A 119,439-nucleotide genomic window follows, 5' to 3' on the forward strand; every position below is an offset into this window, starting at 1 on the left:
TATTTCCTAGCTCGGTGCTAGGGTGTTGACAGAAAGCAATAAAGTGTCCTCAGCCATGACATGCAGCCAGAAGTTTTGCTCTGGAGGCACTGCGGCAGCTCAGCACCCAGGCACCTGCATCACAGTGAGGGCTCTTGGGTCCTTGGAAAGCACGGATTGTGCCCTTCACTGGAGAAATGTTTCTGCTCTATTTGATGTAAGTACGCTTTCGTACAGAGCTAACAAACTTGAAACAACCCCGGTGCAGCCCTTATTCAGCTCGGTGTTTGACTGTGTAACATACTTCTCCCCATTCATGCTGCTATTTCCAGACACGGTTAGTATTCGTTTTTCAAGTATAAAGACCCTCGTTATGCAGAAAATTCCCCATAATTTAGCTATGACTTAAGCAGTCATTGAATTGTGTTAGCTTCATGGTGTCACTAACCTCCTCTGCTTTGGGCCCCCATTGTGCCCCTGAGAAGGGCTGGATCCTGGGGCTGCAGACCAGCAAGCTGTCAGCAGGGAAATCATAGTCATAGAACTGTTTGAGTTGGAAAAGACTCTTAAAGGCCATCTTCCCATCCACCAGTACCCCCAGGTCCTTTCCATCAGAGCTGTGCTCCATCCTCACATCCCCCAGCGTGTACTGATAGTGCAGGTTGTCATGACCTGTGCCCTGCAAAGGACAATAAACGAGCTGAAACTTCATAAGCTGAATTTTTTCCTGAAAAAAAAGTTGTGTTCTTCTCTGATTTGCTGTCTTTACATTGCAGACTGTACTCTGTGCTGTGCAGCCTCACCTTGAGCACTGTGTGCAAATTTGGGCACCGCAATATAATAAAGACATAAAACCATTAGAGGGTGTCCAAAGGAGGGCTACAAAGGTGGAGAGGGATCTGGAAGGCAAGACATATGAGGAGAAGCTGAGGTCCCTTGGTTTGTTCAGCCCAGAGCAGAGGAGGCCCCTCTGCAACCAGTTCTACTGAAATACATCCCTTGCTTTAAACCAGCTGCAGTGAAATGGAAGGCTTTGAGAAAACAAACTCCTTCCAAACATATCCTTACCTTCATTTTCTCTGTTGACCCTCCTTGATTCTGTACTAGATTTCATGGGTCACTTTGTATCTTTTTCTTCTTCCTCTAATTTTAGTTCTTATCCCACCAGAGGGGTTGTTCTTTTGTAGAAACCCAGCCATGAATTCTCAGATGGCTGTGAGAGCTGAGATGAGGACTGACTGTATTCCATCTTCTTTTTCCTTTCCTCTGCTCTCTAGTTTTAAAGCCGAGTTCTATCAGACCCCATGCTTTATTCATTTAGGAGGATTATTTTAAGCCACAAGAAAAGTCAATTGTCTGCCAGTCTGTAATTATGCTAAAAAAAATTAAAAACACTACTAAATACGGTTTTCCCTAAAATATTTTTCCACCAAACTATACTTCTGTTGAAATTTAGCCATCTGAGCACCAGCTCTTTGTCACAGTTCAGCAGGAGTAAAAGCAGCGGGGCCTGGCATCCTGTTGAAGCTGTCTTCTGGATTGGAGCCAGCAGAGAAATCATATAATAGAATCACAGAATCATTAATATTGGGAAATCCACTAAGACCACCTAGTCCAACCATCAGCCCATGCCTGTGACCACTGTCAGACCACATCCCTCAGTGCCACATCCACACAGTTCTTCAACACCTTCGGGAATGGTGACTGCACCACCTCCCTGGGCAGCCTGTGCCACTGCCTCACTGCTCTTTCTGAGAAGAAATTTTTCTAATATCCAACCTGAACCCTTCCTGGCACAACTTGAGGCCATTCCCTCTCACCCTATGGCTGTTACCTGGGAGTAGTGGCAGGCTGGCTCCCGCTCTCCAATTTGCTCTCTCCTGCCTGGGCTCAGTGGCCCATGAGCTCCCCCAGCTGCAATGTGTCACCCAGTGGATATCACCAGTTCACACAGACGAGCAGACCATTACATGTTACGTTACTGTGATCTTTGTTACCCTAAGACAAGGAGTTACATGCCTTTGGCCAAAAACCCATCTTTAAATGCTACAGTCTTGACCCAGGTGCTCTGACAGGATTTAAAGCTCCTGGTGAGGACCAGGAATTGGGATCAACTGACAGATTTTCTCTGCGGTGCTCTTTTCCATTTCTCTTGTTGGCACAGCTTCCACCTGGCTCTTGCAACCCAGCATCTCCATCTCGTGAGGGCTCCTTAGGAACAAACGCTGCTTTCCAGCAAAAGAAAGGCCCTGGCGTGCACGGCTCTCTTTCTCCCGGCATGGCAGCAGCAAGCCCACATCTCCCCTCCTGCTCCCAGTCCCCCCACCTGCCCCTACCCTAGCTATGTGACGCCAGGGGACAAGGCCAGCCCTGTGCTGTCCCTCATCACCGCCCGGAGACGAGGAAGATGGATGTGATGGAGCAACCCACCGCTGGGTGCCACTCTTGTCCTACCAAACCCCGCCAGAGCGGCTGCCGAGGAGGAGGAAAACCCAGAGCGCGGCTCCTGGGGCGGCCGTGGGGATGCCTGGACGGAGGCAACTTCTACACGGAGCCACACCAACCCTCCCCGCCTTCCTTGCGAGCTGGCCGACATGGGCAACTGTTAGCAAACGTGATAGCGGCAAGGGCAGCTCCACAGTGTGCTCACTTGGCTCTAATTGAAATCACATAAATGAGGCATCAATATCAGAATTCACCTAAAAATGGGAAGTTCTTACTGCAAGTGTCAAATGGATTTTCTTCATGAATTGTTGGTGACTCCTACTAAGTAGTATTTTATCTGTTTAGTGGATGCCTACTAGCAGAATAAACAGAAATTCAGGATTATGTAGGACATATACACTGAGAGCTGGGAAAGGAAGGGAAAGGGGAAAAGGAAGGGGGAGGGAAAAGGAAGGGAAGGGAAGGGAAGGGAAGGGAAGGGAAGGGAAGGGAAGGGAAGGGAAGGGAAGGGAAGGGAAGGGAAGGGAAGGGAAGGGAAGGGAAGGGAAGGGAAGGGAAGGGAAGGGAAGGGAAGGGAAGGGAAGGGAAGGGAAGGGAAGGGAAGGGAAGGGAAGACATGGACATGATTCTATAAGTACAGGTTTTGGATTTAACATCTACTGAAAAATTCAGGAGGTACCTACCTACCTCTCTGTTTGACCCCAAGGCCATTTACTCCAGAGTGAAACCCTAATGACCACCTCTCCATGTGGGCTGTCGGAGCAGCCTTTCTTCTTGTGCCACATGGTCCCCCTTCAGAGGAAGCCCCATCCCACACGTGCACAGCAGTAGTACTCCCATAGCCCACAGCAATGTCTTTGCAACAGTGTTCCTGTGTTACTTTTATGACCGCTGGAGATGGATGGACCTAGATCTCCACTGACACCCTTCTGTGTGTGCACAGTCTGTGCTCAGTCAGATGAATCCTTCCTGAACATGTGAGTATTGATGGAATGTGGGCTGTATGGGCTTTCATATGCTGTGGGATCAATCTCTACTCAACCCACATGCTGGGGAGGAAAGTTTAAGCAATATGCTGAGAAATGTTGTCCCCCAAAGACACTAATCTCTCTACCATTCTTTTTTTCTTGCCATATTTCTCTTTAAGCCTTCTTCAGGAAATTACTTGTGCTTTTAAGGTGAGATCTCTGATCTACCAGCAAGTGCATCTCCCCTTGGCCACAATCTGTGCTTCACACACAAAAACTATTTCAGCTGTTTCAGGTGTCTGTCAAAGCACTGGTATGTAAACTGAGGTGAAAGAAGGGATGCGGAGAATGGAAGAATGTGTACCTGGATCTGAGGCAGATGGGAAAGCCCACCTTTGGGGCTCAGCACAGAGCTCTGAAATCCAGGACTTTAAATCAGAGCATGGGCCACCCCCAGGCTCCTCATTCTCCTAAGGAAATCATCAACCTGAAATACATCTATCTGCTTCAAAACTGAGCAGCTAGGAGGTAGTGAGGCAAGCCAAAGAGCATTTATTATCCAAAATCCTGCAATGGGCTATGAAAGCATGCAATTAGGTCTTCTTTTTTTCTTTCTTTTTTTTTGGGGGGAGGGAGGGGGAATGGGGGGGAGGGAGGAGTTGTTTGTTTTTTTTTGTAATTCGTATCTTCCCAAATATCTCTGAGCATTTTCATTACTTTGTAAAATTTCACCAAATAGTTCAGACAAATTGTCTTCAGCAGATGGCTTGTTATGAATAGCTTGTGAATTTTTCACTCTGACATCTGTACTGTGTTTGTTGGGTGGTTTAATCAGTTCCTGGGCGGAATGACTGAGATGTTTGCAAGGGAGGAAAAATGAACACAGGATACTAAACAAGAAACAGTGCGTTTCAAGGACAAACATGTTAAGCTGACTGGAGTCACAAACACTTCCAGAGATTTCCAGCCCTCACCGACTCTATTGTGGATGCTGGTGGCCATCGTGTACGCCTGCAAATCAAACTCACGTTGCTCATTCAGAAGGGGAATTGTGAACCTATTCTCATTATTTAAGAGTCACATTATGTAGCCAGAACTTGTGAGCAGAATTTCCATTCTGAGGAGTTATATTTTAACCACGTGCCCGGTTCTTACAGTCTCGACACTGACCGGAGGGTATTGTTAAGCAGAGCTGCAAGTCAAAATGGGCTGTGTTTATCTCCTTGCTTTGTCTTTCTCAAAATAACATCAGAAGATAAGGAGCACTCTTTGATCATGTAATCTCCATCTCCTGAGTGGTGGCCACAAAGGATAAGTGTGCACTGAGCAGAAATTCTAATGGCCGGCACAGCACGTGATTACAGTTTCAAGGAATAGGGAAATTAAAAAAGAAAGCAAAAACCCAAAAACATAGGGGAAACTGGAAAGGAAAGAAAAGGGCCAATGTAAAAAACTGCAAACATCTTCAACAGAGCAGAAACATGTGACAAACACAAGTATTTGTGAATGGGAATTGGCATGCGCTCATTTTAGCTCCATCCTCTCCTAACTAAAGATAATTTAACAAGAAAATCACAGTAACAGGAATCAAATTATTGGGACATGATTCATCTTCGTGGTATATGGCACATGGTGCAACGAGCTCTTGTCTCCTAGTGCTGCCATCATGCAAATACGAAATTAAAACAGGATCAGAAGGAGTAGCAGGAGGTTGTACAACTGCAGCAACAGTGGCAAAGCTGGCTACAGCAGTGCAGGCTGCAGAAGACTGCAGGGATGGCTGTGCCTTCTCTAACACCAACACTGCTGTGCTGGCCACCTCCGGTCTTCCGAGGATGCCCAGCAAGCCACAGCTGCCCTCAGGTTTCTTGAAAGACTTGTGATTTTCTAGGCTGAGTTGCCATCCAAATGGTAAGTAATAAACACTTTAATAATTCATAGCCAGTCAGCAATACCTTAAATAATTGAACAAACAATTTGTCATCTTTCCTTGTGATGGAAGATGCTGGCTGCAGAGCAACTGCAAACAGCTTCATGTCCACCTCACCCCTCCCCCGAGAGCGTGCTTCACCCCAGTACATTCAGCAGCCTTCTGCCATCCATACTTGGTGCATTCAGAGCTTTGCTGCTGGAGCCATCCTCCTGCCCACCAGCCTCAGCGATGAGACCTTGATGTCTTGGCTTCCTCACACCCACTTGGCTCTGGGGACAGATATCACTGCTCTGCAGAGTTGTGTAGACCCAGATACTGCTGTTCCACCTTGTGACCCGAGGGACGGCAGCAGCCCGGAGCAGCCCTGGTGAGCCAGGTGGCCTTTCATTCCCACACTGCCCAACAAGTCCCAGCATGACGGATGTTATCTTCCAAAGGCACGGAGAAGTCCTTGGAGCAATGCTCAGTTCAGAGAGCCAAATCAGAAGATAAAACCCCAAGAGAAGTGCCTTTCAGCTAGAGTATTTGTTAGGTCTAAATGCATTTTTTCATCCAAGAGGTGAGCAGTGAGCTGCCTGCCGGGGCTGCAGCACTGTGTGTCCTCATGCTGCTCTAGTTGCAGCCACAATGTCCCTAGCACGCTTTGAGGCAGACAGCTTGGTTGTGCTACAAGAAGCTGTCCAGCCCAGGGAAGTGGGTGAAAATCCAGCAGCATGCTTCTTGCCCTGCAAACACATCCATGCCTAATCAGCATGGCAAAGCACTTTCACAAGCAGCAAAGCAAGGCTTTTACCCGTCCCAAAAACAGGTATAAACTTCTAAGCATCAAATCACTTTGAAAATTCCCTCTTGGATTAGAAGTCACTTTGGTGCTTTTGAGAATCTGACTCATGGCAGGAAGGCTCTGTTCTGGGCCCTTTGGTGGCAGCCCAGGCAGCAGGGAGGGCAGGGATGACAGGCCCAGGAGGCCCATCTGTGTCCCCTCCATAATCTCAGAACCTTTTTCAATGAGATATGAGCGGACATGCTTGGTTGATGTCAGGAAAACTGTCAGTTGCTGTATGGGCAGCAACCAGCCTTCTGGGAGATGCAATACATTATTCATCGTCTTCCGAAGATCATCGAAAGGTCAGGCTATTTTGGCCTCAAGGTGGATGAAATGTGCACTCAGTCTCATGGGCTGGCTGTGCTCCTCTACCTGAAAGCCAGTGGTGTTATACAATGTGCTTTCATCAGAAACCCATAAAGCAGAGAAGGCTGCATGGCCATGCAGAGCGCTCTTGATGGGACCAGTCAGGGTGGGCAGAAACTCTCAGCTGCCACTAATGGACTTGGGAGTCTTCATTTTCCTGACTGCATGGTTTCCTGGGGGAGCTCAGTATTGTTTTGACAGCCATACCACCCAGTCAGGCCTTGACCAATATTTAAAGTATCTCTGGGAGGTGCTTAGCGTTCCAGATCAAACATTTCCAACTTAAAAACAAAACGTAACTTCCCGTTAGGTGGCATCTTTCAGGATGACGTGTCAAGCAGTGTTGAGACAAGATAAAAAATGAATTAAAAATACTTAATTTCACTTATCTGACAGATAAAAAGACAGTGACTGAAAGAAGTTTAATTCAAATATTGCTATGACCATGCAGAAATGCTGCTTGTATCCAGGAAATACAATGCACTCCTTCTCCTTCGTACCTCCAGAAACACCATGGTGCTCATTATTTGCTCTGATGTTGCCTTTTTTTGAGCAGGTTGCCACGTCCAAAAGACTTAAGCTAGACCAGGATCCCATGGCCAGATTTGCCTCTGACCAAACTTGTACATGTAATTGAAAGTACTAACAAGCAGGAACAGAATCACACCAAGCTACTAACTGTAGCAATGATGTAGGATAGCATGTCTTTTTCTTCCTCTTGAGGAACATCTGTAAATCATTGGTGATGTTCTGAAGAATTTGTTAGAAAAAGCTGACAGTGACATGGTGGATTGGAACTAGAGAGTTCCCTGCAAAGTTCTCTAGTTTCATTTGCAGTCACTGTCACCATCCTGTGTTGCCATTCTCTAGCTGTGATGACATGAGCGGCTAACACACTGCACAGGGACTGTCCACGCTCCTTTTATTTCACGTGAAGGCTGCTTTGTACATCCACCAGCTTTAACCAGGTTCGTGTCTGAGCCGCCAGCTGATGCCTGACTTGAGATTTGCCATTAGCATCAGCCTGTGCATGGCCTGGTCAGATTCGGTTGGTGAGATGTAAGACATGACGTTGGTTCAACACTCTGCTTGGACATGCACAAAGCACACCTGGCCATGATAGAAAATGCAACTCATACCACAGTTGGTGGAGGGCATTCATCTCTTTCCCTCTTGGGAAGTTGGCCAATGTTGCTGCAAGGCCACTCTGTCCTCTCTGGAAGGTCATGGCAACTGGAAGAAGACCCCGATGACTGGAGAAAGAAAAAAAGCAGAAAGGAGAATCTGAGGAAGGAGCAGCTGGTCAGCCCCACCCCAGTGCCTGGGAAAACTATGAAGCAAGTCCTGAGGGACTCTGTTTTCATGTCATGGAAAACAGGAACAGCCAGCATGTGTTCTCCAAGCATAATATGTGCAGAATCAGCCTTCTGCTCTTATAGTGGAGCAAGTGACCCATCTGCAGGGGAGAGGGGGTAGTGGATATAGCTCTCCTTAGCTTCAGCAAGGCTTTCACCATAGTCTCCGTCTCCCATAGTTTCCTTGTAGACACATCAAGGTGGTGTGGGGCTGCATTGAGGGACTGCAAGGTGAGTCAGGAACCAGCTGGATGCTTGGGCTTCAGAGGAAGCTGTCAGAGCTCATCAGCAGCCACTTACAAGCAGTGGGGCCAGAACTAATTTATACTGCTGTCACCAACAACATGCACAATGGTAGATAACACATCTTCAGCAAGTTTGCAGACAGTATCATACTGGGAGGAGATAATTTCCATGGAGGGAGATTTCATGAGCTGCTCTTCTGAAGGACCTGGACAGGCTGGAGAAATGGGACAGTTAGGACCTCCATCACAGATTTGCAGAACAGCCCTGGTAGACTTTGCCTACTACCAATGCATCAGCTGCTCTTTCAGAAACTACTAGGAGCAAACATTTTTTAGCTGGCTTATTCCTAGACACATAGCAAAGGCCAGAGCAGCAAAACATGCCATTTGCCAAGTGAGGAGCTGAATGCCTCTCAGGACACCAAAGCCATGATTGGCCCCAGGCAGTGTGAGGGCAGCAAGGTGAGTGCCTAGGGCTGAGGCAACTCTTGGTCTCATCACCTTGGTATGGGCTTTATGAAAGGATCGAGAAAGCTGCTAGTGGCCACAGTTTAGCTGGAATTTGGCCTGGAGTGAAGTCGACAAGAAAGAAGAAAAAGAAGAAGAAAAAAAAAACTGACATCAAAGCTTTCTTTTCAGGGTCAATTTACACCTTCCCATTGCCTGTATGCTGGGTCAATCTAGCAGCTGGATGCTGCACAGGGAGGGGCTGCTCACCTCTAGCACCCCCGCCTGCCCTGTCTTGTCTGGCCATGGGCAGCAAAAGCAGGAGCTGAGGGAAGGAGCACAGTGAGATCCTTTCCAAAGCATTGAGCTGCCAGATTGGCTCGGCCACCTCCTGTCACCTCCTGCCAAAGGGCTGGGAGGAGAAGGGACCTGATGGAGCTGCCTCACAGCAAAATGAAGTCCTGCCATTGAGAGGGCACAAGACTGAACTTCCCTAACCCAGATGCCCAGCATGGTAGGACTAATGATCAACCACTTACTCTTACTTAAAGTAAGGCAGCAACACATGCAACTCATATCATCTTTATTCTTTGTGCACCATAATCCATAAGACTGTTTTCCTGCCACCTCAGAGTAACCACTGCAAAGCAGTCCTTCAGAAGTTTACTGGCACGGCCTCCAAGTCACTTATTGATTATTTCTAGTTGCACTGTGCTGTCCATCGTGTCTCGAGGCCACGGGACAAAAGCCAGGAGCCCTACGGAGCGGCCGCTGCTCGGTGCCTTGGGTGTCTTCCCCGCTGATACACAGCAGAGATTGGCAACTAATCTATATATAGTACAGCACCGCAGCCCAGACACAATGGCAGCATTCAGCGTGCATACATGATGATGTCAGCAATGGATGTTTAATTGCATCATGGGAAGTGAGGGGAGAAAAGAATTGGAAGGAAAAAAAAAGAAAGGGGGCCCCTCGCCCCTCCACTTTACATAATTTCCTTTGCTGCCAGATGGGAACGCATGGGAATGCCGCCCCACATCTCAGCAGCTCCCTCCCATAAGCCTGGCACGGCCACATCTGTTTCCCTGATTTCCTACGCTTCTGATCTTCTTCACCTGCCCTGCACCCCACCATCTTGGGAGAGCTTCCTGAGATGCTGCGGCCGCATTTGATTTGGCTTCCTGAGCCTTGCTCCCTCCTTCCTTGTTTTTCTTTCTCCGTTCGTGGCAGCATCCAGGGGCTGGCAGCTCTGAAGGGCTGAGGAGGGGAAGGGTCTGCACTGCAGGGACCACGAGGGCTGCTTTTATTTCAGCACTGAACATCTGTAGCACAAGGCGGTGGCACACAGAGGGGGCAGTTCCCATTTGAGACCTGCAGCACCAGCTAAATCCTTGTGCGTAGCGGTTGTATACATTGAAGCCAACACTGCCTGGTGACAACACATGCAACATACAGTCTACCACAGCACTTAGTTTCCAGCTAAGGGCACTGCAATGGCACCTCTGCTTTTGTCTCTCAGTTCTCACCTCTGCAATGTCAGTGCCACACAGACCACACATAGCGCAGTCACAGGCTGCGTGCCTCTTTCTGGGGGTCATGGCCGGCTGATGCTCTTGGAGCAGCACCTGTGTCCCCACAGGAGCAGTGGACCCCAGGAAACAGGGAGGAGATGGGTAGCAGCAGGCTGCAGCCAGCCTGCATCCCTCACTGGGGGCTGCTACCGAGGAGCCGCAGTGCCGGCAGCCGGCTTGGGGAACAGCTGCCTGCTCCCCGCGTTTACACAGCTGCGTGGAAGCATTAGCAGCTGACAGGTCCTCTCTCTGCAGCAGCCCTGTGTGCTGCCTCACACAGCTGAACCTGAGGAAATGGATCTGTGGATCTGGAGGGGAGCACGGGCAGGGCTGCCTCATGGGCCATGGTTGGGTTGGCTGCTGGGGCAGGATGACAGGAGCTGGACTAACAATCCTCAGAGGTGCCTTCCAACTTGAGATATTCTATGATTCCATGATTCTAAGATCCTATTAGCCTGTAGAGCTGGCACCTACTGTCTACCTCCAGCTGCAAACATGCATTTCTTGACCTGCAGAGCATGTTCACAAGACATGTATCCTCTGCTAAGCTTTCCTAAAGGGATTTGGTGGGATATCTCTCTGAGGGTGAGTTGGAGTGCCTTTTTCATGCCACTCCAGCATCAATTTTCACACGTGTTTTACAAAGTCCAACACCCAGTCACTTCCAAACCTGGATTCAGAGCTTTCCTCAGGCAAGCATCCCCTTTAGAAGATGAAGTGAAAAGAGCAGACATTGTCATTTTCTGGTCCCCAGAACAGAGGAGGAGGAGGACAACAATTGTTGTGCCATCAGCATTAGCGACTGCAGACAATGCAGGTAGGAGATCTGATGGGGCAGATGGGGAATGCAGAGAGTCCAAAGGTCTGAAAGAGAAATCTCATTTCTGAGGTAGAGTTTTGGGGAGAAAAAGGTGCTAAAAGTCCTTGTGAGGCAAATCGCACTTAGTGAGTAGAAATATCTGATTTTCAGACAGAATTTCTGTAAGAAAGAAGGAATTAATCAGAAAGCACAGAAAAAACAAACACACAAACAAACAAAAAAACTCTCATGCAAAGTTACATACCAACAGAATCTAGAGGTTTGACTTGCACAGGTATATAGGGGGAGGCCATCTCTGTTCCCTTCTGGATCCCACCAGATCCCCATGAGCACATCTTTAAACTCAAGGTGACCCCACTGGAGGGGAGATGGATGGGCAGAAGAGGGGGCTTGAATTAACGTGTTACTTGAGCCAGCTCCCCTGATTTATACCATAGGGACAACACTCAGCACTGCTTTGCTCCCCAACCCTCCTTGAGACCCAGCATAGCATGCAGGAAACTCAGCAACGCAGGCAGAAAGCTGAAGTCAACTACTGTACTTACTAATGGATCCAGTGACAGATATATGGCTGAGCCAGAGTCAGTGTGCAAGAGCAGGCATGGCAAATGTGGAATCTGAGGCAAATTTAGCAGTTTGTGTTCTTGGGAGGAAAAACGAGGAAAGGGGGGAAAAAGCACAAATCAGTGCTAAAGTGGCTGGACTAATGTGGCACAGTTGTCTGTGGAGTGCAGTCGTGATGAAAGCCAAAAAAAAGATGGATATTCCTCAGAGTGTAATGAATAAGTCACTAACAGCGAGTTAAGGAACAACAGCAAAACCTTCCTCTTCTGTTTATTTGGGACTGTTTGACAAATGAGAAATCCCCCAAAATGAAGGCAGCATCAAAGTCTTGCTGAAGCTTTTATCATGGTGACTTCTGGAGAGATGTTCTCCACGTCCTTATGTGCAGAGCGGCCACAATGCCAAGAAGAGCTCAGTACCATTCATTCACTACTATGTGTGCATGCTAAGAGATACACACCAACTCCTCAGCCTCATCAGCTCTCCACCACACCGAGCTTTGAGCTCACACACGGCTGTTGTGCTCAACACAGAGGAGGAAAGCTGTCTGGCTGCTGGGCCACTACACACAGGTGGTGTGAATGTTTGCTTCTAAAACTACAGTAAAATAACCCCAAATTCACAATCACTGTACCTGGTTCTACTTAACAGAGCTTTTAAGCTCCAGACCCTGGACTTTTCCAGCTGTATTGCTGTTGGCAGAACACCTCTCTGTTCGTCCCGTCGTGCTGCTGGCAGAAGGCAGGTGCTTTCCTTCAAGCAAACAAAGTTTCCAAGTACAGGAGGTGGAAAGCACAACCCAACCCCTGTAGCAGATGCCAGGGAGCTGTTCAGGTGCAGCCCTTCACCCCAGCATCCTATTTTCCTCTGCAATAAACGGAGGGGGAGAAAATGTATTTTCAATGCAGAATTCAGTTGCAGTATCTGGGGAGTTGATCAAATGTTGCCAAGTAGAGATGTTCCACTTAGATGGCAATTGGCTCAAACCTTCAGAGCTATCCCGAGGTGAGGTGGGTGTCTGCCAGAGCCAAGATCTTCACGTGGTTGGAATGCTTTAATATTTTAACACAGATGTGATGTGGTCGTGGCACCACAGTGGAAGTGATGGGCTCGCTCTGTGAATGTGCTACACCATCTCAAATTGAGACCAGCAGCGGTGTGTGAGATGGGGACAAAGGAAAGATGAGATAAATGGGTGTGAAAAATTTGAGAGAGATGGGAATAAATGCGAGAAAACTCCACAGAGCAACATAAAGGAGAAGGCACAGAATGCCGAGAAATGCCTCAGCCACCCACGGAAGCAGCGAGATTTCATTTATTTGGCACAGAGGAACAGTGGCTGCTAACCAGGATAGCCATTGTTCTTTTGTTTTTGGAAACAAAAAGTGTACATGTGCAGCATGAGCTTCCCAGGGAAAAATCACCCAAACAAGTTCTCATCCTGCTGTCTGTGAGGAACCCGCGATCTCACACTTCATCCATCTCCCTCGTGTTGCTACTCAACCGCGTGCTGTTGGCTTAGAAAATGAGTGAGGTACGTCGGGGCTCTGTTCTGCCTGCAGAGACCTGAGGGACTGACAGCTGGAGGTAATGGACTGAGCAGTACCAAGTCACTGCACCGAGCAGAACGGTGCTCAGCACTGCTCTGAGTGCTCTGCCAGCTGCTGGTGCAGAACTGAGCACAGGGCTGGTGCGTCCTGTCAGCTTTTTTCTGGGGGTATTTGTAAGGAAAACAGAAATCCCCTCATAATCAGCAGAAATCTCAGAATGCTGCGTTCCCTCCAGGGCGGTGGAGGGAGAAGGACAGAGGCACTTGGACTTAGCAAGATGGAGGTCCTACAACCTGAGGACGACAGTCATGGAATATGGACCCAGAGGAGTGACAGTTGTCACTGTGCTTGGAGATGTGCATCTGGGAGCTTCTGCTGGGTTCATGTACTTCCAAACACAGAAGATGAGAGTTCCAACCAAGGGAGGTATGCAGAAAGCATTCTCTGGGAACCAAAGCAGCCTAACTAGGTGCTTGTTGGTCCTGGAGTTGCCACTCCATACCACTGACTGCGTCCTGTGGAGAAAGACAACTCCATGACACCATAGTCCTCTGCCATGGCCACAGTGCAGATCTGAGAATGGGCTCAATGGTTTTTTACTCTCTGCAAGTCAAAGCTGTGGTGGGCTTCACCTGCTTCCTCTGATGTGAACACATGGATGTGTAATATACAGAACACAGCCCATGAGCCTAGTCTTTTACCAATACGTCACACTTATTCCCCATTGCACACACTGCTGAGAGCTGTGACAGCCGTTTGCACTGGTTTACAACTTCACACACATGGGCCACCCTGTGGACCTCTCCAGTGATTCCTCCATGCTGTGCCATGAGGATGCTGTGCTGAGAAGCTTGGGCACCAGACATCTGTGCTTGGAGATACTGGCAGCACATATCCTCACTGCTGCCTTCCGTACCTGTCAGCGGGGGACAAAAGATGTTTTATTTTTGAGCAGACAGTTTCAGTGAGCACCAGATATCTGTGTGCCCGAGGCCTGACCAGAGCAGCAGTACCATTCGGTACATTCTAATAGCAAGGTTTCCTTTTCCCTATTTCTTCTTACCCATCACCATCACTCCACACGCGTTCGTTGTGAGCGCGTTTTGCTTCCCCCAGACCCGCCGCCCGCGGCCCGCACCCCGCAGGCTCGGGGCGCCGCAGTTCTCCGGGCGCTCGGAGCGTTTCCCCGCAGGCGCTCGCTGTCCCGAAAGCGGCGGTTCGAGGGGACGGAGGCGAATCGCTGCCAATTCCGCCGCGTCGGAGGAAGGGAAGCGACCGCCTCCGGCCCGGTGCTTTCAAAGAGCGGCCCCTGCGCCGCATCACCGAGCGAAACGGGGAAGAGCGCGGCTCGAAGCGCGTGCAGAGGAGGGGTCCCCGGCGCGGCGGCGGGCGGATGGGGGCAGGTCGAGCGGGAGGAGGGCGAATGTTTCCTGCCGCCGCCCCCCGGCCGCCCCCCGGGGCCGGGCGGAAGTCAGCCCGCGCCGTCGGAGCTTAAAAGGCTCCCGCACGCCGCGCCGCCCCAGTGCCGCGGCCGCAGCCGAGGCGGGCCCAGAGCTGCCCCGCGCCCCCCGCAGCCCGGGCCGGGCGGCACGGCCCGCACCGCCCTGCAGCGCCCCGCCGCGATGGCTCTGCCCGGATCCCGCGCCGCCCGGGACGCCGCCGCCGCATCGGTGAGTGATGGCCGCAATTCGACCGGGTCGGGCGGTGGGCTGAGGGCTGCTGGGGGGCAGGGCGGTGTGGGGGTCGCCGCATCGCTCCCCTCCTCCCTCCCCCTCTTCGGGTTTTCTGATAATTTTCTCAATAAAACACCACGCGAAGAGGCGCGATGACAAAGGAAATGTGATCCCGGGCGCTGCAGGGGCTCGGAGCGAAGGAGAACCGGAGAGGAGGAGGAGGAGGGGGCGAGCGAGGCGCTCTCGGATAGCATTGCACAGCGGCTTCAATTTGTGCGAGCGAATATAATCCACCCTCCATGAATAATGCAGGGCGGCCGGCGGGGACCTGCCGCCGTTCCTCTTTGCCGGGCACCGCGTGCGGGCACCCCGCTCGCAGGGAGGGAAGGAGCGCCCGGGGCTCCGACCCCGGAGCCGCCTCCGCCGCGTCCCGCCCGCGTGGGTCTCCGCCGCGGGGTGGGCGCCGCCTCCAGCCCCGGTCATGCGGCGGCGGAGCGGAGCGGGCGTCGGGAGCGGGGGAGGGTCGGGGAGTTTTGGTGGTTCGGTGCCTCTCTTAGAGTCGCTCCGCGCCGCAAAAGCGGAGGGAGGAACTGAAACGAAATTTCCCCTTTCCCCCCGCCAAGCACAGGTTTAAAGGAAAAGAGGACACCGCGCAACGCCCCGCGAAGAGAGAGCGCAGCGGGAGGTAGAGCCCCGCCGCCGCCCGGTTCAGAGCGACCCGCGCAGCCCGGCACGGACGGAGCCGCTCCCCGCGCCGGGGGGCCCCGGGCCGCCGGGCCCATGCGCCGGGCGCCGGGAGGAAGACGAGCGCCCGCGACACGTCGTGAGCCCCCGGCCTCGAGGGGGAGATGAGAGCGCGGCGCTCGGGACGGAGCGCTCCGGGCACCGGCACCGTTCGTCTCACGCCGCGGGGAGCGGGCGCCGGGCGCTGAGCGCCGTGACACCGAAGCGCGGCCGGGCCGGGCGGCGGCCCCGGCTCCCGCAGCGCCGGATCGATGACGCCGCGTGCGCGGAGCCGGCCTCGCGCTCCCGCCGGGCGGAGCGCCTGAGCGATGCCCGCGAGCCGGCGCTGAGCCCCCCCCGCCCCCGCCCCGCTCTGAGCGCCGCTCTCCCCGCGCCGCTGCCCGTCCGGGCGGGGCCGCGCCGCCCTCTCCCCCCCCGCCGCCAATGGCTTCGTTCCCGGAGGCCGACTTCCAGGTGTGCCCGCTGTGCAAGGAGATGTGCGGCTCGCCCGCCCCGCTCTCCTCCAACTCGTCCACCTCGTCGTCCTCCTCGCAGACCTCGGGCTCCTCGGGGGGCGGCGGCTCGTCGTGCGGGGGCGCGGCGCGGCGGCTGCACGTCCTGCCCTGCCTGCACGCCTTCTGCCGCCAGTGCCTGGAGGCGCAGCGGCACCCCGCCGCGGGGGACGCGCTCAAGCTGCGCTGCCCCATCTGCGACCAGAAGGTGGTGATCTCGGAGCCCTCGGGCATGGACGCGCTGCCCTCCTCCAACTTCCTCCTCAGCAACCTGCTGGACGTCGTGGTGGTGGCGGCCGCCGCCGACGAGCAGAAGAACGGCCGCGCCGCCGGCTCCGGGCCCGCCGCCGGCTCCGGCGCGGGGGGCGGCGGCGCCAACAACCGCCACCACGGCCGCCCGCCGCCGCACCGCGCCGCCGCCGCCGCCTCCTCGCCCGCCGCCGGCTCCGCCGCGCCCTCCTCCGCCTCCTCGTCCTCCTCCTCGGGCGGCGGCGGCGGCCCGGCGGCGCTGCTGCTGCGGCGGCCGCACAGCCGGCAAGGCGAGCCGCGCTGCAGCTCCTGCGACGAGGGCAACGCCGCCAGCTCGCGCTGCCTGGACTGCCAGGAGCACCTGTGCGACAACTGCGTGCGGGCGCACCAGCGCGTCCGCCTCACCAAGGACCACTTCATCGAGCGCTTCGCCGCCGGCCCCGCCGCCGCCTCCGCCGGCCCCGCCGCGCCGCTCGCCCTCAGCCCGCCCTACCCCGCCTCGCCCTACAACATCCTCTCCGTCTTCCCCGAGCGGGCCAGCTACTGCCAGCACCACGACGACGAGGTGAGCGAGTGCCGCCCGCCCCGCGCTGCACCCCTTTTCCCCCCCCGTCGCCCTCCGCGGGGCCCCACGGGGCGGGAGGGAACCCTGCTGCCTTCGTGCGGAGCGGAGAAGGGAAGGCTGTGGGCCGTTAGCAGGGTCTGCTGTGTAGGGTGCTGCGCATAAGGCGCGCTCGAGGGGAAAAACGGGTCAATAGAGCGGGAGAATAGCTGCGAGAGGAGGGAAACGGCCGTTTTGGGAGCCGGAAAGGTATTGGAAGCGCTCGTCTGTGTCGGATAGTTGCCCCGCGGCACAGAGGAGAGCGGCGCTGGCCACGCGCGTGAGCGGCTGGCGTTGCGGTGGCCGTGCTGGGGAGCTTTCCTCCGCACCGTCCCGAGCGCTGGGCCGCCGAAGGGGCGGCCGCTGCTGCACCGCGCGCTGCAAGTGTTGTGAGTTTGGTTGGGACGTGGCTTCTTGCTGTGGTAATTTGAGACTTGGTTTTCGTCGGAAAGTGGGAAATGGCTGTTCGCTGTCCCCCCGTCTGCTCTGGAGGTCCGACCGGGGCGTGTTGCTGGAACTTTCCGGCACCTTTAGCGCTGAAAGCAGCTTCCTCCCGGCAGAGAACGGGGTGGGACGGCCGCTCACAAATGCCTGCGGTTTATCTAACCTGGGGAAACGTGGGGATGCGCTCCGTTTGCGCGGGCACTGCCCAGCTCCTCCAGTGCTGCGCTACCTCGAACTTTCTGGAAAGCTCAGGAGGAGCTTTTCCTCTTAAGAGTTGTCCGTGGCCAAGGAGAGTTAAGTATGAGTTCAGCAGATGCTGAGTATGCCCTACCACTCGTTAGAAGGAGTCACTGGGTTGGGACCCCCAAGGTACTTTGTTGTAGACTTGTGGAAAGCTTTAAACCAGTAAGGGAAGAAAGGTGTTCCCATCTGGTGTAAACTGTACAGCTTCTCTAGAGGTGAAGACTTCTAAAAAAGGAAACTCAAGACTTTTTTTTTTAAAAAAAAAAAAAGAAAGAAAAGAAAGAAAACCTTATTTTTATAACTGATGCTTTCTATTTTCAAAATCGTGCTTGGAGAAAAAGAGTACATGTCTCTTAGGATTGGTCTCGGATGTCCTTGTGTCCTGTAGACCGAGAAATTGTTTTAAAACAAGTGAGCGCTTTCAAGCCTTCAAGCCCTGTTGAGAAAAGCTTTTATCTGCAAATTAATGATCTACTGCTGTTCTTGATTGGTGAGTTTTGGTGGTTCCTTAATGTGGGTGCACCTGATTAGTGTTTGCAAGTATTTATTATTAACTTGAGGGGAAACATTTGAGTGAGACTGTGACTGTAGAGAACAGTTTATGCTGTAAATCTTTCTCACTTTTGCTGAAAATGTGGGACAGTATGTACAATTTTTGAGAAGGGATGGCTGCAAAACAGTGAGGGTTATTGCTTGTTTAATTCTAAGAATGCTATTTACAGCCTCATAAAAGGCATGATAATAGAAAGGCAGCCTTCCAGGAGAGTACTTAAGTGATACCCTAAACGCACTATTAGACAGCCAAACAAAGTGAAGTCTAACCTAAAATGCATGGCTGGAATGGCAGCTTGGAACTTCCAGTCCTTTTACTTACTGATTGTGGCACACTGGATGAAGTGGACAAGCTGGTGACTGCAGAGGATGTTTCCTCACAGTCCAATGTCCCGCAGGTAAGTTCAGGCACAGGCAGTGTCATGTGTAAGCTTATGGAGCAGAGGCTCTCAGCTGTGGAGCTCTACTTCCCTAGCATGCATCCTCCTCACCCTATGTGAGATAAGCTGCAAAGAGGTTGACCTTGATTCTGCCATTTCTCTGGGCCAAAACAGTTGGTTCCCTTATCTTCCTCCTCTCAACGTGACCTTCTAACATCACTGTTGCTTCCCACCTTTTGGTTTTAGTTTTGTCTGGTCTTTTTCCAAGTTCTATCTAGTTCCCATACCTTTCCTCCTACCACGTCCCCATTTTGGGATGCCCACAAGTGAAATAGGGAAACAGCACTGTGGATGGCTGCTTCCTGGGTGTTCCAAGTCTCAGAGCCCGACGGCTGATGGGCATTTGCAACATAGTCATTCATCCTTTCGGTGTATGAGAGTGAGCATTTCAGCTCTTGGGTGGGATGACAGGAGTGATCTGACTTGGTTCTGCTCTCATTTGAGCTCTATGAGTGCCTGCAGTCACTGGCAGCTTGGCAGACTGACTTACTGTAACAGCAGTGTTAAAGAAAATGAAATTCCAGGCACTGTTTTCAGGGTGGATAGTGTCTGCTGGTACTACAGTGATGCATGAAAGGAAAGAAAGTAAATTCTGTTCCTGCAAAAAAGCAAAAGCTAAAGTTTCTAACTTTGTCATAAAGCTGCTCTTGAAACCTAGTCCAGTTGCTTAATGTGTGGAACCTCCCTGCCTGGTATAACACCCTTTTGGGGCAGCCTGGAAAAGGCTTGATTTCAGTTGGATGTTACAGAGCACGCTACAAAGGTAGCAATACTTCTGCAGCAACTCTGGAATCTTCTTCCACGTGACTGTGTTTGTTGTGTGGATGGAATTCTCAGTGCTGTAGTTGTGATAGAAGCCAGTAGAACTTCATCCTGGAGAGGATTCTACCTTAGTCTAATCCATAAGTGAATCAAATGTGCTGACTTTTGTCAGCATGCCTGATTGTCTCATATCTTGGAATGAAAGGTCACCTCTTTCTTTTTATAGAATTGCCGATCAGACTAGAAGCCAAGTTAAATGCTCAGAAAGTGTTGGGATTGCTGTGGAATATTTGTTTGGATGAAACTACCTGAATTCAAATGACTTCACTGTTGCAAAGAGTGGAAAACACAAGTCCCAAGTCTCCAGTTGAATAATGTGGGGGTTTCCTCAGTATCACTTGGTGATGCAACAGTGCTGCTGGTCAAAATACTTTAATAGCAGACTTGTAACAATTGGGAGGGAAAGTGCAGAGCTGCCAGATCCAGTCAGGTTAGTGGTCTGTGACCCCATAGTTCTCATATATTACTTTACAAGTTCCAGTTTGGCAGTGGTTTATAGACCACATGGCAAAACCTTGTAGCACCATGGCTTCCCCCCACTTCAAGAAAGGATTTTGAAATTATTTTTCTCTTTTTCCTTGGTTACACTGTTCCTTCCTTTTGTTTGCATCAGTTACAGCTTTGGTCAGGTTCTTTAATGATCAGCTTAATTCACAAACTCATTAGTGGTTTCTTACCGGATCAGTGATTTGAAGTGGTTTCATGGGGATATCACTGCACTTGAGCAAGGCTGGCTGAAATTAGATGGCTATCTTGAATTCTAGAGTTGCATATATTCCTAACTTGTCTCTTTAAATTACCAGGAAAAATTACATGTTATTGCCTTGTGGACTGTAAAAGAGACAATTTTTGTGTATGGTTAGAGGGAGGAATTCAAACAACTGCCTGTGCAACTCAAAGGTACCAGTCCTGGGTCATTGAATTGACACCTTGGCTCCTTTCAGCAGCTCTGGTTGCACAACAGGAGCAAGTTATCTCATGGCTGCTCAAAGGAAAGCATCTGTCCTCTTCCCACCAGCCTTGGTTCTGTGCATTCAGCAGATGACTCTATGATTAACTTTAGCCAGTTAATGTGGCAAATAAACTCTTCATTTATCATTAGTGTACATTTATGTGAATCACGGGAGCCTGGCTAAAACTGAACTTCTGTGAGGGAAAAGGAGGAAGAGAACCTGGGAAGGAAGAGTAGGTTGGATATGGTTCCCTTTTGTGGTTTGCCATCATTGCCAAATGCTGAGCTTTCTTTATGGCACTCTATGCTGTTCACCTTCACCCACCAGTTGGAATATATATATATAAGTTAACAGTAGTGCAGCTGCTATGGCTGCTTTAACTTTATAGGAGAACTTGCACACCAAGGGAACCTAGACAAATACATAGTGTGCACTGTGTGTATATGTAAGAAATTGTGCAGGGTTTTTGTACAGTGCTGCACCCTTAATTTATCCTTTTTGCCATGTCTCTTCTCTTCAGATATCAAATGCATGTGCAAGCATCCTGTCTTTATACAATATTTTGGGTTTAGTTTCTGACACTTGTTTTCCTGTTCAGTTTTTATCCCCAGTGAAGAGAATAGAACACTGTTGAGTTAATCCATTCATATATGGTCTATGTAATGTGGACTTGATATCATCTGAAGGACTTTTAAAATGTCTTCATTTTTCAAATGTACTTTGTTTTTTTCTTTAACTTCCATGCAATGTTCAGATACCTGTTACTAAACGGGTCACTTCTTAAATTACCCTGCAATGCTTTCCTTCAGGTTGCACTTTCCCTCAGCAAGTCTTTAACTCCTGGCTCTTCCCTGTATGAGAAGAGATTATTCTTCAACCGCTTTGTAAGAGGATGTTAACTTTACTGGGTGTGAAACAGGACTTAAAAAGCCATTCTATGCAGAATCAACCTCTGTCCTCTTTTCCTCTACTCTGGTATAGCAGATATTCAAATATCCCCAACATTTAGGGAAAAAATACAGTGAAGCTTTTCCTGACAAAAATCTGATATCATTACACTCCTGACCTAATTAAACATGACTTCAGACAGTTTCCAGTGAGTAAATTGGAAGGAATAAAAATGTCTTATCTATTTGAGGGGCTTTCATGGACTATTTTTAATGGGAAAATCTTTCAGAAACTAACAGTATGAGTGCAGAAGAAGCTTGCATACAGACTGCAGGATGGATTTCTGAGGATATAATTGTGCAAGCAAAATAGGCACAGAACTAGTCTACTGCATACTGAAAAAAATTCCCTTCAGTTTTACACTTGGAGGCTTCATTGTTTCAGTAACGTGGTGAGAAGGTCTGGCTGAATTTTATATCAGTTTAGAAAATAAGTCTTGTACCACGTGTGGAGTTTATCATTTCAGCTAATTCTTCAGAGCATGTTTACATGCCTGCTAAACCACGCTTCCTTAGAGGAAAACTACCTAGTTCCTCTGTCCTAAAGTTAAAAAGGTACCATTCCTCTTTCAATACTGTCTTGACCCTGTCTCTTCCTAGTTCTCCTCCCATGCTCCCTTCCTTCCTGCAGAGCTGTTGGTGTCTTTCCATCAGACAAAGAATCATATGTTGAGCACAGACCTTAGGCTGTATTAACTATGCACTGAATCTGAGACTAATGTTACCAGAGAGACGAATCTATAGAACAGGTTTGTCTTTACCTGTAATCCATTTTCAACAGATGAATTAAAAATATGATCTTGGGTCATAAAGATCATCATTGTGTATTAAATAATTTGAAGTATAGTAATACTGAATGGGAATAGCTTAGCAATGCTGGGATTTTTCTTAATGGTAGTAAATGTATGACCCTGATTCTAAAACCTCAGGGTGTGTGTGTGTCCTTGTTCTACATGTTTTTGTACTTGGACTTGTCTACAGGTCCTCCCATTGGAGGGCCGTGGGCTGGGCTGGGTATCATCCTCTCACTGATGAGTTGTTTGTGCATCCCAAACCAACTTCAGAATTCACAGGAATAGAAGAAAGATGTAGTAAAGAATCACTGATAGTGACCGTCTTCTGATCTTTACAGTGCAGTACTGTTTGCAGCACTTTGAGATGTGTTCATCTTCTTACCCCTCCCATCTTAACAGCAACAACAGAAAAACAACAAAGTATGTGGCAGAAGCCCTTGTTTCCTAAATATGAGTCTAAGCTACTTCTCTCTTTTACCAGCCCTCAACAAAATAACGTTTAGGGATAGTTCCTATAGTTAGTCTCATTCATGTATTACAAATGCTGAACAGCTTTGAATGCTCTAGTTCTTCAGCATGAGAAGGAGTAAAATGTGGTACCCACAGGTGAGGCTTATGAATGTATGTTTTGTGTTGTTCTGCTGGGCTGTATTTTACTTATGCATATGCTTGACAAGAATTCATTTGTAGTTGCATGCTCACCAGCAAGAAATGAGAGTTCTACTCCTCTGTTTCACTTAAATGTATAGCATGCATTTCTAAAACCTCCTGGGGTGAGCAACAGTAGGATGATGTCCTGTCCTAGCAGCTTTCCTACTTATGTAGGTAAATTACTATTTTTTGAAGAGGCTGAGTCTTCACATGGAAACTTTAAATGAGAAAGTTCTCATTTAATGATTCTGCTTACTTAGCACCAGTGCAACAGAATAGCACTAACTTGGAGAAAAGGGCTTATCTTCCAGCAGCAGGTAGGCATCCTGAGGCAGTCTTGTACTGCTAGCAGTGGCTGAAAATCACTTTTTGAATATTTAAAGTCTGGGGGCTAGTGAGGTATGCCTTCAGTAGTGCAGTGAAAATAGCCTGTATTAACCAAGGAAATGTGAAAAATCTTATGCCTTCCTGTAGCAGCCTCAGTAGTTAAGTCTTTCTTGTGTCAGTGACTATGGCATAAGCCTCATTAAGGTGACACAGGTAAACACCAATGCTGGTTTCCTTGCCAGTGCTTTCCAGGACTGTCAGATAGCAACTGCTGCCCTTGGATCTCCAGGCTCTGGGGGGAGGAGAGGGATGCATCCTCATTAGTGAGCTAAAGGTAATAGTTAAACTTGAGTTGCATCATCTTCCCTTTAATGTTGGTTTCCACTCATAAGCAAAATATTCAAAGGCATTTTGTCAGGTTTGCTAAGCCTTGTTTCTTTCTAGTTGTTTGCAGGTATTATGTGCTCATCCCTCCCATACATAATGTGGACAGGCAACATTATAAATCACCATCTACTGTAAATATTTCCTTTTCCTAGGTAAGCTACTGTCAATGTATGTAATGACCAAATGACATGCTCAGATGGGTTAAAATGCTACCTGGGACTCCTGATTTGGATATGAATCTTCAGTGGGGTTATCAGATGGTGGTTACAGTTTGTGCTGTATCTTCCCCTTGACCCAGGCTGTCCTGGGTTTTTGTTTTATACTTGAGTATTTGCTGTCCAGAGTGGCAGGTGTGTGCCAGAGGACTAGTGTTATGTAGCCCTTTCTTCAGCTCATCTTGGTTAACAAAAGGCAAACTGTTATTTAGAGAAAAATGCCATCTATCAAACTTGAAAACACCATCTTTACCCTTAATTTCAGTGATTCTTAATATGCATGGCATTCATATTATCAGTTAAGTGACTTAAATCTTTGTAAGTAAAGCCTGAAAGCCATCTGCACTATAGATGCCTTTAAGCTTTGTAATCCAACCTAGTTCTGCATCAAGGAACTGTAGGATGCTGCAGCTCTCCAGTGGCAAGGCTGGTAGGAAGGCTGTGAATAGCTAACCAGAACTAGTCGGTACTGGTCTGTCAATTGACAAGGTTACTATTCCTATTCTTCTGTAACCTTGACTAATGTCATGTTGTGTAATTGAGGGGGTAAGATAAATATCAGGAAGTTTATAGGGCTCTTCTGTTGCTGTATCTCTGTTGTTCAGAAGTCAACTACAAAGCTCTACAACACTTTCTGTGCATATAGGACAGTGAATCTGTTACTTTGAGGAAGAACTCTGTTAGGGAACAAAAAGAATCGCCTTATCTCTTTTTTTTTTTCCTTTAAAAAAGGAAAAACCCGCAGGTGAAGGGTTAAATCTGCCCCCCCACCCCCCCAGCAGTACCCCCGCCCCCACTGCTATATATGGTGTGCCCAAAGGCACTGGAGATTTAATACATTGAAGTTGGAGCGTGAAGGGGGTCTGCGGGCTGCTAGACAAAGTCACTCAAATTTCAGGAATACTTGATCCATACAAGGATGTTACTTGAGAAAGGCATGACTTCTCTGGAAGAAACTGGTTGCCAAATGAGCCAGCTGAGTGTGTCCCTGAGCACAAAGTTTCTCTGGCTACACGAGCAAACTGGAAACTTGGTTTTCTTTAATTGATGACTGATAACTAACACGACTGAAGTTGCTGTGAGAACTATCTCCCCGCAGACAACAATGCCTATCTGTAGGGATAATGAAAGTTGTGCTTCTCACTGGAGTGTGAGCAGGCTTTGGAAACTGTTATGCAGATAACTAAATTCTCTATTGAGTTATACTGAATTAACTGAATAAAATACTGAACAAATGGCAGATATCATCCCCTGCACACATTTATCACTGTAGAAACAGCTGCAACATGACAAAGGTGTCCCAGCACAATGCATTTGATGCTAACTTGTGCTGAAGAGCTTTGGGTGTGTGGACAAACATTTTCATAGACAGAATGGACTATTTACTTATTTAAATTAAAAAAAAAAAACAACCTTTTTAAAGCAGAGCGAGAGCCACCAGACAGTGTTCTGGAATAGATAGTTTATTCTCTGAAAGAAGAAGAACATCAGAGGATTGCAGAGAATGAGATGAGAGAACTACTAGAACAGTGAGGTCCCAGTCTTCCCAGTGCTGCTCAACACAACAGCAACTGGGGATGAGTTGTACCTGCTTTGTGTCCCCTCCTCCCTTTGGAGTATTGAGGAAGTGAATAGGGCTAGCCATTAGCTCAAGATTGCAAGTGGTGCTAGGTGACCATGTCCAAAAAGGCAATAGCATGCCCTTCCTTAAAGTCTACTGCTTTCTCAGTTGTAGACAGTACACGTATTAATTGACAGTACTGTTTCATAGTAGCTCTTGCTCTTCTAGCATCACCTGTTTTCTCAAGGAGTCAGAGCCTCTTAGCAGAACAGAAATAACATCTGACCCTTGAGCTTTCTGTTGCTGAAGCACGACTCCTTTACTTGAATTACACTGTGGCTGTAGGTGGTGGGATGGCTAGTATAGAGATTAGTTAGTGGGCAGTCTGAGTAGGCTGCTGTGCCTGAAGGGTTTTGAGCTGATTTTCTGCATATCTGGCTATCTGGCATGCTGCTGGAAGGCCATCTGCCCCAAACCTCAAGCCACTCTTGAGATGTGCTTTTGTCGGGGAGAAACTGCATACAGATTTGATATACTTATGTATATGTTTTAGACAGTTGTCACTTGTCAAAATAAACATGATTTATCTTCATGTTATCTCATCTTTGTATCTTGTCAAAAACTAGTTCACTAAGTACCTCTGAATTGGAACTCAAGAGGTAGCAGGTGAGTAAAGCCAGCTTCAGGAATCATACCTGCTCTAGTAGGTTACATTTGTACCAAGAGTAGAAAGCCGTTCAACTATATGGACTTGAAAGGAGGGCACGGAGCAACCCCTCACTGGAGAGATTGCTGCAGTCTTAGGCAAAACAAGGTGACTGAATTATTTGGGTTTGGTTGCAAAGTATCTAAGCAACTACAGCCATGTAGGTTTCTCCTTACTTAATTCTCTTTGACTTTGCTTAGAAGATAATTGGTTACCACCAAAACATGTGTCACCTTAAGAATTATCAGTGTTGCTATCTTGCATTATTGTCATTAAAACAGCTCTTTTTACAAATAATAATTTACAAAGACTTGATAGTTGGGTTCATTTAAACTTGTGGTGTCACTGTATATACTCAGGCATGGATGTGATCCAAAGGCTTTTCTTCTACTTGACCATTTTCATATCAGTTCTTTCATTACTTTTCTTATGCCTCTGAGCCAGTGAAGTGAGTTCAAGTAATATATAATTACTGACAAGTTTACTGGTGCTCCTGTCTTTGTCTCTTGTCAGCAATGCCAAAAAGCTTCTACACTGAGAGTAGAAATGGGAGAACCTTAGCCTTGACTTTTTTGTACTGGAACATACATTCACCTTGAACCATTCTTTCAATTAGTAGCTTCATTTTGAAATATCAGCCCTTATATACTGTGCAGTGATGGCGTTTAATCTGTCTACAGAAAGGATTATAATTTCTTTAGTTAAACAACTTAATAGCTTCATTTTCATTGTGAAAACAATCTGAGTTTAGCATCTCTGTTCTGTAGATAGCAACCCATCTGTGAAACCTTCTTAATGTCTATGCCTTCAGTAAAGAAGAGGGCTGCTGAGAAGTTCAAGCTAATGAAGCCACTCAATAGTGTGGAGTTCAGGCAGAAGCTGTGTTCATCCTGGGGATGAAATGAATTGGTGTTTGGTATGCAGTTAACCAGGAAACAGCCAGTTGTCTCACTTGGTACAGGAATCTCTTGTCATCTGAATGAGTGCTTCCTCTGCTTCAGCCTCTTCCAGTCAGTCTGTACATTCTGTATCTGATCTCTTTATGGCAGAAAGCAGCAGGGTGAGTTGGCTCAAAGCTAGGAGTAAGGAAGCAAATGCCAGGCTGACTCAACACTGGACGATGAATGTGAGAAAACACCACAGCTGAAAATGTGGTACGAAGACAGGACAAAAAGTACCAACCAAAGTTCCTCATCACTTGCCCACACTTGCTCTCTTCACCTTCTTCCACAAATTCCTTTCTCTTTTGCAAATCTAGCCACCCCAAACATTTGAAATAGAATTGAGACTCAAATGCTTTAAACAAATTTTTGTTCAAAGGCCACAATTTGCTTTTCATTATAAAGCATTCTTGTGACTTATTATTTCTTATTCCTAGTTTTGGTTGTTGTCTGAACATGGTACACACATTCACTCCTATTTAGTGATAAGCATTTGTGAATTTGCCTTGATTTTATGTATTGTCAGTATACTTATATAAATACAATTTTATGTAGTATTTAGAAGTATATGGCTAGATGAGTAAGATTTTTTTTCCTTAAATGAAAGGCAAATTTGATAGTTAATCTAAGAATAGTATATTGAGCCAGTGTCCTGTCAGAATTGCTGTTTGTCCTTTGGTGTGGATGTTCCTCTATCATTATAGAGTAAATGGTTCACACAGTGTCCTTTCTAATTAATTTGTATCCTGAATGAGCATGGGAAAGCCCTGAAGTGTGTCCTGTTCCTTGACACCTATTTTTCCAGCATGAATAATAGCAGAAACATGGTCTCAACTGAATACATCTACTACATGAAATTTTATCTTCTAGAAGAGAAGATTTTCATCTGTTTTTACTTTGAAGATTAAATTCCTTTTAGTGCCCTCTAAAGTATAAATACAAAAGGAAACATTTCTCATAAGCTAGGGGGTAGATTAGAAAAAGGAAGTGTTTTATGTAAAAACAAACACCAAAACAAAGAATTGAGTATAGTGATACTTCCCAGCTGAGATGACTGTGCTATCCAAATATGCTATCAGCAGGTGAGAGAAATTCAAGGAAATGTCTTGGAAATGTAGCTTATTCTTCCAGGTATTTTCTAGCATAAGAAAGAACGGTTCCAGAAATTAATGTGCATTTATATGTAGCTTACTTTAGAATGAAAATACATTGTACTAAAGAGAATGTACTTCCCTGTAATTCAGATCTGGTTGTCAGTTCTGGGGGAATTCTGAGAGTTTTGACAAATTGGTTTATTCCTTGCTTTGAGGCATTTTACATTATGGCTTATAGTTTTCATAAGGAAATTTTAAGGTGTATATGTGTAAAGAAATAGTTGCCACCTGTGTTAGGGCATTCTCATATTAGAAATACTGGCAATTTTCCAGTTGGCTTTTGTGGCCTAGACTGGTCTTGACAGACAGCTATATAGTCCCTTGCCTTCATAGAAGGGGAAATATCCAAGGTGGATTCCATAGCTGTAGATCTAGCTACTTGTTCTGGGTGCGTATATTCTAATGAAGGAGCACATGCATCTTGGGTGATATGATGTGAAAAGATATAAAGTACTACACATGTGGCCTAAGAAAGGAAACCTGTCTAACTCAGGCAAACTGCTGCCAACAGCTCACGAAGAGCGAATGCTGTTATTGAAATATACTTTCTACTAAATCAGTGAGAGTCAGAATATCATGGTGTGGGTTGCTATTCCCAGCTTCATGTATGTTTCTTTCTGAGCAGGGGATAAATTCTTGCCAAATGTGTATGGCATGACTTTTTTTTCCACTATTATTAGATACATCTAAATGCTTTTGGAAAGAAAAATCTTTATAAATCAAGGTTTAAACAGAACAACAAAAAAGAATCAAAACCAAGCAAATGAATTCTCAAAATACCCTGCTCTCATGTGGTCAAAGAAGCCACTTCTTGAAGTAAGCTGAGTTGTTTCATGTTTGATCCCATATGGAGTTACGGAGAGAAACCATTCCTTGAGTGCTTTTGTTAAATAAAGCTGTTGCCATGAATTAAGCAACACTGCCCTGGAATGTTTCTGATCATGGTCTTGCAGAGCTTGTGACCTTTGCACGGAACATGTGAACTGAAACTTCATCTTCCAGTGTTCAATAACCATGTTAAAAATTTAGAGGTGAGGCAGTCTTGGGATTTCCTTAGGCTAACTTAAATTCTGAGCGAAATTTAAGTACCGATTTATACAGTTCCTCTTCCTTTTTGTAACTAAGTCAGAAACAAAAAAAGCTAAAATCTGAGTTCTGTAAAACTGAGAATCATTTGTCAAGTTAAAACTGCCTTGACAACCTCTTAATTTAACAGCAGCTACTGAAACTTAAAATGCTGCCACCTCATCTAGGAGCATTCAATTACTATAAACCTGGATGTTTGCAGTAATATACTACTACTGATACTTAAAAAAAAAAAAAAAAATTGATTTAAATTTGATAGCCACTTCAGGCACCACGTCTCATTCTTGGTTAACTGCAGTGAGGAAGAAGAGCAGCTGAGAATCTGCATCTCTTGTGCTCTGTCACAACTTTAAGTAGCCGGACTTACTACACTGAATGCTATCAACCATTCTTATTTTTCTTGTTTACCAGATAGAAACGCTGTCATTTCTTGTTCATCTTTGCCCTGACCTTTTAAAAATAAAATATTTTTAGTTTATTCTTATATTTTGAGATGACTTCTGAGTAGTTGAGTGGCTGTGTTGTCAAAGTCTTAATGTCTCACTCTGTAGATTTGAGATTTTTTGTATGGAAATGTTATTCATTTACTAATCTTACCCTGGAATAAAAAGATGATGGATTGTAACTTGGATCTAGCAACTCAACTTTCTGGCCTCTGTGTGAATCTCTTAAAAACATTGTGTTCTTGCTAAAATTAGCTGACCAAATAATTTTGACAGCAGTACTGGCATTTGAGAGTAATGATGTCTACCATAAGGGGATTCAGTCTTTATTTTCCCTAAGAAGGAACTGACAAAGTATTTCCCACTGTTCTTGTTTTCAATAAAGAACGTTGATCAATTCTGAATTGTTCAAAGCTGGAGAAAGAGGGTCATGTTCTAATTATGTTTCTGATAGCAGTTTCAGTGAAGCTGGCTTGAATTTCTAAATATGATACATCTTCAGTATTGTGAGTGTTGTGTGAGGTTATAGTTTATCCCTAATTTACGAACACTTCCCAAGTAAGAGGAAAGTTGCACTTCTACCCAAATTTGTTGGTTTAAGCAGTCTTATCTCTTCCTGTGTGCATCTCATGTTATGCTGACCACAAGCATTTGGTTGTGGTGATTATTAATTCCTGAAAATGGATAGAAAAGGCTGACCTTGGCCCAGTCAGTCCACCAAAACTGAAGCCAGGAAACCAACCTTGAGGATCAGCCAATGCTTGTTAGTCCAAACGAGCCAATCCAGCTGAGTGCTTGGAAGACTTCACACTTGACAAAGTGAGGGAGAAGTCTGACATGCCGCTTCTCTAAGGACTATTCACATAGAACTATCTGGTGCAGAGCAGTAACACCCATATCTCAGAATGCAGTCCTTACTTCGTGTAGAAGATTTTAGAGGCATGCAAAAACTTAAGGAAGAGACAAGGTGTTTAGAGAACATGAGAAGACATCAGTGGTAGAATGGGATTGTCAGGTTGCTAAACATCCTGACTTCTGAGTCAGCAAATGGAATTAATTTCTTGGTGTGCTACATAAGCTCTATGATAGTGGTGGGTATGTGTTTTGCAGCATCTGTTCAGAAGTCATATCTCAAAACCCTCTCCCAAATGTAGTTAGTCTTCTTACACTCTCACCCATATCAAGTGTGTAACTTAGGGGTGGGATGTCATGGTGGAGGTGTGGCTTTGCTCTGTAGTATCCCTATTGTCCTCAATTAACAAAGATGAGACAGGAATAATTCCAAGTTCCTGTTCTGTGAAGGAACTTTCAAGACTTAACTTCTGAGATGGCAGTGTTGGGGTCTCTTGTGGGAGCTCTTCAGCTTCATAGAGCAAAACCTCAATAGCTGGCCTAAGAAAGAGCAAGAATGAGCCTGGTTTTCTTTTCAGTAGGTCTAGGCTGCCAGTCTGTGTTCCAGTGTCTCTTATTTCATGTCACTGTATTTTTTATCCTGGGTTAGAAAAATAATCTTGTATCACTACAATACAGACTAGAAAATAAGCTGGCTACAGGCACTGTAGCCATAGCAAATATGGTTTCACCATGCAGGCTTTATGCGTTTTTGCAGATTTTAGAGTAAGGAAATAAAAAAGGGTAAAAGATAATAAATCTTACAAAGCCTTTCCTCACATCTTGTCTTTCTGTAAACATTTAATTGTCTTCTTCACGAATCTTAAGGTTTAGGAGAGCTCTGAAATTTAATTCTTAAATGGCAAAAGTCATCTGCCAGTCCCCAGTGTTCCTAAAATGTTTGTACTTTTTGATAGTGAAAAGCTATATTGTGCTTAGTTTTGATAGCATACGGAGTAAATGGGCATTATACAGAATAGTGTTGCCACGTTTTTATTAAAACTGCTAGTTAGTGTGTATTTCCCAGCATCTTTTATATTGCTAAGTCATACTATATAAGCAGTACTAATTCTAAACTGGAGGTTTGTTGAAGAGAGGATTGGCTTAAAAATTAGTTACCTAATGATGTTTTTGTAGTGAGAAATTCTTTAGGATAAAATCTTAACTGAATAATTCTAGGTCGTTTTTGACAAAAAAGACCACAGATCAGGATTGCTTGCAGCTATTATGATGGCTAAGAATTCTGAGAAGAACAAAAACCTACCTTAAGATTTTTTTCAGTCTTTTCTGACAGAGCTTAAAGAGTTTTTTAACATCTCAAAACATGTTTGACCTCCCCACCCTTAAGCCATTTTGACACTCTTTACCGTTGCATTTCAACAGGAAAGAAAGATCCTTTTTATAGCCAAATGGCTTCCTCTTCTCTTCTCCCTCTTTTCCCTTCCACCCCCACTCCTGAGTGCCTTCCAGTGTTCAGGCTTCAGCTGCTGCCTCAGTAGTGCCTACATCTGTCTTGTTTAGATGGTCCTAAGGAAAAACAGCAGAGAATGTGACCATAGGGTCAATAAGAAGACATGTTCCTTTTCAAATTTGAAAGTAAGCCCTGTACTTAATTCTGCCTGTTTCCCTAAACTGTTTTAAATCAATCTTAGGGCTGGTAAGTATGCCTTCTCTTCCCTCACTCCACAAAATACTCAAACTGCAAAACACTTAACTTAGTCTAATGAGTTAAATGTGGTGTTCACAGGGCTGTTTCCCCTTCTACCACTTTCAGTTTGATGAAATAAACTCTTTTTATAGGCCCTGTCCTTGAGTCAGCCATTGGGGAAAGCTTCAAAGAGGAGACTGGGATGGAATTCAAAGGTTTGCAGCTCCACAGAATGTTTGCACTAGCAGTAGTGCTTGTACTTGTATTTAAAAGGACAAGATTTAGGGTCCGACTACTGCTTCTTTTGTGGGAATTGTGGTGTAAGAAAGATGGTGAGTATCAGGAAAAGTCTAAGCGGGGATGATGGAGGACAGCCTAGTTGCAATTTTGGGGAGTTCAGGATGAAGGCTGGGACAATGACAATCTGTGGCTGTCAGGAATGGGATTATAATGTTGGGGGCTGTGTTTTCTACAGGTAAATAGCTGAGGCTCAAGGGCAGGGGGTAACGTAGCTTGATCATATTCATAACATTCTGCTATAGTTGAAATTTGTTTTTGGGACAGTATCTTCTTACGTGTAAAATAGAAAACAGTTATATCAGGACTCGTGTTAGCCTGGCTCTTCTGAGGGGCCAGCTTTTGGTTAGTGGTTGTTTTGGAATACGAGCAAAGTATTTAAGGTTAGGAAATGCAGCCTAAATAGCACTGTCACTGAGCTGCTGCCTAACAACTTTGGTTCTCTAAATTTTGGGGAAAACACTGCTTATGGTGACTCTCTTCTGGACTTAATTTCTGTGTTTCCTCTAGTAAGTGCTTGAACTTTGGAATCTACTTTTCATGCTTTTGTGTGGGGAGGCAGAGTAAAATGGATGTTTGCACTGAACTCAGCACGTGTGCCGAGCTTCAGATAACAATTATTTGGCTCTTTAACATCCTTGTATTTGGCTTGTTGAACCAGCCATACAGGGCTGGCCTATGTATTCGCACACTAGGTGCAAAATGTCACCTGGTTAGCTCACAGGTGCTTTACTTTTCATCAGCCATGTGTTACTGAAAAACAACTTTGTGATTCTGTGCAGTGATGTAACCTAACCTTGCTCTCTTAGGCTTCTTTCTTCAGCTTGCTTTTGTCAACAGAGACTGCCAACGCTTGACCAGGATGTGTTTAAAGAGGCAACCTCTCTTAACATGTGGTGCAGAATTTGTTGTAAATTACTAGCTCAGACCTAAATGTAGAAGGAATGTTTTCAACGTGTTCTCTTGTGAAAATGTGAATAGGGAATTAGATTCAGAAACAGTGAATTTAATAAATGAGTCAGTATCCTCTTGGCTTGGAGGAGATAAATTTTGATTTATTGGGTGGCCTAGTATGTGATTGTCAGCAGTGCTGCAGGGGTCACCAACTGGAGTAGGCTGTGCCTGTGGAACTGGTGGGATTCACGTGCTGGGTTTTGTCAGAACCAGGAGAGCGAAAATAGAATAGCGCGGGATAGAAGAGCATAGATTAAAATGGTGTACACGTTACACTGCCTAGCCTTGGCTTTCATTTTCAACTTAGTAAAATTTGTGAGGTTTTTGAGGGTGATTTATCAAGACTGTGGTGCAGGGCCCGGCGTGGCCGCAGGCACCCTGCGCTCCTTGCCCCTCAGCTGTGTGTGCAGCCCCTGCTCTGGGGATGAGAGGAGGGGCTCAGCACCCGGGGTGCTGGAGGAGTGGGTAAACGTGCCCCGCGCACACAAGTGGCATGTGCTGGCACTAATGACGGCCTGTGTTGGAAAGCACGAGTACGGATCTGCCGCTTTTATTCCTAGTCGTCCAAGGCTGAGGTTTGGCCTCCCCACGCTGCCCCGAAACCCTCAGCTCCTCAAAATGGAGGCTGTTTGCTGATACAAAGGCAATCAGCAGTGCTGCCGGAGGGCGTTCCCTCCCCACCACTTGGCTCCTTCGGGCTATGGTTGTGCAGTGGCCAGAGCGAAGTGCGTGCTGTGGGGAGGAGGGGCGGCCCGGCCCCTCTGCCTCTTCAGCTGGCTGCTCGCACACTGTCACTATTCCAGGTGTAAAAAACTGTCTTCCCTGTTAACTTCCCAGCAAATCACACCAAACTGAATTTGGAACAGCCTTCAGGGTTGTTTTCAGCCCTTCGGTTCCCCGATGGCACCAAGAAGATGCTAATGCTCACGTGAGGGGGTTTACAAAGAGCCAAGAGCCTGCAAAACGGGGTCCTTGTTCCTTAATAGGAGGGTCATGCCTTAAAGCAGTTGTGAAACCTCAGCTGTATATTTACAAGCATAAACCTGTGGGGCCGTGCCATGTGCTGCATCATGGAGTAGGCAACGCTTCTTCTAAGTTAGTCTTTATGAAAGTACAGCTGACTTCCTCTGACTGCTTCCCCATTGCAGTCCTAAGACTTTGCAATGCCGATGATGCTAAAGGGAAGGAACAGGCTGGGATTGGGATAATTACCAGGGGCTGAGAATCCCTCAGGATTACACTGCAACTAACCACAACACTAAATAACTATTTCTCAGAATAAACCTTGAGCCGCGTGCACCTTCACATCCAGAGTTCTGCCTGCAGTGAAACTGCTTGGCCTTTTCCACATTATGTTACGCAGTTAACACAAGAGCAGTCTTTATCAAGAGGCAGCATTGGTCGCACCATGAGCTGAACTCTGTCAGTGTTACAACTGAAATTTGTAATGGCAGGGTTTCCCCCATTCCTCCGCTTACTGTGGCCTCCTGTAAATACTGTATTAGAATGCAGCTGTTATCACTTAGATGTGTTAAGTTGTGATTCTTTGTCTTTCAGATTTGATGCTTGTGTCTGGCACCACGGCTTTTCACCTGTCTTACTAATTCAACTCTAGTTTTACTTTCTGATTCAGACTTCAATGAACAAATGTAACCTTGGGGGTAAGGGAAGAATATTCATGTACAGTGTAACTGGGACTTCTGTTCACTGTAAGGGTCTTTTGACCTGCTTATTAGTGGGGGCATTGTTCTGCTAAGCCATTCCAGGACCCATCCTGCCAGTCTTCTGCACAGGATTAATCATTTCCTCTTGACCTCCTGCTCTCTTTTCCTAACATGTTGCATTGATCAGAATCCTTAACTCACAAGTTTGCTCCTGTTTTTTAAAAATGGGAGGAAAAGGAGGGGGAGAAGGAATGCAAAGAAATTAGATATAATGTCTGCTGTTAACATTCTTAGAAAGTTTTTTCCTTTTTTTTTCTTTTTTTTTTCTCCTCGTTCTTGACTCCTCCCTTCTTCCCCCAAGAAAAGAAATCCCTTCCTGGTCTGTATTAGCTCCAGATCTCAAGCATCTTGAGTGCCTGTTTCACTGGAATTACTTTTTTTAAGCATGCAACTTCCTGCAAGATCAGTTTTGTTTCTAAAGGTCATGGTTAAGCCTTACCTAGCAGGGGCTTTCTGCTACTGATCTATCAGATTAGAGCACTGTATTCAACTTTTCCATCATAGGTAAGGCAACATTGATAATATTGCATATAACGTGTTTTTTAATGTCAGTAGGGGAAGGTATTAATGAGGTCATATAGGGTACCTCCTAAGAGAACTCCATGTTTATTTTTGCTGACATCTGTTAGACCTTTAAGGGAGCTGTTGACGTTTTAGATACAAGAGTCTGCTGCCAGCCAGCCTTGATTATGTCAGGAAGGAGTACTTTGCTCACATCTTCCAGGGGTCCCTTGGATGTCTCCTTATTCCCTACCTGATACTGGTGGCTGAACCAAACTTCCCAGCAGCCTCTTTAGGATTCAAACTTCCCTTCCAGCAGAGAGGGTTGTTTTGACTCGCTGTCCAAAGTGTTAACGGCAGCCCTCAGGAGGGAACTAAGCTGAAGAAAACCAATGGAGTTAGTTGAAGCAAAGGCCTGCTTCTCATCAAACCTGTATGTACAGCTGCAGTTTCCCAGATAGTTTCTCCTCTTAGCACTTGAGGTGAAGATCTCAGCCTTTGTTTTTCTCTAAGCAGGAGAGAAGGCAAGGTAGGATTTAACACTTCCTGGAAATAAATCACTTAACCTGTGTTGTTTCTGTGAATAACGATGCCAGCTGATAAGCTGTTTTTATGTTCATGGCCTTGCAGATCAGAGAAGTACTGGGTGCCAGGGCCACTCCCAGGAGCACTTTGTGCTTCTCTAGGCTGCCTGCATTTGGCTCAGCCTTGGCACACCACTTTGTCTTCGCTAGGGGGAATGGCTCCAGAAAGCTTGTTCATGGAACTGAAAATGCAAACCTGAGCACGCATTTCTGAGTGTCAGAAAGGACAGTGCTGGAAGTGGATCCTCTTAAAGTATTTTGCTGTGTAAAGTATTTTGATGTGGTTCTTCTGTTAAAAACCAGAGACTAGTCTCTGTTCTTAGTGAAACTGAAACTCCCATGGAGCAAGAGGGGGACGGTGTGACTAGAAAGTCCATTGAGTCTGCCAAGTCTGTGTTCCTAAAACTAGGGAGTTAGTAGCTCTTATTAACCATTTGTTTTAGAGGAACCACTGAAATCCACTCTGGTTCCTACCTTGAGGTAGAGTTACAGGATCATCCTCCCAGTCAAAAAACCCCCGGTGATTGATGTCTTCTGACTTCCCAGAGAGCAGCATGTTTGGACCAAGCAAAAAGAATCCAATACGAAACCCACTTTTTCTTGCTTTGTGTACACACACAAAGGAGTTGGAAGCAAGAGATCCTTTCACTAAATTATCTCTGTGGAGGTAGAAGTGGGCCTGCTACCTGCTTGGTAAAAGACCAAGCAAAACTATTTGCATGGAGGAGAGTTCAGGCTGATCATTTCAGCCTCATACATAGGTCTGGAGGAGCTGTCTCTCTCCTGCTTCTCCCAGAAGGTGTTTTGGAATGTGGTGGGGTGGGTGCTTTCAGCTGTGCCCAAGACTTTGCATTAAATAGTTGTTTTGGTTCCTGTTGGCCACCACACCCAAATGTGCAGGCTATTGTCCCTGACTTCTGCTGCTGCCTGTTACTCTCTCCAGCAGCTCCCCCAGCATCTGTCTCCAGTGATAAGAGGCATGGTAGCGAAGAGGAACGTGCAGTTGCAGAAAGGGGACCTCTGGTCTAACTCGGGCAGGCTGGTCTTCCTTCTTCCTAAGCTCAGTGTAGGGGAGACTGCAAGGTCTCTTATTATCATTAGGTGGTGTTGAATGGGCTGCTTCAGCTGAGGAATGCTTGGGGATAACTGCATAGTGTTGTCCTTCTCATGTATTATCTCAGTGGACTGTACTGGCAGTCATTACATTCATCAATCATAGAATATTCTGTTTGGCTTTTAACTATTTTCAGGTTCAATTTGTGCATGGATATTTATAGACAGTTTTCATCCTTGAGACTGGATGCTTGAGAAAAATCAGTGTATTAGTTAATCTCTGGTAATTCCTTGTAAATGCTTTTGGTTTTATTTTTAGGGTATTTTCTTCTACTGTAAACTTAAGCACTGGCAGTGTTCCATTCAGAAATGAGAATGGAGGTCCAATGGAAGTTTTTCTAGTATAAGCGGAGAAGGTATTTTTCCTGTAGCAGCCAGAAGAGGTCTAGTCAGTCACCTAGATGATTACCATATTGTTTAACATCCATGGCATGCTCTGTTTAAGAGCAAATTACTTACCTGTAGCACTGGTAAGTGTTAGGCTGCTGCTTAGAGGGCAGAACCTTGTCTCACTCATGTCAATATGGCCATCAGAAGGCTATGTGCAAATAGGTGGATTCCATGTTTTTGTGGCAGAAGCTACATCACAGTGTGTGGTACTCAATTCTGCAATTCCAATTCTAGAAATCTCCTCTATTACCCAATCCTAAAAAAAAAATACCATCATTTGGTGACTGACTACTTTCTGTGTGAAAACAGGACTGCAAGTTGGAAAGCAAGAAATGTGGACAGGACCTATGTGTAGAAGAACTGTATTTTCTAGTTTGGCACGTCTTGCACCTATCTCAGGACCATAGACAAGAAGGCAGCACAGCAACTGCTGTAAGAGTTAATTCTCATTTAAAGTTGTAGCTTGTAGCTCTCATGTAAGCCTTGATCTTTCCCTCTTAAGAAGGAAAGCTGCGGTGGTAGAACCTGTCCTTCCTTTAGGAAACAGTGGGCGCATGCAGGTTCCTCAGAATGAATGCAACTCTTAAATGGTATCTTAAAAGCGATTTTGAGCTTGTGCTACAATGTGACTAAACCAGAATGCTTACCAAGGAAAAGTGAGCTGGCTTTCTCTGAAAGGTCTTGATGGAGTCTTCAAGTATGTGTAACAAAAAGCATCTGGTGCGGGTGGTTCTTTAGTGCTATAAGTTGAGTACCTGCAGAAAAGTTTAAAAGATAAACAACTCATCTGTAGCTTTTTGATTTGCCAACTGGCTGAACTGTGAAGTTGCTGTTCCTTGAGAAGTTATTGTTATGGTCTTCCAATACTGCTTCCCTGAAGCAGAACAGTTTCAGGTAGTGTTTGTTACTAATGCAGAGTTAAGTATGTTCTGAGCATTACAACAGTTAGCTCTTTGGAGACAGGTCTCATTTCCTGCGGTGAGTCTGTGTTCAGGGCTTGTTACTTTCTACTGGCTGTATTTGAACCTTTCCCAGAGCTTGACCTGCCCATCCCTAGTCACTAAGGTATTTGTTAAGGGTGGTGTGCGTTTCACCATTGGCAGTGAAAATACTGATTGTAAAAAGAACAGCAAGAACGTGTTTTTTTCACTCGCCATCAATGACTAATTTCAGTTCTCAGAGAATACCTTCCTTGCACCCCTGCCTGTGTGGCTCGGTCTGTGCCTAAAGGCATTGCTGTGGCTCTTGGTGTCTCATGGGAAGAGTTGGCAGTAGTTAATCCCCTAGCACTGGGGCACAGGATGGGGAGGGAGCTCTTCTATTTGAACAACTTGCTGCTCCCTGAAACAGAGAAAAGCAGTAGCTTTTACTTTTCTTACAGCCATCACAGTAAACTGTGGGCTGGGTGACCCTTTTATAGTAAATAAATTGATGGAAGATGCTTTAAAAATATGCACACTATTAAAATACACAGGAATCTCTTATTAGATGGTTGCAAACAAGCTGTTTTGTGTGTGCATGTGCTCAGCTGCTAATGGAGAATCAGTTATGCTTTTCAAATATACCTTGGCTGTATCAGAAACCACTTTGATAGCTGTGCTGCTTTTTGCCATGCAGCAGTAAAACCAACCCCTTTCTAGGAACTTGAATGCAGCCAGACCAGAACTCAGTATGTGCAGCCATTGCATTCAGCAGGGCTGTGTGTAAGAACTGGATTGGGAACTAGAACCAGAGGGCAGCAGCAGATAAAATTTAATATTCTGGAGACTAGAGAAAGGCAACACAGTAAACTGGCCTTTGCTTTCTGTGTTTGCTGCCTTAGTTGTGTTAAATAAAGTGTTCTCGTTGTTCCATCTGAAGAACCATGACCTCCTATCTCAAGTGTTTGCTAAAAAAGGGGCTTTCCAACGCGATTTCTGGACTTAAATCATTCAAGGAAATAAATACAATATTCTGGTATTCTCTAGAATGCATCCGTTATGTTCTTAAATTCCTCTTGCTCTCCCTACTAAATGAATAAAAGAAGTTACTTGAATTATTCAAATGCTTGAGTCTCTTTGCTTTACAGCTTGATAATTTCATATTCACTAATTGCACTTACAGTTCAGCAGAGTAAACTTTGTCTGGAGGGACCGAAGGGTTAGTTTAATCTCTTGCCTCCAAGACCTGAACTCCTTTCCACCCCCACCCTTCTTAAGGATAATATTCCAGTGTGCCAGATTGCCCATATTGCCACCAGAAAATTGCTTGGACCACTTCTTAAAAAATCAAAGGTCAACTCTGTGCCTTGGTGGCAGCTGGGAAACTAATGATTTAATGCCGCTTTGACCTTTGGCTTCCTAGTCCGTTGGAGTCTGACCCAATGTTTTAATTTTCCAATACTGCTGGGCAGTTGGCTTTTGTCTGTTTCCAGATGTAACTTGCATAAAGAGGCCCGTTACCGAAGTGAGAACAAAACAACAAAACATCTCAGCCTAAAAGGGGAGGGAAAAATAACAGCACCTAAGTTTCTTTTAAAATACAACATCCAGCTGTCCAGGAAGACTCGACTCTTCTACTGCGAGCAACGTCGGGTTTGCCATAACAAAGTGTGAAACACTTCAAGTCTAGCTGCAAACGTTGGACAACTACTCACAAAGTTTTTTAACTCCAGTCTCTCTGAGATGCCACTTCTTGCAGCTCTGTAAGAGGTAACTAAGTAAAACCAGTAGCTCTTTCCCATTACGCTGTTAATCTTTTCAAATCAATGTTTTTTTTTTTCTTGTACTTTCCTCGTCGAATAAGGGTCGATAACGTTTGATATGATACCAGGAAATGTGAGAAAGGTAACCAGTTGGTTCATGAAAATGTGTCTGCGAGCTGTTAATGGGGGAAGAGAAGTGTAAATTGAGATATGGAAGGCAGTGATGATCTCAGCGCAATTAGGAATTTCCTTTTTTCTATTTTTTTTAACTAACTGTGGGGTTTGATCAAGGATCAGTGCTTTGTCATGGATTGCGGGAGTATGGGCAAAGTCGGAATTGAATTATGTTTCTTTATGGCCATCACACCAGATACCGTTTGAATTTGCTATTAATGGTGTGGTAATGATGGGGAAAGTACCCTGAGGTGACTAGTCTTTCCTTAATGAAAAGGCTGTTGATTGTTTGGAAAGATTCTCCTTGAGTACTGGTGCATATGGAAATCTGCTCAAAAGCACCAATCGCTTGTTTTGTCTGACCTGCCTTCCCATCAGGTACCAATTGGATTTGAATCTTGCCTACGTAAGCTACAGCACAGCTTTCAAAGGTCAGTTCGTACCCAGCGTGTGAGAGGTTAGTTTTGCAGAGCAGATGGGCTCCTAAAACTTTTATGGTCTCCAGTCAAATCACCTCAAGCTGTAATCTCATTAAATCCTAAGTGAATCAGTGGTCTGGTTATTACTTGAAAGGGGACTTACAGGAAGCGATGTTCCTGAAGCAGTAGGTCTGTCTTGGTACTGAGTTACCAGAGGTACTTGCCTGTGTGTGGCTCTTAAAGTTGCTCCATTATTTTGATTGCAGTGAAGGTGGTATGCAGGGGGCAGCGAGCTGACTTCCCTGGAAGTGTTTCGACCCAAGCAGACTTCATTCAGTAGGTTAATTTTCTTCTGCTTGGAAATGTGGTTAAACGTGTTTTGTTCTTTTGCCTGGATTGCACAAAACCTTTGACTGGCCAAAATCCTATCTACGACCTCCTCAAACTTTCTTCTTAGCAGGCAAGGAACATGTAGAGCTAGTTTCACAGTACTTAAAATAATGAGTTAACTTCTGTTTAGTCTTGCATTTTACAAATAGTTGGGTTTGTCAAAACTTTGGTAACTGAATGTCAGTTATGCCTGGCTCTAGAGCACAGCATGTGTACACGAGAGTCTTCATAAGGACTTCTGCTGATTGTGCTGTGATAGTATTTTAAAAAAAAGAAATAAAAAAGAATTCTCCTGCATTGCCTACCTGAGCAAAACCACACTTTGTGTAAATGCAGCCTTTTGGTGAAAAGCCATACCCAAAATGCAAGCGTCTGCTGGTGCTTGTCAGAAATACTGTATTTTTAATGTGGGTGTTCATGCTGCATTTCATACATCTTGTATGTAGAAAAGACTTCTTCTTTAGGAGTGTGTCCCATAACAAGCCAGTACCACTTCCATCACAAAATTGCTTCTCTGTAGTTAAGACTACTACATGTATTTTCCCAGACTAGGGCAAGGAGCTGACTGTCTTAGCTTTTCTTTCTCCCCACTGTCTTTGTTAAGGTGTCCCATTGGACACTCCTGCCTAGTTCTGCCTCTATGGCTTTTCTTCCATCTTTACCGTTGACTATTGAACAAACCTTGTTGTTTGTTTGTTGTATTTGTTTTTATCCTGACTTAAAGCTCAAACAAGGATGCAGTGGAAGTTTAGATAAGGTTAATATGCCTGCACAGTGTAGAAGCAGTTTAAAGCTAAAAAGTGTTACGAGAAACAGCTGATGCTGTTGAGAAGGTCTGATACATTTCACACAAGTTCTTTAATTATTTTACAAATGTCAGATGCTTTCAAATTCTTAAAAAGGCCTGTGACTTATATTGCTGAACCATGCAAGGATGTTACAAAACTTGTTTTAGTTTGGTTGGGCCAAAAATATAATGTATATAATGCAAATCTTTTTTTTTGTTACTTACGGGAGCCCCATGGAATGGGTTAAAATAGTATGAATCATAACATAAACCTTGACTGGGATGGAAGGTTGTCCTTAGATTCCTCAAACCGAACCTACTTCTCTGTAACAGCATCTAGGACACAATGAAAAAGCATGATTAGTTGTTCGTTGTCTTTAAGTTCTTTCCTTCAAATGTGCTCTACAGTTTAAAAAGATATTCTGCTCTCCTTCAGTTCATAACTGTTTATTTATCCTGGAATGCTTATCTCTTCTCTCTTCTTCCAAATTCAGGAGAGCTTTCTTAAATATCTCCGTGAGGAAAATAGCTTCTTATAGTAGAACACTTAAAAAAGAACAAAATAAAAATAAATAAAATTGCAGTACTTACTTTTTGTTCTCCTGTCATGGTGCTATATCTGGGCTTTAAAAAAAACAAACAAACAGAAACAAACACAGGAACTTGAGGAGGGGAAAGGGGAGCCATAGGGTTTGAACTTGTTTGTTACTGTATTTCATCAGATTGGAAAGAAGAGTGGGGCAGAGGAGTGGTTAACGTATAGTACCAAAACTTCTGAGGACTTGGTTGTGCTGTGTCACTAGAGAGACAGCTAAAGGCGTATAAAGACATACTTGAATTCTCCATCAAGACTTGCCTTAAATCTTCAGAAAGAAATATACATGTCATGTTCTGTGTTAACAGCTTGTAAACAAAGGTTTATCTGTTCTTACTGTTCTTTAATGATGAAGATAAAATTATTCCGAGTAAACACATCTGCCTTCTAGGAACAGATCTCCTTATTCTTAGATCTGTTTTTCTTTTATGATTTACTGCGCCTTTTTGGCAGCAACTGCAGAGCTGTGTCATAATATGATACGTGGACAAGAACTTACTCATTCACTCACAAGGGATTAAAGAGTAACCTGCGGTAAATGTTTGTTATATGATTATTGAAATGCCCTGTGGCTGTTAAGACAGCCAGGTCTTCCAAAACAAACATCAGATAGTAGAGTTCATTTGGAAGTAACAGTGCACTAGCACCCAAAGGGTAACACTTTCAAGAGAAGTCTTTCATAGGATGTGACTGTATGATCCTTTTTAAAATTAAGTGGAATTGTGTAACAAGCCTATTAATCTGATAAATTCAGTTTTGGCATTCTACCACTAGCAGTGAAACTTTGATCCTCATCTTTGGCTTCATTTCTCTGAATGAGATAGTCAGATGTGCACCAAGTTGTATACTGAGAGCAGATAATTATTATTTTGACATGGATGGTACAATTAGATGGTATTAGCTGAGGAACCCTGATATGGTGTATATTTAATGTGTTTTTGGAAGCTACTGCCTGGCTCTGGGACTTAACTGCTTTTTTCCCCTTCTTTTAATGCAGTCCAAATTTGGTTTTGCTTAATTAAGTTTTCTCATTTATGAGGAATCTCAAGCAAAACCTCAACATGTTGTAATCTTTCTTCCTGCTCTGAAACATGTGTACTTACGCTAGTAAAATTTTTACACTTGTGTATTTTTAGTGTGCGAGCATTTGAGAGGATGATGGTATAGAGAGAGATGAAATGTTTGAGTTTTTTTTCTAAATGTCTGTGTTAGCCATTTGGGGTTTCAGCAAAGAAAAGCAAGTTTCTTCAAAAATGTTATCCAATAAAGACTTGTTATGTGGCTGTATAGTTATAAAAGCAGTGATTGGGACAGTGCGAGAGGAGCAGAAAAGGTAAAGAACAGAAGAGTGGGGCAATTCAGTGCTGCCTTTGTGTTTTCAAAACAGCCTGTTCCACATAATCAGTAACTGAAAACATTGCAGTATTAAACACTTGGAGTGGATTTATATGTCAGTTTTCCCAGACAAGTCTTGCCTGTATTTCCTAATAAAAGGCTGCAATTGGTCATATTTGCTCTGACCTGAGTTTGATGTGCATATGGCATTTGGCGGTAACTGGACTTGTTTAATAGGCATGGATTGTTTCACAATTAAAGAAAAAAGATTAACAGCCTCTGCTGTGGGTGTTCAGCACCAAGACAGTTCTTGTTACAGCTTTTCTCTAAAGATGGAAGAAGTGAAACGCAGGGTTGGGAGGAGCAGCCAGATTGTTCTCCATCAGACAGTCCAGCCTACAGTAGCAGACAGTGCCCTAATGCTGAGGGGAGAAGGATGGCACTTTCCTGTGTCCATCTCAGAATGTGGGCACAGTTGGCCAAGCACGCCATTTCTCATTTAGGATGTGATAGACAGAAGGAATTCCTTCCTAATATCCCAGATGATCAGCTTATGCCCTAAAGCATAAATTGGTATTGCTGTTCTTTGTTTTTACTGAGCACAGTTTCTACTGTTGGGTCACAGTAGAGTTTTATTTCTAAATTGAAACTGATGGAGGTATTTTTTGTTTGTATATGCAAGTGTGTTTAACTTACCACAAGCATCATTGCAGGCAGTCAGTAATTGCAATCTCTGTAGTGATATTAGCTTGCATTACACTAAGTAAATCTGTTGGAGAGTTAATTGTGGAAAATGGAAAAGAGACATTGTCTTGGACAAGTATATGAACTGCCTACAAGGCTGTTACTTAAACTAGTATTACCAGAATCTAGCAGTGATGTTAGCCAAATTGCTTAATTCTGCTACATGTACATTAGCGGTCCTCTTTGTTAAAAGGGCTTTGAGTTTAGTTAGCCTGAAACTTGATATACTTTTCCCCTCCACCTTAATCTTCTTTTTAAGAAAGGTACAAGGAAATGCTTTTTTAATTCTGCAGAGATTATATAATGTTATTAAAACTGCTCTAAACAAATCTGAACAGAGGCATCTCCCTCAAACAGCACTTCTAAACATAAAGCAAAAATGCTTTATGCTCCCAAATGCTTTATGATCCCATGCTTAGATTATTTTCTTTAAACCAATGTCATTCACAAATACATTTTTTTCTCTCTGAAATTTGTTACTTTTGATCAATATTCCGTACTAGTTGTGACTCTGGGTTCTTGCATTTGTTATTGCCACGTAAGCAAGGGGGAACAACTAGACTATAAATCAGAGAATCAGCTTAGTTTGGAAGGGTATTTAAAGACCACCTAATTCCAATTTTGCGTGTTGTGGGTAGGGTTGAACCTACTAGATCAGGCTGCCCAGGGCTCCATCCAACCCAGCCTTGAATGCCTCCAGGGATGGGGCACCCACAGCTTCTCTGGGCAGTTGTGCCAGAGCCTCACTGCCCTCTGACTAAAGAATTTCTTCCTAACATCTAACTTAAATCTCCCCTCTTTTAGTTTAAAGCCATCCTCCATTGTCTTATTGCTATCAGAACATGTAAAAATTGGTTCCCCTTCTGTTTATAATCTTCCTTTAACTACTGGAAGGCTGCAGTGAGGTTTCTCTGCAGCCTTCTCTTCTCCAGACTGAAGAAGCCGAGTTCCTTCAGCCTTTCTTCATGAGAGAGGTGTTCCAGCCCTCTAATCATCTTTGTTGCTCTGCTCTGGAACCATTCTTACAGCTGCACACTTTTGGAGGTGGAGGCCCCAGACTTGGATGCAGTACTCCAGATATGGGGCCTCACGAGGGAAGATCAGAGCAGGACAGTCACCTCCCTCACCCTGCTGACCATTGCTCTGTTCATGCAGCCCAGGATACCGTTGGCCTTTTGGGCTGCAAGCACACATTGCTGGCTCATGCCCAGGCCCAGCCTTCCATCACCAGCACCCCTGAGCCTTCAGCAGGGCTGCTTTCAATGAGTTCTTCTCCCAGTCTGTATGTGTATCTGGGATTGCCCTGATCCAATTGCAGTATCTTGTGCTTGGCCTTGTTGAACCTCATTAGGTTCACATGGGCCCACTTTTCAAGACTCTCCCATGTTCCTCTGGATGACATCCCTTCTTTCTGTTGTGTCAACTGCACCACTCGGATTGGTGTCATCAGGAAACTTGCTGAGGATATGCTTGACCCCACTGTCTTAAAGTCATTGATAAAGATGTTGAAGAACACTGGTCCTAAGGAGACGACACTCAAGACTAGCCTCCATTTGGACACAAAGTCATTGACTACATCCCTCTGGCTGTGACCATCCAACAGCTTAGGCTAAACATTCAGCTGTGGTTGGGAATTCATGGTTGCTTAGTTTCCTAGTGTTTAGCTGCTGTGGTTCATGTAACACTGAAACAGTTGGATTTCTCAAATATGCACTTTATATTCTTTCTTGTAACAAGCATTAGATGCTGCAGTTGCAGCATTACAGTGTGAAAGGGTAAGCAGAGATTCATGCTCTGAACATTTTTCCAAACCAAGGTACCCAGTACTGCTTGTTTAAAAACAAACCCTGCACAGTAAGACTGGTGTGGGACCTGTATGTGTGTGTGTATCCGTACACATAAACTGCAAAGCCGAGGTTTCTTTGGATAAATGTGTTCTTTCTCCTCAGTCAAGTTTTTCCTCCCTAACAATTAAGCATTATGAATTTAAGATGTCTGGCCTGGTAGGTTCTCTGCCCTCCCAGTGAAGCCCACTAAAAATATTAATAGGAATCTGCTGCATAAATAGGACTTAATTCACCAAAGAAGTTTCTTAGGGAGCAGTGGTTTGACTACAGGCTTGCTCTATAAGAAAAGTGAACCTACAAAAGACCTGTTTGTGCTGGCATCAGGAAACTGCTCTGGCAAGCTGCACAGTCCGTCAGCTTAAGGTATGTTCCACAACTGGCTTGTCTTCTGCATAAGGACTGGCTCTCTTGAAGGAGAGCTGGGAACTTTGGAATAGTAGAATTCCCATTTTCCCCCTCACACCCATCAAATCAATGTTTTGTAGCTGTTTGTTTGCAAGTGGTGTAATAGCAGCCTTGCTGTCAGACTTGTGCGAATGTCAACAGTTGCCAAGGGCCAGAATGGAGGCAAGGCTGTTGGAACAGGACAAAGCTAAGGAATACATACGGCTGTTGAGATGAGGCCTGTACATGTTAGTTGCAGGTGAGGGAGTGTACTTCAAGCATACCTTGACATCTATTCTTCTTGGAAGAGAATTTGAGAAGCTGTAAAGTTGAACTGTGCATGAAAGGAAAAAGTGTGTTAAAGTAGTTTGTAGGAATATTTAAAATTGTTGATCTTCTCTAAAACAAACAGACATAAAAACTCCATATGTGATAGCATAACAATAGTTATCACTCCTTTACAGAATCACTGAAACTGTGGGCAAGCTTTGTCTGGGCACCCAAGCATTTTAGAGAGCTGAAGAGTCAGGGAAGCTCAGTGATTGACCTGCAGGGACTTATGATAGTGGCTCGGACAAAACTTGGCTTGAAAGTGGAACTGGGTCCTGACCCACTCCAGTATCTGCTTCCACAGCAGGCTATTAACTTGCTTTCTTGAACTGTTGAATATTTAGATCCGCCCACTGTCCCCTTTGCCAAGACCACCCTGCTGCTACTCGTGTCATGCAGATTTGGCATACAAGCTGCATTTAAACAGCTAATGAGTTGCATGCTGAAGCACAGGCTGGTCTCCCTATTGAAAGCTCTAAAAGACCTGACTTATCACTGGCTGCATAATCTACTAGCTACTGATACTATTGCATCTGCCCATAGACTGGCTCCTTTACTTGCCTTTGTGCCGAAGCAGATGCTTTGACTTTTTAAGATAAAAGAGAGATTTTCTTAGCCCAAATAATTTTTATGGAAGAAAATCCCGAAATGTAGACTTACAGATATTCCACTGTGAAAATTATACCTGTACCTCATCAGTATTAACATTAGAAGAATATTTAGCCTTACTTATTTAGGGGAAAAAAAAAAAAAAAAAAAGAAATCAGTTTATAAGGTGGATATGAAATGTTTTATCAATAACCAGTCTGTCAATAACCCAAGGCAGTAGAATGGATCAGTGGGCCCAGTTAACTTGCGCCCAAGAGCTTTAAGAAAGCTGGCTGAGTTGTTAACCTTAAAATTCCAGATAAGTGGTAAAATGCTTTCTCTATATTTGGATCAGATGAACAGTACATTGCAGCTGGTGGAGGTGCTGCTGGGATGCTCGGCACACTGCAGTTTCAGGGCTCTGGTGGGTTGCTGTAACCAGCAGCTAGTCATCAAATGGAGCTCTGGTTGTAAGACTGCAATCCAAAACAGATAAAGTTTTGTAGTATACTAAAGCCAGCAAATCTTTAAATTAGCTTTGACATTGATGTGACTACATCTCTCTTAGCCACATTTTGCAAACTTTTTTCACCGAGGATGTGGCCTTCAAAGTGGATCTTGCTTGTCACAGAACTAGCAAATACTGCTTTCCTCCCCTGAAAGAATCTAGGTGGCCTTTGCTTCACTACCGCCTAATGCCCAATGGGTTTTGTGACCTTGATTAATGGAACTACCCATCTTCCAAAAAGTTTTTGCTTTTTAATCGAGGTAGTTCGACTGACCAGCATTGTCACATCACCGTTATCTAAAATATATGACTTCATGTCCCAACAGCAGGCCTGGAGAAGGCAAAAACTCATGAACTGTGAAAGCAGCATGTTCATCCATTTTAAAAGCCTGTTCTAACAGTTTTAATTCTGGTTGATAGCGTCCCTTTGGTTACAACTTGAGATGAACGCTACCTAACCAGATTTAAGATGCAGATTTTCAGCTGTGAGGCTGGTTAAATATGGAACTGAACTGTGTGGCTTAGCTCTATAGCTCAGCTGATATTTTAAGTAAGTCAGATAATAATCATAACCAAGGTTGGAAAAGACCTCCAAGAGGCCTGGTCCAACTGTCAACCTACCATCAATCTTGCCTTCTAAATGATGTCCTTCAGTACAACACCTAAACATTTCTTGCACACGTCCAGGGATGGTAACTCAACCACCTCCCTGGGCAGCCTGTTTCAGCATCTGACCACTCATAATGTTTTCTGATATCCAGCTGGACCTCCCCTAGCTCTACTTGACAATCTTCCAGCCACACTCTGTGTCATCAGCTGTGGGTTCTTAACGCCCCTTCCCTTGTGCTGTTCAGGGTCAGCTGATGGAATAAAGTACTTTCTAATTTTTTCCCTGTTGTTTGTAAAGATCCCCAGGTATCTTAACTGAGATGGAAGGGGAAGCAAAGGAAAAGGACACAGGAGGTACAGGACTTCCTTTTGCAGTGGTGCCAGCCACCAGGTCTGTTTAGTTGTAGGTTGAAATCATATCCATGAGCTGAGTTTTCACTGGGAGAGTGCTAGTTAGGTAGGGACTCGCTTCCTCCTTATGCATTGGGTCAGGAGAGCTGCATATTTGTTCATTAGCTGGTACTCACAAAAGTTTTTAAAGCACCTCTAAAAGTTGATGTCCCAGATATAATGGAGACATTAAATGTGTATCACATAGCTTACTTGTATCTGCAGTACTTGTATGTGGTATTTAAGTTTTAAGAATTATCCGGAAAAGTTAAGGAATTTAAAAGTGTTTTTCTGATCATGGTGTGAAATAAGTTAGTAATCGTGAGGTAATTTTCACAGGTTGCCATTAAAATGGGAACTAAAGACCAGGATCTTGCAAAGTAAAAGCAATCAAAAAAGAGTCCAACCAACCTACCAAACTAACAAAGAAACAAACAAAAATAAATAACAAAAAACCTCACACCCTCTTCTGTTTAAACTCCAAAACAATTAACTGCATCAGACTCTGACCCAATTGTCCATCGTGATTGCACTTATATGCTGTTTAAAATATATTGCTGCTTGAAAGATGCAGGGAAGCAGCTTTCTTTCCCCCAGATCTTCTGAAAAAACAACAAAAACCAAAGCCAGTGCTGGAAGAGAAGGGCTGACATTCATTGGAAAATGAGTTTCTGCTAAATTCATAATGCCCCGAGCCTCACACACTGCCTAACAAAGCCACCGGTGTTTGAGTTGCTGACAAGGGAATTAAATAATAAAGCACCTTTAGTAATGGAAAATTTCAGACTGACACAGCGCGTGTGATTTTTCTGTCATAAACTCAAAATAAGTTAACGCACAAATGCCAGACGGAGATCTTTCCAAAGGGGAAACCAAGAGGCTACAGTTAGTTTGTAAGAGTTTGTTGTTGTTTAAGGTTACAGGGCAGCGCTCAGGGCATCAGACTTCATCTGTATTTTAAAATGTGGCCTTACACGTTGCTGCCTTGTACAATTGCTTAACGCTGCAGGCATAAATACAGTTTTGTCAAGACACTGAAACGTCGTGACAGAAAGCAAAATGCTGGAACAGATTTCACGTGCTTTATTGACAATTTGCACGTACGTGCTCTTCAGTGTGCTCTGAAGTGAGAGGAATCAAGTGTTCGTGAGCCGGGAGAGGCAGGTTAAGGATAAACCCCCTCAACTGCTGGTTTTGCTGAATTTTCTTCTGTCGTGGTGCCTACTGCATTCCATTGCTTTTGTCTGCCCTCGGTATTTGGGAAATTTTGGTGAGGGCTGGAAGGTGGGGGGGTGGGGGGAGAGGACGCTGGAAGCTGGTCAGCGAGGAGAGGAGCACTGGTGTGGGAATTGTGGAGTGGGGTCAGGGTTTAACTTCAGCGGCCATTCATCAGATGATGATTGATTGCTGTGCAGTCCCGGGGGACGTTTAACAACATCTCCGCCCATCCCCCTGCCCCCTTTGAAAGCAGATGGACCAAAAAATGGGGAGAGCGACACCCAGGAATTCCTGCTGTTGTAAAATGTTTTTACGGTGCACTGTACAGCCTTTCCTGAAGCAATCACATTTATGGCCTTGCTGTTGTATTTCTTGGGCTGCTGTGGCTGTAAAAGATGAATAGCCCTGTAATATGGTTCACTGATTCTGTTTAAATTGAAGTAGGCTCCCTTTATTGTTTTGTGTCTAAAATTGTATGCCACCAATTCAGGAAATATTTCCTGTTTGGGAAATAATCAACCCATAGCTGATTTATTTTAAAATAAATCACTTTTAACTATCTCTGAAACTGTTCTGCTCTCGCTTCTGACTTTTATCTCTTCATTTGATTTTGATGGAAACTCTGAGATACTATTTAATGTAACAGAATGGTTATTTTAAAAATCCCCCCCCAACTCACTTAGAAATCTTTTCTTAGTGGGAACAATTTTACCAAAAGAAATGTTGAAAAGGCTTGAAAGCTCAAAAGTTTTCTTTTTTTTTCTCTTAAAACAATCTTTTTTTCTGTATCTGTATATTACTAAAAGAAAAAAAAAAAGATAAAACCTTGCAAAATTCTTTGAAATATATCTATTCCTGGTTTCTTCTCATTTCTGTTTCCTTCCTATCAGAACGCTTGCATGAGGTAAAAACAAAGTCTTTGGAGGTTTGATTCAAAATGCTGCTGGAAAATAGTGAAATTACCAGGACAATAGCTAAATTAGTTGGTGGGTCCTTTTACTTAGCATTGTCTCTCCCTCTTCAGGAGGAGGGAGCAGTTTTAAGACCTTTTATTTTTCCTTGAAATTGGTTTGTTAGGCTGTGCACCATAAGCCTGGCCTTTCCAGAGGACTTAGCCTTGCTCTTTCCTTCCACTCCCCCCCTCCCACCATGGCTCAAGACTAGGCTTGTTGTTCTTAAGGCAGCGATACGGGCATAGAAGGAGCAGTATGTTGCTGTATTAACGGCACAACTGAAATTCAGGGTGGCCTTTCCTTGTTGCTAAGATTAGCAGAAGGGGGAGGCCCTGCCAGCTTTTAGGTGCACTGCAGATGCATCACATCCGAATAGAGAGCAGACTCTTACGTTGTGCAAGAAAGTAAGAAATCTATGTATTGTTAGCATGAGATTTTTTTTGGAGTGAGCTGCTTGGTCATTTTTGTTGTCAGTGTGTCAGTGGTGGTCGATTGGTTGTTTCTTCTCTTCTCCCCTTCTATGTAGCAGGCATGGAAACTTCACCTAACAGTACCTGACCTTTGAGGCCATGACCTAGGGACTGGGATGTGAAAAGGCTGGAGCATAATAAATGGCCAGCTGTGGATACAAGCGCAGAGAAGCTCCCATCTCTGTCAGTGTGACTGGCACAGATCTCCCCTACCCCTGCACAGCTGGGTACTTCCCAGTTCTAACCCTGGGAGAGCGGCCTGCTGTGGGCCCCACTGCTTGGTAGAGCCAGTGTACATCCTGGGGGGTGCTCCTGTTTTTCTTTTCTCAATTAGTCAGCATGCCCAGAAGGGAGTTTCTAGGCGGTTCCTCGTTCATCTAGAAGCTGGCTGACTCTCTCAGTTTACTTTTGGCGACCAGCTCCCTTCCCTACTGAGTGCAGTAATGATACTATGCATTTGTGTTTTCCTTTGTGTGTATTTAAGATAACTTTTAAACAGCAGTATAATGATGGAGATCAGTCCACCGCTGCTTATTCCCCTTCTCTTTGCCCAAGCCTGTTAACTCTTTTGCTCTCAAATTTAAATTAGGTGATTTTCACAGTCTTCTAAGAAATGACTGGGAGACTTTATCGATGTCTTTGTAGCATTTACCCAAAATACTTTCCAGCCACATCCTACATAATCTGAAATGAAATTATGGCTCTTGTCTCCCTCCATTCTAAATTGAGGAGCGGTATTTTCCACCACATTTTGTTGCATGGCAAGAGGCAGCCAAACAGCTTCAATTTAGTTTCTCCTTGGCTCGGGCAGCCAGATGACTCTTGCCAGTGGATGCCGTCACCTCGCAGCAGGAGTGGTAACAGGGTAACAGGGCAGATGTGTGGCATTCAGCTTTTGCTTCTGAAGTTGGCTACTTTGGAGGACTAACAGCAGATATAACTTGCTTCTAGACTTCTGTTCATATGGTCACCATTTTCCTTTCAGCTGCTGTGCTTGATTGAGTCCCTAAATCCCTCCTGTACGTTTTTGAAGTATATCGGATTCGTATGACTTAACTTGATACTCTCCCTTGGTTTTCATTTTCTCTCAACTTCTCAGTTGCTTATGTGGAGTCATTCAGCAACATGTAATAAACATTCCCTGTAATTTCAAGAGCAAAATTACAGAACTGCATGAGCAAGTGTACATTGCCTACAGATTTAGACAACCGCAGTGTAAAGATGAGGAACATTCAAGTTGAGGGAGGTGATGTATATTGAAAAAAGCATTTCGGAAAGACAGCATCTACATCCTTAAAGAAGACTGAGGATCTGAGGATACTGCTTGAGGGGTTAGAATTGGAACAGACGCAAAATAACCTTTTCCATTTCCCTACAGCAAAACCTAACTGTGAAGAAAATTTAACATGCACAAACACACATATTCCTTTGAGAAATTAATCCATACGCCACTTCAGCTGTTGCGCTTACAGGAGAGCTTAAAATAGCACTTCATGCAATGCAGGAAATCTGAGGGAATCACCTGTCCTCCCTCTCCCCTGTTCTTTTGCAGGAGAAGGGAAATGGGGATGCCATGCACCATATCATAATATATATACATATTTAGCTGGAGTCAGGACTGGTTGGGTGACAGCTGTGAGGAGACAGGCATATCAAATACTTGTCCAGCCTTTGTTCTGCTCTTGCTGCTTTCTCTGAGGTAGAATTTAAATAGCTGGTGATGGAAAAATTATTTGTACTCCACAATGGCAGACAGAGTTTTGTGGTGGTTTTCTGCCTCTTCCGTGGTAAGCTAGATTTTTCTAACACTGCTCTAAAAAAATAGTGTACGTTGCTAGGAGTGAGACTGAATGTGGAGTTTTTTGTTTAGCGGTTTTGTACTCCTTTGCTTGCATCTTTGAAAACAAAACAGCTGATCTGTTTTCTTCTAAGAAAGCACAAATGTATGGAAAATACTATTTTTGTGTGCTGCTTCCCTCTACTGGATGGAATGGAAACGGTTGTGGCTGATGAATGGATCCAGCTTTCTAGGCTGATGCCGTGTGTAAGACTTCCATTGTGAGTTGGAAATACTTTTTAAGTGCTTTGTGAATAGAATGGGCTTGGTTGTTACCCAGAGTTCTCTGTAAAACTGAAACACTGGTGGAGATGCTACTGTCTTGTCTTGCTCTTCATATCAAGTATCTCAGTATCTCCAGATATTACCAGAATAGAAACACTGTGGCAGAGCAAAGGGTTTTTTTTTTTTTTTTTTTTTTGCTTTGCTGTTGGGAGTTGACAGAAAGGAGTTCTGCCCAGTGCTGTGCTGCCCTGAGTAAACATGGAGGGTTTACGTGTCTTGAGGAAACAGGATGGTTCTCAGCATGCATAATGGTTTTCTATTCTTGGGGGATGGGGATGCTCCTGTTCTCCAGCACAGTCACTATGAAACGACCCACTTCAGAGAATGTAGTCTGGTGAATGCAGGAAAAGTCTTCATCTGAAATTTAGCATAGATGACATCTCCAATCCGTAAGTGTTGGCAGATGGCTTCCGTTCTTAAGAGGAGCTGATGTGGACATTCTTCCTAGTATTGTATTTCAAAGAAAACAATGACACTTCCATCCAACATTTAGAATACAATTTGAAGCTTACTAAGAAAGAGGGTTTGCTTTTCCTCTGAGGAGAAACTATTGTGAAGTCTTTGCCCATGGGTACTGCCTCCAGCCTCCTCCTTTTCTTGTTATCTGTTGTTTGTTTTTGTTGTTGTTTTGCCAACCTTGCATTTCTTTTTCCCTCTTCAGTTCTTCGTCAGATGGTGATACAGGTTTTTCTCTTCCAGGTACTGCATTTCTACTGTGATACCTGCTCTGTCCCCATATGTCGCGAATGCACCATGGGGCGACATGTGGGTCACAGCTTTATCTACCTCCAAGATGCCCTCCAGGACTCCAGGACTCTTACCATCCAGCTCCTGGCAGATGCTCAGCAGGGACGACAGGCTATTCAGGTAAGATACTCCCAACTTAAGTATTTAATTTTTTTTTCTATCCCTCACAGCTTGTCTGGTACAGGGCAGGGTGTGAGGCAAAAAGCTCTCTGCTGCTTCTGTCAGCTTTCTCACCCCTTCTGTTCTCCCAGATCTGACAGAAGTGGCTGTATAGCTGAAAACGAAGTGCTGTTATGAATTTTGCATTCCTGTAGCATAGTCCTGTCATGTAAATGGTAATATATATGAAGCTATGTCCAAATGCACTTGAATATGAGGCATTTTGAGCAAAGTTCTGATCTTGTATAGCAGTGCCAAGCATGTTTCTGTTTTTACAGCTGAGACTTCTATTCTAAGATGTCTCTTATCTCTGTACAGCATCTACACTTATAACTACCTACAGGTCTGGTGTCTTCAGTGTTGCCACTGCATGTAAAATGCTAATTATCTGTTTGGATTGGTGTGGAACTTCAATCTGCCTATGTAAGGGATCAGAGTTACCTCCATGCAGGGATTACTCTGCCTACACAGGTGCACACACAGCTGCGTATTGCATCCTACCTCAGCTACTTTGCAGTGCACATATAAATACTTAGTGAGGTCTGGAAGGAAGGTAACACAGTGCTTCAACCAGTAGAAGGAAAATCTGCATGGGAAATGAATTTGCAAGTATATGTTGGTAGTTAGTTAACTTATGTGTTAACTTGAGTAGTATCTAGTAGTAACCATTATGGTGTTAGCAGTAGTTTTCCTTTAATAAAGAACCTTCGGACAGGGAAGGCATAGTACGAAGCTTCTTTGCACTACAACTGTCTAGTTTTGTCAGCCTCAAATGCTTTGAGCTGGATGGTCAACACTTCTATGTTAGATTTAACCAACAAGACTTTATTTTTTTTGGTTAAACACTGGCAGAAGTAAGCTTTCTGAATTAGATGTGCTTTTCTCTTAAATGTGTGCTACATAAGAGCTGTCTCCTCATCATTGCTTATTTTAATAGATGACTATTTTGAGTTGGATCTTTTAAATTTTCTTGTTAAATCTGTTAAATCCCATCCTCTGAAGGAGTGGTCACAGTCAACAGCAGTATCTGCTAGTTGTTTTCCTGCAGTGCTAAAGAATTTCTTTGTATTCTAGGCATGTTTCAAAGTGTAGAGTGTGCCTCAGAGGCTGGTTGTTTTGGAGGATCCCTCTCTGTGATGTGACAACTTTGTGAGAATAAATGACAGTTATAACCCTTTTTTTAGGTGAGCTTGTTCAGTCTGAAAGGAGCAGCTAATTTTACCCCTTCTTAGTCTTTGCACCTGTGGAAGGAAAAAAGTATTGTGATGTTATAGATATCAACTGTTTTAGATACCTCCCTTTGGCTTATGATGTTGTTACATATGTCAGAACGTTAAGCACCAAAGTTTTGGAGCTGAATGGCCATTTTAAAACCTCATGTTAACCCCAAACCCTGCAAAACTTAGCTTCCCAGGTTTGTTCTAAATAAAATTATAAGGCTCTTCAGCAGTATCAGAACCATTCAGAAACATTTAACATGTCCCAAGAATGAGCAAGAATGAAGGGATTATTCTAGTCTAGAGAACCTCAGTAGTGCAGTGTTTTGAATTTCTCTAGGCTGCCCTAGACAAGGGCTTGTTTGTTAGTAATTAAATTATTGCTTTTGGCCTTTAGGGCTCTTAATAATTTAACTGGTATGGACGAATCATCTAAATAGTGACTGTCTCTTGGAGTAGAAACCAAAAGAATAGTGTTGAGTATCACTCTGCTAGTACTGCATGCATGCTTTCATGCCTGTTTGCTCCTGGGTTTACTTTGTTCTTTTATCTTTCCTGTTCTCTGGCTTTTCTTTTGGAGGCTCCTGCTCTTGTGATGAGTTGACTACTGATGGATAGGTAAAAGGTGGGTGGCCTGGCATTGCTTATATAACTTAAGCAAATAACTCTTGAATTTAGTTCGTCCAGTTTTGCCCTGGTCCAGCTACTACCCACCCACTTTAAGAGAAAGTGCAGTAGGGCAGTTAGTGAGAAAAAATCTGTAAAATGAATGAGGCTGTTTAAGAACTGACTTTCATCAAGGCCTTTTGATCTAGACCGCTCTACAGAAAAGAACTGGTGAGCAAGCTGGTCTATGATGAAGCTCAGGAGTTAGTAATCTGTGTTTGCATATGTGGAGATGGAGAATTCTGCAGCTCAGGGCAGCTACTGCCTCAATGTCATCAGCAACAGCTAGAAAAAATGCAGGTTTTAAAACTGAGGCACTTGAGTCGAAGGTTGATGCAGTGAACCTGCTACACAAGGGAATTTTTGTATAGAAGAGCTTGTGTTGGGACAACATGGCTGTAAAGCTGCGTGTTTATCCCAGAGAGGAGACAGCACGTCAGCATGCATTTGGGACAAACTCTGAGGAAACTAGACTAAAATTGAAGAAATTGACTTGAATACTTTCTTTAAAGCTTGGTAGCAGTCTAGAAAATCAAATTCCAATACAAGCTGCAATATGAGGAACATAGACTTGAGCTCTAAGGAGATGATTGAAAAGTAGTATGGTGCAGTAACACCTCTCCATGCAACTGATTCATACTGCTGTATTAGTAACCTTCTTAGAATAGGCTAGGAAAGAGATACCCCTGACATGAAAATTTGGGAATGAATGCTCAGAGTGAAGGAAAGAGGTGGGTTCTGAAGGGCCTTGCAGGAGAGAGGAAATCAAGCCATAAGTCATCTGGCTGGAGAACATCTGGTTAACCAAAGTTGAAGGCTTATAGGAATAAATGTTTATTTAAACTCTTCCTGTGGCTTTGGAAGAAGGATTGTTTTTCAGGCTATGACGATTGCCATACGTTAAGGTACATTTCAATTTCAGGAGTGACAGACCAGATGAGGCTTCAGTGACTCAAGATGCTGAAAAGTAAAAACCTCACTCCTCAAAGGATTTGGAACTCCTCTAAAACAAGTAGTAAGCCTGGCAACATGGGGCTTGTTGGTCAATCTTCTTGATTCTACAGCAATGGAAAGCTTCTGTTCACCAGTGCTGCTCTGGTCTTGGCCTGAAACATGCATTTCTAAGCCCATCCCTAATGTAAGAACTTGCATTTGTGTAATGGAGTGGTGAACTGATCCAGCTAAAGAGAGCCTCTCAGTGGAATTGCTTTTTTGGCCGAGTTGACTCCCTAGGCTGGCTCATTGCAATCTTAAAGGGACTGATCGTGCCCAGGAATGGAACAGAAACACCCCATTTTATTGCTTGTAGGACCTCTCTCTGAGCAGACTTAATCTCATTAGAAAGCTATCCTCTTTGCTCAGATACTTTTCTCACATTTTCGGTGGCTTGAAGTGATTCACACAAGGATCTGAAAGCTGAAGTTAATGAGGTGGAGTGAGACAGAAGTGTTCCCTTTTGATACTGACAGCTTGTACTGCTGGCTTGTTTGTACCTCAGGAAAGTACACACTTAGCTGTCTTCTTTTAAAATTTTTTCCAAGGAGTGGGCCACAAACTGAACGTAAATCTGTTATGATGAAAGATAGATGGCTTCTTCAAAATGTCATGTTCTTAAAATACATCTATACATGTGTAATTGTATATATGTATGTATGTGTATGTAATCTAATGCACTTGCATAACAGTAAAGCAATGAGTGCTTCCTCCCATTTGAGGTTAATTTGCAGGTGAAAGTGTTAAAGTACAATTTGATTTGTGTAGGTCAGTTGTCTTTTTTAATAAAACTCTTTTGATCTGAGCCTATATCTGCGTGGGGTATTTGGCAGTGCTTTACTTGAAATGTGGAAGCTTGCAGTGGGGTTTGGTCATTAGCTGAATATGGAAGAAGAGACTTACCTTCCAGCATCGAAGGCTCAAACTTCACCAGTAAGGAGGGCCATCCGTTAAGGCAGTGCCTCTTTTCTCATAGAAATTGTGAGGGGAGTTGGTATGATGCAGATGAGGTGGACCTTGAACACCCTTCTTGCTAGAAAGGGAGGGAGGTAGCTAAGCAATTTTTCTGCAGCAAAGTAAATGTTCAGTTGTCTTGAGCCTATATGCCCTTCAGTGGGAGCTTTCCTGTGGGTACTTCTTTCTTCAGGTATTTCTGCTTTGTGCCTTGCTTTCATGAATTCCTCAGTTTAATATACGAGCAGATAGTTATCAGGGAAGATGCATTTTTACACGTGACACTGTCCACACTACTGCTTTACCTTAAATTTTATGCAAAAAGTGCCGTTCTGCAGCACATGAGAAAGTGATTTTGTTTGTCTGACATGAGCTAATCTGTCCTGTAGGTCTCCCTGTATCAAAGCACTTTTAAATTCTTTAACCACTAGAGGTGAGAATATTTTCGTTTGTTTCCAGTTTGAATTCTGACCATTTAAATTGACCTAGCTACTGTGATCTGTGCTGTGGCCACACCAATATTGCAATTAAGCTGGTTAGTCCTAATATTCATACTGTAACTATACTTTGTGTAAGGTTTGCAGTTAATTTTTATAGTAGAGGAACAGTAGGAAGCTTTTATGATGCAGAAAACTGGCTGTCGTGGCTGAGTTGTTTTACCTTGCACTGAAGCAATAATTGGAAGAATCTTGAGAAACCAGCCCTCTATCGTTTATTATCCTTATAATCAAGGAACCAAAAGCAAAAATGCTTATGGGCAGAACACCTTTCAGAAGGTGATGGAAGAGGGCTAACCTGAGATGCAGAAAGTTCATTCATTAGCTCATTTAATTTGCTTCTAAAGTCTGGAGAGGGTTTGCCAGAGAATATGCTTCTCAAAGGTTTTTCCCCCGCCCCTCCAGATATCCTTTATCCAGAAGGATAAACTTGCTCTTAAATTCCTTAGTGTTTAAGGTTTAAATCTTCCATACAGAAGTAGGGAGGTATGTATTTAAGGTTCTTTATCCATTATCTGTGGAAGGACCTTTTTTTAAGCAGTTAGATAAGCTTAATGTTGATGCTCTGTGATACACATTTAGTTAAACAGCCTTCACTTTCATGGTGATTCCACACAGGGCTGTGTTGTACAGCAGTGTTCAGATAAATAATTCTAACATTCTGCCTCTGCATTTGGATTAGCAGGCTCTTCTCTTTGAGACTTAAGTTGGCCTTTTTCATTAACTTTGCTGTGTGGATGTAATTTGGTGTATTTGTTTAATTTGGGTAGCAATCTGCAGAAACCACACAACGATACCAGCACCTCTACAGTGGCTCCATATTTGTAGTCTCTTTCTCCTTGAGTGTTGCACTCTTCTGACCATAGCTTTCATTTAAAAAAAACTGGCACTAGTGAAAACAAGTAGTGTTACATCTAGGAAAGTACACTTAAATATTTCATAGGCGAATTATAATTAAGCCAAGATGAAAGTATTAAGGTTTTTTGTTAAGTCAGTGTTCAAGTTCTTGATGTCCATTAGAAGATGGGACATCTGGAAAACTGATGAAAATTGAAATTGACAAGTCCTGCTTTGGATCTCTCGCAAACCTAGTCAGCCTAGGTATCCAGAAACAAAACTTAGATTTTAGACTTCTTTGCCACTTCTGGCTCTTACAGTCAGCTCCTCGTTACTTTGTGTTACAGCATCAGTTGCTGTGTCAGAACCACTGTAGCAAGATAACTACTGTGAGTTTCTTGCAGAAACAGGAAGCAACTACAAGAAAGCTTGCAGAGGTGTCCTGAAGGACACGAGGAGTCCAGTACAACTTCACTCTTCACTTTTTACTCAGAAGTGGGTGAAGCTTATAAAATGCATGACTCAGTAGGGGTAACTACCTTGAGGCTTCAGCAAACTCTTTAGGTCTGTATAAAATGCCCAAATTAAACAAGACTTGCTCGTTTAATAATCCTCGTTAAATACTTTGCAGTCTGAGAGTACAGATAATGTTGCATGCTGTTGTTCTCTTCTGCTGATGTGTTTGTGTTTGTATGTTGCTTTTTTGAGTAGATCTATAGAGAAGAACAGGGTGTTCTGAAATAGGCTGGTAACTGTAGCTAGTGACAGATGTCTGCTGGACTGAATTGCATTCCATCATGAAAACATGCTTGTTTGCCACACGGAAGCTTGATTTGCAAGGTTTGCATTTGTTGTGGCTCTCGAACACATCAAGTGCACACACTGTCATTACTTAAATTTTACTGTGGTGGAGTATTGGTTACAGTCCTGAAGTTGGCAGGATACACTGCAAAGTCCTTTCTCCATTTTTGGCAACACAAGGCTCTGGTGAAATGCACAATAGAATGGAGAGTATTAGTCTTCTGGTTCCTGGATGGCCACATGAGTGCGTCGGTGCAAGCTGCGAATAGACAACTGCACCTGCCAACAGCAGGAGCCACAGTAGTTGTTACTGGATTGGTAATGGATAACAGAATCAGATGATTTCTTGAACACAGCTCTTGTCTCCACTTTCCCAAGCACGTTATCTAGCTAGCCATTTCATTCACAAACACCGGAATGATGGAGCTGGAATGAGAGTGTTGAACGGTGCCTTTTTTAAAAAGGATTAGTGGTGGAAAAAATTGTGTAGTGCTTGACCAGAAAAAGGAATGCTGCTTCTCAACATTGTTCCTAACAAACTGGCTTCTCAGAGGACAACCTCTATACAGGAAATGCCTGCTGAACAACAGCAGATTTATTGTGGCAGAGCAGTAACTGGAAAGTACAGGAGATTTTCATGCTCCCAGAAGTTGTCCTTTAAACTCCTGTATACTGGTGCATGGTACAATGAAGTCACAAGGTCTGTGCAGTAGATTTGTTTATATATATATATATATAATCAAGCAATATTCGGGCTCTGTTGTATGAAATGGGTGAATGTAGTTAAATGTAAGTAAACTCTTACAGATTTGGTTGAGCCCTAAGCGTATTATTTTTCTCTCCAGTTGAGTATTGAACAGGCCCAGGCTGTGGCAGAGCAAGTTGAGATGAAAGCGAAGGTGGTACAGTCTGAAGTCAAAGCAGTGACTACTAGACATAAGAAAGCCTTGGAAGAGCGAGAGTGCGAGCTGCTCTGGAAGGTATGTACCTAACACTTGTGCTTTGTACATTTGATATTGGAAACACTCTTTAACTTGTACACTAAGCAGAAACACTACCATTTATGGTGAACTCATTGTTTTCTAGGGAGCAGGTTGCTGTGTTCTGCCTCTGATTGGTTTTGAGGGATTTCTTAGCCCTATTCTTAGCCCTATGAAAAAGCTTTTTTTTTTTTTTTGGTAGGAAGTGCTGTGTCCTTAGGCGAGCTCAGCCACACAAGTAAGGTGGGCACTCCCCCTGCTGGCTCAGCAGCAGTGCATCACATCTCAAGTACTGAGGTGCATGATGTCAAGAGATAGTGCCATCCTGATACAAATTACTTCTCTCTTGCCTCTTATCCTGTTGAAATGGTAATTTGCCGGTGTATGTGTTGCCAGCAAAATGACCATTATATTGGTAAAGTTATTTAATGGAAGTACACTAGCTAAGTGAGATTAATCCTCTTAAGGAGAGGTTTGTATTTATGTTGTTTTCTTAGTAGTGACATTTTTACAAAAATCAACTTTGTAGTTTCTGTACTTCTAAGGCTGCTTTTCTGAGGTACTCGCACTGAGGGAAATGAGTTCACTTTCCACTCTAGGCCTTGCCTAAGTAGCTCAACAACCTTTTCTTTTGAAGTATCATATATAGTACAGGAGAAGTAAGAGCTATTCCTAAGTTGTTTGTATCTTAAGAGGTTGAATACATGAACTTTAAAGGAACGCTTGAGAACAAGTTCTCTTTGGCTTATGAAACATTTTAAGAAGGAAAAGTAGTGCTTGTTAGCACATGCTGTGGAGGTGTGAGAAATCATTCTAACAAAACTAAGGCAATTGAATATATATTAAGACAGTGTGTGAAGAGTACTAGTGTATTATTTTGGGTAACAAAGCTAACTAACATCCAGAAAGTACCTGTGATTGGTAATCTTTTGGAAACAGGTGGTCTTACCAGGCTATTGAAAAAAGCATCTCTAATTTTTAGAAGCAGCCTTGTTTAAAAAAAAATTTTTTTTAAATGACATTCTTATACATCTGTTATCTAGTCAGTGTTTAACAAAGGTCTCTTCAGACAATGAGTTGTCCCTCAATGAAGTACACTAGTGATGTTGTTCTGCAGCCAAGCAAGTATTCAGTCATGACAAAATATGTTTTTCCAACAGTAAAACAATTACGTTTCATTAATTCTGCAAGCTAAGTGTATTTGCCAGAAGATCCAGAGTGGTTTTTCACAAGTAAAGACAAACACAGTCATGTCAACACAAACAAATGCAAAACAAACAAAACCTGAAAGCAAACAAACAAAACCAACCAACCGTTTTTGCTTGATCTACAATTGCCCAGGAAGGGACTGGCAGCTGCCATCTGTGTCCTTTGAAGTAGCATTATATGGCATCCTATTTTAAAGCAGTAGTTCAGTGTGGCTGCTGGTACTCGTAGGAAAATATTAAAGCAATTGGACCCTAAAAATTCCAGATGTCTGGTATTATCCAGTCACATGGAAGCAGTTTGGACAGGCAAGTGAGTGAGGAGAGCCCATATCCATTAGCTGATGCCAACTCTTAGGAGGCTCAGAGTTATGTGATAACAGCCTGCCTTCTGAAATTGGTCTCAGTTCTCTTTTTAGAGCAGCCTTGGCTGGGAGCTCGCAGTTACCTCTTTCCTCTGCAGAGTCATTAAATAAGATGTACCTTCTGACGATCTGTAAAGTACTCTGCAACTAGAAGGAAGAACAGATTTTAAGGAAGATAGTCATTATTAGCTACTGAAGAAGTAAATCTTCTTTTCAAATGGAATACTGATTCAGCAGTTCCATGGAGCATGAATGTGTGATTTTTAACTGAAGGACTGGAGAAAATAATCATCTGAATTTGGATAGATAACTGCTTTTCCTTGTTTCTGCTCCCCTGCATCAGGGTTTCTAAAGATGTGTCTGACAGTTCTTGGTCTTATCATGTCTTGTGTCAGCATGCTGCAACAAATATATGACCGCTTATGTAGAAGTGATGTTGGGATGTGTTTTGATGTTAAGTGGTAACTGTTGGTGATTGGTGGATGGTTGGACTGGATGATCTTGTAGGTCTTTTCCAACCATGGTAACTGTGATTCTAAGGGTTGTTTTTTCTGACGAATGCCTTTTTCCCCTACCTCGTATCCTCTCCCAGGTGGAAAAGATTCGTCAAGTCAAGGCTAAGTCGCTCTACTTGCAAGTTGAAAAGTTACGTCAGAACCTAAATAAGCTGGACAACACAATTAGTGCTGTTCAGCAGGTCCTGGAGGAAGGTCGTACCATAGATATTCTTCTGGCCCGGGACCGCATGCTGGCTCAGGTGCAGGAGCTCAAGAATGTGAGAGGCCTTCTGCAGCCACAGGAGGATGACAGGATCATGTTCACACCCCCTGACCAGGCTTTGTATATGGCCATTAAATCAATGGGCTTTGTTAGTAGTGGGGCTTTCGCTCCTCTGACCAAAGCCACTGGGGAAGGCCTCAAGCGTGCACTGCAGGGCAAAGTAGCCTCTTTCACAGTTATAGGCTACGACCACGATGGTGAGCCTCGCCTTTCAGGAGGTGACATGATCTCTGCAGTGGTAATGGGCCCAGATGGAAATCTGTTCGGGGCAGATGTCAGTGATCAGCAGAACGGAACCTACCTGGTCAGCTACCGTCCGCAACTAGAGGGAGAGCATCTGGTGTCCGTGATGATGTGCAACCAACACATTGAGAACAGCCCCTTCAAAGTTGTGGTGAAATCTGGGCGCAGCTACATAGGTATCGGGCTGCCTGGGCTCTCGTTTGGCAGTGAAGGAGACAGCGATGGGAAACTCTGCCGCCCCTGGGGGGTTAGCGTAGATAAAGAAGGCTACATCATCGTGGCTGACCGCAGCAATAACCGTATCCAGGTGTTCAAACCATGTGGGACTTTCCATCACAAGTTTGGCACGCTAGGTTCCCGGCCCGGCCAGTTCGATCGTCCCGCCGGTGTGGCCTGTGACGTCTCACGCCGGATCGTCGTGGCTGACAAGGACAATCATCGCATCCAGATTTTCACGTTTGAGGGGCAGTTCATTCTGAAGTTCGGGGAGAAAGGAACAAAGAATGGGCAATTCAATTACCCGTGGGACGTGGCCGTCAACGCAGAGGGCAAAATCCTGGTCTCCGACACAAGGAACCATCGCGTCCAGTTGTTCGGGCCCGATGGTGTGTTTCTTAATAAGTATGGCTTTGAAGGGGCACTCTGGAAGCACTTTGATTCCCCCAGAGGTGTGACTTTCAATCACGAGGGCCACTTGGTAGTGACAGACTTCAACAACCATCGCCTTCTGGTCATCCATGCAGATTGCCAGTCAGCACGCTTCCTGGGCTCGGAGGGGAGTGGGAACGGGCAGTTCCTGCGCCCGCAGGGAGTGGCGGTGGATCAAGAGGGGCGCATCATTGTGGCCGACTCCAGGAACCACCGGGTGCAGATATTCGAGTCCAATGGTAGCTTTTTATGCAAGTTCGGCACTCAGGGAAGCGGCTTTGGTCAGATGGACCGTCCTTCAGGTATAGCTGTCACCCCTGATGGCATGATTGTTGTGGTCGACTTTGGAAACAATCGAATTCTCGTCTTCTAATCTGCGTTTGAATTTGGAAGAAACTGTCTCAGGGAAATTCTTCTAAGAGAAAATGAAAAAAATACAACGTTGATTCAAACCTACCTCATCTTTAATTTTTTTACAGATGAATGTACTTATCTTTTCTGCAGGGAGTGAGCCTGTAAAGTTAAATTCTATCTACCTCATTGTCCTCCCTTCCCTCCCCGGTTTCTCTCCCCTCTCCCCATCCCAACACACTCACAGTTCAGAAAATTTTACCTCTCCCCTGATGGGGTTTCATGCACAAACATGTGTTGCTGTGCACATTAGGTGGTTTGTGTGGTGAATTCTGTAGGCTAAGCCAAAACGGCTCTATATCACTTTTTTTAATGGAGAAAATGATAGTAGATATTTGTAGAGAACTTGTGTTCCTGACCATACTGCATTTCTGTGGGTGGGGACATGGGAGGGGGGATATTTTTTTTTTTTTTGAATTGCTGCTGCAGCAGAGAACTTTTTCCTGTTCTCCTTTTTATACCTCAGTGTGTTTGATTTACTGGTGAGCACAGCGTTTTGTTCCCAGAAGACTTTTGAACGTTTTGTGGAAGTGAGTGGGATTCACTCGCCAGGAAGAGTGAGTTTGCATCTTTTTGGCATTTCTGTGTATTTTTTTCTGAAACACAGTAATCCAACAGCACAAAGAAAAGCTGATGAAAATGCACAATTATTTTTGAGTTGAAACCAAATTGTTCATTTTAGTGGCTTAGTACAGTTGTCGTAAAGTTTAAACAAAAAAGCAATGCTTTCTTTAGTGTAAGGTCTTGAGGTTTGTTGTTGTTTTTTTTTTTAATCCTTTCACCTGAAAGCTAAATTAGTTAAAAAAAAAAAAAAAGTTTCTTTTATCAGTATGTGAGCCTAATCTGGGTAACAGAGGCTACAGGGGGCATTGAGACAAGGAAAAATCAACCCTTGGTTTATGTTTGTGTGAAATGGCGAGGTTTTTTTCTTTCTCCCCATAGAGAGTCTTTAAGAAAAACAAAAAGTTCAGTGGATTTGTTAGAACAGAAGTGGTACCTTTTTCCAAAATTAAGAAATAAGCACAGCTTTGGAGATTCAGGGTGAGTTTTGGAGAATTTAAGTCTCTTGTGTTTAGAGGATTGCAATAACTTTATCCGCGATAAATGCGACTTTTTTTTTCATCTTCTGGCTTCCCCAAAGTGCTGGACTGGAGAAGTCCAGAAGCTCTGCTTCAGTTGTTAGGGTGGGGTGAGCCTGTGGCTCCGTGTAATTCTTGCTACAGATGAAAGTGAAAAGCTACGAGTTCCAGCCTAAGGCAAACTGCATCAAGATGAAATTTTGCTTTTTTTTTTTTTTTTTTTTCTTCCCAGGGCAGTACCAAAGAATTCTGTGTAAAATAACTGAATGTGATCCTTACAAGCTTGGAGGCAGGGGGAAAAGAGCCCTTTTAGGGATATAAAAATTGCTTTTTTTGAGAAGCAGAAACTTTCTGGGAGAATAGAGACCTTTCTAACATACTGAGGACTTTGAGTCCCTCGGAGGATTTAGTCTTATTCTTTTTTGTTCCAGTTTCCATTTGGCTGTTAGTGCAGATATGGTTTCTAGAATTGTTGCTTTACCCTCTGGATAAGGCATTTAGTGGCAATGGTTAAAGTTGGGAAAGGGGCTTTTTTGTCACTCATTGATGGAAGGATTATCCAGTCTTTGCCTTGGAAATGCTTTGGGATCTAGATTACTGCTTGCAAGAGAAGATCTCTGATACATAAGCATGGTCACTATCAAAGTCTGAAGGGCCTTAACCATCCTTGGAGGAAAGGGTTCATCCTGCTGCCAGCTGCCATGCGCAAAAGTGTCCTGAGATTGAAAAGTTCTTTACAGATTTGTGAGAAATCACTAGGTGCACTTTCCTTATTGCTGCTTTTCCCCTCCAAGGAGTGTTTGACTTTCTGGGTTTTGTAGAAATCCTGATGCATTGCGTACAGACGTCCTTCACTTAAAGGAGGCTTAAACTAAAATGACCAGAAGGAAACAGACCAATTCAGTGAGATGGCAAAACCTCTTTTAAAAGAAGGGTAAGGAAAAACACCTAAATTAAATGAAGTAACTGCTGCCTTTCAGCCAAAGCCTCGAGGAAGCAAACTCTTCAAAGCAGTGCGTTTCAGCTGGGCTTAATCTTAGGATAGCATGGTTTAAAAATAGTCTTCAAAAGGATAATCTTTTATACAGATGTCTGTCATTAAACTTGTGTGGCCACTCAACATATGGGTATGAGAGAAACCTAATTTACCTTCAGCTTCAAGTTCTACTTGTGTCCATGCCTCCCTCCTTGGGGGTGGCCAACATTTGTGGCAGATGGCCGTTTGTTTTGCATTATTCAGTCCGAGAATTATATGAAGTCTGGGCTGTGAAAATGAATACCCTGCAACATCTAGATACCAAAGAAAATTGGTTTAAAAAGCTTTAATATTTAGTTTGCAGTGTTCTTGCGTTTATCCTGTCACGTCTTAATGAAAATGCCAGGTCTGTTAATATCTTGACCTGACTGGCTGTCAGTGATTAGAACATTCTAGAAATGCTCTTGTGCTTTAATACTTGTTGGGTTCCCCCCTTCTCTGGGACTGGGAGAAGGGAATTGTTTTCCAGGCATTAAGAAAAAAAGCAAAAAAGGCTGTGTGTGTGTTCACCCTTGTGATGAACAGAGAAACATCCTTGCCTCTCTCCAGCCTGCACTGTGCAGAAGGCGACGTAGAAGTTGCCCTCTGCTCTTTTGTGTGGAGCCATTGCACAGACCACCAGTCCAGCTCCCTCAGGAAGAAGAGCGACTTCAACTTCTTAAGTTGCTGTCTGCTTAATCAGTGGGTTTGCTTACAAACAAAACCATTAGGCCTCACATGTCGGGGAGCTTTTTTGTTTTAAAAACGCTACTGTTTAGCTACCCAGAATAATTCCAGATCTTTGTCATAGTGCTAAGCACGCTCGGTCTCATTGAAAAGCAGTAGTGTAGCTTGTAAAATGGAGTGTTTTATATGCAATGAAAATAAGCAACAGTAATATACAAGTTCAGTGCTAACAGCGGATGCCCCATAGGAGCTTTTAAAAAGTAATATATAATTAATTAACGAGACTCAAACCTTGCTTTTTTTTTCCGTGAGTGCTCTTGGGCTGTGCGTGTTCTAAGATTGATGCCCCAGTATCATAGCATACATGGTGGAAGTGTATGGGGAGAAAAAAAGAAAGCAAGGCTTTGATGCTGCATTGCAAACCAAACAAGCCGAAGTGTTCAGAGTAATCTTCTGAACCAGTGGAGGTGGCGTGGAGGAGGCCGAGGTGAGCTCGTGCCTTTCTCTTAGCTCTAGCATTGGCGAATGAGAGATGTGGGTAACAGACCTGTTGACTAGAACTCCCAAAGGAATTCCACCTTGCCAGGTTAAACCGGTGGCTCTCAGTAAACGTGCTTGACAATGTTATCAGCAGTCAGTATGGCTGCTCCAGGGTCAGCCTGTGAAGCAATCTTGTTCCTTCGCCGTTAAGCAGGATCTTCAGCGCCAAGCTGGAGCAGATACAATACTTGATAATGCAGGTCCTTCGGATAACTCACTCCTTTTGTTTAGTACCTTTTAAATAGCTTAAAGGAAGCCTGTAACTATAAAGAAAGCGAGCAAAGGAGGACAATGCCTGAAAAACTGATGTGTACTGGGGCCAGACATAACTAGGGTGAGGGAAGGAAGAGCAAGGCGCTTGGGTGTAGTGTTCCCTGGGAATTGCAGGAAAATGGGCCCGGTCTGTTCTGTTACAGCGAAACCAAAATCTTTTCTGAAGAGTGCAGGTTGATAGCCTTATCAGGCCATATCTTTGATCATAAAATTTGCTTTATTTCCGGTTTAAAAGAAATTGTGCCAAAGTGGTTTTTTTTTGTTTGTTTTAGTTTTTGTTTTTTTGTTTTTGTTTTTTTGTTTTTGTTTTTTTTTGTTTTTTTGTTTTGTTTTTTAAGGAGTGTAAGCCAAACGGTGCCAAAAGGTAAGAGGTATTTAAAAATAGAGATATTTAGACACAGTTTGGAACTGTATAAAAATGAACACTGGTACTTGTGTTAGACAAATATTGTACCTTTTGGTCTTCAAGTTCTTGGGAGTTTGAAACCCAGTCCGATGTGGTACAAAATGCACAACGAGAGATGCCACTATCTTTTTCTTGAAGTTCTACCTCACTTTGCAGAAGTTAATCATCTACCTCAGTTTAGCATCAGACAGGTTTGAGAAGTAGCTGAGAAATCGGCCTTGGCAAAGGATTCATCCTGCCTTTTGGACAGGCATTTAATCGAAACAGATAGTGCATACAATATGAAGACTTCTTGCTTCTGGTGGCGTTTTTCTACCCGCCCGTGGAAATAATAAGCTGCCCTTGCTAGAGAATCTGTAAATGAAACCAAAGGTTCGTGTATTCTGGCAAACAGGACTGAGATACCTGAAACACTTGAGTTTGTTCCGTTTTCACTACTAAGTACGGAGATGTAGACTTTGTTCAGTATTATGACACTACTGGCTGACATACTCCTTGTCCATTTGCAGTGTTCTTACGTCTTTAAGACCTTTAGGTCTTCTCTCTACAAGAGAAAACTCTTATGCACATCTCCAAGTTGTCCCGTTCCTGTTTGGAAAGACTGATGTTACAATTACTGCAAACGCAATGCTATACCAAATGCTTGAAGGGAATATGATATTGATTTGTGTTAGACTTGGTGATTATAGTAGTAGCTTTTTTGACACAATGGGATTTTTTCCACCATGACAAAGCAACCAAGTTCCTATTCCTGGAGGGCGATTTAAGTTCAGATATTGTCAGGAGAGGCAGTTGAAAACCAGAATGTTGGGTTTTTACACAACTTTAATAGTGACATGCAGCATTCCCCTTGCTTTACCTGTGGAGTGAAGTTGCAGAAGCACATTTTCAGATCACTGTATTGGAAGATCTCTTTTCTTCCCCCGCTCGCATGTGGGGTTGATGGAAGCGGGTACAGAAACTCCCTAATATTGATGAGCTGTGTTGGGTTTGGTAAATGTTATGGTGGAAAACGTACATTGATGTCTCTAAGTGATCTTACGGGTTGACAAGCCAGAGTGGCATCTTTTCCATCATTGTTTAACCAATAATGGTTCTAAAAATGCTTTGTGTACCTGCATGGTCTTAGACCTTCTATTAATGATTGTATCAACTTACAAACTCAGGTCGATAATTTTTTAAGCTCTTTTCATAGAGCCTTTCTGACTGAATGTTAAGTGTCTGTGTAGTGCCGTAGTTGAGTAACTTCCTTTTGAGCTACCAGACTAGATTAAAAAAAGAGTCCTTTTATAGGTTTGTAGAGTCCTTTTCAGACAACGTAGTAGTTTTTCCTTCCGAGGGAGAGATGTCTGTTTCTGGGTTTTGTTTTTAGTTTCTTTTCTAAAACGACTGAAAAGCTTTTTACCTAGGTTGTAAGGTGTGGTTAGTCAGCGGCGTTGGTGGGGGGTTCTTACTGTATGTGAGCTGTCGTGCTGCGCATCACCTGTCACGTGCCGCCTGCCTCAGTCGGGTAGAAATGGGACGCCCGCTACAAGATGGTCGCTCACTTCAGGCTCGTGTGTGACAAATCACGTTTTCTCTCCTCCTTTAATTGACTGCAGAGTTCGGCCCCATCTTAGAAAAGTTCATTACCGGTGTGTAACATGTTGCCTCGATGCAGGCTTGGATCAAGATCCGGAATGGTTTTGTCAGCCCTTGGATGTCGGGCATCTTGAGACAATTGGGTTTGTAGTTTCCTGTTCTGCTGCAGTTGTTTTCCTTCTACTTTAGTGATTAATCATGCTTCTCTCCTCATAATAATACCAATGTCTCAGCAGGACAGACAGTGCTCGGCTTTTAATGAGCTGCTCAGAGCTTTTATATCTAATGGATAATGAAACAGGCTGTGACAAGAACCTCTGTGCTCCAAACAGGGCATCGCATTTCTGCTTGGACAAAAGGCGACGTTTGAGATGTGGGGTGTTGAGTACTGCGGGAAGGAAAGCGTGACAGGTTATGTGCAAACTTTTACGTAGGATAAGTGAGCAAACCGTTAGAACTTTTTGTGTTAATGGAGGCTTCTGAATGTATCTCTGTGGTCCATAGGGAAGGCTGAAGGATGTAGCAAGGAGATGATGTATCAGCTACTGGCAGCCTTAAAACAAAGTCAGTGTCTCTCTGGACTTTAAAATGTTCCTATGCAGTTTATTTTATTTTTGTTTAATCAAATAAATGTGAGGAGTTGTTTTTTTTTTTTTTTTTTTTTCATGGCAAATCCGTGTGTGTGTTTTTCTGTATTAATCAGTAAAAACTTCTCTTCTGTCAGGATGCAAAAGGGGGAACAAAAAAAAATTAAGCCCTCTCCTGGCTGCGAGCCTGACTGTCTGCAGCTGGTGATGCTGCTGTGATACTACTGAGATACTATTGAAAACCTGAACTTGAAGACACAGCTCTGCAAGGGGAGGAGGAATGCGAGGTGCTACGGAGAGGCGTAAGTCACGATGAAGTGTCCTCCTCCTGCGGTGGTGACAGGAGCCCGTTTGGGCCGTGCTGGGCGCAGTCTCTTGGCTCGGGCCGCTCTTCACGTCCAACCCGGCGCTGCCCCTCGGCTGGGAGCCGCCCCCGGCCCTGACCCCTCGCGGTGCGGAGGCCTCGGCACGGCAGCAGCGTCCCGCGGCCGCTCCGGGCGGCGCAGCCCCGAGGGCGGAGGCGCTGCCGTTGTCCCGCAGCGCGGCTGAACGGCGCTGCGATGAGAGCTCCGTGCGGGCAGGGGGGCGCGGGCTGCACCCCCAGCCGGGGCAGCGCTGCGTGCCTGCGGGCGTCGCGCTGCGGTTTTGCATGTGAATGCGCCGCATTCCTTGGGGGGCTGGGAAGGGCCGGGAAGAATCCTCTCCATTCAGGACGTGGGACCACACAGCAAGCGGCTCGGACCTTTTTGTACTGAGTCGGTCAATCTACTTTGACACGAACCATGCATCGGCACTGGGGCTCCCTTCTTTATAGAAAGGTGATACTGATACTCCCGGACTGCTCCTCCCTGCCTGGGGACAGTGTCGGTGCCACTCCTACACCAACTGACAGGAACGTGACATACCCGTTGATCCAGCACTCTGAGAGCCGCAGGAAGACTCAGGGCTGCCCTTTCCCCAAAGTGAGAGGCTGTGCCAAAGCGTGCTACTGCGCTGCTTCAGCCTTTATCCCACATGAAGGGAGAGATGCATGGTAGCCACACTGCCCCTTGTTTAACAGACTTACACAGTGCCAGTTCTAGCAGCTGTGGTTTTTTTCCCATTCAACATCGTGGGGGCAAACGTGGGACACTCAGTACCCAACTGCAGCCAGCTCACACGCACATTCCTTCGAGCAGGACTTTCAGGCTCCCCTTCCCCAGCAGCCGCATGGCTCTGTGACCTTCCCTGCTGGTGTGTGTGCCCCCAGGGGGCCAGAGGCAAAGTGCAATGCCAGCAGTGAGCACACAGAGAGAGATAAGGTGGGATCCCGGCTCTCCCAGGGTGACTCAGAACAGCTGAAACAGCACAAACACCGGGCAGGGAGGGGGCAGGGGAAATAGCTACATGCCATGCTGAGCCCTGGTTCACTTCCCTCTGGCTTAAGGCCTAAGGTTGGAGGCCTCAGCTCTTTACCCATGTTCACAGTAAATAAGTGAGCGAATGGTCTTTGTTACTATTGCTGTCTTACGTTGGTCTGAGCAGAAAGGGCAGGAAAAAGGAAAATCAGAAGACAGAAATCAAAATAGAGGCACACTGCTTGCAGGACTCTGTACAAATTCCCCTTTGTGCTCAGTCTCTGTCACACCCACACCCATAAGCATTCCCTTCTAGGTGAAAATACACTGCACCCATACTGCACAACTACTGTGTCAGCATAACTTCAGATAAACAGCGTTTCCCTCACATTTACTGCCCTCCCATCTCATCCCTTCAAACAGCAGAGATTACACACTTAGTTAACCGCACCACTTGCCCCATTAAAGGCCATTCATGTTTCAAACAGATCCCAACCTCTGTTCCATCATAAAATAACCTTTACCAACAAGATGACAGGACTGGAGACATTTAAGTGTTTTATTAAAAATTTACATAAAGGAACACACTCCAGCAATCCGGGTATGCAGATGTCTGAGGTTAAAAAAATATACAAAATCCCCAGCCCTCCCAGGAAGGGCAGCAGCGAGCTCAACAGACCCTCACTTCCTCTGCACAGCGGTGAAAGTCGGCATCTGAATGGGCTGAAGCGAGTGGACCGGCTGGAAAACGGGCTTCTTCCGCATGTCTGAGAGCGTTTTCACTGAAGGGAGAAGCTGATTTCTCTTGATGATCTGCAACGCCAGCTGAGTGTTACCTGCAATTGAAAACAGCAATAACAGCTCTGCTGTGAGAGCAGCGATTCTTGAGCTGTGGTGTCGGGTCCCTATCAGCCCTGCAGCTGGACCCAGCCACATGCACACCTCCCATTCAGTGAGGGGCTGACACAGACATGAAAAGCACTGAAGTAAATCTGAAACGAGCACAGTGCTTGATTCTACTGATGCTGAGCAGAAGACGTCAAGCTAAATCTCTGAGCTGGAAGGTGCAGAGCCCCTTCTGAAGTGTGTTCTGAAGAGTCATTTTTTGCTACGTATAGCTCACCAAGTAAGCAGCAATATAACTGGAAAAAAAATAGCTCTGTTAAAACTTCCTGTACTTGTAGGAGAAAAACAGTGAAGTTCTAAAAAGAATATTTTGCCACCTTACCCAATACATCACTTTCATTGAAGTTTTATTTTCAGAAGTGCCTTTCTGTTGCCACTTATAGAACAAAGTGTCTCCTTAGACACTTTGGTTATACTTAAAAGGATGTGAGAGGTAAACCCAACTTGGTACCCTCTTCCACTCCATGCTTCTTTTTTACAGAAGGAAACATTATCAAAATTCCAACTTTGAAACATCTTTGTAAGCCTCCATTCAGAACATAAATGCTCAAGTCCTTTGCATCCCTGTGATTTGAGACACCTGAAGGGAACCCCTAAAAGGGAACCAAGGGCACTGAGCAGTCAGAACAAAGTGCAAGATTTCCTGCTTCCTATCATATAGATATTCTTCTTTTTTTCTGAACTGCTTATATGAAAAGGACAGATTTGGAAGAGAGCTATCAAAGTTAAGAGTTTTGCTAGAGTACTCCATTACAGGCTACTGAAACTCTCCAGGACTGCTGGCTACTGCACAAAGTGTAAAGGACTTCAGAAGATGCATGGTTAGGAAGTCAGCTGCATGTAGGGAGAGTTGTGCAGGCCTAGCTGCAGGAACTGCCAGCCAAATACCAACATCCCCTGCCTTCTACCAAGAAGGTTATGGCCATAAAAAACAAACAAACTCAAACAGAAGAAAACTCTGTATGTTTGCAAGCAATTGCTCTGTAGACATGAGGGTGCAGATGCATGGATCCATAGATAGATCTGTGGCAGTGTCAAATGGAGACAGCACCTGAAGGGTTTGCCAGAATCCTGGCAAATCTCTGATGAAAGCTCTGTTTCTCCTCATCAACCCCAATTCTGGACTGACAGAACACTTCAAAATGTTATGGATGTGTTCTACAACTTTGCCTATGTTAGTCATAAGCTTCAAGGGAAGATGATGAAGATGCCAAAAGTTGTGTTCAACACTGCAGCTTTCACTTTAGGTTAGTTGTTTTAACGTCAAGAAAAGAAAAAGAATAAAATTGTTTACCATTCTGTAACTCCAGATACACGGCCAGCAGGATAGCCTCTGGAGGGATCTCCTTGGGGTGGATCAGCGAAGCAGCCTTATTGAAACAGAAGGGGTGGGGAGAACAAGTGCTTAAGAGAAAGGCTCAGCTCAAAGTGCCCCCTGAGCTGACCCTGGCCACCTTGCCTAACAAAATGGAATACTTCATAACACAAGATTTTTCAAACCAATATATTCCATTGGGGTTATTCCTGCAAGGAGAGACTGAAAGATTGTCTGCCTTGCAAGATTGCTTCACTCTAATTAGTAGCACCATCTGCTGTATGCTTCTGTCAATGTGAGTCTGTCATTCTTGGCCCAGCCTGCAACTTCCTGCTGAGAGGTGAAGGTAACCTCCACTGCTCCAAAGTTCAGAATACAGAGTTAACAAGGAACATCATAGGCTTTCAATATACTAATATTTTTCACCTACAAAGTTAATGATGCTGTCTTCTACACAAACACCATATCTGACTTCCTACTCTTGATGTACTGCACTGGCACACCACTGATTTCAGCTGGCTTGAAGGCACATCCCTGTGCTCCAGCTGAGCTGGGCCCTGAGCTGAGCTTCAGAACAGCACAGCTCTGCTGCAGTGCCCCTAGCAGTCCCTGGACTACTCCCTGCACATGGAGCCAAGCCCTTGAGAAGTTTATTTTCTAGAATACAACAATAACCATCAAACCATTAAACAAAACTTCAGGAAAAGTGAAATGGCTCCTTTGTATTCTTGCTGTTTTGAAATTACCTAGGAAAAAAAAAAACAGTACGGAACTGTTCACACGAGAATGAACTCTGGAATTCCTTTACATTACTAATATAGATTAGTTCATGAAGGCAGAACGGAGCCACCATCTCAGCAAAGTCAACAGATACGAGCTATGAAATCACCAGGATTTGCTGTGATCTAAATGACACTTCGTAGGAAGCACATTTGTCCCTAAAGCCACTTGAGGTTCATCTCCCATACCTGATGGAGACACTTTCGAGCTTTGTCATATTCGCTCCGCAAGCAGTAAGCGCTTCCAAGGTTAAACAGCATCATTGTCCGTGCAGATGTGACTGAGCTGGGATAACACTGGGGGGTCTGCTTGCCAGCTGCAAGTAAAATAAGTTATCCTTTTATTAAGACTTCTATTCTGAACCACCCACATAAGTTCCCATACTCTGCTGAATATGCTGGCTGGTACTTACAAGACTCCATCGCCTCATTCTCTCCTTTGTCAGACCCTACAAAGAAAAAGAAGCAACCACAAAACATCATTTTCTGACAGCTTTTTCAAGATCATTAAAAAAATCATTGTCACAGATCAGCAGATACAAATTTGCTTTTTCTTTCATGGTCTGCCACTGAAGGAGAAAACATCATTTTGGTCTTTAGCAGATGAGAACAATGAAGTTCAAATTGCAGGCATTACTAAGATCAGAGCTACTGTAGTCTTAGCCATACAGGTGAGCCCTTGACATATTTTTCTGCTCCAGAATACAAGTATTACCAACAGGAAGCACTGCAAGAAAATTAGCTCTGCAAGCAAACCAACCAACAAGCCCCAAACAAATTATGGTCTTAAAATGAGGTGTCTTCATCATCACTGTATTTACATAAAAGTTACAGCAGGAAGGCAACTGATAGCACAACTGGTTCTAATGAAGTGTGGATTCATTAACCTTGATCCTGTTCATTTGAGGAGATCCCAAGGGAAACATCAGTGACGTTCTCAGGGTTCAAGTGAGTGATGGCATCAGATATTCGGTCAAGAGAGATGAGAGCTTCTGCTGCATACAAATGCCCAAGAAACCTACAACAGCAAAGAGTCAGGTGTGTCAGCATGGCAACCCTCAAAATTTACTACTCTTATGGAAAACAAACTGAATTCTGACTTTAACTCGAGCATCTGAAAGCTACTACTTAATAAATATACACAAAGTTAGCTTGTTTGTAAAGTATTGCCATAATGCTCCATTCTGACACCAGTGAATTCTGAGAACCAATTCATACACAGGGACCAACGCTCTGGACAGACACTACAATGGTTCTCCTTCCAAGAAGGAAAAAATGAACGCTTACACAAACACCCCTGGGATACCAAGACACCTATTGGAGGTGTTAAGTAAGCATTCAATTAATTCTCTAAGATATCTGCATGGTAAGATCCCGAGGACACCACGTATCTGCAGGCCTGTCCATAGGGCACAAAGAGCTTTCCAAACACAAGTCCAAGTTACCAAAGAACTAAGCAAGCCTGATGCTAGACAGCAGTAGCTCAGCTACTCAGCAGCTTTGGAGTCCTGTTGACTGACAGCACTGTTAGTTTACTAAGCTTTAATCTGAAACAAAAGTTGAGCATGCGATTGTATAATGTACATTTCAAATTAACTGTATAGTTGACTGTAATGAATTATTAAAAAGCATCACTCAAAAGAACTTCTGCAAGTGAGATCTGCTAAAACAAGAGTCACTTCTTACATGTAACTAACCTATGTGTCACTTAAGAGGAACAGCTCAGTGCTCCAGCCTACACAGAGGCTTTGCTTCTTGGCACCAAGATACAGGGCTCTATTTTTGCAAACAACTCTAGTCTTGAATTCCTTGCATTAAAAGAACACTGCAGAAAACTACACGTTACCTTACAAACTCCTCTAAACTTCTGCTTTAACCATTGCAAAAGGATGAGCTTCTACAGTAGTTTGAAGAGAGACATAGAAATTAATTGATACAGAACATTCTAGAGTATGCTGCCTCCAGCATTTAAAATTAGCACAAGTTAGATTGCTCTCCACCAGTACGTTACCAATTTTGCCAAATACCATTACTACCATCATCATAATACCATTACTACAGACACGAGAAGCTTTAGCTCAGAGCTCTCCAGCAAAAAAAGAGGAAGGAACGATGACGTCAGACTTACTTCAGAGACCCTGACAGCTTTGGTTGCTGGAGGAGCTTATCTGCATGATTTAGTGCCATAAGGTTATCTCCCAGAGCCAGAGCCACATAAGCACTACAGGCAAGTATTGAGCACCTGGAGGAGAAAAGAAAAGGGGGGAGACAATGTGTTAATATTCTGTGATGTCAAATGCAGCTGTGAAATTTCTTCTTTAACAAGTGTCCAGCAAATCCAGATAAAGACACGCTAGCTTTACTTACACAGAGTACAAAAAGAATTGGAAGCAGGAGCAAACAGCACGCTGCCCATCACTACCTTCTTAGCATGACCTCAGTAATTCTAGAGATTTACTTTCATTTTTACACAGCAACATTTCAGACTTGATTTGTACACGATAAAAGCAATAAAAAGCTATTTGTGTCATACATGAAGATGTCAAATGAATGCTTATATACAAATATATACCTACATATACATTTTAAAAGCCATACAACACCACTACATTGATACTGAGTTCTCAGCTGAAATTATTGTACATTCAAGGGAAAATACTTGGAATCCTACATATACCTAAAAAACCTAAAAACAAAATAATCACTAGATAATGACTACTATTCTCTGCAAGTTAGCAACAAAAAAAAACATGAAAGATTTTGTTAGGCTAAGTACATTTTATTCTAAAAGTAGTACCCAAAGGGAATAAACTGTCCACTAGCACAAGATACAAAGACCTCAGCTTATCAGTGACTGTCCAGAAACTACTCAGCTCCACTCTGATTTCACAAAAATGAAAGACAGTTTTTAAGTGCTGAAGAAATAAATCCTAAGCCTTCAATATCATCCTTACAGCAAAGTGGGAAGTCAAGGAGCTGGTCTTTATCTGTGGCCTCAATCATGTTCTCTCAACCAAGAGATGCACGGTGTTCCACTGTGTAATGCAAGAATCACCACTGTATGCCAGCAAGACTGTGCCCATTCACAGAAACATAGAATCACCAAGGTTGGATAGAGCACTAAGATCACCTTATCCAACCCATGGATTGCTAGTTGGATACAGTGAACTTAGTGCTCTATCCACCTAGCAACCATGCCCACTGACCTCGTCCCTCAGTGCCACATCCACACGGTTCTTCAGCACCTCCAGGGACAGTGACTGCACCACCTCCCTGGGCAGCCTGTGCCACTGCCTCACTGCTCTTTCTCAGAAGAAATTCTTCCTAATATCCAACCTGAACCTCCCCTGGTACAAGCTGAGGTCATCCCATTTCTTCCTATCGGTAGCAGAGAAAAGAGGCTGACTCCCACCTCAGCACAGCCTCCTTTCAGGCAGCTGTAGAGAGCCATCAGGTCTTCCCTGAGCCTCCTCTTCTCCAAGCTGAACAATCCCAGCTCCCTCAGCCACTCATCATAAGACTTGTGCTCCAGATCCCTCACAGCTTCACTGCCCTTCTCAGAACACTGTTCTCCATAACAGAGGGACCTCACCACAGCACTGTTTGTCTCAGAAACTTTCCCACCCTCGTTTTATTTGTTAAACCTTGGATCTTCATTTGCACTTCTCTGCCCTCCCGCCTCCTTCACCAAAGGAGAACAGTTTTCTGTAGCACACAATGCTATAAATCACCTGGAACTACAGATATATTGTCGTGGTCAATTAAATTGTAACATATTTCACTCTTGTATTTTACAACGTCTGTACACAGGGAGACAATAAAATTCTGCACTGCCAGTTCTGAGTTACACAGAGCTGTAATCTTCTGCCAGGAGTCTGATTTCAGATGTGGCATTCTGTGGCTGCCACAGGCTTCCCTGCTTCCAAACAGCACAAAGCCTGACAGTCTGTGCAAAAAAACTACTCCCATTCTCCACCTTCACGCAACAGTCCCACATTGGGATGCCTCCATTCTGTCAAGCTTCCTATTCTACTGGCTGGTCCTGCTCCTCAGGCTCAGCCACAACACTGCTTGGTGGGGTCAGCCTGTCCTGGGGCACAGACCTTTCTCTGCTGGGTCCCGTTCTGCTCCCAGCCCTCCTGCCCCACTCCCAGCCAGCCTTGCTGCCTGGAGGTGGCTGCAACCCGCCGCCCTTCTGGCAACTGTCAAGCCCACTTTGAGTCCCGCAGTAAGTCATGTAATTCGTGGCAGGGCCTGGGGTGCCTTTATTCCCCGTTCCCAGGAGGCATGCTCCTTAATTATGCACAGGCAGGGGAAGAAACTTCTCCAGCGTTTCTCCCTACCCCCCACTTCCTCTTAGCGTGCCCAGATGTCACATCAAATCTGAACACATACAAAAGCTTTCAAGAAAGAGAGGAAAGCTTCCCCAACTCAAGTCCCAAACCTAAAATATTTCTGAAAGGTTGTGACTGTGGGGAGGGGGGGAAAATCCCAAAATAATGGCCTGCCTCTAAGCAGTCTCTTTCTTCTCCGCCCCAAGGAAGCACAACTTTTAAACAAGCAGAGATGCTGTCCCATCAGCCAAACGCCTTGCACTGCTGCTCCTGCCCTTTCAGTTAATACAGGTCTTCTACTCACCACTTTTAACCTATTTTTATTTTTGAAAGTCTATACTTGACCAAAAGGCACACTCCAGCCATACAACAATAAGGCCATCAAGTTGGAAACCTATCCCTCCACTGGATAGGGGACTCACCCCCATCTAATCCCTTTAAGACCTCTTCAGCAAAAGCCATCTAAAGAGGAGGAAAACATTCAACGTTTTCCTCCTCACAACGCTGTCCTCGCGCACTCGGACTCATTGTTGAGGCAGCCAAAGCGAACAGAACACTCAGGAGATCTGACAGCTAATCAGAGCAGAAGAATTGCACCACAAGGGAAAAGACAAACTAGTTTTTCACCCCAGTCAGGATTCTGACAAAACTCTGCAGGTCGTCTTTAAGCTCTGGAGACTTCCAGCATTACTGAGCCCCTGCATTCCCTAAATAAAACCGTCTCTGCACTAGGAAAAAGAAAAATGTTTTTTTAAACCGCCAGATTATGTCAAACAACCTCTTGTGTAGGTCTAGGCAACAAGATTTGTCAGCCCACACTGGCTGCAAGTTTATAGAACCTGAACGACACATTTGGCTGAGCTCATTCTGCAGGGCAGAGGCAAGGCAGAGATCACCCAGTCCTTCACAACTTAGCAGGAAGGCATAAAAATGGCATCTCTAAACCACTTAGGAAACATCACTAATCTGAAATAATTTAAAGTAGCTAATTAAACCCAGTGGTGGATATATACCATCTGGTTATTTTTGTTTCAACGCAGACAACACAAACTAAAACATGAAGTACAGAACACAGATGATGCTCACTCGGTGAGGAAAATCAGCACCACCACAGAGGCGATGGCAGAGAACCATGCAGAGAGGAAGAAGAGGGTGAAGCAGCTATAGAGGATCATTGTAAGTTTCCAGTATTGTGCCAGGGCCAACCAGACCACAGCAACCTTTAAGGGGACAAAGCGAGGCAGTGTGGGTTATGTGGGAAGAAGGGATGAGGAATGCTGGTGAGTGCCAGTGGTTCTTACATTACTATCGTGAAATTAGTGGTGGTGCTACTGATGCTCTTGGAATGTTGTGTACAATACTGGGGCACAAAGGCTTCAAGGAAATATAAAATAAAGCAAAATATAATGACAGACTGGAGATGGCTCATGAAAAGTCAAAACAAAGAAAAAAGTGATGAAATGGGATCACACGCTTTAGGGGAAGGGCCCACAGTTAAGATCTATTCAGGATAAAGAAGCAGATCAAGCTATTCATTTATTTCTAATAGCTTTGAAGGGGTACGTTGTCACGCTCATGTTCACACAAAGCTGTCCAATGTGAGGAGACAGGTTACACCAAGGTCTGTTATCACCCACCTCACTTTTAGTAGAAAATACACAGCAGTCTCCAGATGTAGCACCATGGTCTACCACAACTCCATAAGCCCCGACAGCACTGGGTAGTTCTGGTGCACTGACACATATTTGAGGCTGGAAGCAAAGCTTCTCAGAGAATGAGCTGAATTGATAATAAACTCTGAAGGAAACCCTGGAGTTTCTACTTCCAAAGCATGTAGTCTTAGCAACATTTGGTGTCCTCAAACTTCTTGTTAACCTTAAAGCCATACTATTGAATTACTGCTTATTATGAGAAGAGTCTGTTCAACCAATCTGTTCACAACTACCAAACAATACACGTGACACTGAAGTCTTGTACAGAGAACATTTTTAAAGAACCAGTTATAAGCCTAATGAGAGTTTGACAGACTGATTTTGATGTACAAAATCATGTTAAAAGACTGAAATATTTAAGTTCCCCATGTCAGTATTAGAAACAATGGAGATTTTGCAATTCAGTGACTGTCAGCAGAGAGGAGAAACTGAAGTATACAGACAACGATTCCTCAGGACTATTGTTGCCAACATTCAATGCTTAACTTTCCCCAAATGGACAAGGGTTTCAGCTTCCTCACTCGGCTCCTCAGTAAGCAACTCAGTACTATTATATATTAATATGCACACTGTTTTTAATCCAATGCCTTCTGTTTTAAATAACACACTCACACCACTTCAGAATAAATAATGAAGGTCTCAGTTTCTTCACAGGTTACCACTAAATTGCTTTGAAACAACCCCAAGTAGATTTGCTACACACAGTGCAGTAAAGGTTGAGCTGGCCACTACAAAACATGGGTTACCTGTGGTTAGGCTGGAACTTAAGTAGGAAATTAGTGTATGCTTTGTCCATAATGAAAACTTAAACAAACAAAAAAAAAACCACAACAAAACTGTTTTAACAGGTGGTACAAGCATTATAAGAGATTTCTAACAAGTTAGCAGCCTCTTGTAATAATTAGCATTGTTAGCCACAATAATCTTGTTGGGAAAAACAGGTTCCAGATAACACGGGAGTTACTTTACTTGGAGGACTCTTAGACTGCTAAACAAATAGCTCAAGGATCTCTGGGAACACAGAAGCATTGCAGTCAAATTTTATTTATGTTCTTCTGTGGTATAGAAGTCAAATGGCAGGACAAGGGTGATTTTGCTACTGTATGCAAACTATGGATTTGTTGCAGGTGGAAAAGCTAACCACCAAAAGGTATTTTTCTGTTTTGTCATCACCTGGTACAGATGATATTACACATAACATGGAACAGCAGCTTAAATGTGAAAACCATATGATATAATGGATGCTTGCATTACTACAATGCTAAGAAATTTAAGGCTCAGAGGCGCAATCAACACAAAGCCAAGCACACCAGCTTAGATTTTTATGTTGTCTAATTAGCGCTGTAATATTTGGCACCCTCACGTTTGTCTTTAAACTTCAACATGCTTAGTGCAAACTTCCTTGCTCTCTTAAATACCCCTTTCAAAAAGCAAAGTCAAAACTGATACAGAGAGAAAGAACATAGGAGATTTAACAAACGATGTATTTCTAGCAGGTTTTCATCATTTTTCATGGAAAAACTATGTAGAACCAAAACACCTACAAGTGTAAAAACAACCTAAAAGCTGCCATCACTTATTATTCATTAAATAATGGTATTAAAGTATTCCTAGAGACTTTATTACCTTAATAGCTAAGTAATATAAGAAAAAGTTACAACAGGAAATTAATTTTAAAAAAAGCAAACTTTTAGGACATGATGGAAAGAAGGAAATAAAGGAATAAACTAATGGACAGTGTAGGTTATTAAAGATTGCGTCTGTAGTCCAGATGAGAGCTGAATAGAAGATAAAAAAACAATACCACAAACATAGCCACATCTCCCCACACACTCAGGCCATCACGCATAAGCCCTACTCTAGACAAGACTGTGGAAATCCTACCTTATCTGAAGTAGCACAGGAAAAAAAAAATATTCACCAACCGGATTATTTTAGTAGATCTTAGTTAAACCTATCTGCAATGAAATGCATATTGTGGTTTAACATCATGGTCATTTTAACTATGACAAAAAGTCAGATTTTGAATTGGTTTCTTTGTGAACACTGTTCTATTTGAAACCCATCAAGAATATAATAGTGCCAGCTGAGTTCCAAACCAGCCTTAGCAAGGCTTTAAGAGGTAAAGGTACCATACTGTAACGTCCTTCTCTTCCACCAATCGTGTAAGCCACTGTCAGGTTTTTAGCCTTGTCATTTACAGGTCTTGATTTTTTTGTTTTGCCAAATAAATAGTGCCAGGCCTACTACAGCAAGATCATACACAGACTAATCTACCATCTGAACTGAGATTCTGGAGGGTTTATAGATGTTCTCCCTCAAATCCTTGAGGAGAGGAAGCTCATAGAAATGAAGTCATCCTTACACATACAGTTATAATACAACACTGCAATTGCTAAAGCATTTAAAAAAAAAAAAAAGCTAGTACCGACTCCAGAATCACAGCACAGCTTAAGAGGGGATTATTTACTTGTGAATTTGTCACTAGTTTGTTTTTTACTTGCCTTAAATTTTCTAATTCCTGTTTCTTCAGAGGCGAAGAAGGTGGAGCTGCAATGAATTTGTCCCCTTCATGACTTTTATTGCTAGAATAAAAACATTATATTAATTATAAGGAATGACTATAAAGAATATAAAAATTCACAGTATAATAAGCATCAATATTTACTTATCCCATTTTAAAAGTCCGCAAAATACTCTATAGCCTATAAATCAGGGATATGAAACTAAGCAAAAATTGAGGCAAATGCTCTTACCCTAACCATTCTGTTTGAGAAAAAAGAATGGGGGCATTTGCTGGGAAGGATCTGACTGACAGACCAAACAAACCATGCCACTTTCCACAGCCTGGAGCTATTTTTTGGAGCTATTTCTGAAGTTCCATGTGGTATAAGAAGTTTAAACTCCAGAGATGCAGAAATCTGTTTGTAGCCTTTTTTCCTTCAGCCACTAAGAAAAGCAGCAAAATGGCTACTCCCAGTAATTACACATATATTTTTATAAATGATAAAGCCTACAAAGTGCTACAGCCTTTTTAGATTTATAGATGTCCTTTATCTTTATTACATTAAAATGACTGCCCTGCATCCCATTGAAAAAAAAAAAAGAACAAAAAAACTCAACTCTATTTTAAATCATTGGCAACTTGACTCTCCAGTAAGTGGAAAGAAAACCTCCTTCCAAAGGAAGAGACAGGAAGAGAGGTTAACAGCTGCACCTTGGCAGAGAGACATTGTAGTTTACAAAGAGATAAAAAAAATCTGAACCGAAACTAAGTTCCATCCATGTGCCAACACAGAACCTTCCCACTTATACTCAGCACCATTGTAGTGCAGATACCTCATGCCTTTGCCGGATAGAATATTTAAAAATACCTGTAACCACTGAAAGTATTGATAGTTTTCCAGTGAATAACAAAGGAAATGCCCAAGAGTCAGCCTATTCAATTAGTGGGATTTGCTTCAAAATCACCCTGTTCAATTAGTGTGATTTTCTTCAAATGCCCTCTGTCTTTTACTGCTCTCTCACAGAGGGTCCCTTGTCAGAAGGAACAAATCCTGTTAGAGCCTTTCAGAATGCAACATGCAAATTCAAGAACGTCCTGCCTCATTCCTGGGTATTCTGAAGAGATGAATGACCATGGAAATATCAGAGACTTTTTACACTGAAGAAGCACCTGGTTTTAAAGCAGAAGGTATTAAAGGACTTCCCTGTACAGGGCATGATTTCCTTTCCTCCCCCTAAAGAAACAAAGTGAAGCAACACAAGCAAGTTGGCCTCAGCTGAGTAAGGGCCGCCATTTTGTCTTCATCACTGCCTCTTACTGGGGGCCCCATAAGCTTAATTTAACTTAAGTTTCACTTAAATCAGGGGAGCTTCATCCCAGAAAGCTGCACACAGCTCACCAAGAGAAGCTGGGCAGCTCACAACGTCCACCCCTGCCATACAAAAACACCAACCAATGAAAAAAACAACTGAGTAAACAAATTGCACACCAGCCTGGGCCTACAGAAGCAGCCCAGATTTATAGATCATTTGATCACTTGACAGGAAAGACTGTCCTTGGGAAGAAAGGCTTACAGGGCTGATGAATGCCAAATCTTATCACAGGCAAATCTTTATAACTAAGCTGCTAGACATCTATATATTGAATTGTATATGGCATACATGTGCACGTACACAAAATCACTGTAATGTGAAACTTCACTTACAATTAGAGAAATATCAATAGGCACTGCAGGGGTGTGTGGGAAAACAAAACATTTGCAGCACAGAAAAAAAAAAGATGGTCAGTGAAAAAAAGAATGCCTCTGTGTCGTTCATTAAAGTGGTTTCATGACAGGAATCAACTCTGGATTTTGTTTTTTAATTAGCATAGCAGCAGTTGAAACAACAGACAGCTCAACTGCTTCCTTGGATACCCCAACTGCTAAGAGAGTCTATACACGTTATCTCTTCTGCTGGCCAAAATAGGACCAGTAGCAGGCACAGATTGCCAGCCTAGAGTTACTCTGGACAAAAAGAAAGGTTTACAGGCTATTAAAATTATAATATTCTGATTACCTGCATGCTTCACTGCTTTCACTGTTTTCTGTATTTCCCCCCAGCTGATTATTAGGTTTAGATCCATTTTCCTGCTTTGGGTCCTGCTGGTCTTCTGGAAGTAACAGCAAGGCATTTCTTAGACAAATGGCTGCAAACTCCATGCTGGCTACAGGTATTGCTGAGGACTGCCCATCACTGGAAGAGACACAGAGTTAGCTGGTGAATACCAACCCTATTAACTTGAAAAGCAGAGATCCAGACAGACCTGGATGCAGGTCAGAGTAACTAGATTCTACCTGCAATTGTATAGAGTGGATTACCAAAAATACGTATTTTAATGTGAGAGAAAGAGGATTGATTTAGCTATCTGGAAACACAAGTTTCAGATAGATAAGTAAATTTCAAGCTTTAATAGCTCTCTTAGATACAACAGCACACAATTAAGCCCTCTGCTGGCCACTACGGAGGAGACACCCAAATAATTAGGTAGGACTTAAGCATTTTAAAACACATCTCTCTCATTACATGAGTATTCCAAAACACAGTAGAACAGAACATGGTAATTCCATGACAGCTTAAAAGACTCTTGATAAACAAACATGCATTCTAACAAAGTTATGATAACAAAACAAAGGCCCATGGAAAACATACTTACTTATAAATGACATTCTGTATTGACTGGGATGCTAGGACTATCTTACGGTGGTAGCCTTGACCTACTATAGATTGCACAATCCCCTTTTTGCTGGGAAGACCTTTAGTCTCTTGTTCTGATGTCTGGGGAAAAAAAAAAAAGAAAGGAAAAAAAAGAAAGGAGGACTAAAATATCAAGGCAGTTGAACTGTTGAGAGCCTGGCAATGTAAGTGAGAACTGAAGTCTTCAAACCCAGCTACAGTGTAAATGTGAATGGTTTGTACGGATACAGTTTTAAGTTTAAGTACCATGACGGATCAGATACCTCCTATTGTCTTTGTGTTGCACAGATTTTACTGCACACAGTGCTCTCACAGATCCCTTCCGACAGCTTGTCTGATAGCCCACTGACCTAGTTTCTCCTTTGTTTGGAAAGCAGAGGAACAATGAATCAAGTCATATTAAAAGAACTGCTAGGTTATCAAGAAAATAAATTATATGGTCTGCCAAACGGTATCACAATTGTCATTATAGTTTCCATCTTCTCTCCCTGCTTACACAGAATTCAAGATGTTCTCTGAAAAACTGATCTCAAGGTGTTCTAAGGGGAACACAAAGCTGAACTACAATGAATGCAAAGTTACACTAAATGTACTTGTTAAATGTACTGTTGTGTATGCAGGTTTTCTGGGGATCAAACTTACACGTACTTGTTATCAGTCCCAAGACTTCTATCTGCACCACATTCACTAGCAACAACAACACAAACAGCCCACCACCATAAGCCATCTGAACTTACCAACAAAGCTGCTAAGTACAGTCAGTGAAGAATTGCAATGGGAAGAAAAAAAATCATGCTATCTTCCACCTGTACCTTATAAACTAAAATACTAAAGCAAATGTAAAGTAAAACTGGCTTTAGCTGGTTTGCAATAAACGAAGAAATGCATCACTTCTGTCTTTCTTTCCCAGACTTCTAAACACTATCCTTGTAAATGGAATCCTAGCTTCGTTTTTTCTTTGCCACAAAACCTATGCTCAGCAAGCCTCCCATACCGCTTTCCACTGGAGATGATCAGTGATATATTCTTTGTTATCAGTAGGATAGACACAGAAAATTACAAAATTACTATGAAGAAAGCTGTTCTTCCTGCAGTCACCCTGCTTTATAAAACTAAACACCCAGAGCTATAGAATAACACCAAACATATATATGAGGGCTGCTCCAAAAGTAATGCCTCCTGCTTTATTATGTTGGCCCACATCAGAGGCAGATGTTGGTGGTACGGCAGTAGAGGTTGAACCTTCCCACCAGTATTCCATTACGTGTTGTTGCTGTGTGACAGATGGCAGCAGAGGGGCAGTTTGACAGAATGCTGTCTGACATGGAAGTGCATCTGAAGCAAAAAGGGTGGAACTGAATTCCTCCATGTGGAAAAAATGGTGCCCATTCACATTCATCCATTGCTAAATGTCTATGGAGACCAAATAATGGATGTGAGCACAGTGAGGTGGTGGGTGGTGCAACTCAGCAGTGGTGACAGCAGTTCACCTCCACTGGTGCAGATTTTTTTTTTTTTAAATCAGCATGACATGCAGGCTCTTGTTCATCAGTGGCGAAAATGCATAGCTAATGGCAGTGGCTATGTTAAAGAATAATGTTTAGTAGCTGAGACCTTATCACACCGTAATATTATACTCTTCGTACCTGTTGTAGCCTCCATGGAAATAAATAGGAGGCATTACTTTCAGAGCAACCTACATACAACTGCAATCAGTGCATTTCTGACCCAAAATTCTTGAAAATTCAATTTTGAGCCTGTGAAGTGGGGGCATAAGAAAACCTCATCTATAAAGCTGTTGTGAATTGCTTTTTTCCAGCAAAAAAAGTGAAAAGTAAGAAGTGAGATACCAAAATAATGAGCAGTGCTGAAAATTCCACGCAAATCTTAGGAATTTTGTATTAAGAAGGATTTGGATAGGATACAATAAATAAAGGCACAAAGGAAAAACAGAATCCAGGATGAAAAAGAGTGAATATTGCTGTTGAATGCATCACAGCCATCCTTTGTACTAAAGGAAATGGGCATACTGTGCAAATAAATGCATGAGGTCATGTAATTGCAGATTATGTCATCACACACACATGGGAATCAATGATGTTATCTCAATTTCACAGGCTTACTATTTTGGGGCAGTTTCCTGTTCAGAAGAAGTAGTGACCACTGTACCCCAACCCTTTGAATTTTAATTGCATGGAGCTGTGTCAGGGGAAGGTCAGGCTGGGAGTTAGGGTGGTGGGCACGGAACAGCCTGCCTAGGGCAGTGGGCACAGCACTGAGTGCTGGAGTTCAGGGAGCGTTTGGGCAGCGCTCTCAGGCATTGGGTTTGGGTTTTGGGTGGTGCTGTGTGGAGGCAGGACATGAATTCCATAATCCTTGCAATCCCCTTCCAACTCAGGATACCCTATGATTCTATGGTACATGTTTATCCTAAATACACAGGGATCAATAGGTTGAAGCCAACACGTCTGATGGTAATGCAACACATCTGCCATTGGCAGATTTCCACAAGCTTCACTAGCAAAGGAATGACAAGTCTCAGCAATTAGGGATTCAGGTCCCCAGTGGCTGTGAACACATATGTAGGTGGAAGAACATGGACCTCAGCCTCCACCACTTCTAGACTGATCACACTAGTCTCATCCCTTTCAACCTCCAGCAGAAACAGTATGGAAATAATGGAAGTTTAGAGTTTTGTCAGCATGAAAAGGAAGATTCCGTGTAAAGATATCAATGGAAGTCAGAGAATTTATTATCCAAATCCAGAGTAGCCCTATAACATGACATCATATCTGAATTTGGAAGTGGATTTATAGTTGACAATATTAAAAAGCATTTAAAGAGCTTACATTATTTATACATCTAGAAGGCTATCAATAATTAAAAATATCCCAGGAACACAGCTCTTGAATCAGATGCTAAGTGATTCTCTTCAAGAGTTTTTGCAAATTCCAATGAAGTTCCAGGACACAGTGCTACATTCTGTTTTTAAATACGACATTTGTCAGTCTGATCCAATAACCATGTTCATGAAAACATCAAAGCTAACCTTATTCGCTTCTAGAACAGCAGTAGCATACTTAGTCACAGCTTACACTCTAGAAAACAGCCCTATGCTAGAGACAAAGGATGTCTACAGGATAGTTTTATGTTTTCTACTACTTCAGTTAAAATTTAATCTAGAACATCACCACCTCAGAAGCTGTAACAATTCCTAGAGACTAAATACAAAAATCCGAGGTAAAAATAAAAACTGAAGAAGAAAAACAACCCTTCTTTGTCAAAGCAGCAGTAACAAAAGCTACTGCAGTTGCTTTTGTCCATCAGACCTCAAAACAAACATTAAACCTGCAAGCAGTCAGACTTGCTTTCTTTGGATACTGCTCAAACTGGCCACTGACTCCAATTTCATCTTGCTATCTCTGCAATCCAGGAACAGAAATTCTTGCAAGTACCAATTTAGTACCAAGGAAAAGATCCTGTACAAGTTTAATTCTCCTGTGCACGCAAAGACAAAATTTAGTTGTGAGGTTTATATTTACATATTTATATAAATCAATGCATATGGATTTTGCTACCTATATGAAATGAATGTAGGAAGCTCAGGCATTAGAAGGCATCCACCAGTAGTAAGAAACTATTAGTGCTAGTATCTAAATACTAAGTAGACAGCATTCTCTACAGAAAGGGTGCATCACTTCCCATTAGAAAGGGGTGCCTCACTAACAATAGCGTAAGTTTATCACCAAATAATATCTTTGTTTTTATTTCTAAAATTACTTAAGACGGAGTAAGAGAAACCAACAGATGACCTGGAGAAATCCAAAGTGCTTCAAACCAATTCAGAATTACTCTTTCGGATTATGAGTTGGAATGTCTTAGGGGTGAGAAAAATAGTACTTATCCAGCTTCTCCAGCAAAAGTCTTGTAGCATTACTGAAGAAGGGCTGTAGTATGCACCTACACATACCTGTTTTATCTCATGCAACCTTTATAACAGTTCACTCAAACGTTTAAGATCTCAGAAAAGTCGATCTAAGTCTGGGTCTCAAGGCACTATTTCTACAGAATATACAGACATTGTTTTTTTTCCATCTGTTGCAGCTTCAGGTTAAACATACAAAAACACGCATATATAAGAACTCATCTGGACCTAGAGGTGTTGCAAACTCAGGCCTTTAAAATACCTTGACTTGGGCTATATATTATTTCTTACTTTCTGTGATCACACATTTCATAATCTCAATCAACAGAAGGAACATGCAGATCTACTCACCCCTTTATTGGCAGCAATGCAACATTCTGCTATTCTCAGCCACAGACGAGGGTTCGAGTGATAAACCTGGACGGCCTCAATCAGGCATTCAAAGGCAGCTAAGGGCCTCCCAATGTGCAGGAGCTGAATTCCACAATTGTAAAGCAACTCATACCGTTTGTTAGTCAGCAGCGTACACATGGGTCTCCCTGAAAATTTCTTACCTGCACAAAAGGATACATCATATTGGACGTGCAGCTTGGGAAAACTGAAAACATAGTAGGGTAAGGGAGCAAGAGCAGAAGTAGGAAGGGGGCTGTGGGAAACCTCCATAAACTAAATAGCAACCAAACCAAAAAACAAAAACCGACTTTCGTTATAGAAGTCAGCTAAACTCCCTCTGTAAGGAAATTCATTCTTCACTAAAGCTGATACTCAAGATAAATTCATCGTATTTTCAATAAAGGTTGAAGTAAATTAAATGTTAACCACTTATGTACTTTGTCACCTGAGTTAAGTGACATGTAATACTACTGAATTCCAGACTTATGAGAACGTGCATCTTTTTCAGTCTTAGAAATTCCAGAAGAAATCTACTTTGTTGTTAAGAAGTAGAAAACATTTTCTGCCTTCACACTAGTATATAGAACTACAAAAGCAGGGAGAAACAGCAAAAATAACAAAATGTGTAATAAGAACTAGTTTTTTTAAAGAAAACAAGAAACCAACAAATTTATATACTTGGGAGAGAATATAAATTTCATGTCTTGAAATCACTTGGGAGAGAAAAAAAACTTGAGTGTTCCTACTCAAAACAAGAAAACTTTTTATAATGTATATAAAATAGGAACACATTTCAAACCAAACGGAACAGGAATTTCATTGGTAATTACTGCAAGTCTACAAGATTTATTTTCTTTATTTGCCCACCCCTTTTCTACCACCTATTTTCATCTCTTACAAGTCTTACCTGGATCTGAGCTACCTGTTCCTAGCTGTGCACATGCGTTATCGTTTTCCTGTAAGGCTTTTTTAAAGTAAAAAATTCCTAAATTGTGCTTTCCCATTGCAAAGTGGATGCAGCCAAGATTGTTCCAGAACATGCACCGTAAGCATTCACCTGACAGAACAGAAGAGACTACTTTTATAAACTGAAAAAAGTCACTGAGCTGACAAAACATTCCCACCACTCTCATGGGTCAGCAAGATGTTCAAGGATTATGAAGTTACGTCACTGCCTTTCTGTTTATCATTCTATTTCTCTTGGACACTTTGCTCAAAGTGATCCATGGGTAAAGACCAAAGACTTTCAGATCTTATGCACCATGTTCCAAGACACCCAGGTAGAAAGCCAATTTGACATATTGCAACTTGAAGCAAGTTTATCTGTAATTTTTCACAGTATTTAGAGTATATAAACATTTCTCTTTTTCCAACAGATGGCTCTTGTAAAAAGGAAATTCTTTAATGACATTATCTACCTAAGTTTTATAAAATAAACAAACTTGTTAACCTCACCATTCAAGCAGGAAACATACTCTCCTTCAGAAATATATCATGCTCAGATTAACACTGGAAGAAGCTTCTTCCACACAACAGCAAAAAAACAAATGTTTGATTTATCTGCTGATAACTGAAGCTTTACAACGTTACCACTGTTTTAAAAATTATCATCAATAAAGTCATACCACTAAAAAAATAATAATTAAAAAAAAATCAAAGCGACCAAAAAACCAGAACATTTCTGAACAAATTAGCCTGATGTTATTTTATAACCTGGGAAGACTACTAAGTGAACATTCTACTGTTGCTTGTGTAAAAAATGTAATTTGAAAATAAAACTTTTTATAAATGGTTCAGGAAGGACTTTCAGAAATCCATTTTCTTAGTCACTATGTTGTCTAAAAGACAGTTCACTGAAAGCCACAGCACTGTTAATTGAAGGAGTACACCAATAAAGTGGAACATGTACTCAGGATAAAAATTCATGATGCTTAGGGCCTGCTGCTTTAAGAAATCATTTATGTCTTTAAAGTTAGTATCAACGAGTAGTCCTATTTGTACCACATATGTAAGTACTTGCAGGACGAAGGCCTTCTATTTTATTTTACCTGTTTTCATGAAGCCTGGATGTTCAGCAATGTTTGCACTGTTTAAAAGTTTGACTGCTTTACGGTAATTGCCCCTCAAATATTCAAAATTGCTCTTCAGAAAGAGGGAAGGAGCTGACTGCGAAGAAGAAAACAACAGTTAATTATCTTTTTCTTTTTTTTTTTTTAATGATTTCTAATGCTAGATCAGCTTGCCCCTGCTGCCATTTTAAGAATACATGGGCTTAGCTCCTAATGATTTCATGAAGTAACATTTCTTCATTGAATACTCAACCTCTCCTGAAATGCAGAACTAGTTTTTTGTTTTGTTTCTGCTTCAAAACCAAATATTATGCTAAAGAACTCTGTCACAGCAGTGGCAAGTACAGAGGATCCCCCTTTTGCTTTAAGAGGCTTTCTCCAACCTGCCTTCTAATACACTCCCCTCCATGCTTCCCTCCCTGTGGAGCTCAACAACTTCCTCCTGAGCTGTGATTTTCCTGCCAAAAGACAATCACGACCCAGAAAGACTTCTATCAAACCAGCACCTGTTGAGACTGGCAACAAAATGCAAGTGCTCTCCTCCTACTCCCTGATCCTCAGTAAATGCAGAACATATATGGCATGGTGGACACAATGCTGAGCTGAGAACTCCTATACAAAAGAAGAAACTGCTTTCTAGCAAGAGATAAGCCTCCAAAAAAACTTCAACAATTACAAAAGAAAGAAGACAACACACAAAACCCCCATATATTGAAAACCCCCAAATTAATCTTTCTAAAGTGGTTTTACTCAGCAGTGACATCCGAAAATTTTATTTGCCAGAGCATTTATGGTTAACTAAAACTTGCTTTGCACTGCTCAAATTATGAATCATACTTAACCAGTTTATTGTACACAGCATTTCATTGTTATTTTTTTATATCATTAACAACAATGTGCAACTTCCTGAGCAATTCAAAGTCCTATATTAAATACACTTAGAGAAAAGAGATTACAAACCCAACTGATTGTATACAGCACTATTTCAGACATCCATCCTCAGGAAGACCTTTCCTTGTAAAGTAAGTTACCAAATCCAGTTTTAAGATAGGGAACAGACCTAGATTACAAAAACAATAGCTTTAAGAATACTTACATTTCCAGCTGTATTCATAACAGACTTGATCTCCCTTTTGCATGCTTTTAGTGACTTCATCTGGATATAGGCTCTCACCTTATACTGTTTAAAATTAAATTTGTTATATTAGAAACAGTAACTTATGCAGGTTTGCAAGATGGACCATACCTAGAGAGTTATGATAAAATTTCCTACATACATTGTAAAATAGGTAGTAAAAAGCTGTTCAAAAAGTCCTTCTAAGGAAGAATTTCTATTCAACGTATCAACAAATTTATAGAGTTCATATTTACAAGAAGCAAATGTGCATTTTGTTTAATGGCCAACATTCAACAGCTCTACATTCAAATGCCAAAACATCAGCACATAAAACAACAAATTAATTAAAATAATTTAACGTGTAAATTTCCAGACATTTACCTGTTCAACTGACAACACCAATTAGTGAAAGGTGATAGTGAAGCATTTTGTTTTTTCACCCATTTTCCCAAAGAGCAGTACTGGGAAATAAAACCTCAGTGATTTAAACTGTCTTGCAGTCAAACAGATGTAAGATTATCAGAGCTAAATGCAATTTAACAAAATTATTTTAAGACATAGGGACTGAAATTGGAATTTTTTTAGGTCAGTTTCTCCTGTACATGAATCTTAAAAAAAGGCAAAGGTCAGTTAAATCCATTTTTCTGATCTACAAAATGAAATTTAAGGTGACAGTATCACAATTCATGCTGAGCTAGATTTGAGGCAGGTGGCACTCAGTTTTAAGGAGGACTGAATGGATATTCTTATATAAATCACACACATACACCCACCTGATGTATCTTAGATTTAGCAACTTCTATTAAAGCTCCACTTTCAGCTTTTTGATTGGAGGAATCTTTATTTGTATTATTACCTGACTGTCAAAAAAAAAAAACACACCAAGAAATAGCAAAAAAAGAAGTGTTAATAGCTTAAGAAGGAAACTGTAAACTGAGTTTGAAAGGTGATTGGTGAAAATAATCTCTTTTAAGGAAGAAAATTCAATAATGGAAGAAAGTATTCAATAATGTTAAAAAAAAAACCACAAAAACATCCATATATTCCACAAAAAAATTGTAACTTGAGCTTTGCAATCAAAACCAAAGGATGAGCACATCAGCCTACGAAGTACAGAGCTCTATATGAGAGTTAGTGTTATGCTAATCTGCTCTAGCATTGAGGAATTTTAAGAATGCTCTTATTCAGAAAGATAATTTGCATGCTTCTGATTATCTTTTCCATATTTTCTCAAATAGAACTATTATATGCTCAAAGTTTTATTTTAAGTGTGACATTACATCAACTGGAAGTGTCCACTTTTTACTTCCAAGCCACTATTCATTCTATTTTATTTTCCAAAATGGTATAAATAGAAGATTGCATTTGAAAGTCTGCCTCATACTTCCAGACACTAAATTAAAGGAATGTTTGATTTCTCAAACAGTCCTGGATGATGACTGCAGCACTAACTGTACTTCCTCTCTGACACTGACATTTCAAACATGGAGTATCACACAATCATCATCCAAGACAAGTATATCTGGCACTGAAGGCAACTGACTTTCTAATACAAGTCTGACTTGAGATACTTTTTAGCTCCCTGACAGAAAAAGGGTGGAATGGAGAGAACATACAGCCACTGTACACAATTAACTTGTTTACTAAAATGTATCAGTTGTCTGAAGTTACAGACATTCTAACAGTTTTTAAATTCTGAAATATTCTAAAAGGCTATTTTTGGATTTAATAAAAACATACCTTTAGTAAAGTGGCATTCATATGATTTTAAGCTTACCTCATTTTTCCCATTCTTGCTGTTATTGTTGCCCTGTGAAATCATTTTTTCCAGAACAGCAAGGAGATGCAAGGCCTTCTCAGCCTGGTAAGTCAGCAGGTATAAGTCCACAAGCAAGAAGCACACAGCCTGGGCAAACTTCTCTTCTGTATCAAACAAAAGAAGTAGAAAAGATCTTACTGTTCTAATACCAATCCATCCAAACACAATCACAGGACAAAAAAAATAGAAAACCAATTTAAGAAAAGTGCATATACACAACATTATGAGAAAAATCAGAATATTACATAAGAAAAAAATAGATGCAGACACCTACATCACACAGATAAGTATTTTAACACAATGAGGTAATTCTTTCATACTGATGTCATTTGAAAGCAAAGACCAGAGACAGCTTAAAATGCACTTCACGTTGATTGATTCTGAGTACTGGTCTAAGTACATCAGCACCAAAGATCCAGTGTGGGCCATATGCCGACACAGAATCTTACAGAACTCCAGGATTCCATACAAACACATCTCTGCATGGCTGGTTTCACAGAGTAAGCTCCACATAGGCATACTGAGAACTGAGAGAGAAACAGCATTACACTTATTGGATTTGTTGGGACCCCCACACACAAACACTTCATCCCTGTCGCTTCATAAACAGCTCTTGAAGTTGTCAAATATCTGTTCTGATTTTGTTATACTCATCTGCTAAATGTCTCTGAAGCACCTTCCCACCCAAATTCAAATGTTGCCCTTGTAAGTAAAGATTACTCATCATTCCTAAGCCTCTCTTTTTTATTATTGTTATGTACATTTACAAATCACTTTTCTGATAAGCAGAGGAAGATAATTTACTCTGCCTCATTACTGCACAAACAAAACTTTTCTGCCTACACACCGAAAGGCTCTATAAACTGGTACAGCTTCTCTCCAACTGATATAGCTTCAGTATACTGACGCAGATGATACAAAATAACAGCTTGATTGTAGTAAAGCATACTATTTTCAACATCGTCTAAACCATCCATTTCTTCTACAGCAGAATGAACCTGAAAAAAAAAACCACAGAACAGAATCTTGTTTATTCTTAAGCTTTCCATACTTATGATTTTAAAGCATCAAATGTTCATTTTAGAAAAATAACCCAAAAGTACTAATTAGCCTAAAGATAGGGCAGTAACGGTTATAAGCTAATAAAGGGAAGAGGCAAACCTTGTCTTCCTATTTTATTGGAAGATCCCATTACCATTAACAGTGCTTATATATCAAAATTCCATGCAGTGATTGCATTACCTGGTTCTTCAGCTGGTTCAGAGTTTGTCTCAAATTGTCTGTTGTGGTCTGGTTACTTTTACAGAACTCCGCAACTGCAGTATTCAAAGTTATTTTGTAGTCATCTTTGTTTATGTCCTGAAGGTTATTTAAGTGTTGCAAACAGGCATCATAATTTCCAGCCTGGAAACAGCATGTATCAGAAAGGGATTAGTTTAAATGTATGTTTTAATAAGTCAATAATGTTTAATGGTAGTCTCCTCCACTTTTTGAGTCTAGAGAGCAGTGGAGGATTTCCCTGGCCAACAGGGATAAATGGCTCCACATAAAACTTCATTGTTCACAGTATGTATGAGAAGCAGTCAGAAAGTTGAGGTCCTAACTGAAATTGAAAAACAATTTGGTGGAGGAAGAACAAATGGAATAATTAACTATTACAAACATGTTTCTATGAAAACTGTTGTCCTGATGGTTTCAATCATATCAAGCTTCAAGATTCTTTATTTCCTCAGTTTTCATAATCTGTCTCCATCAAATGTACATTGAGCAGCTGCTTGTCTAATTCCTGGCCCATCTTTATGTTCATCTCTTACTTCATCTTGAGAGACTGAGTTACAGTTTAGCCCCTGGATGCCTGCTTAACACAGCTGGGCAGAAGAGGGGTTATACTCCTTTCCTAACATTCCTAAGACAGACTTAATTTGTGCTGCTGAATGAATTATTCAAGAATACAAAACTTGCCTAATAAAGAACACGGCCAAAGTACAATGCTCCTCTGAAAAGTGATTTAATGAGGCTGTGGATGCCCTGCCCCTGGAGGTGCTGAAGGCCAGGCTGGATGGAGCCTTGGGCAATCTGATCTGGTACTTGATCTAGCAGCTGGCAACTCTGCATGTGGCAGGAAGGTTGGAACTTGATGATCCTTGAGGTTCCATCCAACCCAAGCCATTCTACGATACGATTCTATGATTCTATGAAAATGTACATGCCAGCTTTGTAACACAAGCATTGATTTTAGTATCATAACTTGCTAATATATTCTCAGCCATGCTAAGAAAACCAGAAGAAAAAAAAATGCTATAAGCTAGTTTAGCAGTTATGTGGTAGATGAGAAGTATGGTTTGGCTGTATCTTACCAGAAAGGCTTGCAATGCACTGCTCGACAACTCCTTCTCCTGATCAGTGATCCCTGAAGTACCCGTTCCATCGTGCTTCTCAGCACCTTGGTCTGACAAAGGATGAGAGAAAAGTTTGTAAACACAACAGAAGTAATTCAGCTCAAGAAACATTGTTTGTGCCAGTTCTCAGGATCCTCCTGCCAGCAGGAGGAGCTTCCCACCTAACTGTAACACTGTTGCTCTATTACAGACAACATATCCAGCTACCCAATAACCCTACTGTGCTCTCAGTCAATAATCCACGTCCTGCAAGTTCACTGAAAATGAATACATTTTAGATTTCACTTTAAAGCTGCAACCAGACAGCAGAAATAGACTTTATAAAATTATAGTGAAGACCACCTATTATAAGATGAGTAAGTATCCCACTGCACTGGATTAAAACCCAGGCATCCTATATGCTGCTTCCTGAGCAGCAAGCAATGGATGCTTTGAGGGAACAACATGAAAAATACAGCAAAACTATAGCTACAGTATTTTCTCTATGTTCCCTTCTAGATGAAAACCAGTACAGCATGTAGGGCTTTTTGGTTGTTTTTTTTGTTTATTTGTTTTTTTATGGTTTGAGCACTTATACAGTAATCTAACAAGGTTTTGATTGTCTTCAATTTCTTTGATATCAAATTCAAAACTACTAGAGGGAAAACCAGAACAACCGGCATTGCACCAGCCTGGCTTGTATCTGGAAACATCAGCTCATATGCTCATCTTATGTTTTTGAAACAAAGATTATACACCTGCAATGGTTTCCACTGCAGATAACTAATTCTCACAACAGGGGCTTTGCTTGAGCCCACATTTTGCCATGTTAATGGTATGGTGGGCACTGCATATTCAATATCTTTCTCTTCCTACAATTAAAGGATGTAATGCAAACTCTGCTTTGTTTTCACACCAACAGAATGAAAACACTCCTCTACGAGCTCCACCACAAAATCTACTCCCCATTAGCACCAACATACCTGAATCATCTGCTACTCAGTGGCTACAAACACTTAAAATTTATTTATGAAGATGGACAACAATAATAACCAGGCCTAGGGACATTCCTGGGGTAACAACCATGGCAGGATTAGAACAGAGTCACTAACCAGTTCCTGGGTTGTACTTCCTGCAGGGAAACCCTTTCCATCATCCTATTCATCCTATGCAATCATACATTTCAGCAAGAATATATTTGTTGCTTGAGGCTTTCATCCTGCATCAAGATGCCCATGAAGTTGAGATGTTAAATCTCAACCATCTTTTACCAGCCAGTTACAAAGCAATGGGCTGTGATTTGGACAAAACTCAGTAATTCCAACACTCAGGAAGGATGGACCCTTAGGGTGCTACAGAACTACACAGACCTGCTATGAAATCTGACTGCACATAACGCATTCACCAGTGGAACCTTTTCCATAATGAGAAAGAAAACAAATGTCAGAAAAGTTCAGAAAGCTTTGATATGCCATAGTTTTCTCACAGAGAGAAAGGAAAGGAACAAGAAGCATCTCTCCTCACTCTAAACACATAACAGATCTGACTCCTCCTTAATATTTGTGATACAGAACCCACTGACTTTCAAGGACCTTTTTAACAGCAGTGAAGAAATAAACACATTTTCCCTCCAACTACTGTGCTAACAGATAAGTTATTTGCTTTACTCGCTCACTGGGCCTTCAAGATTACACCAGCACAAGGAACAACAATGCAGAGATGTGAGAATCCAAACCTCGGGAAGTTTCTAATGTTCAGCCTGGCCAGGAGCTGCCCACATACACAGGTTGAGCTTTGGGTAGGGCCAGCCAAAGGCACAGTACTGGGTACTGCCTCTGTCTGCAAGCAGATCAAACAAGCAATTTGGTGCTTGTGGAGGTCTGAATCTTGAAGTAACATGTCTTCAGTTAAGCAAACAATAAATGAAAGAGACTGTTAGCTGTCTAGGAAACGTGCCACTTACACAGCTGCATGGCGTATTTCCTAGGGAAGCATCTGGGCAGGTCTACAGAATTCACTACGCCTCTATATCATATGTTTAAAGACAAAAATGAAACCTGGGACTGTTTTAAACAATGCAGGGCTGTTCTTTCTCTTACAAAGTCACTTTCATGGCTGTAAACTGAAGAGTTGCATCTACTCTACAAATCACTAAAGACAGTGAGTTTGTAAATATGAACTGGAAGCTCTTAAGAACAAACCCAAAGTCCAGCTGAAGTAGCTGACAGCACAGCTCCTTCCTGCGACAAAACCACTTTGGCTGCTCTTCAATCCTTTTCCTTGAAACCTGTTGAAGAGCTGAAGGTCCCTCTAACGTACAGCAATCCTACCACTCGTACTTAAAGGAGGACTTCAGCCGATCTTCATCGTGAGACATCTCACCAACAGGCGACCTAAAAGCTGCCTGCTGCCAGATGCTGGAAGCACCCACTTAAACCGGGAGGAGGAAAGCACTCCCGCTCTCTTGACCGCAGGGCAAACAGGTCAACCCAGGAAAGCACGTAAAAACCAGCTTGTGTTTTCATCTGGAGAAGGCAGATGAGTTAGCAACAAAAGCAGCGGGTGGTAAAGCTATCTCCATGGCTGGCAACGTAGGGGCAGCCCAGGAGAAACACCGCGTGCTTCACGGAGGCTTTCTGTTGTGTGTGCGTAAGCAGCTGCTCCCACTGGAGAAGCTGCAGCGCGGTGGACAACAGAACGCAGGGGACAACAGGATGCGGGGGAAAGCGGCGGTAGCGGCAGGCGGGGAGAGCGCAGGATCGCCGCCTGAAAAGGGAGGCCGCCTGCACACCGGCCTGCTGCTCAGCACCAGCTGGCACCTCTCCCGCCCCGGCAGGCCGGGATCTGCCCGGAGCGCCGCAGCCGTTCTCCTCACACCTGTCAGCTGCACCGCCAGCGGCCGCAGCCCCCGGGCCCCTCGTTCCCAGGCCCCGTACGTCCCGCACAAGCCGTGCCGCCGAGCACCGCGGCACCTGCGGAGCGCTTTATTTCCCGAAGCAGGGGATAATCTCTTCTGGGACGGAGAAGAGCCTCCCGCACGGCTCCGGCGGCCGCCGCTCCCCCTTCCGGCCGGGCCGACGGGGACGGGACCGAGGCGGGCAGCCCGCGGGCTCAGCCGGTCGCGCGGCCGCCCGCCGGGCGCTACTTCCTCGGCGGAAGGACACGCGGCAGCAGCACGCCCCTCGCCTTCCGTGCCGGCACTCAGCGCCCGGGCGCGAGAGCGTATCCCTCCGCCCGGGCCCGCGGCCGTTCCCCCCGCTCACCCGCAGCCTTGTCCGCCGCCATCTCTGCCGCCGCCGCCGCCGTGTGATCCGAGCGCGCCGAGCGGGACGAGGCCCTCCCCTGCTCCGCCGAACGCCTCCCGCTCCTCCGCCGTGCTCCGCGCCGCCCGCGGGACTACTTTTCCGCCGGTCCCCTCCGCGCCGCTCCGTCCCTATTCGCCCGCCGCTTCCGGGTTGCCGGCGCCCGCCGACGTGCGGCCGTTGCCGGGGACCGCGTCTGACGTCACGACGCCGCCGCGCTCCCCCCGGGAGGGGCGCCGTGCGCGTGCGCCTCGCCGCCTCGCCGCGTCCCGGGCCGCCATGTTGTCGAGCTCACCCGGCGCCCGGGAGTGCAGGGCTGCGCGGGGATCTCGCGCTGGAAGGGGATTTTCCCTTCGGCAGCTGGTATTGAAGCGCTCGTCTTTGCCGGGACAGACCTCTGTCGGCTCAGCAGTCCTGGCCGCAGCCTGAGGAGCCTGGCTGCTGAGGGCAGTTGGCGTCGGTTCCCTTTTAGGGGTGTGAGTTCCCATCGGTGGGCTCTCCGTGCTGCCACCGTCACGCTGCAGTTCCTGTGAGATGAGCCTTTAGGACTTTGCCATCTGTTAACATAGGAATACTTTTTTGTGTGTTGTTTCTCCAGGTCTGGTTCTCCAGGACTTCCCCTCCTTCCTCATTTACATCGAGTCACTTTTCTGCCCATACCTGTAAGTGTAGATATACCCAGTTCTGATCACTGGATTCTACCTTCTATGATTTTGACATTGTTGCCAGCTGTCAACATTTGCAAAGACAGACCAGGCAATCTAAAGCAAACAGCACCGTAACATGCCTGTTGAATGTTCAATAAAGATTTGAGGATGAAATTTATCCTTAGGGAAGTGGACAACAGAACCAGTTTGGTGGAAGAAGGATTTCCTGCCAGAATCACAGGATCACTAGCATTGGACAAACCGCTAAGATCACCTAGTGCAACCACCAGCCCATCCCCACCGTGCCCACTGACCACATCCCTCAGTGCCACAACTTGAGCCCATTCCCCTTCATCCTATTGCTGTTATCTGGGAGCAGAGGCCGACCCCCACATCAGCACAGCCTTCCTTCAGGCAGCTGTAGACAGCAATCAGGTCTCCCCTGAGCCTCCTCTTCTCCAGACTGAGCAATCCCAGCTCCCTCAGCTGCTCCCATCAGACTTGTGCTCCAGACCCGTCACAGCTTTGTTGCCCATCTCTGGACACACTCCAGGGCCTCGATGTGCTTCTTGCAGTGAGGGACCCGAAACTGAACACAGCATTCAAGGTGCAGCCTCACCAGGGCCAAGCACAGAGGGACGATCACCTCCCTGCTCCTGCTGGCTGCTCTATTCCTGAAACAGGCATCCAGCTACTCTGTTTTCCCTAATGCTACTCTCTGACACAATGCAGGGGAAGGTTTGTAAGGAAAGGTGATACTTTGTTTAACAAAGGGATAGAATTAGAAAGAATTTAACATGCATACAATGTCACTGACTCTGAATGCCTTCAAACAGTGAGAGGTTTTTATGAGCCAAGCTCTGTAAAACGACACATTTTTGACAACACTAGTTGAAGAATTTCAAGAGTACAGTGATTCTCTTTTTGTAAGTCTGAATATTCCAACCTGTGCTTAATGACTTCTATTAATCACAACTTTTACAGTTCCTCTTCAGTTTATCTGGATTTTCAGGCTTTCTTTTGGACATATATACAAGAAAATCCTACAATCCTTCTACAGAAATATTTTATTCCAAGCCTCTGAATTTGATGTATTTCTTTTGTGAGAAACAGCTGCTGGCCCAGGCTGCCCACCCATGTTTGTGTTAGAGAACATCTGCCAATAAAGTTGTAACAGCAAGCCCTCCTAATGTGTGTATGTATTTACTAGTGTTATTAATGATTTATGCTGGTAAGGAACTTGTCATGAATAAACTATTTTTTTCCTCCTTCTTATTACTAATCAAATCTTATGGTTATGTGAGAGCTAATGAAGAGACATGCCCTTTGTCCAGTGTACGGTCATGCGATCAAAGATGTTACTGATATTTTTCTTGAAAAATTAATATAGCAATAACATCAGTACCTTCCTCCAAGGATGAGGGAGAGAAGTTCTTGAGTACACATATGTACAGTTTGCATTATTCTGCCTGAGGATCTCGGCACGTGAGCAAACAGTAGAACATGCATCTGATTCCAGCGAGGCAGGTACGCCACCTGCTGAAGAAGATACAGAATAAAATCAAATGTCCTTTGAGAGAATAAAAACTGTGTCAAAAACAATCAAGCAAGCAAACAAACAAAAAAACCCCACACATTTAAAACTCCCATTTTGGAGTTTTAGTTTTTCAGGAAATAAACCATCACAGTTCATTCAAGGCTTTCTTTTAAGTCCTTGCATACTCAAAACCAGCAAGACAGCAATCCTGTCCCCAGTCTTGCAGCAGCAGATAACATCCCTGCTGATCACATACAAGCAAAACCTGGCTCATAGGGGAGAAAATCAGGATCTACAACATCCTCCATCACTGCCGGGCTGCAAAGAAAGGTAAGAGTAGAGCCAGCTCCAAAGAGAACTGTAAAAACTACAATTATTTGGCCAGATACAATAGTATAGAAATCTTGGCAGCACTTTATTTTTCTTGCTAAGTTCCAAATTACAGGTGATTAGGTTAACACCTATCCTGCTACTAATAGGGCTTCGTATCTCTTGCCCCTCTAAACTTTAGAAGCGTCCAACCCCTAGGTGGCACTATGCAATAAAACAAGGCATGTTCCAGGCCTGCATTTCCCCCTGCAGATAGAGTTCTTATTTAAAACGTAAAGTAGTGTAAATGTAAGTACATTGAATGCAGCTATTAGTCTCAGTTTGGTAATCCTCTTTTTCCGAATCTGTCCATCAAAGCCAATAAAATATATCTCATTTCAATACAGTATTTGCACCTTCAGAGTGCTATGGAATATATTTTCCTGGAAAATGATGGTGTAATGCAGACTTTATTTTTAATTTAATTTTTATTCCATCTGCAGGCAGGTAATAAACCAGGATGGGCTATGTCTACTTTAGCAACTCACTTGGAGCAACAGGAGCAGGCTTGATGGCTGTAAGAAGCTGTGCTGAGGTCCTTCACACCCCTGGCACACTCTCACAGGTTGGTTTGGGTTGGGGGGAACTGGCTCAGTACCATTACACGTTGTGGAACCAAAGCCCTCACACCAGACATCGCATCCCCATCTGTAAGACTGCTGGGAAGCAGCATGTTCTGCTTGGATCTGCCTCATGCAGGTCTGTTCCACACCAGGCTCCAATGTCCTTGCTGGTGGAAGCCAGCTAACTTTTCTCCTGCTGTCTGTGACAGATACCAGTGTATTATTTCTGGTCCTGTTCCTTGCTGACACTGGAACTTGCAATGGTGGTGCTGTGAGGGAGGAATGGTGGATTCATCCTGCAGCCACAGCAGCAGTGCAAGACAAACACCTTAAGTAAGCCCTTCTGACACCTTCTTCAACAGACACAAGGAGAGGCAGAACATCTTCCCAGCAACATTTACCATGTGGATGAAGGGCCTGGGAGATGAGCTGAGGCAGATGGGGCTTCACCATCCCTGGGGGATGTGATGGGAGCAGGGGATACAGAGCTCCTGGGAGCCAGGATACCACAGGGAAACAGATCAGTGGAGTTGGAGGCAGTTAGAGAGCTGGTGCCACCACAGCCTCAATACATTTCTGTGATTCCCCTTTTGAAAAGATGTTCTCATTGTTTCCCTCAAAGCATACAGTACCTGGTAATTAATTCCCCTGTGGCATCACCTAACTCCTCTATTTCATTTATATCTGCTCTGATTCTGCTTGCTTATGGTAATGTTATACATTTTCTCTCCGTCTTTCATGTTAGCTTCACAGTTTTTTTCCATTAATGGGTTTAAATATTGGGATCACCTGAATTGAGTTATGTTCTCAGACTTTCTTATGATAAAGAATATGTTTTTTTATAGAATTCCACAACTTTTCCCCTTTCTGGTGTCATCCAGAAGAAATCTGTGCATCCAGTTAGAATTCTCTAAAAATCAATGTGGTCAAGGAAGGGAAACTGTGAAAAGATCACCCATCTTTCTGGGTTCTTCACTTCCCTGTAGAGAAGCCTAAAGCTGGTGAAAGTTTGGTGTCCACTTCAAGCCTCAAATTGATAGAAGAGACTTTATTTCAACAGAAGGATTCCGAACCAAACAGATTTATTCACCATAGTAAGATGTCTGCTTGACGTATGTGTTTAAGTCCAACACATCAAGCACTGCTTTATGCCCTTCCACATCACAGAGTACTTTGACCTCAAGATGTAGAAAGCAAATGTACTCTGTGTTGACTCTGAGACTTGGAGCAAACATTGGCTCTGCAGTCCAGTCTTAAGCACTCATCCTGTGCCAGCATAAGCTAACATACAGATTGTGGGAAGCCCAACACTCAATGCCCTTGGTATTGCAATCATTAGGAAGCCAGTGTTTGGTGAGAAATTGTTATGTCTCCAGGCAGAAAAAATCTGTACATCAGAAAAGATACGTAAATTCTTACTAATTGCATATTTTCATAGTTACTTTCTCAGCATTTCTCCAGATATCAGGAAGAGATGGCTTCTTTCCTGAGACGTTTCAGGCAATTCTTTTTCTCTTTAAAGGTACAAATGAAGCATTTTGCTGATCAACACTATGAGTTGTCAAAAAAGCCAAAGGATGTGTTCAGTACAGTTTTTCTGTACATACATTGACACAGTGCAGTAATTCCTTTTTGTATGTTCTCATTATGCTTCCTTTTATTTTAAAGTTTTCAGGGGACTTAAGTTAATTTGAAGTAATTTTTTCCTTCCAAAGCTTTTATGAACTGAAGAATGTAAGGCTGAGTGTACTTCATATTCACACAGTTTTCCTAAAGAGTTGGACTGCTCCGGTGGAATTATCTTTTGAAGAGACAGTACAAGGTTTGTTTATCCATTCTTTGCCTAAAATAGCAGGTCTCTGTGCAACTCACATCTCAGTGCTTTCATACTGTACATCTGCAGATCACATGAATGAAGATATCCATTTTTTTTGTTGTGAAAACCAACAGGAAACACACTGTTGGCAGCTCCCATGGTCCTCTGATTAAATTCTGTGTAAGACAGTAAGGCTCAGGCTGCTTCCAGTTCAAAACTTTGGGATTTGATGATATGCTATTAAATACAGAGGCTTTATCTTTTTCAGATTAGATTTTAACTTGCTGAGTAAATTAATTAACAATGAATAATCAAAAACTGATTAAATGTAGCTCCCAAGTAAAATATTGTATATGACCCTGGATAAATTCAGGACTAAAATCTCAGTCCATATAATTATTTATTTACTTATTAAGATTAATGCAGGTTTTATTTTATTTCAACAGTTCACATCAGTCTTTTGGGTTCCAGATATATTTGTCTATAGTAGAAATCTCTGAAAACTGTTTTACCTTCTTCCCCTCAGTCCTTTCTGCCAAATCCAAATCACTTATAAATGAATGTGGCATTAAAGGAAGGAAGAAAGAAAACAATGAGAGTGGAAAAATGGTCCAAAATGTTAAAAGGATGGAAAGCTATTTAAAGAACAAAACAGTCTCAGGAGCTGTAGAATCTCTGTGGACTGACATATGGAAGTCATATGTCAGCATATGCCTGCACTGCATGCACTGTCTGTATCCATTTGCTAAATTTTATTAGTGTCCAAAGTTGTAGCGAGAAGATCAGGTTTCAGTGTAGTTAGGAATATGTAAAAGCATGACAAAATGCTTAATTTTTAATTATCTGTAGAAGCCATTTTGCACGTGGTTTTTTTTCCTTGCTCTTTTTTGTGACCTCTGAGACCATCCTGACAACTAAAACAAATGTACCCATTTTACCCCACGTTAAATTCTCAGTGTCAGGAAAGATGGGACCAACAGCACAATTAGCCAGGAATCAGGCACTACAGTGCTGAATATGGGATGTATTGACTCTTTTTGGCCTCTATGTGGGAATAAAACTCAAAGGAAAATATTTAGAAGATGCAGTGCATACAAACATGTACCCTATGGTCAAGAAACATGGAATTAGGACTCAGGGGAAACAATTTCAGCTTCCTATTCCAAATCCAATAATATAACAACCTAATCACTTTGCTGTATTTGTTTCTTATTTCCAGACCAGAAATCCCATTTTAAGTCTGAAAAATATCCCTTTGGGGAAAAAAAAATTGCTGAAATGAATGTAATTTAAATTTCAATCAAATAGAAATATAAGAAAAAATGCTGAGAAATTTGCAGTGCAACTCAGCTGCAGAGTGGCTGCAAGATGTGAGCTAACCCTGGTTAGCACACTGCTTCCAGAAGAAAGATTCCTTCTGACATCCCAAAGTTGAAGTAGCTCTATGTGACAGTTTTAGGGCCCATATTGTTGCTGATGAACCATATGTTTGACTATTCTGGCAACTACAAAAGTAGGTTATGATGAGCTGCAAATATCAACAGTCAACAGTAATAATGGTGAATGTTGCATTATACTTGATGGGTCTTTATTATTTGTTACATTACTCAATTGTATATGGGAAGAGAACATTTTAGTTGAGCATACTGCATGACTGTGAATTAGGTTTGAGTGAGAAAGCTTCAGAACTTCCAAGTGTAATATAGGATTAACTGATTTACATAAAGGAACTAAATAGTCTACGTAGTTTAGAAACATGCAGAAACAATGAAGAATTTAGATCTCTAGTCAGGAAGTCAGGGAATGGATTATTGTCTCAGATAAAATCCAAAGTAATCTGGCCAGCATCAAAGGAGTATCACCAGACTGACACTGTTATGCTCAAGATGAAAAATTCACCTATGTTTTTAGATCTCAGCCAGGAATGAGTATAGCAGATCGGTGGCTCAGTTTCACTAAATGGGACAAAATTACTTGTCAGCAATTAGAATAAGGAAAGCTGCATTTAACATGCATAGACTCTGGGATTAGACAATTGCCAGAATTTCACCAGAATCTGCCTGAAGGCTGCTGCACTGAAACGAGGGTACTGCCATACCCAGACATGGTGGTGGCAGCGAGGAGAGGCTGTGTGATGTTTGCTGTGATTTCTGCTTCACTGCATTACCTTGCAATGACATTAGCACACATTTTATATTCAGTGAGGGGAATGCTTCCATCCTCCTCTCCACTACTTAGAAACAGTGAAGAGATGAGATCTGACACTTGAAAATGCTACAGCACTTGTGATCTCGCCAGGCTATAAGTCAGTCTTCTTGGATGCAGAAAATTCAGGTGCCTGGAGTGGTTTTGCTTTGTCCAGCTGGTGTCCTACCATCTCCAGTATGATCTGAAATACAAAGCTGCTTCCAGACTTGTTATTGACTTGACTTTACTGGCCTTGTCAGAGCTAATTGGATTTGTGACACGGTCAGATGTTTATTTCTTGATTCCGTTGTCCCTTGCCTTACAGGACACATGCATCAGGAGAAACCACAGCACATCTAGCGAATACTAAAAGTGTACAGATAAAAAGATACAGGTGTACAGAAGAGACATATGGACATGCCATAAGCCTTCTTAGGAAAAAAAAGTTAGGAAATATGATTAAAATTTATATTTTATTCTAATCCATCCTAATATTTCCAATTAGTTCTCTGATTTGTCAACATAATTAGAGCGTTTATGAATCTTTTTATTTGAATACATCCATTACTCTCTAGACAGCCTAATAACCCCAACTGGAGTTCATTTGGTCAGGCATGAATGCCCAAATAAGTATTACTGTCAATTAATGCTATTTTGCAGAAGACAAATATATCACAGGAATATGACATTATACTTTCAGTAATTTCTCTTAATTTATTAAGTATTAAGCAAACCTATACTGTTTATTAAAGTCACAGCCTACAGTCATGATTTTAGCATTTCTTTCTTTGTGCAACAACATTTATGTTTTGTATAGGGGATGACATTTAGGCTATAAAAGAGCTGTTATGTAATTAACTTTAAAAACTTTTTTTACAGCTAGCAATATTTACTGTAAACTTTTTAATGCATAATGAAAAACAGGCATCCATACCTGCAATAAGCGTGAAGAGACTTAAAACAAAAGCCCCAGACAAGGAGGACTTTATTTGTATCTACCACAAACATCATGAAACTGGGGGAAGATTCACCAGGAAACATTCATTCTGAAACGCAGTCTATCAGATTATAGACATTTTGGCTAGGTGAGAGGTCAATACATTGCCTTTGAGAATGAATAAATATATATAGATACGTACACGATATCAAGAGGAAGAAGAGAGAGAGGCAAACTAATGAAGCACTTAAGCCTATGCTTAACTTTAAGTTTGTATCTCAATCCTTGCAAAGTCAATAGCTATGCAGTTGGAGTTATGCCGGTGTGTAGCTGAAAATATGACTGTCACGATAATCTGATATGCTATTAAGTCTGCAGGCAGGGAGCAACCATACAACTTCTTTTAGACTGTAAATGTTGAGGCATGTAGGTTTGTGAGAAACATACTAGCAACATTTTGATACTGACGGGTGCAAAATGAACTAGATCAATAAGAAGCGGCTTGTTCATTCAGCAAGAATCAGTATGATTTATCTTTACTTTGTTCTGATTTTGTTATTAGCATAGCTCCAGTGTTTTCAATACACATAAGGCTGGCATAGTACAGATACAAATCAATTGAATTTGGTTTCATTTTGGACAGCTCACTGAAAGCATCTGCTAAATGCACAACAAGGTCAGCCCTCTCCAATCCACTATATCACATTAGCTGAGAAACAGAAGAGCTAATAATATCTCTTTCAAATTACAGTGCTTCCAACCTTCATACTGTATTGCTTTAGATAAGCCATTGGCCCAACCTGAGAAGGCAGGGTTTGATTCTTCAGCTCTTTAATGTGGATAGCATTGTAAAAGCAAAAAGATTATTCACCTATATCCCAAGCCCATTATTCTATCTGATGACTAACTTCAGGAATGGAGCTATGCTAACTCTAAGGGCAAGCCATGAAGTAAATTATTACCAAACTGGAGTATCATTGTTTCTATTTCACAGATTAATTATATGAAGCATCACTTATCTTATGGTCTAGTGTATTATGTTAATCAAAAATTCTTTATTACATTTCTTTGAGGGTAATTATAAAAAAATTATCACCTCCAGACAACAGTCTTTTAAAATATTTTCTTTATCACGCTTGCTTTGCTACATTAATTTTGTGCCTCTTTCAATATCATTGTTTAGATTCAATGCAATGGAGAGGCTTTTATATTTATATGGCATCTGATAGCACTCCACACATATTACCTGGAGCAGAAGAAAGTTCTTCTCCAACCACCCATACTACTATGGAATGGAACTATTTGTGGAGCAAGCTCTTTTAAGAAAGGCATCCTTTCTAACACGTCAGTGTCGCAAACCATTAAAGAATAAACAGAAAAAAAGAAAGCAAAACTGTTTTGTGTGATTTTATTATTAACCTGGTGTAGCAGTGGTTAGTGCTTTTATACAAAAATGAAGAATTACAGCCCCAGTTTAACTAGTACTGCCTTGTGCTATTAAATTGTCCTGTTTTCAGCCCTGAAAAGATGGGAGAAAATCTATCAAGATCAGTTTTTATTTATTATTACAGTCCTTCCACAGTAGTTTATTAATGCTGAGGGTGTACCAAATACCAAGAATTGCTAACTGGTTAAAAAGTGCTAGTCCATATGACATTGCTGAGGTCTGGTTGAACCTAAATTCAGATTTGTAGGAGGAACAAGAATGTCTGCTAAGATTAAAAGAAAACCCAAAACCCAGGCAAAATATAATGCTCTGTCAGAAGCCATGTTCTGATTTATAAGGTAACATTCCTCTAGACACGCAATTGCATTTTGTGTCATTTCTACCTGTTCCTTTGAAGCAGGACTGCTGGAGAGTGATGCATTAAATGTGTACATCCCTCCTTTCAAATACAAAAATCATCCTGACTGACAGGAAGGGATGTCCACTGATAAAAGAATTTCTCAGAAAACTACTGAAAGCTGGCACGAGATTTGAAAGCTCCTTGGCCCAGCAGCGTGCCTGGAGGCTGTCTGTGTGGAACAGCACGTCACATCATCCTTTGGGGGCCCTTTGGGTGGTACTTTAGGTGGAGAGGCAGTCCCTCTGCCACGCAGTCGCAGCTCTGGCAGTGCTGCTGTCCCTGGCACAGAGGCAGCCGCAGTGTTTGGGAGGACAGACAGCCTGCCAGGCAGATGGGTAGGCAAGTTGGCAGAGGACCAGTAAGCTTCTGATGGAAGCCTGACAGGCCTGGGTTCCACAGCGTTTCTTATTTAAATCATGGAAATGAGTGTTTCTATTCATACTGCAGTATCAAATAATTGTATTAGCAAATGCGTTTTATAAAAGTCAATTTTTTCCCTCCACACTGAGTAAAATTTAATCAAGTTCAAATAAAAATACATATTAAGGAACAAACACCTAATTAGAAAAACTGGCATTGAAATAGGTAGAACCATACAATCTACCTGATAGCTCAGTTGTTGACAGCTGTTGCCTGTATAGTGCAGTAGTGAGCACTATGGCAATTTTGCAGCTACTCTGACGAGACACTGACGAAATCCTACAAGCAAAGTATTTGCTTAACATGGCACTTCTTCAGGAAGGCAAAGGCCATTGGCAGACAATGATTGATTAAAAATGTTATCATAGAGTCATTAAAGTTGGAAAAGCCCTCTAAGATCACCTAGTCCAACCTCCAGCCCCACCCCCACCATGCCCACACACCTCGTCCCTCAGTGCCACATCCACATGGTTCAACACCTCCAGGGACGGTGACTGCACCACCTTCCTGCGCAGCCTGTGCCACTGCCTCACTGCTCTTTCTCAGAAGAAATTCTTCCTAACATCCAACCTGAGCCTCCCCTGGAGCAACTTGAAACCATTACTTCTCATTCTCATTATCACTCTCCCAAGCTTTGTTGATATCACTCTGCTAGAAGGAGTTGAAAGGATAATACAATCTGACTCAGTTTAGTATGAAGTTGCCTCAATACAAACTTTATTCAGTCTCCAGAAGTATTTTAGACATGAAGAAACATATACTAATTTTTACAGGGTTATACTGCTTATTGAGTCTGAGCTAGATCCTTGTACCAGTGCAAGACATCAGAGAGGAAATATATGACAGAAGACAATGACGTGAGCCACACTGTGGCAAGATGATTATAGCGATCTACTGTTAGCACAAGAGAGAAAGTGTCTTGGTTTAAAAATGTGACTCATGCTGTCTTTGGTAGGAATGCTTAAACTTAAGCAGAGTAGCAGGCTGGCAATTTTTTTCAAGAGCAAGTTCTATCTCTCACCACAGATAAGCATGTCTTACTTCACTTTAGCAACAAAAGAAGCTTCCAATCCTATTTGAGTTAAAACTTTTCATGTAGTTTGAGTTCAACATTTTTGAAATAGAGAAATCTCATCTTCTGTGAAAAGCAGCCTTTTATTTTGTTGGTGTATAAATATCAAGTCAAGTTGAGGAGCTGTTTGGCTTATATGTCTCTGTTGTGTGTCAGTACTAGTCCTGGTTCCAGGGGATGAAGAAAAGGGTATCTGATGACTTGAAACTAGGCCTCAAGCATCTACCCAGGGAAACAGAAGTGGCACAAACATTGCTTTCCTCTAACACTTTCCTGGAAAACCTTGTCTCAAAGTTTCCATAGTCACATATTTCACAGTTTAACATTTCTGATTTGTGAAGAAGGGGATGGCCAACTCCTCCTCCCAGATGATCCATGGGAATAATAGGACATAGAGGCAGACTGTACACACTGCAACATACTGCTTTGCCATGCACTCTCTGGAGTACCAAGAGAAACTCTGCATTCCTTGCAAGTCTTCCATTGTAGTGGATTCTGTCTGCTCGGCTCCATTCCTAACACCTAGCAGCATGCAGAATACACACTCTTACTGCGTTAGAATATGAGAATAACTACAAATATGAAAAAGGTCCACATCTGAGGATAGTGATAACAGCTAGCAAAAGCCACATTATAGGCAGAAGACTGCACTGCAGTAATTGGTTAGATCACCTTGAGTAAGTCCTGGCCTTTCCTACAGAGCAGGGCACCTCTTTTTCACGGATGGGTATAAAACTGAATTTCTTTTTTTGCCTTGTACGTCCTTGGCCACTGGCATTTTTCATGAGGCAAGCAAACACTGCTTCTCTGCAGGCTGTAACAGAAAGCGACTGCTATTTGCAGAGAGGGTTTCAAGAGCACTTGGTCAACTCAAAGCTTCCTAGAAGTTGTAAGCAGCTCCAGACAGTATTTCATCCAGCAAAGCAGCAGCAAACACAGCATAAAGTGTAGAGTAGGCCCAATATTTAGTGTGTCAGTAGCATCAGTTTGAAGTTATTTTTAACTGCCTTGAAAGCTTAGCATCCAGATACAGTTAATCCTTTAAAGGATTTGCAGGTATTCATAGCTTAATAAGTAAGCATACTGGATTAAGCCAATAGGAGATTGTAACCAGACAACCAAAGAGAACTTTACATGCCAGCATTCAAAAAAATTAAGTTTTCTGTATACTCGTGCCTGACAATCATTCTCAATTGTCTGTATGTTTCAGGATCTCATACTGAGATGAAATAAAAAAGTTAATTAGAGACATTAAACTCAACATGTGATAACTAAATCATCAAATACTGGTGAATTTCTGTTGTCTTGTTTTCCCATTATCCTGTGTGTCCTTTGAAAAGCAGAACTACACCCTGAAAAGGAATTTAAAAGGCATCTACTTATGCAATAAGTATATATGCAAATAAAAAAAGAAACTAAACAGTAAAAGATTATTTTGAGAAGAACTAAAAAAAGAAGAGACCAATTGTAATAGGTCAGATTTTATATTGCCTGTACTTTTTTCCTCACAGAGAAATATTCACATTAGGAAAGTATCAAGATTCACTGACGCTGGCTTAGCTGTGAGAGATCTGGTTTCTTAAATGTATTCATAAATTAAAAGTAGACAGATAATAATAATAAAAAAAAGAAGACAAATTCAGATGACACAAAATTATCAGGCTGAGGAAACCTAAAGCTGGCTGTGAAAAGCTTCAGAGGATGATTCAATACTGAATGGTGATAAAATGCCAGAGGCCATTCAGTGTCAATAACTGCAATGCAAGAAGGGAGGAGGGGAAAACACAGTTATATGCATATACACGTGGTGTTAGTCAGCATCACCAGAAAAGAAATCCAAAAATGTTTCAGTGCTTAAAAAGGCAAACAGGAATTTAGGAGTTACTAAAAAAAATAAGTCTGTATACATTCAGGCCACAGCCTTGTTACTTCTATTATCACAAAAGCTATGGTAGAACTAGAAAAATATCTCAGGAAGGATGTAATAAAGATGTATTAAACCATGGATTTCATGGAAAAGGTGAGCTGAGAAAAATTATTCTCTAGCTTTCACAATAAAAACATTGGATGCCATGAACATTTTGTTGTAATAATAAACTGAGCTCACTTCCGTTAGATATTGTGAAGGACAAACCATACATGAATCAAAAAATCCTTGACTTCAATGTTAGAACATGATGGAAAAAAATCACTGCAAGTATGATGGCCTCCTTACAATTTTAACTCATTTTACAAAATAAAAATCCACTTACTCGAACAGGGTACTAGGTTAGATCAACTTTTCATCTGGTTGAATTTATTGTTGACTGCCACTTGAACAGGACTGTGGAATTCAGGGACATAGGGACAGAAGGGAGCTCCAGAACCACTGTGATTTTGCACTTGCGTGCATAACACTTGGCCCTTTTCAGAAATGGACCAAATCCCCTTTAATAGCTACTCAATCAGATGGCAGTCCCAAAGCATCCCTGCCCTTGTAGAAAATTATTTCTGATTTCTGGGCTCAGTGCATTCCTAGTCAGTCTATCACTCACTCTCTCTTACCAGAACTGTTCCTTAGATTAAACATAGTTTTTATCTCGCTAGTGCTATATTGAAAGAAGGAAATCATTCATTCTGTTAATATCCATTCTGCCTGGCTAATCAAGTTGAACTCTTTTATGGCACACCTGTTTTACAGCACAGTAGGCAATGTGAAAAAGTCAAAGAAGACTGGGACAGCCTGCCAGCATGCCCTTGGGACTAGGCACCGTATAGATGTGCTGGTACATTCCTCTCAAGCTGATAAGCCCTGTCACCAAGGCAGCCAGTTTTCCTCAACATTCAACACCAAGCTATCATCACTGTACTGATTCACTTTTGGATCAGCTCAGTGGCAGTTAGCTCAGTCATTTCTGTACCATATTTCAATGTGTGGCATATCTACACTCCTCACCGTGTGCCACACTTCTCCAGTCCTATGGATCACCACACTGCCTTCCTCCTCACTGCCCCTGTTCTGATTTGTCCCTCTGGAATGCAGAATTTCCACAGAACAGATCCCGATTTATTCATATATTTCAAATTCTTCATGTTTCTATATTAATCTCTGGCACAAGAACTGAAAAGATTGTGGTGTTATTTGCCTGATTCTTTGCTGAGTCTGAGCTGACAGCTTTGCTGGAATGTTTTGCCCTGAGTCACCAAAACAATTCTAAAGCTCAGTGACAATTCTATTACAGGAATGACATCACTTCTTATCATTTTGGAAGAAACACCTTAATATAGCAATGGCAGACAGTGGTATCGTCATCACATCATTTCTAAGAGATGCTAAATGAGAGAAGAAATGCAATTAAAGCAATAGGAAATGATGATTGGCTCACCACCTGACAATGGTTCTATCTTTCCTAATATTATTTGAAAAAAACATCACCATCACCAACAAAAAACAGTCTATCTTTCCCCTATACAGTCCACTTTGCCAAGCTAGCCAGGACATCTTTCTGTCTCTGGCTCTGTTCCACAGACTGTGAGTCACTCTCACTAACAGGTATTGCACAGAGGCTTTGGGAAGCCTACCACTCATCTGAATGAGTGCTTCCCTTTCTTATTAGTTAAGGCTTCCTTCAAAATGAGGAAGGACGATGGTCTCAGAGTGGGAATGAGAGCAATTGCTTGGACAGTAGACTCCATCTGACACAAGCATGAAGGGAAGAGCAGCATGGCAATCTGCACAAATGTTAAGAAGAGAATTTGAGGGCAGAAAAGGGCTCCAAAACACAGGGAAATAGGAAGAACTTTATCACAATGCAAAGATGGTATGAGAAATCCAGGACATCACTGGCTCAGTGACTTTCTGGATGAGAAAATTAGGGACTTCCACGTATTTTATAGATGGATAAGAATGAAGAGAAGAAAAGGCTATGAAAGACACAATGGATTTGAAGAAAGGATACATTGAAAAAATCAAAATGGAGAAGAGAATTTTAAAAATGGTGACCTTCTGCATAAATTTCATTTTAGTTCTTGAATATAACCACATAACAAGATTATATATTAATGATTATTACTGTGGAAGCAAGTTAAAAAATTACTGATGTCCCACATGTAGACTACATGTATTCACCACTACACGAGCCTACAAACTGTTTATTATGGCTACAACTTATAGCCTTTAACATATACTTTGGAAATCTATAATGCATACCTGAAATAAATCCACATACCCAGAGATCCGCATTTGCTGGGCAGAGCAAATGCCCAGAGTGGTCCTTCCCTGCTTCCCTTTCTGCTGTCATGACAGATGTCCTACTGGTGTCTGTGTCCCTCACACACTGAAGAAGTGAACGAGTAAAAGGAAACCTGCAGAAAGTCTCTGTGCTTAGTCCTACTCTCATGCTTATTTTGCATTGCTACAGTATATCTGCCATGAGAGGGGTTTCACTTGATTTAGTTCAGAAGAAGAATCAACTTCACAACATATCTCAAGGCCACTGAATCCACCTACCAATGTATAAACACCTAATGTTCCTGACTTGCATTTCAAATGTTTGTTCAAAGGCAAAATATTTGCTTCAGAGCCTTCAGAACATGCAGCTAAAATACTTTTACTGTATTCCTACAGAGATGGGTCAGAAAGTTTTCACCACAGATCGTCATCTTATAGGCAAATGACATTGTTTGCACATAAGTGGGGGAAAAAAAAATTAACCAAACTCAGCAACCTTCAGTGGGACAACTATCAATAGATACTCTTTGACCAGGGGATGGAAAAGGAAAAAAAAGGGGGGGGGGGGGGAAATGGTGGTGGGAGTGAAAGGAAGAAAGGAGGTTTTCTCCATCTTGGCAAGATTCTCGACAAAATACGAGAAATTACTTTAATAAGCCACAAGATATCAGATTTCTTATTTTACTGTGTGAATAAATCTGTCAAATATTCTTGTTTGAGACTGTGTTGTTTGTTTGATTTTTGAGAGTGCAGTGTTTGACATTAAAGCCTGAATCAATTACCCTTGAAAACAATTAAATGCTGATAAATAACATTTTTAGAAGATCCACTAATTCTCAGCTCCATCCCCAGAGTTGCTGCCATCATACAGGGGTTAAGAACCAAACACAGCCTTCCTCTCAAGTGTAGCTTCCCTCTGAGAAGGGCAGGAAGAAGAAGCTGGCAGGTGCTGTGAAAAGCACAAGGGTGGAGCATCTGCTCCTGTGTAGATTTTCCAGTCCTCCCACCCACTACAGGGAGAGATGCATATGAAGTGTGCACACTGCTTATTTTTAGCCAGCCAGGCAGAGGGCCATCACATGGCCCTGTCCCATCACTCCGTTCATCTCAGGGATAGCTACAAATGCCTGCTGCTGAGACAGGATTTTTTCCATTCGTGGTCTGTTTTTTTCCTCTTCCTTTGTGTTACCATATATATTTAAATGTGCCTGGATGATGTATCTTCTTGGTTGTCTCAGTATAATTCTGCTAATCTGTTTTAGACATAGCATCCCTCAGTACAACCTAATACATTTCTTCAGGATTTAAATAAACCCCCAGCCTCGTTCCACTCTGAAGAATTGGAAGTCTAGTTCTGCTTACTGAAAATATTTTTTTTTCTTTTTTTTTTGGGGG

General features: G+C 42.9%; 2 protein-coding genes and 1 long non-coding RNA gene across 3 annotated transcripts; 1 reads left to right on the forward strand and 2 right to left on the reverse strand.

Annotated features, from left to right (window-relative positions):
* Positions 1 to 15,826: 15,826 nt before the first annotated feature.
* Positions 15,827 to 71,869, forward strand: TRIM71 (tripartite motif containing 71). Its single transcript, XM_031590269.2, has 4 exons — positions 15,827 to 16,791; positions 54,841 to 55,008; positions 61,858 to 61,992; positions 64,155 to 71,869. Exons 1-4 carry the CDS (start codon positions 15,910 to 15,912, stop codon positions 65,604 to 65,606), a joined length of 2,637 nt encoding a protein of 878 aa, XP_031446129.2. The 5' UTR covers positions 15,827 to 15,909; the 3' UTR covers positions 65,607 to 71,869.
* LOC116227137 (uncharacterized) lies at positions 31,751 to 38,139 on the reverse strand. Its single transcript, XR_004166490.2, has 3 exons — positions 37,665 to 38,139; positions 35,762 to 35,887; positions 31,751 to 31,911 (listed from the first exon to the last, which is right to left on the reverse strand). It is a non-coding gene; the product is annotated as an uncharacterized LOC116227137 (long non-coding RNA).
* Positions 71,870 to 73,694: 1,825 nt separating the features above from the next.
* Positions 73,695 to 102,608, reverse strand: CNOT10 (CCR4-NOT transcription complex subunit 10). Its single transcript, XM_031590267.2, has 19 exons — positions 102,401 to 102,608; positions 99,117 to 99,208; positions 98,002 to 98,163; positions 97,607 to 97,757; positions 96,718 to 96,863; positions 95,714 to 95,800; positions 94,920 to 95,003; positions 93,803 to 93,920; positions 92,662 to 92,811; positions 91,713 to 91,915; positions 87,396 to 87,517; positions 86,759 to 86,935; positions 84,700 to 84,780; positions 78,278 to 78,391; positions 77,037 to 77,167; positions 76,563 to 76,598; positions 76,339 to 76,466; positions 75,350 to 75,425; positions 73,695 to 73,985 (listed from the first exon to the last, which is right to left on the reverse strand). The coding sequence occupies exons 1-19, from the start codon at positions 102,420 to 102,422 to the stop codon at positions 73,831 to 73,833; spliced, it is 2,235 nt and encodes a 744-aa protein (XP_031446127.2). The 5' UTR covers positions 102,423 to 102,608; the 3' UTR covers positions 73,695 to 73,830.
* Positions 102,609 to 119,439: the final 16,831 nt, after the last annotated feature.

Source organism: Phasianus colchicus, chromosome 6, assembly GCF_987193195.1.
Source record: "Phasianus colchicus chromosome 6, bPhaCol1.hap1.1, whole genome shotgun sequence".
Classification (NCBI taxonomy): Eukaryota; Metazoa; Chordata; class Aves; order Galliformes; family Phasianidae; genus Phasianus; species Phasianus colchicus.

Coding starts and splice junctions, on each gene's coding strand:
- TRIM71 (XM_031590269.2), top strand. CDS start 15,910: ATGGCTTCGTTCCCGGAGGCCGACTTCCAGGTGTGCCCGCTGTGCAAG. Junction 16,792..54,840: donor GCCAGCACCACGACGACGAG/GTGAGCGAGTGC, acceptor TTTCTCTTCCAG/GTACTGCATTTCTACTGTGA. Junction 61,993..64,154: donor AGTGCGAGCTGCTCTGGAAG/GTATGTACCTAA, acceptor ATCCTCTCCCAG/GTGGAAAAGATTCGTCAAGT.
- CNOT10 (XM_031590267.2), bottom strand. CDS start 102,422: ATGGCGGCGGACAAGGCTGCGG. Junction 95,004..95,713: donor CTAAATCTAAGATACATCAG/GTGGGTGTATGT, acceptor AATTTTAAACAG/TATAAGGTGAGAGCCTATAT. Junction 73,986..75,349: donor GTATCTGGAGTTACAGAATG/GTAAACAATTTT, acceptor TTTCAATTGCAG/GTAACACTCAGCTGGCGTTG.